The sequence below is a fragment of the Lygodium microphyllum genome, chromosome 2 (genome assembly GCF_053477565.2).
Source record: "Lygodium microphyllum isolate KBCC chromosome 2, Lygodium_microphyllum_v1.1.10, whole genome shotgun sequence".
Taxonomy (NCBI): domain Eukaryota; kingdom Viridiplantae; phylum Streptophyta; class Polypodiopsida; order Schizaeales; family Lygodiaceae; genus Lygodium; species Lygodium microphyllum.
The window spans coordinates 140,545,769-140,689,947 of NC_141136.1; positions in this window are offsets into that span (position 1 = coordinate 140,545,769).

Consider the following 144,179-nt stretch of genomic DNA (forward strand, 5'->3'; position numbering starts at 1 on the left):
GATCGCTCAGCCTCGGATTTGGCCATTGAAAAATTCTAGGCATTCGTCTCAAAGTCCCCCTCTATCGGGCATCTCCTAGAGTCTCGTTTGACTTGCAAAAAATTATGAAAATTCACCAACCGCGGTTGAGTGGGTCTTTTAAAGCACATTTGGGGCATTGTCGCTTAAAATCGTACCGATTGCAGGTGCCGCCTTTGACAAAGTCTATTTTTCCCCTAAAATTCAAAAATTTTGGCTATTTTTAAGCACTTCTTGGAGTCAAAAGTCATCTGTCATTGGCAATTATGGGATAGGGCGACTCAGCCCATCGAATCCCACGAACAGATCTGCACATAAACAACCAAAGGAAGCATCAAACTGATACAAAAAAATAGGCAACAAAACACATCACAGCTTCCACCCTACCCCTTTACAAAACCAAGGCATGAATTCCATAAGGAGTAGGCCTAGCAGAATCTGATAAAAGCCTAAAGCTAATCACTAACCAACTGTTCCAACATAGCCAAGCTAAAAAGAGCAATCAAAGAGGTCATCCTAAGTGGTGGCCTGAACTACCTACTTGATTAAGGACAACTCAACTAGGAGCTCCCACTAGGCGAGGACTCCTATAGCCTGATCAACAAATATTATCTTTTAGCACATTGGTCCTTTAACCTCTTATTTTCCATACTCGGGCATGTAAAAAGGAGGGAGCTGAGCATAATGACCCAAGGAGAATAAGGCATTGGCCTTAGGTCCTGTCTTGGTACCTAAGAACCTACCAAGCCCTTGCGAGGCGACACTTAATCCTTTTCTAATGCTCACTTTTATTTTTGCTTCAAACTTCTTTTATTTTTATTTTTCTAGCTAGATGCCACCCCTAGGAAGACAAGGCATCGGCCCTGGATCAAACTCGTCCCCAGGAACCTACCAAGCCTTCACAAGGCGATAAACAACTGCTCAATGATTTTTCTTTCTTTTCTATTTTATTGCTTTAGGGGCTAGAACCCTTTTTTACACACCTCCGTATATTCATATATTTTCTTTTAGATATTTAGGGTTTTCCCTTTCGGGTGGTTTTAGTAGGCTTTTCAAACTGCAGCACAACTAACAGAATCTCCTAGAGCGACCGTCTATCATGTCAACAGAACATGGCCATTAGAACTTCCTTCAAAAATAGGTCTTTCAATGCCGGACAATGCCTTTGTAGGAGGCAATGACAACTCAAACTTCCCACAGACATACATAACCTAAACCTAGGACTTCGTGCATTAATAGCCGGTCCCCAACAAAAAAAAGAAAGTAACCCTCATAGGCATATATATCATTAATTTCTTAAGGAAAAAGACTCCAAAAGGGGATGAAACCACATGAAATGGCCACAAGAAGCTCCTCTGCAACAAAGGCTCCCTCCAACGACTTCATCAACTTGTATGATGCAATCACTAAAACAACAAACCATTAACCGTACCTGCACCAAACAAACATAGGGCCCTCTTGGCCTAAAGAAATAGCACATTTGTATTGCAAACTAACTAGTCCTCTTGGCCTAAATAAATCAAACAAACCAACTCATATAGATCCCTCCTTGGAAGAAGGTAGATGTACGAAAATATGCTCTATTCCAAGGGGGAAAATAGGCTCTTAGCCCTAAACTAAATGCATCAAGTTGTGACCCATACCTCCTGCATATATAGCAAGAGGCGTATGCATAACATGTGGTCGAATCAACCTATGGGTCTAGGATAATAGTGCTAGATGGGTCTCGGCTACTCTTTGCATTACCCAAATCAACCATCGCCTGCCATATAATGCATGGTCTAATAACATTCCCCACAAGTGACCAGGTCATGTCTCATTATCAAGAGCAACATCTGGGGACTAGGACCACAATTGAAGAAGAGGTCCTCTTCATAAGCAAAATTGGCTAGTGAATCCACAAATTGATTCTAAGAACGTGGAATCAGCTGAAGAGATACACTCTCAAATTCATCAAGTAGGGTTATAACAGTTCGATGATACATACGAAGGATAGGATTCTGAGCTGTATATGTCTCATTGAGTTGATTTAAGATCAGTTGGGAATCCCCTTTTACTAACAACTGCCGAATACCACCTTTCTTGAAAACATTCAGTCCCATAATCAAGGCTTTATACTCGGTCATGTTGTTAGTGAATCCTACCCCGAGATAATCAGTTAATTTCATTGTAACTCTTCGTCGAGGATCTCGGATAACTACTCCAACACTCCCTTTCTTATTAGCGCCCCTAGATGTCCCATCAAAATATAATGTGTACGTCCACAATGGGTTTACACAACCATCCATCCAAACCTCCTCGATTCGTAATTATGATAGTCAAAATTCAACATATTTAGAGGATGAACTGACAACTCCATCCCACCTTCTTCATTAAAAATTGCAGGGATGCTCATCAAAATCTGCAAATAGTGATGATAGAAGATCTTAATCTCCCAAACGAATGTCTCGTCGTCTTGCTCAATCACTTTATAGCCTTTACTCCACTAGATGAGCTTTATGTGATGATATCGCTGCTCTAAGTATGGATGCTCCAAATAAGGGATCAGTCGACCCATCAACCTCTATCATTGTTTCCTTGCAGATGTCTGATCAATCGCGCATAAACCTGCAAGGCACTATATCATTAGCATAGTAAAAAATAATAATAAGGTTTAATCTTATTAAGATTAACCTTATTCTTAAACTCCACACCCTCAAGATCTGCCAATAATGCTGTGGATTTATTCTTCCCGATCTTGACAATCCTATAAGGACCGTCCCATTTGGGTTCCAACTTTCCTAGAAATATTTCTCTACATGCATCATAGTATAACACTAACTGTCCTTTCTTAAAAGTGTATTTCTTTGCTTTTAGGTCATGGAGCTACTTCATCCAACTCTTGGTCACCTCTTGATGCAGCAAGCTCTGCAATCTAATCTCATCGAGGTGTGCCAGAGTCGTAAAGCGCTCTAAGAGGGCATCCCCATCAACCAAAGAATGATTAATTTCAAATCTTATGGTCAGCAACTCAATTTCTAAGAGCAAGACTCACTTCTCCCCATAAACTAATTTGAATGGAGTGTGACCAGTGGCTCGCTTAAACGTCATGTTATACGCCCATACTGCTACATATAATTTTGTATCCCAGTCCCGTTTCTTTTTGGAGACTAACTTGGATAGGATACCCACAAGCTGCTTATTATTGGTACTTTCAACTTGTCCATTTGATTGCAGATTATTAGGGGTCGTCTTATTATGATTGATTTTCCATGCTTCAATCAGTCTTTTAATCACCTTGTTCAAAAAATGGGTTCCACAGTCCAATACTATTTCTTTTGGCAGACCAAATTGACATACTATTTGCTCCAATAGGAAACTGGCGGTTTCCTTTGCATCATCTTTCCATGTTGCACGTGCTTCCGACCACTTAATAAAATAATCAGTTGTTATGATAATATATCTTTTTCGTGCAGTGAGCAATGGAGTAATAGGGCCCACGAAGTTGATGCCCCACTTCTCAAATGGAAGGATTGCCATAATAAAAGTGAGTGGTCGCTTCCTATTCTCTCGGCTATCATGTCATTGATAGATGTCGCATCTTTTAACGTACTCGAATGCATCCTGAAAGATGGCCGGCCACCAATATCCCACCCTCAAGGCTTTTTGCACAGTTAACCTCCCAACAAAATGACATCCGCAAGCAGAGTCATGGCACTCTTCTAAGATGAAAGGAACCTCGTCAAGCATTATACATTTGCGGTAGATATTTTCTACCCCTTGAAGATACAATGTGCCTGCGATTATTGTGAATTTTAAAGCTTGATGCTTGATCTTTCACTTTTCTGACTTCGTTAGACCAGCTTCAATCTCTCCCGTCGACAAATAATGTGTTATCACAGCATACCAGGAGGGAATAGATGCCGTGTCAATCTTGAACAATGAGTCCCAGTCACTACCTTCAACCAAAGCTTCCTTTGGCTCCCCAAAGTCCACAAGGCACTCTACGATACCCTGCAACCTGGGTGGCTTACTCTTAACCTCATAGTCAAACTCCTGCAAAGTGATTAACCACTTTGCCAAATGGTTGGGCAATTGTAGCTTATTCATCAGCAGCAGTCGTAGTCCTTTCACCTTTGTATAAAGGACAACCTTCTCATAAAGGACAACTTTTTCATATAAGTATAATTAATTTCGGATACACCCAACTTCTGATTGGCGAAAGCAATCGAGTGATACCACTTCTCTTCCCACATCTGCTGTTAACCCTCAAACAAACAAAAGTGGAAATTTTGGAAAAGCTGAAGGAGAAGACAAGGCCAAGGCAAAAGTGAAATGGAAGACGAAGGCGCACCAAGAAAAATCTAGAAACACAAGAAGCGCAAAAAAGTCCTAAATAAGGGAAAAAGGCAGATAAGGAAAAGCGCAACTCAATACTTTTGTAAAAGAGCGCAAGCGCATCATGATTTAATTTAAGGAGTGTCGGGGCTCTCACCCATGCAATTTGTAAATGTAGACGGGCAGTGGAAAGGAGGCTAGGAAGATAGAAGGACAATGGGAAAAAGGGCCTAGGCCACGACCGGCCATGTAAAAAAGGGGATAAGGGGATGACCACCCAAAAGGGATTTAGGGTTTTATATATAAAGTTGAAAAGTGAATGAGAAGCTCATTCTTGTGGGTGGCCAAAGCTTCTTCTTCTTCTTCTTCTCTTGCTTCTTGCCTTCTTACTTGTGCTTGAGTGAGGGATTGAGGGAGTGTGAGGGAGTGAGTGTGTGAGAGTGAGGGATCGTGGAGAAGAAGCTCCCCATCTTCTCTCTTCATCTTCTTTTCTCTTCTTCTCTTCTCTTTTCTTGCACGGCTATGGAGGATGGAGCTTGAAGGAGGGGGCTTGAGGTTGCTTGAGCTTGCCACAAGGATGTGGAGCTACTGGAGTGCAAGAGAGAGGAGGGAACTCGATCGAGTATCAAGGTAAGCTCACTACACCCGCAAGGTAGGCATTGCACGTCGGCTATGTGAGAGGTAGCCATGGCCACTCAGCTTGAAACACTTAATCAATAAGCGGTCCGTAGGTCTCGGGGTAGAGCTCCGTAGCTCGCCCACATTTTGGTTCCATTGTCGGGACCAACAGATTCAAGCCTTGAGCACTTGCGCGCTTCGAATTGAGCATTGAAGTAGGGTTTTCCCTGAATCGGTGCTTGAGGTAGATAGGTAGGAAGCAAGGGAGTTTGAAGAGGTATTCGATCTCCTTATCAAGTAGGTTTTTGTTGTTTTGGACTTGGGAAAGCATGATGGAGTAGTGTAGGTATTTTTCTTATAATTTTTTCTTGCATTTAGGAAGGATAGGAGCAAAACATTGGAGCAAACAATAGGGTTTTCTGTTGCTGTATAACAGGCTGAAATAGAAAAATAGGGGCATAGATTCATATTTCTGGCTGGAAGAGTATGGGGGACTAACTTCTGAGGTCACAGCAGGCTGGGATGGGGCAATAACAGGCCCAGGGAACCAGGAAAGACCACATTTGACATCCTATCTTGAGAAGAGAGTGAGCCTGAGAGCCAGGGAGAGAGTAAGAGAGTGAGAGCTGCAGGGAGATCGTTGCTGATCGATTCGAATGCCACATTGATTCCAGGTATTCTATGTTAAACTACCACTTTGGATGACTTCTTTAATCATTCTTTTAGACAGTCTTGTTGGAGCAATTCGTTAACAACTAGCTTTTGACTTCTTTGTCAGATTATGCTTAGTCTATCCCTTGTGGAATTCATGCCTTGATTTTGTTAGGGAATGGGGTGAGAGTTGCGTTTTGTGGTATGTTGTGTATTTTATTTGAATTAGCTTAATGCTCTCTATGGTTTGTATTTGTGCAAATTATTTCATAGATTCAATGTGCTGAATCACCCTATCCTGTAGTCGGTCGATGAGAGGCAGATTTAAAGGTGCACTTTTTTTATTTTTAACAATTTTAGACAAATCCATAAGGCATTTGTGGGTAAAATGAAGATTTTAGACTCTAAAGTGGTTTATGGTATAAAGCGATCGATGCACAAGAGTCAAAGCATTTGAAGGGGCCCCTATGGTAGACCTCAAAGGGATGCTTATTCTTGATGTGTCTAGTCGTTTGGAAGAGATAAAGAAGGAAAAAAAAGTGGGTAAAAAATAAAAAATGTCATCATGTTGGGCATTTGATGATTGCTACGCACAAGATCCTCATAATTTCTCGCATTGTGTGATGGATGAAACGAAGCCTCCTTGCCGTCCTTTAAGTGATGATGTAAATTTTGTGGCCCAATATAAAGAAAAAAGAATATTGGTTTTCTAGTATTCCTCTCTCGTCACTCAATACAGTCATTCTCTCTTCTTCCTTTCCTCTTACATAATGGCTACTCTTATGAGAGAAGGGGTATGGGTGAAAGAGAGGAAGAGGTGAGAGTTATGTAAAATATATGGTTTTGGCATGTTGCTGGAGCATTGTGGAGTATTATCAAGTACGTTAGTGGCTATCTCAAGCATCAGTGGCCTTGGAATCCACACTGCACTTCATTCGTTTCATGGCGTGTAAGCAATTTTCGGATAAGTTTATTAATTTTTACAATAAATAAAATGGAATTTAAAAAATATTTTAAATATTAAAAAAGAGATATGAATACTTAATTTTCAATGCTTCATATTTTCTATTTGCCATTTTTAAAATTTCCATTAAATAGATAGATAAAAAATAAGAGAAAAATACCAATAAATAGTGAAGTATTAAGAATGAATCTAAGAACCATTATATATATATAACATAAAAATATTTAAAAAAAATCTAAATAAAGTGCTTCAATAGCTTGAGAGTGGTCTCAATGCCGTTCATAGTGTGCTAAAGGAATCCATGTGTACAAAATTAGAGAATAATTGTTGCTAAAAAGAATGATTTCTTTTTACACTTCATGAGGGGGATGGTCATGTGTTATTTATGTTCCCAAAGGTAGCAGTGGGGAGGACTCTGTGCCTTTGGCATGTGTTTAGCAATGTCGCAACGAGTAGAAAATTCATGGACAGATGTAAATGAATGGTTGCTATACATTCACACTTTGGTTGTCTCATTAAACATGTTTATGTAATTCATTCACATTTTGCATACAAGCATAATCTGGCATATACCATTGCACTGCAATTGTATTCTATTGATCGAGTGTGCAAGATATATCCAAGCCATTGAGATACATGCATCATATATGACATTAGTGAGGACAGAGTGGAGTATGTTTTGTTGTTCTTTATATATTAAGACGACATATCCTGGGGCTAGTAGAGACATATTTTTCTTCTTTTTAGTGCAACTCTATAGATCCTTTTGGATATTGAAATGGTATGAGGGTTGTCAGTGTTGTGAATTGTGGGATACTCACTTCTTGACTTGAGAACTCATCTTTTGAGGATATGTCCAAGAATTTAACATGACAAGGACCTTCTAAGATCCACTAATATTGTGGGGTTTGTGTTAATTATCTCTTTCACTTTGTGTACATTCTTTGCATATGTTGTGGACCATTGATGAGCCCCAAAGGGACCATCATTGTCAAGAAGTGAACTAGAGAGAGAGGAAGAGGAGAGAGAAGACTGTAAAAGAGAGAAGAAAGAGTGCAGAAGAGAGAGAAATAGAGTGATAAGGAGAGAGAAAAACTAGAATAGGAGAGAGAAATATAGGAAAGAGAAAGAAGCCATTGAAGCTGTGAGCAAGATGAGGGAAGGACAGTAATGTATTAATCTGTCAAAAGATAGGAAAATTTACATGTCCTCTCCTTTTATACCAATGCTAGTGTGGCATGGCATATCATCAATATTATTCACACACTAAATCCTTATTCTTCCCAGCTTCTTACAATCCATCCCATCCCAAAGGTTTTTTCCCTAAAAAACAAATATATAAAGACTGAAAAAGGATGGATATAAAGAGTGCTACTCTGTTTTTTACAGCTTTACAAATGGGAAAATCAATGAAAGATAACTGACATATGGCCTAAAATGAAAGAATAAAAGTAAGCCTCGGCTATATACATGATCAGGAATGCTTCAAAAGTATATGGAGCCATAAAGTCTTCAACTGATGACCCTAGAATGAAGTAGATAACTTGTTGTGTAAATAGACGAAATCTACCATAACTTCTAATAGAAATGTCCAAATGAGGCATGCTATATGTCAAAACATAGCTCTTGAAGATTACTTTGATGTTATGTAAGTGGCTTAATTTTGAAAATTAGACACAATAAAAATTGTTCTAAAATAGCATGCTGTGATGTCCTTGTTTGCACCAAAACTAGCTCCATTATTAGTAGACTTCAGCCCCACCAATGCGTCCCTTAGGAAAGGAAACTCATCTAATATAGAATCATGACTCCAAGAAGCTTTCTCAGGTGGTAAACCTCTCCATTTTATCAAATATTCAATGATAGAACAAGATTGAAGCTTTTTCTCACGCTGACCTTTGACAGCCTCTGGGATAAGCTGAATAAGACCTTCTTCATTAATAGGTGGTAGCTCATCAATTGTATCAACAGGATCACCATAGAAAGGCTTGAGCTGACTAACATGGAAGACATTATGAATCTTTGTGGAAGAGGGTAGCTCCAATCTATATGCCAAGTCTCCAATGCACTTCAGGATCCGATAGGGGCTATAAAATCTGTGAGCAATCTTGTTACTAGATCCATCTTTCAAAGTAGAGTACCTAGACTTGGGCACCTTCAATAAAACCAATTCTTCTTCTTGGAACTCTAAATGCCACCTCTTCTCATCAGCATACATCTTCATTTGGTCTTGATCTTTCCTAAGATTCATCTTACACTGTTGAAGAAGGGTTTGCATTTGTTCCAACTCCTCTTTCCCATGAGGATTGATTCTTTCATTAAAGATAACTGTGGGTAAGGGCACCTTATAGCCATACATAGCCTCAAAGGGCGAAACTCCAATGCTAGCATGAGTAGAGTTGTTGTAGGCAAACTCAGCCAAGTGTAACCAAGAATCCCATGAATTTTGGACATCATAGCAGAAATGGTGAAGATAAGTCTCCAACTATTTATTTACTCTTTTTGTTTGTCCATCATTCTATGGATGATAGGTCGTATAAGGAGCCAATTTAGTGTCCATGGATGTGAGTACCACCTACTAAAAGTTACTCATGAACTTTGAGTCTCTATCATGAACAATCACTTGCGATAATCCATGTAGTCTAAAAATTTGCTCCATGAACTGACTAGCCACTTGAGAAGCAGTAAACTGGGTCTTGGTTGGAATGAAGTGGGTTGCCTTGGTGAGTCTATCCACCACCACATATATACTATTCCATCCCTTTTTGGTAGTAGGTAAGCCAGTAATGAAATACATAGTAATATGAGTCCATTTACTTGTAGGAATGGGTAATGGCTACAACAAACCACCTGGCTTATGGGTGTTTTCCTTATTTTATTAACAAGGTATACGCTTCATGACAAAGTCCTTGACACCTTTCCACTGCCCTTTCCAATAGAAACTTTTGCTGATCCTATCATAGGTCTTGAAAAATCCAAGGTGTCCAGCTAAAGGTGAAGAATGTAGTTCCTCCATAATTTTCTGTGTAAAAGAAGCGGTAGGAGGAATGACAATCTTGCCATTTAACCAAATAAGGCCATTTTTAAGTTGATAATGTGAGTTATCTTCCATGAGACCTTGCTGTAATTTTTGAAAAATATGGCTAAGCTCTTCATCCAAAAGATAAGCCTCCTGTAGGTCTTCAATCCAATCACTATGCAGCTCAATCATTGCTAAAACTTTGCAAGCCCACATACGAGAAAGAAAATCAAACACTATATTGTCTTTAGCCCTCGTATGAGTGATGTCAAACTCATAATTCTGCAAGGTAGCTACCCATCTATGCTGCTTAGGAGTAAGATTTGACTAAGCAAGGAAATACTTAAGAACCCTGTGACCACTCTAGACTCTAAATCAGCTGCCATACAAATAATGGAGCCATTTCTTTATTGCATGCAAGATAGCCAACATCTCTTGGTCATAAACATTCATGGCCATTTCTTTGTCTGTAAGCTTATGGCTTTCAAAGGCAATCACTCCATGCTCCTGTAACAAAACAACCCCAATGCCTCGGCCACTAGCATCACACTATATGGTCAATTCTTTCGAGAAATCTGGGCATACTAGAATAGGAGCGAAAGTAAGGAGTTCCTTTAAACTGGGTGAAGCTACTATCTACAAGAGCATCCCAAAAGAAAGCTTCCTTCTTCAACCTGTCAGTCAAAGGAGCTACAATAGCCACATAATGCTTGATGAATCGGTGGTAGAATGAAGATAGACCAGGAAATCCTCTAAGAGAAGAAGAAGTAGTAGGTGTTGGTCAATCTTTTATACATTGCACCTTCTTAGGGTCAATATGTATCCCTTTTTCACTGAAAATATGTCCCGATTATTCCACTTTAGTCTGCATGAAAAAACATTTCTTCTCCTTAGCAAAAAGCTTGTGATGTCTCAATACATCAAAAACCTTCTTCATATGTGATAAGTGATCTTAAAGGGTCTTACTGTAAATCAAAATTTCATCAAAGAAGACTAAGACAAACTGAAGAGGAAAAGTTGCAAAATATTATTCATGAGGCTCTGGAAGGTAGCTGGAGCATTTGTAAGCCCAAATGGCATCACTAAGAAATGATAGAGCCCTAAATTAGTCCTAAAAGCAGTCTTGATTTCATCACCCTCTCGCACGCGGATCTGATGATACCCTGACCTCAAATCAATCTTCGTAAAGAATCAAGTACCCCTTGAGCTCATCAAGAAAATCATCAATCTTGGGTATTGGATACATGTTCTTCACTGTGATCTTATTAAGATCCCTGTAGTCAATGCACATCCTAAAAGATCCATCTTTCTTTTTTACTAACAAAACTAGAGATACATAAGGTGAATAACTTGGTTCAATGAATCCCATCTCAAGGAGTTCCTTGATTTGCTTGGGTACTTCCTCTCGCTCACACTTAGACAATCTGTAAGGTGGCTTATTGATTGGCTTTGAGTTGGGCTCAAAATCTATAGGGTGATCTAATGCTCTCTTGGAAGGTAATGAAGTAGGCACCTCAAACAAATCCCTATACTCCTCAAGAAGAGTTGTCAAGGCTGGATGACTTACTGAATTATTGGGCTGATCTTCCATCTCTTTATTCAAATGCAAAACAAATATATGTGAACGCCTCTTGTACTCCCTTTTAAGTTGTTGAATGGTGATAAGCTAAAAATATGATCTACTAGGAATTCCCTGTAAATGGATTAGCTATCCATTGAAGATAAACTCCATATACAGCTGTGAGAAATCCATAGTGATTTTACCTAATGTCATCTACCAATCATAACTAAGTAAAATATCTATAGGCCCCATTTCCAAGGTAATCAGGTTTTTTTTTGCTTCGAGATTTTCAGTCAACTGTAAAGAAACCTGTGGGCATATTTGTGTGCTGATTTCTTCTTCACCATTGGCCACTTGAACTCTTATGGGATGCTATAAATTAGTGGGAAGACAATTCAGCTTGTCCATCATGGAATTATTCACAAAACTATGGGTACGGCCACTATCTATCAGAATGAACACAGCCTTTGCATGAATGTTACCCTTCATAAGAAGTGTATTAGGGCTCTTAGAACCTGCCCAAGCATCCATGGAAATAAAACAACTAGTGGCAGCGAGTGGCTCATGATGAGTCCCACCTGGATCAAAAGGAACACTCTTACCTAGATCAAATGTAAAGAAAGACTAACCTAACAATGGAAATGAACATGAAATCAAATTAATCTAAGCTACACATAGCAAGAAATGTAACAAATTGAATTACAAACATGGCCATGCCATGGAACATCTTCTATTACAACATCACAATGTAGCCATGAGCTATTAACTAAGTACAAGAAGGTGAAAGACAAGAAGGATAAAATTGTGATAATGCCAAAGAAGGATGCTACATTAGCACTTCTTGCCTTTTTATACTAAGCCCTAAGTCCTCTTTCTCTTGGCTCAAGTATTTACAGAGTTTACATTTGGAATAGGCTTCACATCTCATGTTGATAATTTGCTTCAAGTTGCACCCAAGGATTGAGCACCCTTCCTTTTGGTGGTTCTCCTTTCCTATTTTGGTTTACATTTTTGGGCCTTGGTTTTTGGGACATGAGATTGAGGGTCATACATGGCACTAGAGAGTTTGGGCAACCACATCAAGGTGTTACCTTCATGGTAGCCTTGGGCTCCTAGTAGCAACAGCAATAGTGCTTTTGGAGCCTAGCATTGCTTAGTCCGTTTGAACTATAGGAGCACCAACTCTATCATTTAGACCTAGAGTTTGAGGCATGGAAACTATGAATCCCCAATTAGTGACATTTGTGAGACCGTGGTTCATGTGTGGGGACCCATGAGCATTTGGATTGTATCTTTGGATGTGGCTGTAGAGGGTGCTGATACTTTGCAATGGGCATACATTGTGGTGTAATACCCCCTCCTTAGGGCTAACATTAGGTTTAGCTCTACCAATGGCATTACAAGATTTTGTTTTGGCTATGGTGCCCTTGATGAAAGCCATTATTATTCTAGTATTACCAATGGAAAAGTGGATGCACAACAAGTTGTTGTCAACATTACAATGAGCTTTTTTTTAAAACATGCATCCCAATAGTGATTCCTTACCAATACTTTTCTTATTAGGAAGCACATAAAAGATAATGGGTAGGCTCTCAGTCTTGATAAAAACCATGAGTTTGCATTTTTCCAAGAGTGGATAGGACTGCCCTCCAAACGGGCTAGGTTTTGCATTGGTTGGTTACAACTAGGGTATATCCATGGCGGTCTAGTGTTCATGTGTTAAGATATTTGAGTCTTATCTCTCTTCAATTAGTGCATCAAGGGTATATGCCTTGTGGGCGATTACAGTTATTCATAGGTAAGTTGGTGCTACTACTTCCTCATCTACCTCCTCTAGTTCAGTGATGGTTGCAACCCTCATGTTCATCGATAGTTCTATCATCGAAGGTTTATGAAGTGGATGTGACAGAGGGTAATTCTTTTTTATATGACTTCTGTTGAAAAATCCTATGCCCTCTCCTTCTAGGGTTTCAAGTTCCACATTTCCAATTCTATTGATATTGCGAACCTTGAAAGATCCCAATCCCCTGAATTTCTTTTTTAACTTGTGTTTCTTGATAGAGTACAGCAAGACTAGGTCTCCTTGTCCAAAGTCTCATTGTTTAATGTGTTTGTTAAACCAACTTTGATTCGTGCCTTTTCAGAGATTAGAGCATGAGTTGTAATGAGACAAGTCTCAAATAGGTGTTCCAGCTCGAGTAGCCGATTCATCCATGCTTCTTGGAACTCCCATCTCTCTTGGGTTGCTATTCTCAATCTTAGAACAAAGAACTCTACTAGTACAATAGCTTTGGTTTCATAGGTCAATCTGAATAGAGTCTGTTCTATGGCTATTTTTTAGGCCATCCTACATGCCCATAAAGCTACCATGAGCTTGTTGTCCCAGTCCTTGCATGAAGTAGAGACTACTTTTGTTAAAATACTCACCAAGATCTAGTTCATGGATTTGTCTTGACCGTTGGCTTAAGGATAATATGGTGAGGGATATTTGTGGATTATTAAGAAGGTAGGTAACAAGTGAGTGATCACTTCGTTGATGAAGTGTGTGCCTTGGTCACTAACCAACTCTATGGGGCCAACCGAGCCGTGAGATTACATGCTCCCAAAGGAACTTAGTCATGGTCCTTACATCATTTTTGCGAGTTGCTCAAGCTTTTTCCTACTTGGTGAGATAGCCTCCTCTGGCAATAATGATTGGCTTGGGAGTATTGTGCTATAGGGCTGATTGGACCAATGAAGTTTATTTCCACTTCTCAAATGGCTAGCACATGATCATCAAGGTCAACTCCATTTTATCCTTACAAGTAGGGACTTTGGTCTGTTGGCACTCATCACAGTGCTTCACAAACTTAGCTGCATCGTGGAATAGCATTGGCCACCACAATTGAGTCTAAAGCACCTTGCATGCTATAGTGTCTCCACTGAAATGCCCTCTAATGATCCCACCATATGCTTCCTTGAGCACATCATACATTTCATGTTTGCAAACACATCTCCTTAAGGGTCCATCCTATCCTAACCAATACAATTGACTCGTAATCAATTGATAGGGTTGGGACTTCAAGATTAGTATTTTTAACCTGGTTTTTTCTATGGGTCATTTCAACAATCTATTCTCGAGGAAGTGGAATATATCATCCATCCAATATGATGTGAGGCCTGCTCTAAACAAATCTCATTCATTGGACATTCTAAAAAGATGTGCATCTAGTAGGTCATTACTGATTTCCTACCCAGTCGCTTCTCCTATGGGTATGTGGGACATGTGCCATATAGTATTTTTTGCCCTTACGGTGGTATGACCATGGAGAGGTCAAATTTCAACAACTGAAGTAACCATCGTGCAATGCATCGTGTTGCACATGGTCGGGGTTTGTCGCTTAGGGTCTCCCGAGTCTGCCTCGCAATGAAACGTTCGTGGCCAAACCCATTAGGATTGACCTGAAATCTAGATTCCTAGGGGTTAAGGTCTCCTGACTGCATTCTAGCGTCGGGTCCTAGACATCTTGCTTAACCCAGGGATACCCAAGCCGAAGCAGATCCATAGTGCACTTGGCTCAAAGAGAATGGGAAACGAGAGGGATGCACCACTCAACCTCTCTGCCCATAAGGCATAGTCCCATTCCGGTCCCCTAAAACGGCATGAATCAAGTTCTAATCTAATATTACCTAAAGGTCGTTCATCTATAGAACCTTGTGAGAAGCCTCACAACTCTCTAGGACCACCCTTTCGTAGGATGGATCCGTCAGGGGTTCTGTCCACCCGCTTCCCTCAATGGGCATTCTTTAGTTACCTAATTAGGTCCTATCGCATTTATGTGGGACATTTAAAAACAACTTCCTTAATTAAGCCTTTTAAGAAAGAGGATTATTTTGCGTAACTTATGGCACTAACACAAAAACAATTCAGACAAGTTATTTGGAAGTAAACTTTATATTATCATCTTAACTGAAATTCAAGTCTTGTCAAAAAAGGATGGATTTCACAATCCGTGAGGATGCGTCTTATTTCCTCCAAGTATCTACACTTGCGCTAGTAACAGGGCCTCGAGAATCTATCCCGAGTCACATAGATTGTTTGACTAGGACCTTGAGGCAGGGAATTTACAGCCAGAGCCCCCCTGGCATCCAAGCATCCTCCTACATTCAAATTAACCTACGAAGAGACCTCTCATGGGAGGTTCGGTCCACATTCCTATCATGGTTATTTGGAACCCCCTTGGCTAGGGTTGGCAGCGGCTAGCTGGGGGTAGCTTGGCCTTGCCCTCCTTGAATTCAACTTCCTGTTGTGAGCTTGGGTCATTCATTCCTTTCACATACATTGAACCTAGATTTACAAGCACAAACAAACAATGAAGGCGAGTGCTCTCAAGACATCTGGTAAGGTGGAGTCCTCATCTTTGATGCTAACATTGCCTTTCTTGATCATTCCTGCCTTGGCATCATTTTTCATTATTTCTATCTTTTCTATTGGTAATCACCTTTTCTATCTTAGAACTCTATCGGGTTCTAAGTTCACCCTGGGGTCTCCTCATCTTCAAGATAACGGAAACTTATATTTACTCCTTTTGCAAGACAACGTAAACCAAGTCTATTTACCATTTCGAAATAGCTATGAGCATTGAATGTAGCTTGGTGAGTAGTCATTCCCCTTGTGGGTACTACATTTGAGCTTCCTTGTGTTAGTTTTGGGATGTTTCATATCCTGGAAATGATATACCTAAGCGTGTTTTGGGCTCATTGAGGTTGACTATTGGGGTAGAGACCAAAGAGCGTGTTGACTCCAAGTCAAAATATGGTCATAAGGACAAACCGATTTATTTTGCGAGTAAGGTCCTAGGTGGGTCGAGCTAAACCTTGGCTTCGCTTATCGGTTGGGACCTTATTTACCAAACTATTCCTTTCAAACAAGCTCAACATTTCATGTGTGCATCCTAATATTCCTTTTTAGATGCATACCCCATTATGTGGTGCAATTGAAGCTATTCGTGATGCCATGCAAGTCCCAATGCAAGTCTCCCCTAAGTTGTCAATGCGATGCAAGGTCCCTATTCCTAGAAATCCCTTCCGTACATTTATGCAACTCAAAAGGCATGACTTAATTACTCAAATGCGAGTGTACATGCATTCATTGAAAATGCAAGTTAATTCTCTATGATGGTCTATGGTATACAATTGACCTAGACGGAATATTTATGTACCCCGACAATCTATGATGCATCTGCAGAAGTTAGATCCTATTACTTGACTTGTTTTTTCTATACCCATAGATACTCAATCTATTTTCGAAATCTCATGATTATTAAACTCCTTTTCGGCTACCTTTCAAAATATGCAAATTACCCGATGCAAGGCATGACTTTATTTCTAATAATGCCTATGCTTAAATGTTCGATTTTAGTTTTCTAAACATGGTGGCAGTACCTGGTTTTGGAGAGTCGAATTAGCATTTCCGCCTAATAAATTGTTAGTGTTGATAGTGGCATCTTTTCCCAACCCTTCTCCCATATTCGCGGCTTTTCCAGTTACCTAGGAGAGCTTACGCTTTGGGGCCATTGTGGAGTTGGAAGTGGCCTTCACTTCCTTCGAAGGACTTCTTGGTGCCAGAGTTCCCTACGCCTTGTCTTGCCTTTCACGGTCTCCTTGTCAATTTGAGGCAGTCGATGGAGAGGTTACGAGGGTCGTGATGGGGGAAGACGGTACTCGAGCCTTTGCCCAAGGAAGGGGTTTGTTCTTGAGCCTCTTCTCCCTCTCTCTCATACTCTCTCCCTCTCTCTCTCTTACTCTCCTTCACTACCTCTCCCTCTCTCTCTCTCTCTCTCTCTCTCTCTCTCTCAAGCTTAGCAGCAGGGGGTAAAGAAGAATGGCCTTTGCTACTCAAGGAGGGGGGAAAAATAAAGAGGAGAATTATTGTACCCTCACCAAGGATGGGGGGATTTATAAAGGGTAAGGTGGTAATAAATGGGGGGGTTTTTGTCGTCTCCCTGTCTTTTCCTAGTATTGACTTGGAGTTCCACTCCCCCTCGTGTCGTTGTCATCTCCACCTATGACCGCACCTTGTTAACTTTGCAATCTCCTCCTCCACCCCCAATCATCGTTTCCCTCACCACTGATTTCACTTAGTTCAACTTCCCCTTCTCCTCTCACAGTTCAACTCCCCCTCCCTCTGCCAACCGACGACATTTCCAGGGGGGAACACAATAATAGAATGATATGATTTCGTTTTTTTTTAATTCATAAGGAAAAAAAAGAAATTTTGATGGCGGCGACGATGATGGAACAAAAAAAGGGGGGTCATTATTATGGCGGCGGGGGACGGTGGCCTATTACACTCTCCAAGTCACAGATTTAATTGTCCAAGTGGGCTCCTTAAGGTATATGGTTGTCTGAGTGGTAAGACTTGGAATCGAATGAGGTGTGCCTATCTAAAAATTTGAGTGGTTGTTTGAAGCCCAAGATTTGACCGTCCCCAAGGCCCAAATTTGGTCAGAGTCTGAGTGGTCTCCCCAAGTCAGATGTCCAAGTGGGTCAACTTGAGTGGCTTGAACACCCGAGCTTGATCAGGCCTATTATCGATCATCGTCCCAAGCAATGCACGAAAACACACCTATGGCACAAATATCCACTTTAATGTCTTGATAATCAACACCCAATGCACTCAAAGTTCTAGAGCAATGCAACAATTGGTAATAAGGACTCAGAGCATACTTGGAAGACCTAAAAGTATCAATGGAAGATATTGTAGGTGTTGTTGCTTGTAGACATGTCACTCCATCCCTATCTCTTTCTCAATAGCTCTCTCTCAATCTCATAGTGTGGAAATGAGCTCTCTCTTCCCCTTTTTCACCTTTTTTGTTCTCTATTTCTTCCCTCACACTTTGTTTTCCTTTGTGGACATAAAACATCTATTTCCTTTCCTCCCTTGTTCCCTTGTTTCCTAGTTACATAGAGAGTTATCTTTTCCTCCTTTTTCCTTATTTTCCAAACCTTAATGACTCAAATTTGATCAAAATACACTTCTCCTACTCCAATCAATGCACAAAAAGATTTCTAAGCCTAAACTAATCCACAAAAGAGATTAAACGACCTCAGACTCCCTTCCTTCCTAACTAAACCCAAGTGCCATTTTTCAGAGATGAACTCTTACTTTGTCACTCAATTTGGAGCACGCAAGCACTTAATCTTGAATCCGTTGGTCCTAATAACATGGAACCAAAATGTTGTCACTTTCACAAGAAAACCACCAAGACCCACAGATCGCTTATTGTTTTAAGTGTTTCAAGCAGAGAGCTAAGGCTACCTCTAGCATAGCCGTGCATACTCTTCCACACACCAATGCAATGAGCTTACCTTCAAATCTGATCGAGTACCTCCTCCCACAAATCCACCAATAGCTCCATGATTCAAGATGTGCCCTAAAGCAAAATCCATCTCCAAGCTTTGATCTCCAACCTCCATAGCCGTGTGTGCAAAAAGGGGGAAGAGAGAAGATGAAGATGAATAGAGGAGAAGAAGAGCTTCTCCATGGTCCCTCACTCTCTCGCACACACTCTCTTCCTCTTTCACACTCGCTCTCTCCCTCTCTCATGCACAAGAAGGTAGTAAGAACAAGAAGTAAGAAGAGAGAAAGTTTCACCACACACAATAATGAGCTTTTTAATTCATTTATTGACTTTTATGCATGCCCTTATCCCCTTCTTGGGTGGCCATCCCCTTTTTGGTCCATCCCTCTACTCTCTTTTCTTCTCCTTCCTATTAGCATAGGCCTCAACTTGCACCTCTCATTCTGTACAATTTGCACGAGAGAGAGCCCAATACTCTTCTACCAAATGACTTGCAATGCGCCCTATCCTTTTCTTGCTAGCATATCACATTGCGCTTATTATTGTGTTTTTCCTTTTACATTCGATACTTTTTCCTACACTTCATGTCTTCAAATTTTTTCTGGGTGTGTCTTTCTCCTTCATTTTTGTCTTGCCTTGGGACTATCTTCCATTTCTAATTTTTTAGCTTTTCCATCTTGGTCTTCTGAGGGTGTAACAAGTATCAATAGAGTGTAGGAAATATAACTCAAATTTTTGGATGCTTTTAGTCCTCTTGGCTACATCATTGGTGGCAATGGTGGATATTACCATTTTGATTTTTTTATTTGGTCACCTTCTCTAACTTCTGTATACTCTTTTTTACTAAAATACCTTCTAAAAATACCTAAAAAAGAGTGAAGAGCTACTAAATTTGTCCATCCACTACATATCTATTCCTTTAAGCTTCAAAAGTCCAAAGTTGCCTTGTTTTCAATTGTAGAAGTCTTCTAGTTGTAGAGATATACTATTAATGGCCTATAGTACATGTATTAGAATTGTCTTGGAATTCCTTGTAATGAAAATGAAATAGGATAGGAGAGAGATGAAGGTTAAGTGCATCAAGATTTATACTCTAATACCACTTGTTAAGAAAGGAACTAGAAAATGGAGAGAGGAGAAAGAAAGACTACAGAAGAGAGAAAGAAGAGAGAGAAGACTAGAAGAAGGGAAAAAGGACAAAAAGATGAGAGAAGTCATGGAAGCTATGCAAGAAGGTTGAAAAGATACAAGAGACATTGATTACTACTAAATGATCAAGAAAATGAGTCTTATTACATCTTTTATACCAAGCTAGTGTAGTTGATATATTTCACTTATTAGTTTCAATAATAGTAATATCTTTCCACTTCTTCATGAGAAGAGATTAGGCTTAGAAGTGCCATTGTCCAAAACTACATCTAAGCTAGTAGTAGATGCTTCATAGATATGAACACGCTATGGGGCTCTAAGTGAAAGCCTCTTTGAGTATATTAGGCCTAGCCATCTTACCTACATAGAAAGAGGTTTAAAAACTAATTAGTGTCATAATTTAAAACTCTAATACTTTGTTGTGTTAGATATCTATCTCACACTTCAAAAGTATTAATATTATTTATTATTTTTATAACATTTTTATTGTATTAGAGTTTTACCTCACAATTCAAAAGTGTAATGTGCGTGCTTAATGGCTATCCAAGCACGTTTCTTAGCGGTCTAGAATCTAAGCAACGTTGCCCGACACTCCCATGGAATGTTCTGGGGTTTGTTGCCTAGGGTTTCCTGAGTCACAACCGAACAAACCCACAAGGATCGACCTGAAATGTGGGTTCCTAATGGCCAAGGTCTCCTAATAGCATTCTAGCATCGAATCCTAGACATTCTATTTTACACAAAGATACCCAAGAAAAAGCAGATCCATACCATAATTGGTTCAAAGAGAATGGGAAATGCGAGGGATGCACCACTCAACATCTCTACCCATGTAACACGTCCCCCTGTCCACTTGTAGGACACGTCTTAGCAGCCCATCGAGAAGAGAGTCTAGAAAGTGCCGCCTGGCACTCACAAGGAATGTCATGGGGTTTGCAATCTCTAGGACTTCCCGAGTCTGCCATGAAGCGGAAGCATTCCGGAAGTTCCCACTTAGGACCAACCTGAATCAGGGTTTTCCTAATGGTCAAGTTCCTAGGAGGTAGACGAACTACTTTGCGCAGAAACATCAGGGTTGAACCGGGTTTATGCTGCACTTGGTTCAAGGAGAATGGGAAATGAGAGGGATGTGAAGCTCAACCTCTCTGCCCGTAAGGCATAGTCCCATTCAGTTCCCCTAAAATAGCATAAATCGGGACTCTAACTTAATAGATTCTAGGTCAATATTATTTCCTTGTTGTCAATTTCTTTTTGAGAAAAGTTCCCGAAAACCGGGACCACCCTTCCGTAGGATGGACCTAGGGTCACATCCACCGCACTTTCCTCGGGTTGCTTTAGTTATCTAATTACCTACCACATTTAGTTTGACAAGCAAAAACAGCTTCCTTAATTAACCAATTAAACACTGGTTCCTTCACGTAACTTAGGGACTGACACAGAAAAACAATGTCAAGCAAGTTTCTTTTTCAACATTTGATCTTTATTCATCAATCTTTGGAATACATCAAATAAACCTGCCTGAAGGCTATTCCAGCAATCCTCAGGGATCGCTATTCCAAGTTTCGCCCGTTGACTTGTATGTGGGCCTCAAGATCCCATCTCGAGTCACATTGACCTCTTGTGCAGGATCCGGAGCCAAGGGATTTACGGCCAGAGCCTCCCCTGGCACCGAAGCGTCCTCCTGCTCCAAGTAGCACCCACTGAGAGACCTCTCGCGGTGGGTTTGGTCCACATACTCGGCGCGGCTAACAACCCCCTTGGATAGGGTCAGGTAGACAGTCGAAGGTAACTGATGCTGCCTCTTCCTCTAGGCTTTCAACCTGAAGCATTAGTTATTTTCCTTGAATTAGTTCCTTGAGCAAAGAAGTACAAACAGTGCACCTAAGTGTACAATCAAGAACATTCCAGTGGTCGTTTGTATGGCCACTGCCAAGGTGTAATTCCTTCTCCCCGAATGCTTCCAACATTCGATCTTGGATCAATCCCGACTTGGCAAGATCCCAAGGTTTTCATAAGTTGAGTTTCTTGTTTTCCCTCTTTCCTTGGGTTAGGGTTTATACCCTATTGACCCAAATTGTCAATACCTTAGGTTTCCTTATATTAAGGTCAATAAATCCTAGGCAACCTTGTCACCCTAACTTAGTTGGTCAATTGCTTTCTTGGCAATTCATTACTTCCTTGGCTTGGCAAATTAGTCCGAAGGAAGAGTGAGTGGCAGGATGACTACTCATCTTCTAGAAAATTAGACTTGTAATTTGAATTCGCCAAAACTTGGTCTAAGGAGTAGCAATACTATTTTGTGATTTAGACACAAGATCATGTGACGTTGCAGCTTGTTGCACGATATAGGTGTCAATACCAACTTGTGGGGTTATATCTCCCATCATACGGTATTTCTTGGTCAAGAATACCTTTGATCAAGATATAGGGTTTGGGAGTCCTATTGACCCAATCCAAACCCTAACCCTACTAGGCCGATAAATGTTTTGGCCCTAGGGTTCCTAGATTCCTTGTGGAAGTCTAGCATTTGGTCAACTGATCCTTAGGATGAGAACCCTAGATCGTTCTTGTATTGTGGGTAGGACTTTTGAGATCGGAAATATTAGACCAGCATCCTAAGTGCGATACTAGGCAGAATTTTAACACAGCTTAATCCTACCTAGCACATTGAGGTGACCGTCATATGCTAACTAATCATGAATTTCATGTAAGCTAATCATTTACGTGAATTACTTAATTGATCTAACCAACCCACAACTAAAGATGAACTTTTCCTTAAAAGATGTAAATACTTCCTTCTAAACTTGTAAGTACTTTCCCTGAAGGATATAAGTGACTGCAAGACGTGTGAGATGTATCACTCCATGCAATTTCATGACCATAGACCCTTTTGCATTTATGCAACTAAAAGATCTACGGTGATCTTTCTTTTCCTTACCCCATGCGAAATTGATTGACATTCAAAGCTAACTCTTATAAACCCTACGTTGATGCATCGAATTCAAAGCTTTAATATTTTTAATGAAGATGCATCATTTCACAATTTCAAACTTTGATAAAAGAACTCCATGCATGAGCGAGTGCCATGAGTCCATCATTGATTTAATCCATCCTTTATCACTCAACCCAACCTAGAATGTAACTATCATCGCATGCAATTTGCAAAGTTCATAGATCATTTCCATGCATTGCGACTATTCGGATATCATTTTATGGGCGTCTAAGATTATCTTATACACGAGTCACACTCAAGAATTTATTTCATAAGTGCATTTTGCGACATACACCCTATCCTTTGCGAGATGCAACAAGGAGGCCTTCGCACAATTTCATCGTTTAACTTATGCAACATACCTTCCAAAAAAAAAAGAAACTAAACTTGTAGATCGAATGAGTATTTAAATTTCCCAATGCATTTCAAACTTCCCTACGAGAATTAAAACATGCTTAATGCAACTTTTCCATGCAGGTCTATTTAATTCGAAACATGGGCATTCATTATCGAGGCGTTGTCCACTCTCGTACTTTGGGTGGAAGCTCCCGCGAGTGCTCCTCTCGCCTTTTGCTTAGGACCCATTGACGTAGCAGATTTCGATTCAGCAAAATTCCCCTTGGCTTTCTTACGTGTTACGAAGTCACTTTTGCCCGAGATTACTTCCGTGCGTAGAAATTGGGCCTTGCAAGACACGATTCTAAGAAAACTGGAGGCACATGTTGAACTAGGGCTAAGGAAGCTTCAATTAGAAGCTTCCAATAGAAGCTTCCAAGTTCTGGATACAGGGATGACGTGTGGAGAGAGAGAGTGATGATTGGGAATGATGATGGAGATGATGACGATGATGATGATGATGATGATGATGACGATGATGGCGATGATGGCGATGATGAAGGCGACAGCGACAGCAGGTGGCGGCTCCTTCATAGTAGGCAGTAGCTTCACGGCGGGCAGCACCACGGTCCTGGGCAGCAGCATGATCCTCCTCCTCCTCCTCTCCTCAAGCTTGGGAGGGGGGGGTTCATACAGCTTGAAGGGGGGGGGGGGGGGGGGTAGTCACACAAGTGGCAGGCTGCATGCCTGCCCTCCACCACTCAAGCTCCACACTCCCTCTCCCTGCCATGCAACGGCTGAAGGGGAGGGAGTTTAATGTAAAAAAATTTGCACTTAATTCATTATTTTTTTGTCCCATGAAGGGGTGTTCCCGCGGAGAAATACGGTTTTTGAGCCACGGCTTCCTATACGCAACATAGAGTTGGTGTTTGTTGATGTGCGAGGGTGGAGCACTTAGCCCAAGGTTTTTCTGTCACGGGAGGTCACTCGAAATTGCTTATGTGCAGGATCAAGAGTCGTTAATATTTCATTGCGGAAATATTACAGCCCATAGGGCATAGTCCCATTCTGGTCCCCTAAAACGGCATGAATCGGGTTCTAACCTAATATTACCTAAAGATCATACGACTATAGAACCTTGTGAGAAGCCTCCCAGTCCTCTTGGACCACCCTTTTGTAGGACGGACCCGTCAGGGGTTACATCCATCCGCTTCCCTCAATGGGTGTTCTTTAGTTATCTAATTAGGTCCTATCACATTTATGTGTGACATTTAAAATTAGCTTCCTTAATTAAGCCTTTTAGAAAACAAGATTCGTTCACGTAACTTATGGCACTGACATGAAAGTAGTTCAGACAGGTTTCTTGGAAGCAAACTTTATATTAGCATCTTAACTGAGATACAGAACTTGTCCAAAAAGGATAGATCCCGCAATTTGTGAGGATGCACCTTATTTCCTCCAGTTTTTGCCCTTGCACTGGTAACAAGTCCTTGAGAATCTATCCCGAGTCATGTATATTGTTTGAGTAGGACCCGGAGGCAGGTTATTTACAGCCAGAGCCCCCTGACATCCAAGCGTCCTCCTATGTACAAACTAATCCACTGAGAGATCTCTCATAGCGGGTTTGGTCCACATTCCCATCACAGTTATTTGGAACCCCCTTGGCTAGGGTTGGTGGCCAGCTGCGGGTAGCTTGGCACACCCTCCATGAATTCAACATGCTTCATTATTCAAATTTCCTTTGTGAGATTAGGTCATACATTCCTTTCATAGACATTGAATCTAGATTTACAAGCATAAATAACAATGAAGGCGAGTGCTCAGGACATCTGCTAAGGTGGAGTCCTCATCTTTGAATGCTTAGTGTTGCCCTTCTTGGGTTTTTCTTTCCTTGGCATCATTTTCCATTATCTTTTAAGGGATAGAGAATACCCTCTTTCCGACCTCTCTCCTATGTAATAGGGGCGAGCAATTACACTATAGTTTCGAACGGTAGCTTTCCTAAGTTACTAACCTTTGGTTCTTATCTTAAGATCCCAGTCTAGGATTTTAATTGGTCATTTGGTAACCATTTTCCCATCTTAGAATTTTACTAACCATTTTCCCTAGGGTTTTCTTCCCTCAAGATAACAGGAACTTGTGTTCACTCCTCTCACAAGTCAATCGTAAACTAAGCCTATTTACCATCCTGAAATAGTTGCAAGCATCGAATGTAACATGGCGAATAGTCATTCTTCTTGTGGATATAACATTCGAGTTTTCTTGTGTTAGCTTCAAGATGTATCATATCTTGAAAATGATATACCCAAGAGTGTTTTGAACCCATCGTGACTAGCTATTGGGATAGAAACCAAAGAGCATGTTGACTCTAAGTCAAAATATGGTCATAAGGACAACTTGGCCTATTTACGATTAGAATCCTAGTTGAGTCAAATTAAATCTTAGCCTCACTTATCATATAGGATTTCATTTACCAAACTGGCCCTTGCAAGTAAGCTTAGCATTTCACATGTGCATTTTAAATCTACCTTTTCACATGCGTATCTTAAATCTACCATTTCACATGAGCATCTTAAATCTACCTTTTTAGATGCATCCCTATTATGTGGTGCAACTGAGGATATCCATGATGCCATGCAAATCTAGATGCAAATCTTTCCTAAGTTGATGATACGATGTGGGATCCCCATTCATGAAAATTCCTTCTAGTGCATTTATGCAATTCATAAGGTGTGACCTAACTATTTAAATGCTAGTGTACATGAGTTCATTGTAAATGCGAGTTAATTCACTCCAATGGTCTATAGGATGTAATAAACCTATACATAATATTTATGTACACCGACAATCTATGATGCATTTGCAAAAGTTTGAACCTAATACTTGGCTTAATTTCTGCAACAACCCGTAGATGCTTAATCTATTTGTGACAATTTATGGTTATTAAGTCTTTTCAACTACCTTTGGAGTTATGCAAGTTACGCAATGGGAAGTATGACTTCTTCCTAATGATGTCCATGCTTAAATGTTTGGTTTCAAGTACTAGATACAGTAGGGGTACCTAGTTTAGGATTGTCGAATTAGCCTTTACGTCTGTGATAACTTATTCATGTTGATGGTGGCATCTTTGCCCGATCCTCCTTCTATAGTCGTGGCTTTTCCAGTTTCTTAGGAGAGTTTACTTTGGGGCCATTTCAGAGCTTGGAATGCGTCCTTCACTCTTCTTAGAGGAGTCCTTTGTGCCGGAGTTTCCTATGCCTTGTCTTGAATTTCGCAATCTCATTGTCAACTAGAGGTAATTGATGGAGAGGTTACGAGACTCACGATGGGGAGAGAGGGTACTCAAGCCTTCGCCCAAGAAAGGAATTGTTCTTGAGACTCTTCTCTCTCTCCCCCTCCCTTTCTCTCTACGTTTCCCCTTCCCTCTCCCTCTCTCTCTTTCTCTCTCTCTCTCTCTCTCTCTCTCTCTCTCTCTCTCTCTCTCTCTCTCTCTCTCTCTCTCTCTCTCTCTCTCTCTCTCTCTCTCTCTCTCTCTCTCTCTCTCTCTCTCTCTCTCTCTCGCATTTTGTTCTCAGATACCCGGCATACTCAGAGTTGAGATCTAGATACACATTGAGCAGCTCACTTCAGGTATGTATGACTGATATGGATCAGAGATCATTTGGCCGTTTTCTGGGAGAGGCATGGCACATCAGAGAGCAGAGCACACAACGGGTCCCAGTCAGAGAGGGGCCCACCCAGATGACTATTACACAGTTCTTTCAGACAGACAGAGTGAGAGCTACTGTACCAGCCCCCAGCCAGACCTCCGAGCCCACACTATAGCAGGCTGAGGACCAGCATACCCGACGCCGCACGAGGATCCGTGGGTTTCGGACCCCACAGCCACACCAACATGAGATCCGGAGGATTCTTGATCTACATCGACAGCAGACTAAGATCCGACGACACTCAACACATTGGATCTCATATCTCCAGTTTGCTCTTTCTCCACTGTCGATGTACCACATCCTGCATCCAGGAGGGATCACCTGCTATTAGCGACTTCGACGACTGCTACTACATCCCAGGATAGTATATCTCCCTGCATCTATTACATATACACATCGCACCACTTTATCACAGTCGACAGTTGTTCCCCTATCACAGTCGACATTTGTTCCCCCTTTGTAGCCATTATCTGGAGTACCAGAGCTACATACACACATACACATACACGGCACTTATCACACTCACAGCACCGTATTTTCAGTTTTCAGTTTTTAGCTTTTCATTCAGCACTTTTATTTTGGATAGCTGGACCTCATCAGTTGTATCACAGTTTGTCTCATAGTCCAGTTTTGGTCTTTAGAAGACGTTAATATAACTTTCTTTCTTTCTTTCTTTCTCTCTCTCTCTCTCAAGTTTGGTAGTAGGGGGAAAAAAGAAGAATAACGTGGATGTGGTAAGGAAGGGGAAGATTTACAAGGGAAGAAGGTTAATAGTTAGGGAAAAAGGAAGAGAAAAGTATCGTCCCCCCTTAAGGAGGGGGTTTATAGGGGGAGGAAAGAAGGGTATTATGGGGGGGTATTGACACAAGGCCCCCTCCCTCTGCCTTCACCCTGATGGCCAGATTGGCCCTCCCGCCATGCAATCTATGACTCCTCGAAAGAGAAGGAAAGATAGTGGGGGGGAAAGTTGGAGGTGGCACACCTATGCCCCTTCGCCTCATCGGTATTATCGTCTACGACTGGTTTGTTTTTCTATCATCTTCATCATTGCTATTGCCACCCCTGGCTCTATGTCGTCTCATAGACGTCTCCTCCCTCACCCATCGACATGTAGTTCAACTCCCCCTCCCTCCACCAACCGACAGTGTTGACAAGGGGGATGTAATAGTAATTTTTTGTTTTTTTAATTTGGTTAAAAAGGGGGGGAAGAATCTTCGATGACAGTGGATGGTTAAAAAGGGGGGGGGGGAGAATCTTTGGTGACAGTGGACGACGGTGGAATGTTACATCCTTCTTCCCTTAAGGAATTGAGATGTCCTCATCTTGAAAGGAATTGGGGGTATTTTAGATTGAGAGTACTCTCGTCAATCCATGTGGTGTCTTCTTCTAGAAAGTCCCTCCACTAGATGAGGTACTCTTTGAGGGTTCTACTCCTCAATATTTTTTCCTGAATGTCTAGGATTCTATCTAGCTGAAGCTCAAGGACTCCTTGGCTTGGAATTACAACTTGTTGATCATTGAGTACATGGCTAGGATTAGATACATATTTCTTTAGTAGGCTAACATGGAATACATTGTGAAGCTTTACATTCTCACGAAGTTGGAGTTTGTAGGCACTGGACCCTAGGTACTTGAGGAACTTGTAGGGTCCACAATACCTTGGACTTAGTTTCTTAAATTCTCCTAGTGATAAGGAACTCTTCTTGGATCATACACCAATAAAAACCATATCCCCTTCTTTGAAAAGTTGATCTTGTCTATTTAGATCTACATAGGCTTTCTGCCTATCCTTGGCGGCTCTAATGTCTTGTCTGATGGCCTTGACCTGACCATCCATCTCCTCAAGCATTTTTTTGGAAGATTCTACCTTCAAGGTAGGATCTGAGAAGTTCAATGGAGTACGCCAATCATGCCCATACAATGCTTGAAAAGGTGTCATTTGAATGCTTTGTTGGTAGGAAGCATTATAAGCAAACTCTACCAAGGGTAGATATTGGATCCATTTCCTACGTTCGCGACAGCAATATGCCCTAAGAATGTCTTCAATGACTTGATTGACTCTCTTTGTTTGGCCATTAGTTTGAGGGTGATAGGCTGTATTGAAACATAGTTGAGTTCCAATGGCCTCAAACATCTCTTTCCAGAAATGAGATGTGAAGAGGGAACCACGATCACTAACAATCCTTCTAGGAAACCCATGGAGTTTGAATATCTCTTTGATGAACAATCTAGCAATATCTAAAGCTTTATCATTTGTATTGATTGGAATGAGGTGGGCAACCTTAGTAGGCATGTCTACTATAACCATAATTAAATTGTACCCTCCTTGAACTAAAGGTAACCCAACAACAAAGTCCATATTGATAAATTCCTACTTCATTTGGGGGGGATGTCAAGAGGTTGCAGCTTCCTAGGCTTCTTGACATTTTTTTCCTTAATGCGTTGGTAAGAAAAACATTCAGTGACATATTTGAGCATGTCTCCCTTAATCCTTTTCCAATGGTAGCTCTTCTTGACCGTGTTGAGGGTCTTGACATATCCGAGGTGGCCTGAAAAGGGGGATTCATGTGCTTCCCAAAGTATTCTCTGTTTGAGTTTCTTGCTTGAGGGTATGCATAATCTTGTCCTGAAATAGGTAAGTCCCTCATTGACTAAAAATTCTTGATACTTGACTTTAATTTTAGGGTCTTTGTCCTTTTCCAAAATCTCCTTCATCATCTTCAAATATTCTAGATCATGACTAGCTTCCTCCTTTGCTAATTCAGGGATAGGGTTGCTAGGCATTGACACCATGGTTGCCAATGATTCTGCATTGAGGGTTCTTCCATAATAAGAGAGTTGAGGAACACTTTGTGACTTAAGGCATCAGCATTCTCTTTGCTAGGCCAATACCTAATCTCAAAGTCATATTCCTATAAAACCTCAATCCAACTATGTTGCCTCATATTGAGGTCAGGTCTGGGTGAAGATCCATTTAAGGGTGAAGATCCATTTAAGGCTCTTATGGTCCATGACTAAAGAGAACTTGTTACCAAGCAAATAGTGTCGCCAAAGTTTGAGAGCATGAATAACTGCTAGTAACTCCATGTCATGGCTAGCATAATTCCTTTCATGGGTTTTTAGCATCCTCGAGGAATAGGCTATAGGATGACCTTCTTACATTAGTACACAGCCTAGTGCAAGTGAACTAGCATCCATGACAACTTCAAATTCCTTGCTCAAGTTAGGGAGTTTCAAAATCGATGTTATCACTAAGCTATGCTTGAGTTGATTGAAACTTGATTGTTCAATGGGCATCCACACTATGGGCAACCTGTTTTTTTAGCAAATTTGTGAGGAGTGCTGTGATTAAGGCATAGTCTTTAATGAAGATCCTGTAGTACCAACTTGTTAATCCAAGAAAGCTATGCACTTCTTTAACGGTAGTTGGTGGAGGCCACTCTTGGACATCCTTAACCTTTGTAGGGTCTATAGAGATTCCTTCATTCGACACAATAAATCTAAGATATTCAATTTTCCTCTTGAGAAAGGCACAATTTTTCTTCTTAGCATAGAGCTTATGAGTTCTCATGGTCTCGAGGACAATGCAAACTTGGGATTCATGATCCTCCTCTTCCTTGGAATAAAACAAGGTGTCATCAAAGAAGACAAGCACGAAATCATTGAGATATGTTCTAAATTGACTACATTAATCTATTAAAGGTGGCAGGGGCACTAGTCAATCCAAAGGACATCACTATGAATTCAAAATGACCATATTTGGTATTGAATGTAGTCTTTGGAATATCCTCTTCCTTGACGCGGATCTGGTAGTATCTTGACCTCAAATCAATCTTGGAGAAGATTTTTTCTCCTTGCAATTGGCCAAGTAACTCATCTATCTTTGGGATAGGATATTTATTCTTGATGGTTACTTGGTTCAGGCCTCTATGGTCGATGCAAAGGCAAAGTGTGCCATCCTTCTTCTTCTGGAACAAGACTGGAGCCCCCTAAGGAGAACTATTGGGGCGTATGTACCCTTGGTCCAATAGCTATTTGAGTTGTTCCTTTAACTGAATAGCTTCAAGAATGGATATCTTGTAGGGCCTTTTTGCAATTGACACAGCTCCTAGTATTAGCTTAATCTCGTGATCCACTTCCCTAGGTGGTGGTAATTCAGTCAATTCTTCTGGGAACACATCCACATACTCTTTTAGCCATGATGGTTCTTCCATGGAGTCCTCTACCTGTTCCAAAATTTTTAGCTTGATCAGATAGATGGGTAATCATTTTCTTATTCCTTGAGCTATTCACGTTGCTTTAGTTAGCTGGATCTTTGGTTTACCTGCTTCTCTCCTTATGTAGTAACTACCTCACCCTTAGGATTCTGAAAGGATACTTGTCCTTTCCCATAGTGGATGTGAGCGTCGTTGGGGATTAGTCATGGGATTAGTCAATCCATCTCGAGTAGGCACTCATGGACTCCTAAATTCATTACCTTGAACTTAACAGATTTGGGCTCATCTCTGAGTAGGAATTCCACCTTAGCAGCTTGTCTAGTGCAAGTGATTTCTTGCCCATTTGCTAGTTTGACAAGCAAGGTAGGTGCAGCTACAGTGGCTATCCCCCCTAACCTTCTTGCACAAGCTGGTGAAATGAAAGAATGAATGCTACCACAATCAATCAGGATTCTAAAATTCTTACCCTGGTAATTTTATGTGTTTGGATCACCAAAAATTGGCAATTCGGCCCCTTTTTATGGAGAGCAGCATAAATGGATGCCCTCTCAATCTCAGCTTCCATGGATGGGTCTTCTTCTTCGTTGATTCCCTTAGCAGAGATATTGGAAGTTTTTGCCCTTCCCATTGTTGCATGACTGCGGCCACGGGTAGCTCTGGCTTGGCCCTCAATTTTCATTGACGATGATCTCTGCCAAGTTTGGGACATTCCCTTGTGAAGTGTTCAGGTTCATTACAGTGAAAACATTGCAGCCTTTGATCACTTCTTTGAGTGGGGACAAAGTCACTGATTGCATTTGCCCTTGGATTCTTCCGTTGGTCTTGACTCTATCCTTGTGCCCTTTTGAATTGAGCTTTCAACATTCCTGGATTTCGGTCTTTGTGAGACCAAGGTCTATCATTCTTGCGCTTCGGCTCGACTTCTTGGGCAATAGGTCCCGCCCTTATCAATGCATCTTGCAAATCCAAAGGACACCTTGATTCCAATTGAGTGTTCATTGGTGGGTTCAGCCCATCACAAAACTTTGAGACTTGTTGGGGAATGCTCATGGTTGGGGCGTATTTCAACAAGGAGACAAATCTCGAGTAGTATGCCCCCAGAGACAAGCCCAACGGTTTCAACTTGAAGAACTCATTCATCTTCTGAGTTCTGCATGCAAGTAGTAAGTACCTTCAATGCACTACTTCCTTTAGCTTATCCCAAGTTATTGTGCTTTCAATGACCGCTTGGCCTTTACACCATTTCTTCCACCAGAGCCTAGCCTTGCCGGTAAGCTTGAGCTTGGCAATCATAGCCTGGTTTATAGGTGTTTTTCCTACTACACTGAAGTAATCTTCCATGGATTCAATCCATACTTCAGCATCACCTTCAATAGTCTTTCCTTTGTCAAATTCTGGTGGTTTAATTTATTTGAGAAGAAAATTCTTCTCTTGTTCCTCTGTTGGGCTTAGTACAGAAACAAGACTCTAGTTATGCGCTTGGGGTTGTATCTGGTTTTGAATTAAAACCTTCATGTTAAGATTCCATTTACACATCTCTTCACAACTTATTTCAATGTGTAGATTATTTTTCCATCAATACTATGCGAAAAATCAAATAAACATAAAATTCTTATTTATCCATAAAGAAGCATAAGCCTCAAGTATGATTATTCGAGAATAGATAGAGATTGGCTGGGATGATTTTCTTTTCAAGAGATACATCAATGCCAGGTTAATAATTCCCTATTGGATTCAACTACATGTGGATTGGGAGAATGGATTCTTAGGAAGTGGTAAGTCATGGGATGTTTAGGTAGCCATAACGTTCGTTTTGCCCCATTACTTTAATTCTATCTCTGGCAAGACTTTGACCACCTCGTCATAGATGTAGCGATTCTATTTTACTTACCGACATCCGATGTGTAGAATCAAATTTACAGGATCCTCATGAAAGATGAATAACTTGATAATCTTCAAGTCTTCCAACCATTTTAGCCTCTTCAAATTGTTTTGAAGGTAGGAAAGTCAGTTGGCATCAATGTAACAATATCCCGCGCTCCAAGTCCAATGCCTTTCCACATACAATGGTGAAATGTTATAGACTCGATCCAAAGTCCCAATCATGTGGGATCATCTACGATAACTTGAAGAGTTCATCGACGTCCTAAACATGATATGAAATATGAGGAACTTGCTCTATGCCTCATAGGTCTAGAAGTAGCAACAATCCACAAGTGAAAGAAAAAAAAAATCCTAGTGAAAACATCACTTCACTCTTCCTGATTTATTCCTATTTGGATTGTCTTATTCATTGGTTGGCTCTGATATCAACTACAATGTGCCCTCCAAGCACGTTTCTTAGTGGTCCATTGAGAAACAAATCTAAGCGTCGCTGCCCGGAACTCCCATGGAATGTTATAGGGTCTATTGCCTAGAGTTTCCCGAGTCTGCCTTGCAATAGAACGTTCACAGCCGAACCCACTAGGATTGACCTGAAATCTGGGTTCCTAGTGGCCAAGGTCTCCTAGCAGCATTCTAATGTCGGATCCTGGACATCCTACTTTACACAGAGATAGTCAAGCCGATGTAGATCCATACTACACTTGGTTCAAAGAGAATGGAAAATGAGAGGGACACACCACTCAACCTCGCTGCCCATAGGGCATAGTCCCATTCCAGTCCCCTAAAATGGTATGAATCGGGTTCTAACCTAATAATATCTAAAGGTTGTATGACTATAGAAACTTGTGAGAAGCCTTCTAGTCCTTTGGGACCACCCTCCCATAGGACGGACCTGTCACGGGTTCCGCCAACCCGCTTTCCTCAATGGGCATTCTTTAGTTATCTAATTAAGTTCTATCACATTCATATGTGACATTTGAAATTAGCTTCCTTAATTAAGACTTTTAGGGAACAGGATTCATTCACGTAACTTATGGCACTGACACGAAAGCAGTTTAGATAGGTTTCTCGGAAGCAAACTTTATATTAGCATCTTAACTGAGATATAAATCTTATCCAAAAAGGACGAATCCCACAATTCGTGAGGATGCGCCTTATTTCCTCTAAGTTTTCTCCCTTGCACTATTAATAGGGCCTCGAGAATCTATCCCAAGTCACATAGATCATTTGAATAGGACCCGGAGGTAGCGTATTTACAGAGCCAAACCCCCTCTGGCATCCAAGCGTCCTCCTACATACAAACTAATCCACGAAGAGACCTCTCGCAGTGGGTTTGGTCCACATTCCCATCACGATTATTTGAAACACCCTTAGCTAGGGTTGGTGGCCAACTACGGGTAGCTTGGCGTACCCTCCATGAATTCAACTTGATTCATTATTCAAATTTCCTTTGTGAGATTAGGTCATACATTCCTTTCACATATTGAATCTAGATTTACAAGCACAAATAACAATGAAGGTGAGTGCTTAGGACATCTACTAAGGTGGAGTCCTCATCTTTGAATGCTTAGCATTGCCCTTCTTGGGTCTTTCTTGCCTTGGTGTCATTTTCCATTATCTTCTAAGGGATAGAGAATACCCTTTTTCTGCCCTCATTCTTCTTGTGGATACAACATTCGAGTTTTCTTGTGTTAGCTTCGAGATGTATCATATCTTGAAAATGATACACCCAAGAGTGTTTTGGACCCATTGCAGCTAGCTATTAGGATAGAGACCAAAGAGCATGTTGACTCTAAGTCAAAATATGGTCGTTAGGGAAACTTGACCTATTTGCGATTAGAATCCTAGTTGAGTCAAATTAAATCTTGGCCTCACTTATCATGTAGGATTTCATTTACCAATTTCTGCAACAACCTATAGATGCTTAATCTATTTGCAATAATTTATGGTTATTAAGCCTTTTCAACTACCTTTGGAGTTATGCAAGTTACGCAATGCAAAGTATGACTTCTTCCTAATGATGTACATGCTTAAATGTTTGGTTTCAAGTACTAGACACGGTAGTGGTACCTGGTTTTGAATTGTCGAATTAGCGTTTACGCCTGATAACATGTTTCATGTTGATGGTGGCATCTTTGCCCGATCCTCCTTTTGTAGTCGCGGATTTTCCAATTTCTTAGGAGAGTTTATGCTTTGGGGACATTTCAGAGCTTGGAATGAATCTTTCACTCCTCTTGAAGGACTCCTTGGTGCCGAAGTTCCATATGCCTTGTCTTGACTTTCACAATCGTGTTGTCAACTAGAGGCAATCGACGGAGAGGTTACAAGACTCGTGATGGGGAGAGAGGGTACTCAAGCCTTCACCCAAGAAAGAAATTGTTCTTGAGCCTCTTCTCTCTCCCTCCCTCCCTTTCTCTCTATGTTTCCGCTTCCCTCTCGCCCCCTCTCTCTCCCTCCCTCCCTTTCTCTCTACGTTTCCGCTTCCCTCTCGCCCCCTCTCTCTCTCCCTCCCTCTCTCTCTCTCTCTCTCTCTCTCTCTCTCTCTCTCTCTCTCTCTCTCTCTCTCTCTCTCTCTCTCTCTCTCTCTCTCTCTCTCTCTCTCTCTCTCTCTCTCTCTCTCTCTCTCTCTCTCTCTCTCTCTCTCTCTCTCTCTCTCTCTCTCAAGTTTGGCAGCAGTAGGGGGGGAAAGAAGAATAGTGTGTTTGTGGTAAGGAAGAGGGAGATTTACAAGGGAAAAAGGGTAATAGTTAGGGAAAAAGGAAGAAAAAATCATTGTTCCTCCTTAAAGGGGGGGTTTATAGGGGGAGGAAAGAAGGGTATTATGGGGGGGGTATTGACACGAGCCCCCCTCCCTTTGCCTTCACCCCGGAGACTAGATTGGCCCTCGTGCCATGCAATCTATGACTCATGGAAGGATAAGGAGAGATAGTGGGGGAGGGGGGGAAGTTTGAGGTGGCACACATGTGCCCCTCCCCCCATCGTCGTTATCGTCTACGATCTATTCATTTTTTCGTCATCTTCATCATTTCTGCTGCCACCTCTAGCTCTCTGTCGTCTCATAGACATCTCCTCCCTCACCCTCGTCTACTGCAAGTTCAGCTACCCCTCCCTCATCGACGCTTGTTCAACTCCCCCTCCCTTCGCCAACCAACAACGTTGACAGGGGGATGTAATAATAATTTTTTTTGTTTTTTTAAATTTGGTTAAAAAGGGGGGGGAAGAATCTTCAACGAGGCCAAATGGTTAAAAAGGGGGGAGAATCTTTGGCAATGGCGGACAGAATGCTACAAATAGTATTTTTTAATATTGTCTCTCTTTCTGTGTGTTGGCTCACATGCTAGAATTGAGATATTAGGATAATCATTTGTGTTGTCTTGTGTTAGAGTCTTATACTCACACTCACAACACAAGCAAAAGAATTTCTTAGATTTTCTATTGCTAGTGTTTGAGACCTAAACTAGCACTACAATAGTAAATTCTAGTAATGAAACATTCATTTTGGTGTATGTAAGAGGCTTGCCTTACACTCCAAAAATGAATTTAGATCATAGTACTTATATTTTTGTTTGAGGGATTCACTATATGTAAACTCTTGACATCATGTGTATTAGATGCCTATTTAAAAATACCCTTATCTACTATGAAATTTCCAAAATAAAACATGCCTCTTTTCTATTCAACATGTAAATGATGCCTTTATATGGCACCCTTCTATAGAATACAATATTAGAGAATATGGGAATCTCCCAAGTTCCACTTTCAAATAAGAATAAAATATTTGACCAAGTGGCTAAATATTAATCCTATATTTGAAAGTGGGACTTGGGGGGTTTACTTATATAATATCTAGGAAAATTTTCACCTTCAAGAGGGGATAAGATTTGACCATGTGTCTAAATATTAATCACATTAGGAATTTCCAAACTTTATGAAATTTTCCAAAATCCTAAATACATGCTGAAAGGTTTAAAATATATAAAAATATTATTATAAAAATCCCTTCTTTTGAATCCACATGATACACTTATATATTTATGAGTAACACCTCAAGTATTTATATATTTTTAGAGACTTTGTAATATTTCCATGCAATTAAAAGTTAGTTGGTTAGTTCAAAAGTTAGTCAATTAATAAGTTAGTAAGATTACTAACTAAAGACTAAATAAGGTAAAAACTAACTAACATTAATAATTAATGATTTTTATTTAATTAAAAATATATATTTAAAAATCAAGATTCATAAATCTGATACTTTTTTCAGATTGACAAGGACCGTAGCCACCCTTCATGTAAGTTACAATGTAAACAAGACTTATGAGCTATATTAATCACTAGTATTAATGTGTATAGTTTGGATAGTCCAAAAATATTAGATTTTGGGAAAAACTAGCATATTCTAGATGTTTTAGATATTATCTAGAAAAGAGATATGGAGATTTCTAGAACTGGATGTCATTTAAAAGAAAATAAAAGTGATGTTTTAGTTAGTTTTGGAGATTTTATCAAAAGAAAAAATGAAGAGATGGATTTGCAAAATCGTGTGTGCTGCGATCGTAGTCCACAGACAGAAAACAACACTTTGAATGGAGAAGAAGGAGTGAACTGAGAGCTTTCTAAGCAAGTGTCTTGGAGTTTTACCCCCCTTTCAGAGCCAATGGAACCATCAAATTTATGATCTAAGTATCATATCACTGATCTTTCCAAGATCCCCCTCCACAAAGAGCTCCACTTCTCAGCCACAAGCCCTCTTCTCTAATTCACTATAAATATGAGGCATGAGGAGGCACAAGGGAGCATAAGAAGACCCCGAGAGGCTGCGAGAGAGAGGTAGAGAGAAGGATACCCCTCCAAGAGATTGTGAGAGAGAGCTTGAGAGAGAGAGAAGAGTTACCTTGAGAGGCTGCACCATTCTCTCTACCTCGATCCTTTACCTCGATCCTCGACTTAACCATCTTCTCTTACACTCTCCTATCTCGAATCTATTCCGCCTTCTTAATCTCTTGAGTCTACTTGCAGACGATGGCCTCCAAATGAAGAATGTTGCGGGTGAATGGCAATCCTACAACCAACATGTTGAGATATTGAGCTCCACTCGTGATATGCCAGGGTGACCGTTGTGCATTTATGTCACCGACTTGTCAGTTGCAGATGCGGTTGGTACACCGCCCATGAATAATAGCTAGATGACAGCTATCCTTATCTACTCCAGTTCGTGGCTCAGTTAGTATGCCACCTTAGTTAGTTGAGTTTGGTTTGAGACCCATATATAGGGTTCTTGTATTTCTATGTACTTGAGTTCTTTTTGGCTTACACAACTAAGAGAGAAAAATTGTTTTCAGCCTCCACCTTTGTGCGTATTCCCCCATTGTGCAATCGAGAAAGCTACAAGTGAGACTCCTTCCTTCTCTCCCACAATCTTGACATGGTATCAGAGCCTTGTTGGTGGTAAGGAGCTCAAGAAAGCAAGCGAAGCTCGCGGTGTTCCGGTAAGAGGAGCAGTGTTGCTTTCATTTTCTGTTTTGGGAGCAGATCTCTGCAGGTAGCACAGCCGGAAATTGCAAGAGTGCATTGTCTCAGGTTGAGACGCCCTTCGCGGTGAAGCAAGAGGGCAGTATATGTTGCGGGAAAGGACTTTAGCCATATGTGACCCTGTTTTTTTGATTTGAGGCCATTTCGGGGCCTGTTTTGGAGGCGGAAGTTTTCTGCACGCACTCAGGAAAAGGCTCTATTTTATGATGTGCGACCACTGTTCTACAGGTCGGTGAAAAGTTAATGTAGAAATTGCATTGTATGCCTGTGCGCAAAGACATTGGGAGTTATAGAATCATCCCTGTTGCCTGTTGATGCAAAATCGTCACTAGGAAGTGACTGTGTGGTCAAATACCACTTTCGTCAGTTTTGCAGATTAGCCCTTATGAGGCTAAAGTTGTGTTCTTTGCAGTGACAGAATTTTTTGCAGTGTTCTGTAATGGCGTCTGATTCTCTTTCACATATTGTCACTGAAAAGCTTGACAAGAATAACTTCCAAGCATGGAAGTTTAGAATGACAAATTTCCTTATGGGAAAATGATATTGGGAATTTGTTTTAGGAAATGAAGAAGAACCAGTTCTTCCTGATGTTCCCAATCAACAGCAAATGCAGGCATTTAAAGCATGGCATGAGAGAGCCAGGAAAGTTATGTACTGGCTGTCTATCAGCATTTCAGACTTTATGATTGTGCATATTCAAGATGCAAGTATGCCAGGGAAGGAAATTTAAGATAATAGACTTATTGATAATGGTATGCAATGTGCTTTGCCATGGGCCATCAAAATGAACCCAAAAGTATTGTTATAGAAGAAGAAACCCTTAAATTGAGTATAGGATAATTTCTCTCAGGTCTTATGACTATAAGTAGAATTGATTGAAATAAATTTTATTACTATAGTTATAAAATTTCATAGATGGCGCACATTAATTTTAAAATGGATTACTTATACTCAAAGCTGAGATATAACAAATAATTATCTACTGGGACAAACAAATCGTTGAGCATGATACAAGGCCGAGATATAACATCGAAAAATCTCTCAACTACTATATACAATGCAAGATTTATGGTCAACTTGCAACTTGATGTACATCTCCATAAAGCTATCCATTTAAGCCTCGTTTGTTGTAATGTAGATAAGATGGCAAACGAAGAAGGTCTTATTGTTCAAGACCGCGAGACGTATCTTAATCAGCGTGTCCCATGTCCTTGCTCTCAATGCAAGTTGGCAATTAGACAAAAACGCCGATTGTCTATAGAACACGTACGACAATTTGGCGAGTTTCAATCTGAGATCATTGATCAGGCGATTGCGGATTTTCAGCAAACGGTAATTTGAAGTTAGCATTTTTCATGCATTGTACTCTCAAGCTAATTGAAAACCATACACAATAAGATTGGGTCTTGTTGGCAAATTTTGTATCCAGGGGGGTGATGTCTCGACCCAAGGGGGAGTGCACCCTTTGCGGCCAATTAGAAGAGTTCGTGGACGTGCAATGGATGGATTGCAAGAGCCAATCGACCACTCGCAAGGCCCATCTATATCGTCAATGCCAGAGGAGACAGACAACCTTCCCAACCTGCCTACAATCTTGGAGCCTGAGATGGAGGCAATGATCGATGCATTGATTCCCATGGATGTTGAGACATCTGACACGCTTAGAGAGGAAGCATCCATACCATTATATGATGGGTGCCGAGTATCTCGGTTGAAGACATTGCTTGCACTCTTAAGTGTGCAAGCAAAATACGGTTGGAGCGATACGAGTGTGACTGAGTTATTCAGGTACCTTGCACACAGACTTCATTGATTTTTTTTAAACAGTATTATTGCAAACATTTGTGTTTTTTCAAGGTGTTTTATGATTTTTTTCAGGTTATTGAAATATCATATATTGCCACCTGCAAATACCATGCCTGAGTCTCATGATGATGCACGACATGTTTTACGGAAGCTTGGCATGGACTACAATAACATCCATGCATGTATCAACGACTGCATATTGTTTCGAGATGAATACGAGACTATGGAGACATGTCCAAAGTGTGGTGCTCACAGGTATCGATAGGACTTGCAAGGGAAAACCATCCCTAAAAAAGTTCTCAGACACTTTCCGCTCATCCCCTACATAAACCACATGTTTCGCACGTCTGCCATGGCAAGCTTGACAACGTGGCATGTGCAGAATAGGTCCACGGATGGAGTTCAACGAATATCAGCAGATTCGCACGCATGGAGCCACATTGACTCTACCTTCCCAGGCTTTGCACGAGAGCCAAGGAATCTTTGGCTCGGTCTCACCATGGATGGTGTGAACCCATTCGGTCTGCGCTCGACTTCTTACAGTGTGTGGCCTATAGTGCTTGTCAACTACAACATCCCTCCATGGCTTTCTACGAAGAAAGGACATCTCATCCTTAGCTTGCTCGTCCCGGGCCGCTACAAAGTAAAAAATATGGACATGCATATTCATCCATTAGTCGATGAGCTTAAGATTTTGTGGGAGGAGGGGGTCATGGTGCAAGATATGAGCAGGCGCGATGGTCGGCGGTCGGCCAACATTCGAGCCATTCTCATGTGGACGATGCATGACTTTCCGAGATTGGGAGAGTGCTCAGGTGAGCAGACCTTTGTTCTCGCTGGTAATATCTATATTTTATTTCATTCAATCAAGTATTCACTAGGTCATGGATCGCCTTGCAGGTTTGGTTACCTCAGGTTATCATGCATGTCCATTGTGTGGGCCACAGTTAGACTCCCGAAGGTCACGAACCATGAAGAAGATGGCATATCAAGGACACGCCGCTTTCTTGCCGGAGGATCATGAACTCAGGGAAGGTTTTCTTGGACGACCTCCAGCACGTATGAACGCTGCAAGCTGGTACGAGCTGAAAATGGTAAACCCGGAATCACATCCAAATGGAATGCGACGGTTCTCAGTTTTCTACGAGTTGCCATATTGGACCCACTTACAGGTCAACCACTTGTTGGATCCCATGCATATTTTCAAAAATGTGGGCAGCTTGCTATGGGACCAAATCACAGGAAAGAGAGACACTATAGGGTCACGAATGGATTTAAAGGAGGTAGGTAAGATGGAGGCGCTTTGGCCGCAGTCGAGTGCTAAAGGGGGAGCGCAGCTTCCTCGCGCTACCAAAGAAGAGCGCATTGTGAAGCAAGTAATCAAGTCTATCCGCACTCCGACAGGTATGATACGTTCTCTCAGGTCCGCATTTTCTAAAGATGACCAAATGTCTGGGCTAAAATCCCATGATTGGCATAAGATATGTCAGGTTTGTGAACAGAATGGATTTTAATTAGAGTGGACATTTTGAAATTTGAAAAGTGACCATTATTCTTAATGCTTTCTCATTTGTGGCAGTTTTTTCTGCCGATCGCGATCGCGGGATGCCTAACTCCAGAAATTCGTGGGGCCATTTACAAGTTGTCGACTTTGGTGCAATGGATCTCACAGAAAGAGATTAAGACGTCCTCTATTGAATCCGCAAGGCAGGGAGCAGTTGAGACGGTCCGTCTCTTTGAGAAATACCTGCCCACTAGCATGCTCACGATACAAGTTCACCTTCTTGTGCATCTTGTGGACGAAGCGGAGATTGCTGGACCTGTCCATACGCGATGGATGTTCTTCCTGGAGTGCTTCATGAAAACCCTGAAAGGCTTTGTGCGACAACGAGCTCGTCCGGAAGGTAGCATGGCGGAAGGTTGGTTGGGTGTCAGAGGCGTTAGTGCATATCTCACAATGCCTACCAACGATGGAACCAGACAATGAAATGCTATGGACGCTGAAGGACGATGATAGGCTGACTGGAGATGTAGTGGTTGGAAATGGGGTAGAAAAAAGAATGGATGCCTCAATGGAAGAGAAGGTGAATCGCTTTTGTATGTTGCACCATGCCTCCATGGAGACGTGGATCGCCAAGTACCAGATTGCAAGGCAAGATCGAGAGGAAGCGCGAGCTGAATTCTGACGCAGTACACGTCACCGACCGATTCGATATCCCGAAGGCATGGAGGAGATGCCACGGTTTATGTCAACACGATGGTTGCATGGAGCCTTGACCGCAGCATCCAACGAAGGGACAGAGGTCTCAATGGAGGAGTGGGAGTTCTCGACGGGATGTAGTCCAAAGGTAATGAGGAGTTTAGAATGTGTCGTATCTAAATTTGCTTGCTACATCTAATTTGAGTGTTTCAATGTGCATTACAAAATATATAGTGCAGCGTGGTCGTGCAGACGACATTTTCGGGTGGAGAATTGTATTACTCAATTCGTTGTTAAAATTTTCCATAAAGGTAGATAAGATATGCATTTTAAGAGGGATTTTTCAAAAATGATTTATATTAATGTGCTTTGTATAGTTTAAATTGATTATTCTAACATCATTTTTTATTTGTGCAGGTATCGACATTTTCAGGATGAGTCGAGGGATGAGCGATGAGGAGTTTCAGGACATGATGGCACGCATGTCTCCAGATCAACTCGCGAGATTCAGAGAGATGGCAGATCAGGAGCTGTCTCGTTCTTCGTCAGGGCGCTCTGCTAGATCAGCTTCAGCTAGATCAGCTTCAGCACGATCAGATGCTTCAGCTTCGAGCAGACAATCTCGATGCTCGCGACTTGGGCCAGAGGGAGGGACTGCGACTGCAGGAGGATCAGGGGGGTGCTGCTGTGGAGACACGGACGTGGTGTCTCCATCTCGTCGTTCAGCTGGAGCTGCGTCACCTCCAAGATTTGTCACACCTGTGGGGACGTCCACTCCAGTTACTCCGCGGCTTTTGCCCAGCCGTCGGTAGATGGCACGCCTTTTGGTGGCACTCCTTTTGGTGGCACCCCTTTGAGTGGCACTCCGGGAGAGGGTACCCCCGTCGGTACACCGGATGTACAGGGGTCTCCTGGATATACCCAGGAGCGTGGACGGAGATGGGAGAGGGCCCATCTTTGGCAGACTCCTAGGGGTTATGGATACCTAGTGGATAGCAGGTCAGGAGCCATCATCATGAATGATGAGGGGAGGAGGGTGATGGCTCGCATGAGGGAGTTGTGCCAACAAGTTTTTCGGCACAACGTCCTGGATCATTGGAGTAACATACCGGAGGGGAGCAATGACTACATAGTAGCATCCTTGCACGAGGAGTTCCCGGTGCCAGCCGCAGTGGATAGATTCTCTATGGGCTGAATGATGGATTGCATGCGTGCATACATGTCACATAGACGATCCGACGCACGCAAGGCAATCAAGAGTGGGGCTCCAAAGTCCGAGTGGTTAGATGCAGACGACTGGCACCGACTGAGAGAGGAGGCTACAAATTCTCCAGGACGTTGGAGTCAGCAGGCGAGAGGCGGTGAAGGCACAAATTGAGGTCGGATTGGTACATCATCTTGGGAGTGGTGGCCACAGGACATATTTGGAGGACTTTGTAAGTTTCTCTTTTGTTTTGCTTATTTATTTTTTTGAGATATTCTTTGTACTGACAATCATGTTTCTAACAGTTAGCATTTTGTTTTCTTTGCAGCACTCTGTTACAAATCGCGATCCGCAAGGCCTTGAGACTCGATATGCAGAGAGGCACGGTTTTAGGGCATTGATCGACCGATTGTATAGACGCGACGGCCCTGTAAGTCACTCATCTTTCTTGTCCATAGTTACCATGAGATCTTTGAATGCATTATTGTATGGTGGATTGATATGTTGTTTCTTTTTCTGCAGAATCCGTTTAATGCTCCTTTGCGGCGGGATGAGCTTTCAGGGGATGAAGATTTGTAGCTCGCCCTTGGATCCTTAGAGCTCACACAGCTTTAGTTTTTAGTCCCCCGATCTATGTAGACATTTTCTATGTATTAGTGATATCGTTTCATGATTGTACCAATCACATTTTATGCGATCATGTATTTATTTCATGTATCAATTTTATGATTTCAGTATACATTCTTTTTGTTTGCAAACGCTTTGTATGCAACAGTGCAGAAACTATTTTGTATGGCTCTCATAGAGCACACAGTGCTATATGTGGCAGGGCAGCTTGTTGCCCTGCCACAAAAAAAAATGTATCTGTTACCGTCGCTATTTGCGTCGCAAATTTACTGCACGCGTCACTATTGGCATCGCTATGAGCGTCGCAAATTGTGTGTAACCGTCACTATATGCATCGATATACGCGTCGCATTTGCGACGCATATAGCGACGCATATAGCAACGATTCTATGGCGTCGTCAATAACAACGCTTTTTGCGACGACGGGGGCAAATTTTGTTGTTTGTATTTTCGTCGTTTTAAACGTCGCTAAGGTCTATATCTTGTAGTGCATCACTGTCAATCCAATTGCGGTATCGATTGTAAGTAATATATTTTCAAATTGATAGATGCTTGATTTGATTCTCATATGAGATACGTTAGGCCCCATACTATGATGCACGAGTATAGGTCATCGAAAAGGATAAATTTCATCTCACCTACTTGGAAGATGGAGTTTGTGAAGTGCATATATCAAGGGAAGTTAATTGCACCTAGTTACATATGGCTTATTTGCTAGTAGAGCAATTACAAGAAAGAATTACTCAAGGGTTATGAATGGCATAGTCGTCAAAAGAACGACATTAAAAGATTGTTCATACAAGTGCTAAATTAAAGCATAGTCAGGGGTTACAAATAGCATAATTACTAAAAGAATATAACATTGAGAATCATGAATATAAAGTACTAGTTTAAAGTTTAAATACTTCAAAAGTACTTAGCGTAAGAGCCCAAATATTAAGAAGAACTAGATTCTAGCTCAATGCAAGGCATGTTGGAGTCTAATTACTTGAGATCATCTTGCACTTACCTTATCAAGTATTTACACATTATGCCTATAACATGTTTGATATATGAGGATAATTGTCTAGTTGCCTCATGACTTGACTAAGAGCTAGTACAAGAAATTAATCATAAGGGTTAAAACTAAGATGTCTTGATATCCGTCGAATAACGACGACTTTTGCTAATCCGAATTCAGGGTTGGGTTATCGATCAATGTAAGTGACCTATAGAACTTACATCATGAATGGTGTTTGAACCCTTAACATATGCCCTAACCGCAGGAAGGAAGTGTTGAGAAACATTTTGCAAAGTATTGCTCTTAGATCCCAAGGGGGAATATGCGATGGAAATGTTATCATTACTATTCTTGCATTGTTTGGGAAGAATGCAATTGGTTTTATTGGTTGATCGAACAACATCCTAAATGATTTTACATTCAATTGGTTGTTGGTTTGTTGTTTGGATTATTATTCCAAGTACTTGTGATTTATGGTAAATGCATGGCAAGGTCTGTGATGACAAGTCGCCATGGGAATAAAGGAATGTTTTCTTGGAAAATGATATTATGGCTGAATGTCTTGTTTGTGCTTGATTCTTAAAGGGTTTAATTAAGGAAGGATATTTTGCACGGGTGGATCACCTCCATGATTGCACCGCAGATTAACCCAAAGAGGGCACTACTCGATTCATGGCCCGAAAGTCGAGTGGTGAAAAGGCCAACCACGGGAATGATGTTTCCTTCCTAGATAGCTTGCGGGTCTGTTGGAGCTCTAGACACCCCTTGCTAGGTCTAGAATGGAGTTCAAGACCTCCATGGTCCCCCAACAACTGGGCATGTTGGGAGATCCTATTCTAGATAAAGGATTGAATTTGTGGTGCCATGTGATTTGGACCAGTTACTTCTGCAAGGCAGCAAAAGGGATACTTTTGTTGGACAAAAGTGATACATAATTTCTCATGTATGGGCGAGAGACAAAGATTAACTTGAAGATAAGTTAATGAACTTGTTTTTCAATAGATTGCTTGCTCTATTTTTGTGTCTGTGCTATAAGTTATGCGAACAAACCCTGTTTCCTTAAAGGCTTATTATTAACCCACAATAACACCTAACATGCAACCTACAAATCTAGATTATAATAAATTGCAATGAGCTCCCCTCAAAGGAGGTTAGAAAGCTTTACCCAAATTGATTTGTGTGCAACATGTTATTTTGCATATTACCTAGAACAAAATAGATCGCCCTTCCAAAACTTTTGGACCTTCAACATATGGGTCCTCCTAGTAAGGTTCATTTTGCAAGAAATAAGTTTCTCAAAGAACAAGAAAATAGCCATCTACTTTGTCTAATAATGCTACGTGCATTATATTTTAAAAAGATAAGTAGATCGAATTGATAAGCCATTAAATGCAAGACTAGATCAAGGATGCATTGTCGATAAGGTGCAAGCACAAAGAGGGCATGCACCACATTTGCTACATTATATGTCATGCTACTTCCTTGAATAGCACAAACTAATTTTGGAGATGGCAACACTAGGCACCACATTAGTGTCACAAGGACAAACAATCAAAGAGATATTGATGCATTAGCAAGTATTAGAGAAAGAAAATGTTCAACTTTGATATACTATGAATGATTTAAGAATGCAAATTAGGTGAATGCAAGGTGGCATAACTAGCTCTAATCATCCATCAATGTCAAGCCTAAGCAACTCATTTGACAAATTCAATCTATCAATTTTTGTAAATTTGTAAACATAATACTATATAACAATGTAATGTTGCCATTAATATAACAATGCAATGTAATCATTGAAAGCACTTTATCAATGGATAAGTAAACTTAATTACTATAGAGATATGTTCTAAGTTATATTTTTCATGAATCATGTAGTGGGGAGCCTTGCTTGAGGTACTGGGCCAAACACATACTATACACACAAAAGGAAGATCACTTAAGAACACAAGAAGAAAGATGGAAGCCAAAACTTTTTCTTATTAGTTTCTTCTTCTTCTTTATCACACAATACAATATACATAAAGTATAAATAAGATACTAACATAATGAAAAGTGGCTTACTAAGTCAAATAGCGGTAGGAAGATAGGAGGACAATGGGAAAAAGGGCAGCCATGTAAAAACGGGGATAAGGGGATGATTGCCCAAAAGGAATTTAGGGTTTTGTATATAAAGTTAAAAAGAGAATGAGAAGCTCATTCTTGTGTGTGGCCAAAAGTAGCTCTCTTCTTCTTCTTGCTTGACCTTGTGGTTGAGAGAGAGATTGTGAGAGTGTGAGGGAGTGAGTGCATGAGGGTGAGGGACCGTGGTGGAGAAGCTCTCCATCTTCTCCTCTCTTCTTCTCTTCTCTTCTCTTGCTCATGGCAATGGAACTTGGAGCGTGCAGCTTGAGGATCGAGCTTGCTTGAAGCTTGCACTTAGATCGTGAATCTACCAGAGTGCTCAGGAGAGGAGGCAACTCAATCGGGCATGGAGGTAATCTCACTAGACTCAGAGATAGATAGCATGTCGACTATGTGAGAGGTGCCATTAGTGCTCAGCTTGGAACGCTTGAAACAATAAGCAGTCCGTGGGTCTTAGCAGTTGAGCTTGTTCTCACCTCTACATTTTGGTTCTGTTGCTAGGACCAACAGATTCAAGCCTTGAGTGCTTGTGTGCTTCGAATTGAGCATTGAAGTAGGGTTTTCCCCGAACTGGTGCTTGAGGTAGATAGGTAAGAAGAGAGGGAGTTCGAAGAGGTATTCAATCTCCTTAGCAAGTAGGTTTTTGGTTTTTTGGATTTGGAAAAGCAGGTTGTAGTGTAGGTGTTTTCTTTATTATTTTTGTTTACATTTAGGTAGGATAGGAGCAAAATAGTATGAGCACATAATAGGGTTTCTGTAGTTGTATAATAGGTTGAAACAGTGAAAAGAAGGGCAAAAAATAAAATTTTGGATTAGATGTTGGTAAGAGGAGTAAGACTAAGGTGAATGCAAACTTGGCCAGGGCAATAAGAGGCTAGGAGTGGCAAGGAAGACTTCATTTTGCATTTCAGTGATTAGGGAGAGCTTGAGAGAGAGAGAGAGAGAGAGAGAGAGAGAGAGAGAGAGAGAGAGAGAGAGAGAGAGAGAGAGAGAGAGAGAGAGAGAGAGAGTTGCTAATCACAAAGGAGATCACACACTTTGATTCTAGTGTTTTCAACCAATCCAAGTACATAAGGATCTTCTTTATATGCCATTGATGTGATCTGGAAGATATGACATGGGGCTATAATGAGCACTAGGAGAAATCGAAAAAAAATCATCGCGTTGCATTGTCGGGTTCATAGTTGGACCATTATGTCCTGGTCCCCGACCCCCACAGTCAGATAGTCGGACCATTAGGCTAGGAGCATTGGACCATCCAACTTCATGAGTCGGACTGCCACCCTAGGTCTAATGGACCACCCTTCTAGTCGGACACTCTTTGATAGTTGGACAAAGCCCTTTGGTTTGATCGAACCAACTGTCCGACGATCTAATACCCAAACATCCAATCATAAAACCTTCCCCAACCAAACCGGCCATCCAATCGGACACCCCAATGTCTAGCCAGATGTGCACAACAATCGGATCACTCTATAGTCAGCAAACCAACTGTTGGACTTGGACCCAACTACCAATCGAACCACTCTTTGAAATCGAACTCAGTCTAGCCGACTTTGAAAGTCAAACCACCCAAAATCAGATAGACCGATTCTAGGAATTGAACCAACAAACCAGAACAATAAAATATAGACCTAGAGACCATATAGAGCCAAAAGCACACTATAGATCTATCACTGGGCTAGTGGTTCAAAACTTGGCTACAAATGTCCTTCAAATCATGCATGGTTTTTAGCATAACAGCTCTACGGGTCGAGGGGGACTACCCCCTGTGGGCCAAGTAGGCTAGAGAGAAAACATGCGTCATGATAGGTCCTCCAAAAATTAGATTCTAGTAAGGGTTCTACACAAGCATAGATTCTCACTTGCAAAACAACAACCAAAATCCCATACCTGAACAAAGGCAAACAGAGACCCTAGAACCTCAATGGGCCAATCTAGCCAACAAGGAAAAAAAGGCCATACCACAAAAACATGTATAGGTTCCGTCCGAAATGCATCTAACCAAAACAAAATGCAAGAACATCAAGCTACTACGATGATGGCTAGACATGATAGTCCTAAAGATAGATGCACCTTGAACAACAGTGTACAGATGATCTAAGATACCAATAGCGAATCCAAATCTAGCTATGTAGTTGGGGACTCAAGGGCATGTATCAGAAGGCTTAAATCTATAAGCCAAGACCTGAAAGATGAAGACATAGTACTGCTTGCTTATCTTGGGGTCTCACCCCAAAAAGAGAGCATAGTGTCGATGCTCTAATCAATGAAGGATCTGATTTGAATGGCCTATAAAGCATGGACCCTACTAGTCCAACCAGAGCTCACACCGATTAATGCAACTCTCAATTTGTACAGGGAACATCCATAAGCACTTATAGGGAAGTGCAAAATCCTTGTAACTATTGAAACTAAAAGCTTGCCTATCCTATTCCATGTTTCTCCAAATAGCGCAAATTGTGGAAAGGAAACCCTCCTAGGATGACCCTTCAAAAGGGCGATGAAGTGTGAGGTTGATTATGTAGCATAGAGGATACAGTTGACACTACCGGGTGTGAGGATAATCACAATCTTTAGCAAGGGTGACCTAATCAAACCTCTGGGGAAAGACAAGGGACATTCTGGCATACAAGGCAAGCCTAGTAACGAGAGCAAGGACTTGTTGAAAGAGTTGATACAAGTGCATGTTGAATAGGGAGAACCAGTGAGCGAGGTCATGCTTGAAACAAGAAGGTCAAGAGACAATGCCAAGGACTAACAAATATAGTAGAAGACCACAAAAGAATCCCAAGCCTTATAGACAAAGGTATCGATGGAGAGCTAGCACAATGCCGCGATGGATATCCAAAGCATTGCTACGTGCTCAAGGATATTACGTAGGTAACTGATGGATTTGGGTGCCAAACCCCGTGCTAAACCACCTCTATCAGCTGAAGGCTAGATCATATCAAAAGCAAAGAAGCGCAAGAGGAAATCAAAATGAAAATCCAGTTCTTCACTCAACAAGGTTGGAGTGACTGAGCCCCTCACGATTGAAATCAAGAAACCAAACATGATTGTTCAAAAGGCAAATCCTCAACCTAGCATGCTTAACAAGCAGATATCGAATGTAACCATCGAATGTGCGCAAAGACCATTAGTGCCCAAGGATCCTTTGACTTCCCAATATGATAATTAGTACCACAGGTGCAACGTTGCTCATGATAAGGCTAATTTCTCAAAAAAGCAAATGGCAGAATTGTAAAATAGTAATGAGTAAATTTTCCAGCCAATGCCAAGTCCACCTAGGAGTCCCAAATATCCTACACCCTCTTTCCTCCCTAAATAGACACAAGAGGCACAAGAGCAGTCGTCAAGTGCATCTACTCAATCCCGATCTCTATCACCATCTAAGCTTCTAAATATCCAAAGTGCGGGACACGACAGCACCCCTAACTCTCAACCTAGGGACATGCTTGTGCAATCCATCATGGCTAGCTCATCAATCTACACAAGTGAATGTTCAAAGGGAAACAAAAGACACAACCACTTCTGATCTGCCTAAGAACTTGACACCATAGTCTACAAACAGTAGCCAATCCACTAACCTATCCGCTACTACTTCCAATTAGGAATCACAATAGTCACATCCTTTGGTCATGATGATGCCCCTTGCAGAATGCGTCCTTAGCAATTCACCTACAGAAGAGATATCGCAACCAACATCCTTGACACCTCCAACACTTTCAAAGCACCTAAAGCCTAGGCTTGAGGAGAAATCTCTCAAAGATTTGGCCAAGGAGATGGCACATTTGACCAATGAACCAAAGATGAAGTGCATGATGAAGCTTAATCACAAGCTGACAGCCATTACATGTGCATACGTCCATGTGGATATCGAAAGACCAACACTAGAGCACACAAAGCTCATAGCCAAACCCCTAACTTGGGATGAGCAACAACATTTTTGCTCCCACTATGTACTTGTTACTAAAGAAGTCATAAAGGACATCCCAAAAGTCACATCTAGATATTTACACTTGATACCGTCACTCTATACTGCTCAAGGTGTGACAAACAAGGAAAAACTTGAAGCAATCAAACGAAAAGAGAAAGGACTAGGTGACTTTGTACAAAAGTGGTACTCCAATCAAAGTTTGGCAGCCAAAATTGGCCTCCAACTAATGGCACTCGCTGAGCAAAGGAAAGCCCTTTGGACATCACTACATGATCCCACATACATTTCCCCAACCTCATTATGAGTGTTGGCACTGGTCCATGAGGTCCAGCTCTCTGCCACTATCCAAAATCATCCCTTGTATGATAAACTACTTCTAGAAGAAGATCTAGACATGGCTAGCAGGCTAGGAGTAGGGAGCATGGTTCTTAATGTTAGTGCATATGTATTTTGCCTCACTCAAGACCTAGCAATCCTAGATCTCTATGCTTCTCATCAATACAACCCTGACTTCTTCAACTAGTTCCGTCCAAGCCTATATGACAAGAACCCTAAACCATCTCTTGGTTCTACACTAGAGTCACCCAAACCTCTAGGGCAAGAGAAAAAAATCTCTAAACACAACACCGGCTCTGATAAGAAGCAATGGAGGCATGTTCCAATGGGTAAGGACAAGAGTCTAGAGCAAATGACCGACCAAGAGTAGCTGCCAATGCAATCGGATGAGGAGCTAAACGGAGGGGAATTAGTTGAAGAGCTAGACTCTCCAAAAAGAGAGGCAATTGTACCCTCACAACCTAGCGAGCCTATTCAAAAGGCCACAACTATATCCCATGAGGACACACTAGAGAAAGAGAATGCTAAGGCCCAACCAAACACATCAACAATTGACCTAGTTCAGGGTCCCGAGTCTTCAAAGGATACACCTCCATTTCCCAAGAAAAAGAGATGAAAACAATGAAAACAATGGCAATTACAAGTGGTTGTAGATGCCAAGAAGATTGAGACCACCGATGGATGAACCCATTGCCATCTCTCCTAACATCGGTGAGACCTCGGACATATCCATGTATTCTAATAAGTCAAAGCAACCATTACCATCAATGGTTTCTTACAACACTCAATCCACTGACAAAAGAACTTGCATTGACCAATCAAGAGTGGATACAACACATTCACCATAGGTTGACAAAACTATAACATTCACATCTGAGGAGAACCATGACACATTAATAGCAAAGCCTCAAGAGAAACATGAAAACCTCAAAGACATAAGCAACCCTAGCATTGACCAATCTTGCTCATCTAGGCCTAAGTCCCCTAGTTATGCTAAAGCCTAGGAAAACTCCTAAAACCTTGCATGAGATAGCAACCAAGCAAGCCTTCATAGAACATAGAAGTGTCACAAAGTTCTTGACTAAGTTGGATGCTAAACTCAAATTATTTGCATGTGTCTACGTCCTTGCAGACATGGGCACATTCCCTAGGGAGCAACTTGGGGAATTCTTGCCATATCCGCTATCCTAGGAAGAGCAAGAATATCTTAACGAGCACTATGACAAGCTTTTAACCGAGCAAGCCTTCATAGAACATAGAAGTATCACAGAGTGCTTGATTGAGTTGGATGCTAAACTCAAATTATTTGCATGTGTCTACGTCCTTGTAGACATGGGCACATTCCCTAGGGAGAAACTTGAGGAATACTTGCAATATCCGCTATCTTGGAAAGAGCAAGAATATCTTAATGAGCACTATGACAAGCTTTTACATGAACACATGCAACTCATCTCTAATGAGAAGGCTGACAAACTACACTTAACTATGACATTCAACGATGTGCTTTGCCAACCAAATCTCTTAGAGATAGAGCAACTAAAGTAGCAATCGGAGGGTCAAAGTCAATTTGAAAAATATTGGTTTGAAAACCATGCTACAATGGCCGAACTTGGAGCCCAAATTATGATAGTCTCGGAGGAGCGACTAGCCAAATGGTGGCGGTCTCAAAGAGACCCAACCTATGTGGCACCAACTTCCTTTTGAGTACTAATTGTCGTTCGGGGTATGGAATTAGCCGGAACTAGCCAAGAAAACTCTCTGATTGATAAAATTCTCACTGAGGAAGAGCTATATGTTGTGAGTAGACTTGGACAAGGTACCATGCTACTCGATGTTACAAAATATATGTTGTTATTGAGTAGGTTGCCATGAGTACTGGATGTATGTGCCACACTCCAATACAATCCTGCTGAGTTCTACAATTGGTTTTTATCCTCACGAAGTGACATGGACTCATAAATGTGTACATAAATAAACAATGAGTTTTGTAACTGTGTACACACAAAAAAAAAAGCCAACACACATACAAGTAATGAAAATCAAGCGCAAGAAGAAAATTGTGGGCTTGACAAGCAGAGCTCCTCGATTCCTCCTCTCACCACGCGTCTAGAAGTCATGTGACCATTTCCTACCACCTCAGGGCAGGAACTTACCATTCCCACCTCCAAGTGGAGGGCATGCAACCCTCATTGCCACCATTGGAAGCCCTGGCCAACACCTCTAAGGGTGTAGATTGGGCACTGTCCCCTCCTATAGGCTTTCCCCCTTTTTAGTAAATTCCTCTGGGAACGAGCTGAATATCGAAGTGGAGGGAGTCCGTGAGGTCAATCAGATGAGAAGTCAGGAGCTCAATGTCTTCTTCTCCTCCATTATTCTTCTCTATTTCTCCAACAGTCCACACCCACAAAATGGTATCCTCAAAAGATAGATACCCCAAACTTAAGGACACTTTATATACGATTGTACTTTAGATACATACAACCATAGGATATGACATATTTATCAACACTTCCCCTCAAGCTCAGAATGAGCTTGCACACATAAGACTCCAAGTGCACTCCTGAAGTACTCAAACTTATCTTTACCTAATGCTTTGGTAAAGATATCAGCAACTTGGTTATTTGTTTTCTCATGGAGCAAGTCAGTCTCTCCATCAATGACTTTTTCTCTAATGAAATGATAGTGCACTTCTATGTGTTTTGTCCTTGTATGGTAGACTGGGTTCTTTGCCAACATAATGCTGCTAACATTGTCACAATACATAATGACTCCACCATCAATCTCTATGCCCATGTCATGGTTTCTGCATAAACTGACTTATCAATCCAACAGCATACCTCAAGTCTGGTCTTGTAATGGTCAAGTAGATAAGACTACCAACCATCTTTCTGAACATAGTGACATCCTCAACATAAGATCCATCATCCATCAACTTAACATTTTGATCCAATGGTGTATCAACCGGTTTGCATCATGTCATGCCATATTTTTCCAACATCTCCAATGCATATTGCCTTTGTATCAGCCATATACCATGAGGTGTGTCAATAACCTCAATACCCAAAAAGTATCTCAACAAACCAAGGTCCTTTATATCAAACTCTGTATGTAACCCATGCTTGACTTTAGTAATTGCCTTCTCAAGTGTACCTGTAATAATGAGATCATCAACATAGATGACCACAACAACCATACCATCTTCTGTATGCCTCACATAAAGTGAATAATCAGCTTTGCTCTGCTGAAATCCCATACTGCATAAGAATTTGCTGATTCTATCACACCATGCTCTTGGTGCTTGCTTCAGTCCATATAAAGCCTTCTTTAACCTGCATACATAATGTGGGTATTTTGGATCCACATAGCCCTCTGGTTGATCCGTGTACACTTACTCTTCTAAGTTTCCATTCAAAAATGCATTTTTCACATCCATTTGATAAAGCTTCCAACTATAGATAAAAGCCAAAGCAATTACTGACCTCACTGTCGTCATTTTAGCTACTGGACTGAACGTTTCTTCATAGTCCAAACCATAAGTTTGTGCATATCCTTTTGCAACTAGCCTTGCTTTATAGCTTTCAAGAGAACCATCCGATTTACATTTGACCTTATAAACCCATTTACATCCAATGGACTTCTTGCCATGAGGTAGTTTCACCAAATCCCAAGTCTTGTTTTTCCCTAGTGCATCCATCTCTTCATCCATTGCTTGTCTCCACTCTTTGCTCTCTGATGCTTCTTCAAAGCAAGTAGGCTCCACATGTTGTACATAAGAAACCATGTATGCATAATGCATCTTCATGAACCCATTATAAGTCAATCTATCAACTAGATACCTTACCCTTTCTGACCTTCTCAATTGAGGTGCACTACCGTGTGTCTCATCTAATCTAGCATGTGTTGGCACATACTTTCCTGCACTTCTAGTGCTAGGTGTTTTAACATGCAGAATGCCATACTCGTCATCTATAGATTCATCTTCTAAACTTTCAGCCATAGGTCTCTTTCCTTTTGCAATTTCTGCACTCCTTTTTGCATTTCTCAATCTACCACTCCATGGACTGTAGCTACCACTACTTTCCACATTCTCTTGAGGTCCTGAAGCACCTTCCACATGTTGATTTTCAGCCTTATTTTTTGCTGAAATTTTCCTTCCATAGCCATCATCATCATTGCTTTCATAAGAATCAACATCCACTGCAATTTTGGGTTTGTACCATGATTCATATTCACTGAATCTGATGTCCCTGCTTATGTATACTTCCTTACTCACTGGATCATAGCATTTGTATCCCTTCTTCTCATCAGGATATCGAAGGAAAATGCATTTTGCAGCCTTAGGTTCCATCTTGTTTCTCAAATCATCCGGAACATGAACATAACAAACACATCCAAAGACTCTAAGGTATGCAACAGTGGGTGTCCTACCATACATTCTCTCATATGATGACATATTATGAGTCAAGGCTGTAGGTGTTCTATTCATAATGTGAACTGCAATATGCACTGCTTCTGCCCAATATGGCAATGGCATGTTCATTTGGTTCATCATTGCCCTTGCAACCTCTGCAATAATCCGATTCTTCCTTTTAGCCACACCATTTTGCTGAGGTGTGTATCTGCATGTCAATTGCCTTTTGATACCATGATCTCTCAAGAAGTCACAAAACTCATATGACATGTACTCTCCACCATTATCTAACCTCAAACATTTTATGTAGCATCCAAGCTGCTTTTCAGCCATAGATTTAAATTCCAAGAACTTTTCAAATGCTTCACTTTTATGCTGCATAAAGTACACCCAAGTAATTCTGCTAAAATCATCAATGAAAGTGATATAGAATCTACATTTTCCGCTCATGGAAACATTTTGACATGGCCCCAAATATCTGATTGTATTATTTCCAAAGGATAGCTGCTTATTCTCTCCCTCTTTGGAAATGGCAATCTAGACTGCTTGCCAAATTGACAAGCCTCACATACATGATCAAAATTCACATATCCAAAATGCAGTAGACCACGGACTATCTGTTTCGATTGCATTTGCTTCAATCTTTGAAAATTAACATGACCAATCCATCTATGCCATAATTCCACATCCTTATTTTGCCCATGTCCTCTCTCAACATACATAGAGTTTTGAATCACTGGAGTACCTGCATCCAAAGCAAACAATCTCCCTTTCTTTCTACCATGAGCAATCACCCTGCCAGTTCTCCCATTATGGAACTCTTCAATGAAACATCCAAACTTATTGAATCTCACCTGCAATCCTTAATCTGACCGATGCTAAGTTCTTAGTTATTCTAGGCACATAAAGTACATCACCAAGCTTGTTCTCAATCCCATCTTTAGTAACAAGTGGCACACTACCAATATGAGTAATTTTGTGTAAAGTATCATCACCAATGGCAACATATTCATCATTCTGCATTTGCTCTTTGCTATCAAACCACTTAGCATGATGAATCATGTGGTTTGTAGCTTCTGAATCCAAAAACCAATCATTCTCACGAAGAGGGTGAGTTATGCTCCCAAGCACATGCTTCATAGCAAATAGGTGACCTCTAGGCGATCCACCTCTAGGTCCATAACCTGTGCCACCATAAGTGCTTGCATAGTGGCCATATTGGGCCCTTCCACGACCCCTAGACATGGCATTCTGTTTTTGATAATAATCCCTCTCAAAGTGACCAAACTGCCCACAATAATGACAAGTGCCATCTCTTTGTGAAGAAGGACTGGAGCGTCCTCTACCTCTAGGGAAAGATCTCCCCTGCCTCTATGCATGAAGTCACCATGACCAAAGTTACCTCTTCCACGAGCAAAACCATAATTACTACGACCAAGTGAAGAGTCTCTAGCTCTAGATGAGCTGCCACGACCTCTCTGGTGATAGAAAACATTGTTTCCACCTGCATTTTTGCCACTGCTAGATGCATTCAATCCCAACTTGATTTCTTCTGTAAAGTAGCAATCCAATAAGCTCCTCAAAGTTAGGCATAGAGCCTCCTCTAACAGAAATAGAGGTATCCAAATATTTGAAAGCTGGTCCAAGTCCATTTAGTGTCACAAACACTAAATCATCATCATCAACAGGTGCATTAATGGATGCAAGGTCTTCTGCAATTTGCTTGATTTCTGCCACATAGTCACTGATACTGTGATTGCCTCTCCATGCATCATGTAATCTCTACTTGAGTTGTATCTTACAAGCCTCTGTACATGTTCCATACATTTTTTCTATGATTTCCCATGCCTCCTTACAAGTACTTGCCTTTTTTATATGAGGAGTCAATGTTTTTGAAATACATATGGAGATCCAATGCAAAACCTTCCTATTCTTCCCTGTCCAATCCTTGTACACTTTCTTTTGCTCTTCAGTTGGATGTTCAGGAACTTCTAGACATTCATCATCACCTGTTATGAGGTCCCATAGACCTCTACCCATAAAAAAAATTCTCCATCCTGTAAGACCAAACACTATAGTTGTCTTTGGTCAATTTTTCTCCCACAATCTGAGTGATCTATGTTGTGTCAGACATTATGACTGCTGCAAATTCAGAAGAAAACAACAATACAACCTGTCTAGAAATGGTATTCAGCAGTATGCCCCAATGACTATAGTCCAAGAGACTAAATCCTGTGATGGAAGCGCATCACACACTTCTCACACTTTTGCAAGCACAACACATGTAGTATACATGCTCACAAATGTAGCACCTAGCACATCAGATACTGTCCATTGTACTGAATTGTACCCCTATAGTAACCACTCAACTTAGAGCAGCATGCTAGTAAAATCGATTTCCAAAGCAGCTGTTCCACTACATTCCACATGAACTCCAGCTTCCAATCTTTCAATCATCTTTGATAAGGTTGCTAGGCTCACTAAAGACATACTTTGGCAGGTCATATTTAGCACCTCTTTCATCGTAACATATTGACAAATCCTCTAACGTGACAATGATGCCTGCACTGTCTACAATAGCCTATGCAAGGCTCAATTCTGCTTCTGCTGCAGCATGGAGAGCATCCCAAATTTCTTTCTTCCCTCCATAGTGAGGAGCAGTGTCCTAGAACTCATCCCGCATTTGCATCAATTGTGCTCGAGTGATTGGCTCAGTATGCTTCCAGGGCTTTCGCTTTTTTTTAGCTTTTTCCCATGACCTTCAACAGGCTTCTTGTTGGCTCAATATGCGAAGAAGGCGGCTACTGCTAAGGATGAGGCCCCATTTACCAGGCTTTCTTGGATGATAACTTCCTCACGGGGTCCCTACCTCTACCCTTCCTCGATGCTGCCCACCTCTCTAGCAGCCTCCTTCTTCACAGAGTATGCGGAAGCAAATCGTTACCAAATCCAGGAGGTCATTGGCAAAGGAAGCTATGGCCTGATGTGCTCAGCCATTGATACATATACAGGACAGAAGGTAGCAAGCAAAAAGATCAATGACATATTCGATCATGGTACTAGTCATGTCTCGAAGGGGAATAGCTCACCTCTAGTATTCCAATTATTCAGTGTCTCTTGGAACAGAATGGAAAGAACATGTCATTCGATGCCTGCGGTATCCACGAGCATTGGTGCTTGTATGTCCTCAATGAAGCGTTCCTTAAAGCTGCAGTATCAGCTGCTTACCTTCTCTCAAATCTGATGTCTACAACTTCACCTTCAGGTGCATACACAAAGCTGGATGCTTTAACACTCTCAATAGTGCACATTGTCTCTCCTAGTTGATACTTTGCTCCCACCTCAGGAAGCTCAACATAGACAACATCACCTAACTCTTCCACAACAAGGAAGCCAATCCCATTGTTCCCTGGCCACCTTCTCCACAGCAAAGGAAGTCAATCCCATTATTCCTTGGTCACTTGCTTCTCTAATACCAAATGAAAACCGAAGTGGAGGGAGTCCGTGAGGTCAATCAGATGAGAAGTCAGCAGCTTAATGCCTTCTTCTCCTCCATTATTCTTCTCTATTTCTCCAACAGTCCACACCCACAAAATGGTATCCTCAAAAGATAGATACCCAAACTTAAGGACACTTTACATACGATTGTACTTTAGATACATACAACCATAGGATATGACATATTTATCAACACGATCCTTGCTCCATTCAATCATAGCCAAATCATAGCCAATCCACACAACTTGGCATGAGCAAAGATCTACTACCGACTGGAATCTGTTCCACACTTGAGGCAAGTCGAGTATCATCACAGGGGCCCTCCCCTCTACAGCATGTACTACATGCCTCACCTCACTCCTCGTCATATGTGCATGTTAATCAGCTATTTAATCTCTCTCGTGTAAGTAGCTCTGTCTTGCCTCAAGGTCTAACCTTTGGTTCACATTTTGCAGGTTCCTCAACAGTGGCTAGTCATGGAGTACCCCATGCCACTGGCCTACAAGGAAGCTCTCGTCCACAGAAGGGAGTACATGGTGCAGGCTTCGCCAATGGAATGCTACATACCCACCCTGAAGAAGTATTTGCTGAAATGAGGCCCAAAGAGAAAACGCCCAGGACGCAGGTCGAACGTAAGAACTCCTCCCCAAACCAAGAAGAGAAAGGTTCAAAGGAATGCCCGGAGGGTACCAACCCACGACGTGCGGACCTTCCACATACGCTCGGGAACCAGATGCTCGAAAGAGGAAAAAGAAGAAAAAATCAAGAATGAAATTTTTGAACTGTCCCAAAGCATTCTTAATACGGCAACAGCCAGGGACTACACCATTTGGATTCCAGTCGATGCCTTCTCTACCTTGCCTGATTGGAACTCACCACCAACAATAACTCCACTGGCTCCACAAGGGTTAACACAACATGTCAACTAGATAGTAACCCTCATGGCATCATCTCCAATAGCTCTCAAGATAGCCCGAATCAATATGCACAGCTCTCCTCGACTGCTCAGACTCTAGCCCCTCACATGATGGATTAGGACGATGGTTCGCATGTAGTACCTCAGTCATCTAGTCACCCGAACTCACCTCACCTCTTACAAGTGGAATAGCCCTAATTTTGTATAAGATGCTTACCAACTGGCTATCTTGCCATGACTTTTAGTCTTTAGGTGGTTAAAAGGGGCAGGTTTCCTAGCTATACAAACTTTCCTTACCTACTTCTAATACATTTCACGTCTTTAACGAAAAAGATAATCAAGCGCAGGTACTATGCATCGAAGTCAACACCACGGGATTCAGATAAGTGATGTCTCTTTGAGTTGCAACTGCTCATTATAGTTGAAGCATATGACTTGCATGTACTCTCACAAGTTGTCAAGTGGATACAGGACGACACAAGTCTCTGTACGAAAGCATTCAATGTCCAAGTTACCACAAGACCACCAACCCCACCAAGAGCCATTATAGAAAAAACAACAAAAATACCAAGAACAAAGAGCCATGATGGAGCCCCACTAATGGAAGAGAAAATCACCCCTTCAAAAAGCACACATGGCATTTGAGCATGGTCCAAAGCATAGTCATTGACTACTCTTCCTTTCTGAGCCAAACTCTACATTCGGCTCACTACAATTGCTACCTCGATTGTTCCGATGTCTAATAAGTTACAAAGAGCCTTTGGATCTTGACATTTCCTAGTCCAAATGAAAGGTTGATAGCCTCAATGTGTTGCATTGGTTGTATTCATTTTATCCCAAAAAAAAACAAGAGAACAAAGAAAAAGAGAGAAATCAACAAAAGAGAAAATAAAAAGAAAATAAAATAACAAAAAAGAAAGAAAGAAAGAAAGAAAGGAAAAAAGCACTCACGATCACAGCACAGCACCTAGGGGTCCTCAAATTAGGTACATCTAGTGACCTTGGTCGACTGGCTTCGTCCCTAGTTCCCTAGCCCTTTACACATCCCCCACAATGGTTCACGGCACATCAAGGGTAGGACATACCTAGGGAGCTTGTCTCGCCTATGGTTAGACTTGTCACCCCTGAACTATTTGCACAATTCTTTTTCGCACTCTATCTCAGTAGTACCATTGCAATCCATAGTGGTAAGCAAGGCACGAAAGACCATGGAAAGTACACCATACTCTTTGAACAATACAAGTAGCCACCAGCTATGAAAAGCTAAGGCATCAATGAGCTCAATTATGCTACATCGTGTTGTCAAAATTGCAAATGATGTCTCAAGAAGCCTTCTGTGTACTTCTCCTCAACATCGACAATTTTTTCCACCCTATAGAACCCTTGCTTCATCCACACATTGCTATGATGAACTAGACCATAATCTTCTAACTACGTGTAATATCTACATATGCACATGCACTCACATAATATCTGCACCACCATTTATACATAGTTTGGGTCCTCAAGTGCAGGACATTACTCTCAGCTCATCGCCTAAAGTACATAGTTTGGGTCCTCAAGTGCAGGACATTACTCTCAGCTCGTCGACCTGTCTCCCAAACTAATCAAATTATGTCTTGTGCACGATAAGAAGACTAGCACTATCCCCAAGGAGAGACCACATATGAGAGGTTTTTCAATTGCAGGTATTGAAGACTCCAACAAAAGTACCATCAGCTCTTCATCAACACTCAACTCTGAAATCTTGTCCTTTATCATCATGCAAGCCTCGTTGCCTACTATAGAATCCCTAGAACATCAACACATGTGCCAACCCATCCATGAGTGCAACTCCCACCAAAAACTAGCACTATCACCAACTTCAACAACCCTATCACCAACCAATCAGACCAAAAAAGTGCCACCAACCACCTTCATCCGCACCACCACCAAAACTCCTCCAAGGCAAACTATAGCAATCCCTTTCACCCACGTCTTTGGTGCATGCCCAAGCCTACTACCTACAACGGTGAGTGCCATGGGACTGGCACTCGTCTAGCAGGGGGTAATGTTAACCCTCAAACAAACAAGGTGGAAAATTTAGAAAATCTAAAGCAAAAGACAAGGCCAAGGCAAAAGTGAACCGGAAGACGAAGACACGCCAAGAAGAATCTGGAAACACAAGAAGTGCAAAAATTCCTAAATCAAGGAAAAATGTACACAAGACAAAGTGCATGTCAACACTATTGTAAAAGAGTGCAAGGCGCACCATGATTTATTTTAAGAGCGTTGCTCTCACCTGTGCAATTTGTAAAGGTAGATAGGCGATAAGAAGGAAGCTAGGAAGATAGGATGTGAGAAAGGTCCTAGGCCACGCTCGGCCATGAAAAAATGGGAATAAAGGGATGATTGCCCAAAAGGGATTTAGGGTTTTGTATATAAAGTTAAAAAGAGAATGAGAAGCTCATTCTTGTGTGTGGCCAAAAGTAGCTCTCTTCTTCTTCTTCTTCTTCTTCTTCTTCTTCTTCTTCTTCTTCTTCTTCTTCTTCTTGCTTGCTTGCTTGAGCTTGTGGTGGAGAGAGGGAGTGTGAGAGTGTGAGGGAGTGAGGGTGAGAGACCGTGGTGGAGAAGCTCTCCATCTTCTCCTCTCTTCTTCTCTTCTCTTCTCTTCTCTTGCTTGTGGCAATGGAGCTTGGAGTGTGGAGCTTGAGGATCAAGCTTGCTGGAAGCTTGCACTTGGATCGTGGAGCTACCGGAGTGCTCAGGAGAGGAGACAACTCAATCAGGCATGGAGGTAAGCTCACTATACTCGAAGATACATAGTGCGTTGGCTATGTGAGAGGTAGCCATTAATGCTCGGCTTGGAACTCTTGAAACAATAAGCGGTCCATGGGTCTTGGTGGTTGCCCCTACACTCTCATTGAACCCCTTGAAGTGCCAATTCTAGGAAAAGCATGGATGCATCCAAGGGCACGTAGTGTCAAAGAATGGCATTGCCATTGACTTCTCGAAAGTTAGGGTTATCATCGATCTTCCACCACCAACTGATTACAATGAAGTTTAGTGCTTCCTAGATCATACAAGGTATTATCAATGATTTGTGTTGAACTATGCATTGATTGCCAGACCTCTATACAAATTGTTGATAATATTTGAATGGACCAAGAAATGCCAATGCGCATACGAAGAGTTAAAGAAGGCTCTAACCATAGCACCAATCTTAAGAGTCCCAAATTGGACCATAATCTTCCATATTCACATTGACGCCTCAAATTTTTCTCTATGGGAGCTATGTTGTGCCAGCCTCCTGAACACAATTTAGACTTCTAGTGAGCTTTGCTAGCAAACAACTCATGAATATTGAAATGAACTACTCCAATACAAAGAGGGAAGGGTTAGCCATGGTATTTGTTGTAAGAAAATTTTGGCATTACCTTTTGGCTACACCTTTTGTCTTCTTTGTTGACCATCAAGCCTTGCTTTATCTTGTTAACAAACCCTGTGCTACGTGACACATTGCTCAATGGTTACTTCTACTTCTGGACTTTGACTTCTGTATGGTTCCACACAAATGGAAATAGCACTATATGGCTGACCATATGTCTCACATGCCCATAGGACAAGTTGTTGGATAGGGCATCACAGACGACTTGCCTGACGCACATCTATTCAACCTATCTAGTAGCAAAAGGGACTTGTTTAGCGTTGACTTAATGCCATACTAGGCAGACAACATAGTCCAAATGCTTGAGCACAGACTACCTAAAAGACCCATCAAGAAGGCCGGACTTAGGCAACTCATCCTTAAAATACAACCTTATCAGTTGATAGCAAGACAACTCTATAGGTTAGGGCAAGATGGCTTGCTATGTAGGTTCGTGTGCAAACACAAGATGCATGGCGTGCTTACAGAAGTACATGGTAGAATTGCATGAGGGCACTTCAGCGGCGATAGGACGGCCCACAAGGTGCTGCTGTCTAAACTATGGTGACCTACTCTTTTTTGAGATGTAGCATGATTTGTAAAGCACAGTGATGAGTGCCAATAGACCAAGACATGTGTTTGTATGGACAAAATGGAGCTAAGTCCAATCATTGCAAGACATCCATTCGAGAAATGGATAAATTGACTTCATTGGGCCAATTAGCCCTAAGGCATAGTATTCACACGCCAAGTACATCATCATCGCTACAGATTATCTCACAAAGTGAACAAAAGCACGAGCCACGAGGAAAAACAATGCTAGAACTACTACAAAGTTCCTTTGGGAGCAGGTGATCTCACAATTTTGGCTACCCCATTGAATTAGTTAGTGTTTAAGGCACACACTCATTAATGAAGTGATCACTCACCTCCTATTGATCTTTCTAATCATCCATAAAAAATCCTCACTCTACCACCCTCAAGCAAATGGCCAGGCTGAGTCTACTAATAAGATATTAGTGAACGTCCTAACCAAAGTAGTCTCTGCCTTGCCGCATAGCGACTGGGACAACAAACTTATGGCACCCTTATGGGCCTATCAAACAGCCTATAAAATAGTGGTAGGACAAACTTCCTTCAAGTTAATGTACGATACTGAAGCCATTCTACTTGTAGATTTCTTTGTCTCGAGCTTGAGAGTAGCCATCCAAGAGAGATGGGATGGAAAGGAGGCATGGACGGAGCATCTAGTCGAGTAGAATGCTTATCAGAGACTTGACTTTTTGCCACCCATGCATTGATTTGCAAAAAGGCACACCCCTACTGCAAGAGTTGGTTTGACAAGCACGTCAAGCAGCCAGAATTCGAGCATGGTGACTTAGTGTTGTTGTAATTAATAAAAGGCCATATATAGAAGATGAAGTTTAGGGGATTAGAGCCTTTCCAAGTTCACACTATCAACAACCGAACCGGCAATCTAGAGCTCAAGACCCTAAATGGAGAGGGCATAGGCTTTTTCAATAGTAGCCATAAAAATATGTACTACCCTCCCACACATCCACTATACAAACCTCCCATGCTAGAGCCCCTTGTGAAGGTCCGAGTTGGCGCATTAGCAAGAATTGATGAGAAGGAGGAAGATGCAATAGCACCTGCTCCTTACCTGTGCATAACAGTCACTGCCCAACAAACACATACCTTTGATGCATTGATTGATGAGGGATTCAATTTTAATATATTAACTCACGATCATTGGACTCAAATTGGTCGCCCACAACTACAACCTATCAATGCTAAACTTAGCCCATTTGGGTGCCGGTTGTATGCCCTTTCAAGAAAGTACAAAGTTGCAGTCTCTATCAAGACTGAAAGCATGCCTGTACTTTTTTATGTATTTCCGAATACAAAAGATGCTAGTAAGGAATTGCTATTAGGACGCTCATTTAAAAATCAAGCATATTTTAATGTTGACTTTATGAGTCTCAGTATATTCGCCTTGCTATTGGCAATGTACGAATGGTCATGGCTTTAAAGGGTAGTGGGGCTCCATCAAAGCCCACGAGGCCACTGATAAACCCACCACCAAGCCTAAGAAGGGGGGTTGAGACTTGTCACAACCTACCAAGCCACACTACCAACAAACTGTTGAGATCAAAGCTAAAACCCCTAATCCACGATTCAATTGGGTGCTTAAGCATCAAGGACTGCCATTTAGGACCATACAACCATGACCTCACAAGCCAAGAAAATCATACTCAAAACCCAAGAGGGAACAAAGAAACTATAGGCACCAACAAACTATCAAGCCACAATGGGTCCCCAAGACCTTATTGCAAGCACAAGACTATGACAAGGGCAATGACTAGATATGGGTGCCTAAACCAAGGGGGTCGACGGCACTATTCAAACACCACCCTCAAACTTGACCACACAAAGCCCCACAATAGATCAAGCATTAAAGCCACAAAAAACTCAAGCTACAAAGCCCATAGAGCCCAACACTGTTAAGCTTGCAGTGCCTCAATGAGTTTATCCAAAGCTGCAGCTTGTCGACTCCAAACCAACCCAACCTAGAACTACTAGTGCCCCTAAAGCCTCACAAACATTTGGCAGCACAATGGTACAATCTCAAACCACACTTAGCACACAAGAGGCTAAACCACACACTCACGAGAACTATAGACACAAATCGCTGCTTAGCTGTAGAGTCTAGTCAAATCCTAGCCTCTGGTAGGTCTTAAACCCTCTTACAAATGACGATCAATTCTTACCTTGGCCACAGACTTAGCTGAAAATACAAGGGATGACTTGGTTGTTTGCCTTCGGCGTTTGGATGCCACATTTACCACACTTGCTAAAAGCTATGACCGATTAGACCTAGGTCTTTTAGATGAGCCTTTAGCAATGGAGGTACGCACAATGCCTTGCTTATGGAAAAAATAAAAATTTGTATTCATTAAGGCTCCCCAAGCAGTTGAGAATAAAAGAGGAATCCAAGAGATCTGAAGAGGAGAGAAGGAGGAAAGTAGAGGAAGAAGCCGAGGAGCTAAGGGGGAGAGAAGAAGAAGACATGGCCCTAGCCATCCGCCTATCAATGGAGCAGCTCTCAAGGGAAGAAGAGCTAGTTGCCATGAGCCCACCCAAATATAAAGGCCTAAGTTCTAGCACCCAAGTGCTAGAAGCTGTAGCACCGCTAGTTACGAAGGGCAAGGGTAAAGGTCTGTTGCACCCACTTCTAGCCAGCCTAGTGTCGACCACCACAACGACCCAAGGCTCTACACCTAAATTTGATGCCAGCAACATCATGTCCTATGTGCAGTTTTTGGTCAACAAAGAAATGGCCCAGGAGGGAGGTGAAGGAGTTCCAATGACAGGGACAAAGTGACCTACGGTAAAGCAGATGTCAAGTCGAGGCAGGATCCTAAAAGATAGAGAATTGAAACATCCACAACCACCACCCCCACCACACTGTCGTCGTCGACAAACTATGATGACTATGTTAAGGAACTTTTGTCTCACAGCTTAAGAGAGCAAAAGATGAAAAGAAAATAGTTGTTGCTAACTTAGAGGATGCTAAAAAGGAGACTATGGTATCCTTTCAATTAGAAAAAACCCACCAAGTGGCCATGTTTGAAAGAGAAACACATGAGTTAAAGGAAAAGCTCAAGGCCAAGGAGGAGAATAAAGGTGGCAAGCAAAGCTCGTTGAAGAAACATAGGCTTTGATGAGCATGCAACAACTGAATGGAGAGCTAGTACTGTTATACGAAGAACTACAAGGGGAGAGGAAAAACATCTAGGATGCCACAAAGTTATTGGAAGCAACAAGAGAAGAGAGGGCTCGAAGGGTATCAATAAGACATAGAAAATTTGAAGAAGAAGGTCGCCTTAGATCTAGAAGAGTAGAAGAGATTAGAAAGGGAAATCTTAGAAATAAGAGCAAAGGCTAATGATCCTAGCTCAAAGGCAGGGAGAAAGCTTTGAAGAAATGAAAAAGAAGGCAAAAGAATGGACAACCAGAAGTGAAAGAATAGTAAAAGACCTAGCATGTCATCTAGCTCATGCAGAAGGGGACAAGGTCCTCGCAGAGAGTAGGGGAGAGGCTGCACAAGTGACCTTAGAGACCCAACAACGCACCTTCCTCAACACTATCATGGATGTCACCCAAACGGAAGAAGGAGAGACCATTGATTCATTGAAAAGAAAGTTGGGGATTTCCCACATGGCCTTGAGACATAGGTTGCATATGCCACCACAAGCAACAGGAGTTAGCCTAAGCCTACAAGATCAAAGGAATTATTTGTTGAGAGCAAGCTTGACGATGCAAGAAGTGGATGCCCTAGGATTCGCCGAAGGAGTACCATAGGAACACAAGGAGGAGGAAGAGGCAAAACACTTTGAAATGGGACAACAAGAGGAGGTAGTCCCACAACCTCCTTCCCCATGACGTGAAGTGCAATAGCAGGTGGACACCCCTACTAACAAGAAAGCTGAGCTCAAAAAGAAGAGAAAGTCGATGCTAGAGAAAGCATGAAGGAGGTTGAATGCTCAACCAACAGTGGTGCCAATAGCACCCATCCCGCCAAGGGAAGACTGCTTCTCCCGATAAATTATATTGTTGAACTCATATTCTTGGAGAAAATAGAGAATAACCATGAACTATTCGACTTTAATTTCCGATTCCCCACCACATTGAGCAAGGTATTATCAATGAAGGTGGTGGAAGAGGTAATTAATGTCAGAAGGAGGTTGGGAGATAGGTGGACCTTTGAGAGAGAGAAGAATCCTACCCAATGGAGAATAGAGGCTCTAGACTATTGGGAGGAGAACAAAGTCTATGAAGTGCCCAAAATAGTGAAGGGATATGAGTGCCAACCAAAGTAGAGGAGGCACATCTAGGAAGGCAACACGAGTGCCCAAAATAGTGAAGGGATATGAGTGCCAACCAAAGTAAAGGAAGCGCATCTGGGAAGGCAACATGAGTGCTTAAATGTCATTTTGTAATACCCTACCCTTCAAATGAAATAATCCTACTTTCATGCCATATCCAAGAAGTGTAGGAGTGGATTGCAATCTAGACATCCACCGTCAATATGACTTTCCAAGAATATACAATGTCAATGCCATCAAGCCTGAGGAAGCCCTCACTTTCACACTGCAAGACCTATACGACTCAATAGCTCACTTCCTTAATGAATTCACTTCATGCCTGGACCCAACCTTCCTAACTACGTGTAATTATCTTGGATTACTTAGAGTACTATTAAAGCAAGAGCCTACATCATCGCAAGAGTACCGCCTACCACCACTCCTTTTTGATCCAAATGGCATAGACAATTGTGATATGACTTGGCTAATGATGCGAGCTACTTGTTGGGGTAAAAGGCCCTTGGGCCTGCCCATGTACAGTGACCGCCCATATTCTTTATTCATATATATGAGATAGTGCAATAAGGTTGTCATATCATTCTTGACAGCACCTACATTGTGGGTGCTCTTCTCTCTCGCATCTTCCTCTTCTCCTTCTCCACTGCCATTACATCCCCTTTAACTGGTATTAGAGCTTTGGATCAGAGCTTGATCATGGAGCTTGACCCAACATTACTTAGCATTACTTCAGCCCGGATTGAAGACCTAGAGCTTGGAGCTTCAATGCCAGCCATGGCTTCTTCCCCCCGAGGTAAGATTTCATCTCCCGTCTCTCCCCAGCCCTCATAGGCTCTTTGTAGGTGTTCCTGGCTTCATTGTGCACCTTGTATGGCCCCATTTGCCCCCTTATCCTCAAGATAACTAATAGGCCCCACAGTAGCAGCTCATTTTTTTTTGTGCATGTTTCAAAATCTAGCTCAAATTTTCCATTTTTTCTCATATCTCGGGCATCGGGAACCCGATTTAGGCAAGTTAAGAGTCTTGGGATTTTGGCATGATCTAGATGCAATGGCAATGTTAGATCTGCTAAATTCTGATCACATAATTTTTTGCAATAGATCTGAGTTGATTTACAGTAAGAAAATGTCATGCTCTTAGCTTATGTGATGCTTCCAAGGCTTGATATTTGATGCCCAAATGCTTTGGGGATGTTTGCCCAATGTTTTGAGATGCTTTGGGACTTAGTTTGAGCTTCCATAGCTCAATTTATGTATGGATTTACTGTTGTACATTGTTTGGGCATCAAGCTTTTATTAGGGATGGCTTATGCATAATGCTCTTTGTTGACATTCGGCTGTCTTGTTGGATGTATTGATGCTTGGTCATCATGGTTTATGCCCGGATATGCTATTTGAGAGCTATTGAGCCTTGATTTGGATGCGGACACTTTGTTTTTGGTTGGGATTTATGCTACCTTAGTTGACAGGTTATTTTACCTCTAGTTTGGTTATGCCTATGGTCTACGGGTGCTCCCATCTACTCAAGATGATACGCTGATGTATTTGGATGATGCCACTTTGATGTTTATGCTCCCAGATGCTTCTTGAGCAAAGAGGAGAGCTCGATTCTTGGTTCACTTTCATTTTCTTTGCAGCTGGCATTTCACTCGACAAGGTTTATGCCATGTGCTACCCATTATGGGACCGATGTCTGGTGTGGGTGCTTTTGGGTTTGGCTATAGTCATGGCAGATGTTTGGGCTTGAAGTGACTTGCATTTGAGATTTTTGTGGAGAAATTTTCATTTGGTTAGCTTATCACTTATGTAGCTTGGATGCTATTTGGCCCTCAATGCCCTGATTATGGATCTTGGATTTACTTGGATGCAGATACATGTTTGAGCAATGCTTGCTCAATTGTCTTGGTAGTTGGTTATTGAGCTTTCATTGCTCATAGATGCTTGGTTCTTTGTGGGTTACTCCTTGATCAGTGGACTTCTTGTCAGTGCTTGGGTTTAGCAATTGTGGCTTTGTTGCTTTTGTGTTGCCTAGATTCTATGCTAGTTGGGTTGCTTTTGCCCATATAGGTCAAAGAACAGTTGCTCTTGATGCTTACCCAGCTATAAACTTTGTCTACTATCATGTACTTTACAAAGCCACTTATTTGGATGTTGTTGTACAAATACTTGGGCTTCTCTTGGAGATTGACCATTACAAGATCTTATGCCACTTACATTGACTTGGATGCTACTATGTGGTCTGATGTAGTGCAGAGTCATGTTTGCCATTATGGTTATGGGCTGATTTCATGGCTGAATACAATATGCTCTTTTTATAGATGTCTTTCCTTTTACACTATTGTGGTTGGTTATGTCATGCACTTAGCTACGAGTCTTTTTCATATGGGAGCTTTTGCATCCCTGGTTGATGCTTATGTGCTTCCCTCTCCAGTGAGGATGGAAGAGTACTTGCAATAGCATGCTTCTACCCCTTGTTCTTCTACTGATAGTTGTCTTGATGAGCAAGTTCCCTATGTTGGGACAGCCCTAGACTCTTTGAGTTCTGTGGATGTGGATGTTATTGTGTTTTCGACCGTGGTTCCACAGCACAAAGGAGTGGAAAATGGAAAGAAAAGAAAATAGCAAAAAGGCACAGGATAAAAATAGAAAAAGGCGCCTTGACCGGCAACCAATCCCTGAAAAATTCAAATGATCGGACACGACCCGCAAGAAGCTTTGATGTTGGGCCAAGGCAACGAAAGAGGAAAATGCGCACCATTAAAATGCGGAAGCACCCTTGAATCTGTGTAAAAGAGTTCCAGGCTCGCTCTTGTGCAAAGTGTAGGCATTAGTTGGGAATAGGATAAATTAGAATGGTGGGAAATGGGAAAAAGGGCCTAGGCTACGGCTGGCCATGTAAAAGAGGAATGACCGCCCAAAAAGGATTTAGGGCTTTGTATATAAAGTTGAAAAAAGAGAATGAGAAGCTCATTCTTTGGTGTGTGGCAAAAAGGGTCTTCTTCTTCCTCTCTTCTTCTCTCCTCCTTGCTTGTTTGTGCTCTTGAGAGAGGGAGTGTGAGAGTGTGAGGGAGTGAGTGTGTGTGAGAGTGAGGGATCAAGAGGGTGAAGCTCTTCACCATCTCCTCTCCTCTTCTTCTCTTCTCTTCTCTCTTTTTCTCTTGCGTGCACGACTATGGAGGATGGAGCTTGGAGATGGAGGAGGCTTGAGGATGCTTGAGCTAGCATCAAGAGTCATGGAGCTACCGGTGTGCAAGAGAGAGGAGGGTACTCAATCGGGCATCAAGGTAAACTCACAACACTCGTAGGATTGACGGCACGTCGGCTAGGTGAGAGATAGCCATTAGAGCTCGCTTGGAACACTTGAAACGATAAGCGGTCCGTGGGTCTTGGTGGTTGAGTGAAAGCCCCCACATTTTGGTTCCATTGCCGGGACCAACGGATTCAAGCTTGAGCACTTCCGCACCTCATATCGAGCATCGAAGTAGGGTATTCATCCCTAAAACAGAGCTTGAGATAGGTAGGAAGTTGGGTGTTTTCGATCTTCAGAACAGGTAAGTATTTTGGGATATTCTGGTTGTTTGATGATTGGAAAACATGGAGAAATTAGTTCAGTGTTTTGCTTTCGATTTATGTTGTGTTTAGGGTAGGTTAATAGTAGAAAATCACACCCGAGAGGCAGAGGGTTGCTGTTGTGAAACAATGAGAAAATCGAGGAAAACAGGGGGAAAATGGAGGAAATGCGCATGTAAATGTGTAGGAAACTCTAGGAGAGTGATTTGTAGTGTTCAGGGAATGACCGGCAGGGTATAAGTTCTGGAAGGGCAAGAGAATCCCCATTTGCAACCAGGTGAGAGAGAGAGAGAGAGAGAGAGAGCGAGCTTGGGTGAGAGTTCAATCGACCAGGGCACGGAGTGACATTGCATTCGGTGATCCCCATGTACATAGATCTCTCCCTCACCACTCCAACCCCATTACTGGTGAATTTTGTGGTCAATAGTAATAGATATCTGGAGATCTTTGGGCGAATCCGTGCTCACAAGTTCGTCGGCCCAGCGGAATCGAACGCCCGACTCAGTGTCCGATTCCCAGAATCGGACACTCGGACAACCGTCCGATCAGACCACCCTGTCCGATTCGGACACTTGGACAACCCCATTACTGGTGAATTTCGTGGTCAATAGTAATAGATATCTGGAGATCTTTGGGTGAATCCGTGCTCGCAAGTTTGTCGGGCCGGCGGAATCGGATGCCCGACTCAGCGTCTGATTCCCACTCGGACAACCATCCAATTGGACCACCCTGTCCGATTCGAACACTCGGACAACCCGTCCGATTCGGACACTCGGATAGCCCGTCTGATTGGACCACTCTGTCCGATTCGGACGCTCGGAGACTCGGACGCTCGGACTCGGACCCACCCTGTCCGATCGGACAAATTAGGACACGTCAGCAATTGGACCACCTGCCCGGTCCGAGTCCCAAAATCGGGCCCGCTGTCCATAATCGGACCACCAGAATCGAACACTCAGACTAGCTCGTCCGATTTTAGAAATCGAGCCACCCTGTCCGATCGGACCATTCGGACGAATCGGACCACCCAAAATCGGACCCAGCCTAGAATCGGACCACCCTAGTCCGATTCATTGAACACTTGCCTGTCCGATTTTTGAAAATCGGACACTCAGACTCTAAGACTACCACTCAACTCTGACACACCTGGTCCGATTCCCAGAATCGGACCACTAGTAAATCGGACCACTGGTAAATCGGACGTCCGATTCCCAGAGTCGAACCAAAAAAAAAAAAGAGAAAAGAAAAAAAGAAAAGAAAAAAAAGGGAAAAACATCAAAACTTGACCCACCAAGGGACACACTGGAGCATTCCCCAGCGACCTACCCCCTAGTGAACAACGAGAATCAGCGCAGACCCTAGAACCCACTAGAACGGCCAAGACTTGAGTAACAAAGCCTATCAGGCCCGAAACGAGCGAGAGTGAGTAAGACGCCGGGAAATTGCTTGCAGCACTCCCGTTGAATTTTCACACTTGAAGTGCACTTAGGAAAGCTGAAAGCCTGATTGAGCACAAGTGCACAAGGAACAACACACTCATGATGACCATAAGTTGAGAATTGTATTTAGTAATTAAAGGAACTCGCTCAGATAAATCGCTCAAAAAACCCACCAATAGGAGATGACCCAAGACATAGACAAACACGCGAAGAGTAGGGTAGAACCAAGCAAGGAGCGCCAACAACAAGGATCTGTCACGACTAGTCAACCTGATCGAGAGCACAGCGAGGCGCAAGAATTCGACCATGATGGAAGAAAGCTCAGACCATCGGTCTACCGAGGAGCTTGATGTGAGTGTATTCCCAGACGCTATACGGTAGATGGTGAGCAGTTACGATGCACACGCCCGGTATGAGCATCGTGGCAAGACGGCAGATGCAATCATTGCAAACCTAGAGGAGGAGAGAAGTGTCAAGATTGTGGGAAAGAAGGAAGGAATCTCACTTGTAGCTTTCTTGCTTGCACAATGGGGGAATACACACAAGGGTGGAGGCTGAAAACAGTTTTCCTCTTCTTAGTTGTGTAAGCCAAAAGAACTCTCATACAAAGAAATAGAAGAACCCTATATATGAGTCTGAAACCAAACTCAAATAACTAAGGTGGCATACTAACTGAGCCATGAACTAGAATAGATAAGGATAGCTGTCATGTAGCTATTATTCATGGGCGGTGTACCAACCACATCTGCAACTGACACGTCGGTGACATAAATGCACAACGGTCACCCTGGCATATCACAAGTGGAGCTCGATATCTCAACACTCCCCCTCGAGGTCAATCCCAATTCCTGCACACCAAGCAGGTCTCTGAACTTGCGCAGCTTCTCTGCGCCCAATGCCTTCGTGAATATGTCAGCTATCTGATCCTCTGTGCTGACATAAACTAGATCAATAAGACCTAGTAAAACCCTCTCTCGCACATAGTGATAATGCACCTCAATGTGCTTTGTTCTAGCATGATAGACTGGGTTATTTGCCAAGTGTATACTACTCATGTTGTCACAATAAATGACAACTGGCCCATCTGTAGGCTGATGCATATCATAAAGTAGCTTATGCAACCAAGCTACCTCACATGCAGCCATTGTTGCACCCCTGTACTCAGCCTCTGTGCTCGACAAGGCAACTGTAGGCTGTTTCTTGATGCTCCAAGTGACTGCAGCACTCCCAAAAGAGAACACATATCCACTGATAGATCGTCTATCAGAAATACTACGAGCCCAATCAGCATCAGTGTATCCATGCAGTTGTATCTGAATCCTAGTCTCATAAAATAGTCCATACTGCAATGTGGACTTCACATACCTGAGTATGCGTCTAGCCGTATCCAAATGCGGTTTCCTTGGAGCCTGCATAAACTGACTTACCAATCCAACAACATAGCTCAAATCTGGCCTGGTAATAGTCATATAAATCAAACTTCCTACTATGCGTCTGTACATAGTAGGGTCTTCCAGAAGCTCACCTGCATTTGTGCTCAGCTTCACATTCTGCTCCAAAGGAACTGAAATAGGCTTACAGCCTGTCATCCCATATTTGGACAGCATGTCCAATCCATACTGCCTCTGCAAGAGCTGTATCCCACTTGGTGATCTAATCACCTCAATGCCCAAGAAATAACGCAGCTCTCCCAAATCCTTCATCTCAAACTTCTGCTTCAATAGCATTTTCACATGAAGGATATCTTCATCACTGTCACCTGTCATAATCAAATCATCAACATAAATGACAAGTAGCATAATACCTTTCTCTCTTTTTCTCACATAAAGTGAGAAATCTGCTTTGGAAATCTGAAAGCCAATAGTGACAAGATACTGTCCTATCTTGTCAGACCATGCTCTAGGTGCTTGCTTCAAGCCATACAAGGCTTTCTTCAACCTGCAAACAAACTTAGGATGAACAGCATGCACATAACCTGGTGGCTGCTCCATATAGACCTCTTCTTGCAAATCACCATGCAAGAAGACATTCTTTACATCCATCTGATGTAAAGACCATCCCTTTGATGCAGCCATAGCAATGACTGCTCTTACGGTTGCCATCCTTGCAACCGGACTGAATGTTTCTTCATAGTCAATGCCATATGTTTGTGCATACCCCTTGACTACTAATCTTTCCTTGTATCTGTTCATAGAACCATCTGCATTGTGCTTCACCTTATAAACCCACTTACAGCCAATTGTATTCTTACCTTTAGGCAAAGGTACTAACTCCCATGTAGCATTTTGCTTCCAAGGCATCCATTTCTTCATCCATGGCTTTCTCCCATTTTTCTTTTCCCATGGCTTGCTCAAAAGAAGTGGGTTCTGGTTCATGTATCACTTTGACCATATATGCATAGTGAATGGCTGTAAATCCATCATATTTCAACCTATCCATAGGATACCTAGCTCTCGTAGACCTACGCAAAATAGGTTCACTCCCAGGTGCTCTCAAAACATCCCTGGTCTTCCTTACTCCAGGTGTAACAATAGAAGGAATACCCAACTCATCATCAATGCTCTGTTCTGAGCCACTGGATTCACCATCCACATAAGAGTGACCTACATTCACATCAAACATGGGCTGATCAACCTTCTCTTTTCCTTTTCGTGATACTTGCATACCACTATCTGCATTGCTTTGAGAAGATTCTCCTGATCTCAATCTGCCTGTCCATGGCGAAGAATGTGAACCACTGCTAGAGGACGCTCCAGGTCCACTAATATTTTGTGACTGGTACTGTGAATTCTGTGCAGCATTACCATTTTATGCATCTACATCATCAATCACATTTACTGGTTTATACCAGCTACTCATCTCATCAAAAACAACATCTTTGCTCACTGTAAACTTACGAGTAGAAGGGTTATAACATCTATACCCTTTTTGCTGCAGAGAGTAACCAATAAAGATTCACTTCTCAGCTTTTGGATCCAACTTGGATCTCAACTCATCTGGCACATGTACATAGGCAATGCAACCAAAATTTTTCAAATGAGAAATATCTGGTTTCCTGCCAGTATACCTCTCCTCTGAAGTCATCCCATGTATTGCTGCACTGGGAGTCCTGTTCATTATATAGACTGCTGTAGCAATTGCTTCAGCCCAATAAAAAGGTAGGTCTTTTTCATTGAGCATGGCACGAGATACCTCTCCAATATGCCTGTTTTTCCTTTCTGCAATTCCATTTTGTTGTGGGGTATGACTGCATGAATATTGTTGCTTTATGCCATGCTCCTGCAGGAACCTTGCAAACTCATTTGAGAGGTATTCTCCCCCTCCATCTGACCTTAGGCATTTTATTTGTAGGCCTGTTTCTTTTTCAACCATAGCTTTAAGAGTTTTGAAATGCCCAAACACTTCACTTTTCTTTTTCATAAAATACACCCAAACTTTTCTGCTATAGTCATCAATAAAAGTGACAAAATAATGACAGCCTCCAAGAGATGCAGCTTTAGTAGTCCACACATCAGACTGGATTAATTACAATGGCTTCTCACTCTCTTGAACATGTCTAGGAAATGGTTTCCTTGCATGTTTTCCAAACTAACAGGCTTCACATACCTTATGCATTTCTGCAACCTTGAATTTAGGCAATCCTGCAACAATATTTTGGGCCTGCATTGATTTAAGTCATTGTACATTAACATGACCAATGCGTTTATGCCAGATATCAATATCTGCAACTACACCGGTCCCATGTGCAAACATTGCTGCACTCAATTCAGACAAGTCTGCATCCTCAACAAAGCATCCATGAGGATTAAATCTGACCTGCAAGCCCTGCTCAACCATTTGACCAATAGAAACCAAATTCTTGGTAATATTCGGGACATGAAATACATCGGACAGGTATTTCTTTTTCCCATCTTGCATAGACAAAGGAATTTTTCCAATCTACACAATAGGATGTGCAGTATCATCACCAGTCTCCACAAATCCTAGTTTTTCCATTTTCCTTGCATCCTCCATCCATTCTGCATGACCTGTCATGTGGTTTGATGCACCTGAGTCAACATACCACACATCGTTGCTTTCTTCTGCACTTGTCACAGAATTATTCATGTGCTGCACCATAAACAAATGCTCATTTTTGTCATCACCCTGTCTACTAGAAGATGCATAATTTCCTTGTTGCAGTTTTCCATTCATGATGTCATTCTGCTTTTTATAGCAGTCTTTAGCCATATGACCCATTTTACCACAGTAGTAGCATTCAACATTACTGTTTGCATTTTGGCCTCTTTGCCATCCACCACGACCTCTTTGGCTCCCCCTGCCTCTAGAGTTACCACGTCCTCCTCCATAGGACTGGTTTTCTTGAGTTTGTTGCATATTCGGATTTCTACCACGGCCTCCAAATCAGCCTCCTCTACCTCTGCCTCTACCTCTTCCAGCATTTGAGTAGAAGACAGCTTCTTTTGAAGTTCCTCCTAAAGAAGATGCACCACCATTTCTTTGCTCCTCAGAAATTAGAAGAGCAATCAACTCCTCAAAATCAGGAAATCTTTCATGAACTGAAATGGATGTCTGAAACTGTGCATAATCCTTTCCTAGACCATTCAAGGTCACAAAAACTATATCATCATCTTCCACTGGCGACCCAATGGAAGCAAGTGCATCTGCAATCTTCTTCACCTTCATGTGGTAGTCATTGATGCTCATACTTTCTCTTTGCACATTATGCAACTCTTGCTTGAGCTGCATTTTCCTGGCTTGCGTATTTGTGCCATACATTTTTGACAAAGGATCCCATGCCTCCTTTGGCGTACTTGCATCCTGAATATGCACAATCATAGAGTCTGAAATACTGATAGACAGCCAGTACATAACTTTCCTGGCTCTCTCATGCCATGCTTTGAATGCCTGCATTTGCTGTTGACTGGGAACATCAGGAAGAATTGGTTCTTCTTCATTTCCTACAACAAATTCCCAATATCCTTTTCCCATAAGGAAATTTGTCATTCTAAACTTCCATGCTTGGAAGTTATTCTTGTCAAGCTTTTTAGTTACAATCTGTGAAAGAGAATCAGACGCCATTACAGAACACTGCAAAAAATTCTGTCACTGCAAAAAACACAGCTTCACCCTCACAAGGGCAAATCTGCAAAACTGGCAAAAGTGGTATTTGACCACACAGTCACTTCCTAGTGACGATTTTGCATAAACAGGAACCAAGGATGATTCTGTAACTCCCAATGTCTTTGCACACAAGCATACGATGCAATTTCTATGGTAACTTTTCACCGACCTGTAGAACAGTGGTCGCACAGCATAAAACTGGGCATTTTCCTGAGTGCGTGCAGAAAACTTCCGCCTCCAAAACAGGCCCCGAAATGGCCTCAAATAAAAAAAACAGGGTCGCCAAGGGCTAAAGCCTTATCCCGCAGCATATACTGCCCTCTTGCTTCACCGCGAAGGGCGTCTCAACCTGAGACAATGCACTCTTGCAATTTTCGGTTGTGCTGCCTGCAAAGATCTGCTCCCAAAATAGAAAATGAAAGCAACACTGCTCCTCTTACCAGAACACCGCGAGCTTGGCTTGCTTTCTTAAGCTCCTTACCACGAAAAAGGCTCTAATACCATGTCAAGATTGTGGGAAAGAAGGAAGGAGTCTCACTTGTAGCTTTCTTGCTTGCACAATGGGGGAATACACACAAGGGTGGAGGCTAAAAACAGTTTTCCTCTTCTTAGTTGTGTAAGCCAAAAGAACTCTCATACAAAGAAATAGAAGAACCCTATATATGGGTCTGAAACCAAACTCAAATAACTAAGGTGGCATACTAACTGAGCCACGAACTAAAGTAGATAAGGATAGCTGTCATGTAGCTATTATTCATGGGCGGTGTACCAACCACATCTGCAACTGACACGTCGGTGACATAAATGCACAACGGTCACCCTGGCATATCACGAGTGGAGCTTGATATCTCAACAAGAAGGCTAGCCCGTAAGGCATTGCAAGGCATAGCTGAGTATAATAGGGATCAACAAGCTAGGAGCCAAAGGCAAAGCATGGAGCTGGATGGGGTGCAGCAAGTGCTGAACTTGGTTGGCCGGAACCAAACTGACCATGAGAGAGCACTAGAGGGAGACTTGACGTTGAGCGAGCTCCTCATGAAACGGCTGCTCGATAACACCGCAGTAGAGCAAAGTGCCATTGCACTAGTGACGTCTCTGCTTGCAGGATTAGGGGCAAACCAGGGCACAAAGAGCCAGGCCAAAATACCGATTGTTTCCAAGCAACTCGACAAGTACCAACCGCATGACGATTCGTACAGCTTCGTTGAGCAGTTTGAGCAAGTTTGTGAAGCCAACGGCCTCAACGACCAGACTCAACGTTCGCAAGCATTCGGACTTTGCTTAAGGGATAAGGGTAGGACGTGGTATACAAGCCTGGATGCCGTGGAACGAGCCAACTTCAATAATCTCAAGGATCTCTTCATCAAGAGGTTCGCCGGAGCCCTGATACTCGGACAACCTGCTAGTACGCTTGATGAATGTCAAACAAAAGAAGGAGGACATCCGCGACTACATAACCCACGTGAGAAGTCTCTTTAAGAGAATCCCCTTAGGCGAGCGATCGACTGACAAAGTAGTTTCAACTGTATTCATCAGCGGAATTAGAGATGAGGAGTTATATAAGGCATTGGCAGGCAATTCAAGCTTGCAGCGGGACGAGGTAGCGAGAGTTTTTGAGGAAGCCATCAGAGTCGATGACCAGCTGAAAGAGTGAAGCTCTAGGAGCTCAACTCTGGAAGAGACTAACCCGCGAAGCTTAGAACGAACATCAACCTCTAGTGAGAGGTCAAACCCATCATCCCAAGATAAGGGGAAGACCACCGAGATGAGGTCAAGATGGAATTAGCCAAAATACAAGACATGTTGAGATGACCAACGCGCCCGCACATCCACTGCGTGTACTATGGCGGAAACCACTTGCCAGCAGAGTGTCAAGACCCTAGGTCAAGACCTTGCGCTAACTGCGGTAGGTTCGGCCACGATGCCGCACACTGTAGATTACCACGAAGACTTCCATACTCGCAACCCTACGGCCAGCCTTATCCAGCTAACAGGCCACAGCCATTCTTCAGAAGGGGAGCCCCGTTAGCCCTACCTGCGCCTAATGATATGAAACCAGCTATCCATAGAATGGATATAAATCCTACCGGCATTCCTAGACTGCCTGGTCCTTATGTGACCCACCAACCGAGCGACGCTCCCGTACACTACATGGAGGAGCCCAGTGATGAAGAGACCTACATCTACCCTTACGTCTTGCATGACGACGAGAGCAACGTGGTCCTCATGGATTATCGACCCGTGTCGATGATGGCGTTAGGATGAGGACGGGGTAGAGGCCTAGGAGGGCAGCCATAGGATCCGGTCACTTGTTGAACGCGGACATCCCGGTCATGTCTCATCACGCTGCCCTGAAAGAGAGCAGCAAAACAGGGACAAAGCTGACCAAAGATGTGCAGAGTGCAGAATCACCCATCTTTTCATAGACTGCCCAAAGCGGAAGTCGTCCTCTGGTTCAGATAATTTGACGTCCATCCCATTGGGGCTGTTTGGTGTTGAAAACCCCGATGGGGAGGCCACACCTATTCCCTTGCGAGTTATGACCCGATCCCAAACGAAGCAGGCCGGCATCTCTCTGCCATGACCTAGTAATCTTGACACAACCTCAATAGGAAAGAAAAGCCGTAGGCAGAGAAAGAAGAGATCGGAAGCTAAGGTCGTATTAAAGACTGACAGTGCTATGACCTTACCTAATGGGAAGAAAGTCTCAGACGCAGAGGCAGAGACTTCAGCCCCTAAAATAGCCCAAAAGGGAAGCGCTAAGATAGGGGAATATCAGCATCCAAAGCGGCAATTAGAGGCCATAGAAAAGGTGAAGGAATGGGTGAGGGAGGCTTAGCAGTATCTCAAAGATGTCGAACCCATCATAGAGGACGAGATCGATGATCTCTCCAACATGAGCACGCCAATGTCGGCACCTCAACCTAAGTTGGCTGAGGCCACTACGCCACAAGCAGTGCCGCTGAGACCATGTCTAGACGCAACAAAGCCTCAGAACAGCCGCGGCCAGTGGCCAGGACAGTCTAGGCTAAGAGAAGGACGAGTGTCTGACAACCTCTTGACCACATTAGTGACCACACCTATAACGCTTAGCCTGGGGGACCTGCTTAAGTAGCACCCTGCCCTATGGCAAGATCTTAAGCAATGGGTCGAGGGATCGCAAGAGCAGGCCACGACAGACCCTCAAGACCAGGATGCGAAAACACAATTTCCTTGTTTGACGCTACACTCCGTACCTAAATCCTTGCACGTCAATGCCTTTTGGGAAGGCTCTGAGATGCACGCAGTCCTGCCGGTCCTAGCCCTGGGTGACACAACAAGGAAGGGAATTGTAGACACGGGAGCCGGGGTTAGTGTGCTTAGCCATGCAGTGCTGCAGACTTGGGGAAACCCGCCTGTCGAAGCTGCTCGATTTAATGTCACGCTAGCAAACGGTTTGAGAGTGAAGCCATTTGGGGTCTTGAAGAATTGGCCAGTAAAGATCGCAAGTGTCCAGCTCTCTATCGACTTTATAGTCATGAAGGGAGTGGACTATGATATCCTATTGGGCCGACCCTGGATGCGCAATGCTAGAGTCATCGAAGATTGGGGTAACAGCTTGATCTTCCTTGGCAATAGAGCTGACGCCGTAAGAATAGAGACGGACACTTGGAAGACCTCACCAGTTGACCTAGATGCCATCTCTACTATGCTCAAAGGGAACACTCAGGTCAGGGAACCCTATGGGTCCTTGACTAAGTATATCCCATGCCCAGAGGATGAGCGGGATTGGATACACGTTCTCGCTACAATTGACCTGCCATTCTCAGACCATGAGACGTATGAGCAGGCCATCAAGACAATTGGCAAGACAAACAAAGCACTCTCTACACCCGTCTACATGATGGCAGCAAGCCTCCATGAAAGGCCTAAGCATGTTACCTTCCAAGTACCATCCAAAAAAAGGGAACTACAGGGGGTACTGGAATACCTAGCAGACCAGCTAGCGGGTAACCCGGCTGCCAACTTCAAACTGCTCCAGGATCTCTTAGAGGATCCTAAGTGGCAATGGACCAGAGTGCACGAGCTGAACCTCATGTATAACTGGGCCCTGATTCCAGACCAATAAGACGGGGCATTTCAAGCCCTAGGAGATGATATGCAGTTGAATGACAAAGATTCCTGCGATGAATACGAATACTGCCAATCCTTCAGTGGGGTGAGAGTGAAGGTGAAGTGGATACCATAGAGTACGACACGGATGGACGAGAAATTGAGCAGATATGAGCAGACGTCAAGCCACAGAAAAGGCAGGCCCTTAGACTGGAGCAAGGAGTCATGCGCATGGAATGTGATCATTCGTGGTTGGAATGTATGGGGGCCATAGACCTGGAGCAAGCAGGCCTAGCCCAATCAGGAACCACATCAATACTTAGAATCGAATCGCCATCTGAATTGCTGCCACCAGGGGAGACCACCTCTTCTAGCAAAGATGGAAGGTTTGACTCTGAATCAGAAGTTACTTCGGATAGCGACCCAGAGATCCCTAGGTCGCCCATGACTAGACGCACCAAGGGGGACTTACCCGTCCACCTGAGACGCAGATGGTCACACCAGGATAAGGCAAAGCACCCCAAAGATACACGATCATAAGGGCAATGAAAGCCGCAGGATCTCCCTAATCGATTCACTAAATTCAAAAAAGGGGATCGGGTAGTGGTTCTGCTAGGTGCCAAGCGCCAAGGGTAGACAAGCGAACCGATCGAAGGACCAGCCAAGGTCAAGGAGGTAAACCTAGCCCTGGAAGGGGAGATAACCTGTTCATTGCCGATGACTTGACTGGTAAGGAAGAGTTGAGTCTTGTCGCTCTCTTGCGAGAGTTCATAGATGTATTTGTCTAGTCCTTAGAAGAGCTACGTGGGGTAGATCCAAGTGTTGTGACTCACAACATACCCATGACGTCGGACACAACGCCGGTCAAGCAGCGACCGTACCCCATGAATCCAAAACACACCCATGCTGTCAAGGAGGAAATTGACAAGCTAATGAGAGCTGGATTCATTTACGAAATTGAGCACACAGACTAGGTATCACCCATAGTCATTGTGATGAAGAAGAACGGCAAAATCCGAGTGTGCATCAATTACAAAAAGGTGAACGCTACTACAAAGAGAGACAACTATCCTTTGACATACACCAAGCACATGCTTGAGAGGGTGGCAGGCAAGGAAGCCTACAGTTTTTTGGATGGCTTCTCAGGGTACAACCAGGTGCAAGTGCATCCTGCAGATAGGCACAAGACCGCCTTTGCCACTGAGTGGGGCGTCTTTGCGTATGTGGTCATGCCCTTCGGGTTGACCAATGCCCCCGCCACCTTTCAACGCCTCATGTGTGCCATCTTCAAGGACATTCTTTGCAAGGAGTTAGAGGTCTTTGTCAATGACCTATGTGTCCATTCAACTTGGATTGAACACCTAGAAAAACTCCGGGCAGTCTTTGAACGGTGCCGCTTATATCGTCTCTCCCTGAACCCCTTGAAATGTCAGTTTTGGGTGAAGCACGGATGCACCTTAGGACACGTGGTGTCAAAGAACGGCATTGCCACGGACTTCTCGAAGGTCGGGGCTATCGTTGACCTTCCACCCCCAAGTAATTACAAGGGAGTTCAATGCTTCTTAGGTCACACAGGATACTATCGGCGGTTTGTACTGAACTACGCAGTGATCGCTAGGCCATTGTACAAGCTGCTAATTGTCTTCGAGTGGACCGAAGCATGCCAACGGGCGTACGAAGAATTGAAAAAGGCTCTAACAACGGCACCGATTCTATGAGCCCCAGACTAGACCATTACCTTCCACATACACATTGATGCTTCTAAGTTTGCCGTGGGGGCAGTGTTGTGCCAACCTGGTGAGCATAACCTAGATTACCCAGTGAGTTTTGCTAGCAGGCAACTCATTGAGACGGAGATGAATTATTCGACAACGGAAAGGGAGGGATTAGCCATGGTGTTCGCCGTGAAGAAGTTCCGGTATTACCTGTTGGCCACCCCCTTCACCTTCTTCGTGGACCATCAAGCCCTGCTCTATTTAGTGAACAAACCTTGTGCTACAGGAGGTATAGCTCGATGGCTCCTCCTGCTCCTAGAATTCGATTTCTCCATGGTGGTACAGAAGGGAAAACAGTATTACATGGCTGATCATATGTCCTGTATACCCACAGGAGAAGCCGTTGGACAAGGCATCATGGACGAGTTACCTGACAGCCATTTATTCCACCTGTCCAGCAAAGGAGACCTATTTAGGGCCGATCTAACACCATACTGGGCAGACGATATAGTCCAAGTGCTCGAGCATGGACTACCCGAACGACCAATAGAACGGGCACGGCTTAGGCACTTGATCCTGATAATCCAGCCCTACCAGCAGGCTGATTGCAGGCCAACTCTATAGGCTGGGGCAAGACGGATTGCTACGTAGGTGCGTGTGTGAGCATGAGATGCATGATGTGCTCTCAGAGGCGCACAGCGGCATTGCAAGAGGACACTTTAGTGGAGACACGACAGCACTGAACGTGCTGCAGTCCCAGCTATGGTGGCCCACACTTTTCCGCGATGCTAAGCAATTCGTCAAGCATTGTGACAAGTGCCAACGAATAAAAGTCCCGATTCGTAAGGATCAAATGGAGTTAACCCCTGTTATTGCTCGCCAACCCTTCGAAAAATGGGGGATTGACTTCATAGGATCCATGAGCCCCGCGGCGCAATACTCACAAGCCAAGTACGTCGTGGTGGCCACGGATTACCTCACGAAATGGGCAGAGGTGAGAGCCACACGAAAAAATGATGCTAGGACGACTGCCAAGTTCTTATGGGAGCAAGTAATCTCGCACTTCTGTTGCCCCATCAAACTGGTTAGCGACCAAGGAACACACTTCATCAACGAAGTGATAGCCCATCTCCTATCCGCCTTTCTTATCATCCATCGCAAATCCTCACCATACTACCCTCAGGCTAATGGCCAGGTGGAATCAACCAACAAAATTCTCATCGACGTCTTGACTAAAGTGGTCTCAACCTCACAAAGCGACTGGGATAACAAGTTGATGGCATCCTTGTGGGCCTACCGAACAGCTTATAAAACGGCCATCAGTCAAATACCTTTTAGGCTGACCTATGGGACTGAAGCCATTCTCCCATTATAATTCTTCGTCCCTAGCCTGAGAATAGCACTCCAAGAACGATGGGAAGGGAAGGAAGCATGGACGCAACGCTTGGTCGAGCTGGAACGCCTATCAGAGACTCATCTTCTAGCCACCCATGCACTTATCTGTGAGAAAGCCCGACGCAAGAGCTGGTTTGACAAACATGTCAAGCAACGGGAGTTTGAGCAGGGTGACTTAGTGCTCTTCTACTCAATAAAAGGACATAAGCAAAAGATGAAATTCAGAGGTCTCAGACCTTTCAAGATTCGGGCAATCAGCCGAACTGGTAATGTCAAGCTTGAGACACTGGACGACGAAGGAATAGGCTTCTTCAATGGCAACCGTATCAAGAAGTACTACCCTCCCACTCATCCTTTGCATGAGCTATCAATGTTAGAACCGCCGAGTAGCCATCTACGATAATGAGGAGGAGGCTGTAGAACCCGCCTACCTCCATGTCACAGTCACTGCTAAGCAAAATGTGCTCCTTCAATGCCTTGATTGATGAGGGGGCAGATTTCAATGTCTTAACGCACAAGCATTGGATCCAACTTGGCAAACCACTACTTCATCCCACTACGGCCAAATTAAGCCCATACGGGGCTCAATCCTATGCGCTTCTCGGAAAATGCAGAGTCACCGTTTCTATCGAGTTTGAAATTGTCCCCATGCTATTTTACGTATTGCCGAGTACCACGAACGCAAGCATGGAGTCATTGCTCGGGTGAACCTTTAAAAAGAAGACTCACTGCAATGTTGATTATGAGTCGCAACGCATCCACTTAGCAATCGGCAACGTGCGCATTGTCACAGCTCAGCAAGGGCCTCGTAACACCATCACCGTTCACAGGGCCACCGATAGAAACAGCCGTAGGCAAGACTAAGGAGGGGGTAATGCATGTCTGCCACTCCCAGATTTCCATAAACTGCAGGCCGCAGCAACCAAAGCAAAACCCCAACAGCCTCGCTTGCAATGGGTACCTAAACAACCTCGAGAACCGCCTAGGACTAGACGCGCATGTCTGCATAAGACCTACAACTCTAAATCTAGGAAACCAAGACCCATCACCGGAAGCGCCATGTGATTAAGCAAATATGGGTCCCTAAAATCCTCCTGCATGTGCAAGGCTACTATGAGGGGAATGCCTCGCTGTGGATCCCTAAGGCCCCTACTGCCAAGGGCACTAGCCCTACGCCGACCTCAAGTATGGAACTCAAGTTTGATCAACAGATGTCCCCCGACACCTCAAAACCATAGGCTGCAGTGCTCTCCAGGGTCCCAGCCATCCGACTCCTCTATGTGTCGTCCCAAGAGAGTCACACACACCTATCGACCCAAAAAACTGCCACCACCACAGGTGGCATTATCCGACCAGGTCAACCCGCCTCTCTGCAGCCTAGCTGACTGCACCAGCCTAGCTGCTGTGACCAAACCTAACCCACCATCTTGCCAACAGCCAGGTTGCTAACTCAAAGGGACTCCCAGCCGCAACTCTGTACAGTCAGAACCTCTAGTTCTAGCAAACCTCAACCACCCATCGGCCTTACACCCTCCTATGAACGAAAGTCATTTCTAACGCTGGCTGCTGCTGACCTTGCAGAGGACACCGGAGATGATGTGGTGGACTACATCAAACAGCTCGATGCCACCTTTGTAGCTCTAGCTCTCAGCTATGACCGCTTGGACTTGGGTCTATTAGCAGAACCCTTTGCAATAGAAGTGCGTAACATGCCTTGCTCTTGGGAGACTTTTTAATTCACCTTTGCGCAGGCTTCTCGCTCTGCCGCCGCTGAGTTGCTCGCTAGCGAGGTCCCCAAAGAGCAAGCCATTAAGCAACGCCTCATCACATCATATGACCCACGGACAACGTCTGCCATCACCGACCAAGAGATTGCAAGGATATCCCACCTTGCTGATACGGGGTCACCCTTCTTGAGGCAATGGTACGCTCTTAGGTTGGAATGGGAAGTCGACGGATGTCGCATAATGACTAACACCGAACAACTCCGAGCCATCAAAACGGCCGAGTATGATCCCACCTACGTCGCGCCTACCTCGTATAGAGTGTTAACCACTCTTCAAGGTCGACCACAAGGCACCCCTATCTTGACCGCCTCTTAACAGAGGAAGAGCTCCACATCGCAAGTCGGGTCGACTCCGGTGATTTCCTCATAGATGTCATCATGTACATCACACATGTAGGAATTCGACCCTTTGATCTGGACTGCACTGCTCAACTAGAATATAACCCCAACTTCTACGCTTGGCTCCTACACAAATAAAGATGAACGCCTTGGCCTCGCAACCTCCAATCCTGGGACGGATTCTTCTTTTCCAAAGGGGGGAAGGGGTAGTAAGGTGGATAAACGAAATAAAATCTAAAAATTAAACCAAGTGTGAAACGCTTAAATTGGTGATGCAAAAGTAAAAGGTGGTGATAGAAGTCTGAAAAGCAAAGTTAAGGCTAGCTTCAATAAAATCTTCTATGCTTTTGTTCTTCGAGCAAATTAGTTGCCAAAAAGTACTAAAAATGGAAATGGCTAAATGTGCAGGTAGCGACCATGGCAAGCCAGGACAAAGCAGGCAAGCTTCCCTTCTCGAAGGAGGAACAAGTAAAGTACGGCCTCACGGTGGAAACAAGAGCTTTCAACCAGTTAAAGTTCCGCCACGTCTTCAACCTTGAAGTCGTAGCCATCGAAGAACCGGCGGTACATCAAATCATAGAGCAGTGCCACCTATAGAAGTACCTGAACGCAGTGGACCGAAGGATAGATTACACCATGTGCACTGATTTCTTGCGTACCTTCAACAGAAACAGAGGCACCGTCACAGTGCATGACAAGGAAGCTACCAGACATGTGCAGATTGAGCTAAACCCCAAGTTGGTGGAAAGGGCACTAGGGCTGCCAAATAAGGTGGAAAGGAAGCCAAAAAGAGACATCTACGCCATGTTGGGGATGGATAAAGTGAAGGTTCACACCAATGACGAAATTAGCCTAGCGGACATCCCCAACCAAGAAATTCAGCTGCAGGCAAAGATGGTGCACGCCCTGTTCTCAAGCCAGAGGTACAACAGCATTATGACCCGAATCAATGTACCTCTGCTCGACAGCATTGCGGCGCAATCGCTGGATGAGGTGAACTTTAATGGGTTCGTAAGAAAGACAATTGAGGCCTCGGCGATGGCCCTGGCGACAGGAGGAAGAGCCGTGGCAGGAGAGTCCCCGTCGTCTCGATCAACCCGCAAGGCATCATCCTCCAAGGCCTCCACCATAGGGTTTGGAGGTGTCCTTACAGCAATCATCCAAGAAGCGATAGGGCAAGGACAAGCAGGAGAAGACAAAGAGGGAGGTGACGAGGAAAGTGGCGAGTCACCGTCACAGTCCCCGCCTCACATAGAAGAGCAGCAGAGGTCGTTTGATGAAACGGAGACAGACGCCGACGAAGAGGGAGAATCCCAAGCTACACCACAAAGGCATGCGGAACAACGAACCAAGGCCTTGCATGGAAAAAGAGAGGAGGAGCAAAAGAAGAAAGAGAATGAAGATCTGGAAAGGGCTCGAAGGGAGTCGGTGAAGGATGAGGAGAAAAGAAAAAAGAAGGCCGAGGAGGAGCTGAGAAGGAAGAAAGAGGAAGAATTGGAGCTCGCAACCCGTCGCTCCATCGAGGAGCAGCACAGAAGAGACGAGGAAGGAGCAGAGGGTCCGCACCAACCTGAGGCACCCGATCCCAGTACCGGTGTGCTAGAAATCGCGCCCCTGCCCCCTGCACAAGGAAAAGGAAAGGACCTGATCAGGCCAACTTCCCCCCTCCTCATTCCATGCCAGCTACTCCTATCATAACGACACCCCTTGCCACCACCACCCAAGGGCCCACCCCAAAAGTCGATGAGAGCAATGTGGTCACTTGGCTACAATTTTTGTTGGAAAGGGAGCTGGCAAGGGAAGCGGCCGTGGCCACCCCAGCTTCAAGAGCCAAAAGGACAGCCACGGCTGGAACTCGAGCCAGGGCCTAAACTGAAAAGGCAAAAAATAGAATATGTCGCCACCACTACGACCATGCCCCACCCCCCACCTCCAGCAGGCCAATACAACGAGTATATTAAGGAACTGCTCTCGCAGTTGCAAAGGGCTAGGGAAGAAAGGAAGATAGCCGTGGAGGAGCTAGCAGTGGAACGAGAATCACAAGCCGCCCTCCAGCTAGAGAGAACGAAGTAGATAACAGAATATCAAAGGGAAATCGCTGTGCTCAGGGAGGAAGCCAGCACTAAGGAGGCGGAAGAATTAAAAGCCCTGAAGGAACACGACGCTGCCTGGGAGGGAAGGAGAAAAATCTTGATGGAGCATCTCAACGGGGAGAGGGAAACGAATGCCCACCTTCGGCGCAAAAATGATCAGTTATCTGCAATCAACCTGGAAGCGCAAAGCCAGCTTGTCAAGATCAGACAGGAGGCTGCAGAGCTGGACCAGTTAAGGGTAGAACAGGTGTGAAGGATGCAAGTGAAGCTGGACCAGCTCAATGCATAGATCACAATGAGCAGAGAGTGCGGGACTTAGCATGCTGGCTAGCCAAGGCCGAAGGAGGCAGGGTGCTGGCCGAGAATCAGGCAGAGGTGGCCCAACTCTCCATGATAGCCCAGCAGCACACCTTTCTCAATACACTACTCCACTCCACCAGACTGGAAGGAGATGAAGCCAATGATCAGCTACAAAGGAAACTAACCATTGCACGCAGAGCTCTCACAGCATGCCTGCACGTGCTGCTGCAGCTAGGAGGCCCGCCGCAGAGCCTAAAGGAGCAAATGAGATATCTTGCACAGGTAGGCCTGACGACGTAGGAAATAGATGACCTCGGTTTCACAGAGGCAAAAGCACAAGAAGACGAGCAAGCAGAACGGGGTGAACCGGAGTACGATTTGGGACCTCAGGAGGAGGAATATGTCCCCCCACCCCCTCAGCCACAACAAGCGGAAGTGCAGCCCCCTGATACATCTACTGAGAGAAGAGCGGCCCAAACCAACCGCAGGAAAGAGATGGTGGAGAAGGCAAGAAGAAAGTTGAATACCAGACCCGTCCTAAGATAGCCTGCCCCTCTCCTACCGCACATCCAAGATCCCCCTGCTGAGTTCCGTGCTAAATTGATTATCTGGGAATAGCAGGAGTATAACCATGACCCCTTCAACTTGCGCTTTGAGTTCCCCACTGCCTTGAATAGGGTGCTGCCCATTCAACTGGTAGAGGACGTCATGGCTATGGGGGCAAGGCTAAAAGCCAAGTGGTTAGCGGAGCGTGAGGCTCACCCAACTGCTTGGGGAGCTGAGGACCGCGAATTTTGGCAAGATAAAGTCCTCCAGGTGCCTAGATCAGTGGAAGGCTATAATTGCCAACCCACCTAGAGGAGACACATTTTTTACGTCAACCTGGACACGTGGATGGCATTTTGCAATACCCTCCCTTCGGAGAGAAACGGCCCTACTTTTATGCCGTATCCTCAAAGGGTAGGGGTAGACTTCAAACCGTCCATCCACGGCAGGTTCGATTTCCCCATTATCTATAATACCAATAGCACCTCCCATAGGGACGCCCTTCTCTTCACCCTCCCTGATTTGTACAGCTCTATAGATAGATTTCTTAGCGAGTTCACCTCTTGTCCCGACCCCGCATTCATCACCACTTGTAATTATCTTAGGCTAATTAGGATCCTAGTCCACCAAGAGCCCGCACCCCAAGAACGCCACCTCCCACCCCTCTATTTTGACCCCAATGCCATAGACAGCAACACCATGACTCGCCTCATGATGCGTGCTTCTCTTTTGCCATCTTTGTGTGTTGCACTACTCGAAGACATGAACGACAGCAAATTCACCCAGTACAACCACCCCTTCCTTTCTACACCACCCTCAAAACCTGCCTCCACATCAAAGGCTACTTGTTGAGTCAAAAATTCCTTAACAAGGCCCCCCGCCCTCCGCCAACCCCTATCCACCATTCAGATGACGAGGAGTAAACTCCTGTCATGCCCTTATACCACTTGCCTCCATGGATACGCCTCCTCATGCTATTATATATTTAAAAAAGAAAAAAAAGAAAAAGAAAAAAGAAAAAAAAAGAAAGAAAGAAAGAAAGAAAAAGAAGAAGAAAGAAAGACGCACCACAATCACCGCACCTAGGATCCTCCCTAGCCCCCCCCCCCCCCCCAGTTCACACTTAGGGCACATCAAGGGTAGGACGTTCAGACCTGTCACCCTAAGACTTGCACTGCACCGCCAACAAAGCACGAACTGGGTCCTCAAGTGTGGGATGTTACCAAGGGCTTACCCAAGGTTAGACCCATCTCCCAGTTCCACTGCCACACGCACCACACACTACACAGCAAGACAAACACACCCCTTAGGGAGTGCACATCTTTTCTTGCATGTTATATTCACACTTCAAGACATGGCTACCCATGGAGGAGAAATGCCCACGGCTTCCCTTAATGATCAACACTTCTTTTCCTGTACCGGCATCTGACCACCTGCTCTACTGATGGCCACCTTGAGTGAATCAAGTCAAGGCAGAGCTGCCATTGGCATAGATCTTGGAACCTCACCGCCCAATGATCCATGCCCAACGCCCCAAGATCTACGGATCGCTTATTGATTCCACCAGCCTGAAGACCTTCAACTCAGAATGGAAGACCTTCAAATCAAAGACAATGATCTTCAATCGAAGCCACGGGTTTTCAACCCAAACAGTGTTCGAGGGGTTTCTCCAGAATAAATCCCTCCAATACCACCATCCTAAGGGACTGCTTATTACTTCAAGCGTTTCTCATACTCAAAAGACGACCGGCTACATAACCAGCGCCACAACCATGTGACAGACACCGAGTATCTCCGTCGAGCCTAAAGCATGCCGGCATCTCTCCTAGTCATCATCCCTAACCACCACCTACTTGTTCCGCCTAACAGCCGACCTAACTTGCCACTATATCCCTCCGCAGTGCCATGGGACTGGCACTTGGCTAGGAAGGGGGTAATGTTATCGTGTTTTCGACCGTGGTTCCGTAGCACAAAGGAGCGAAAAATGGAAAGAAGAGAAAATAGCAAAAAGGCGCAGGAAAAAAACAGAAAAAGGCGCCTTGACAGGCAACCAATTCCTGACAAATTCAAATGATCGGACATGACCCGCAAGAAGCTTCGGTGTCAGGCCAAGGCAACAAAAGAGGAAAAGGCGCACCATTAAAATACGGAAGCACCCTTGAATCTGTGTAAAAGAGTGCCAGGCTCGCTCCTGTACAAAGTGTAGGCATTAGTTGGGAATAGGATAAATTAGAATGGTGGGAAATGGGAAAATCACCTAGGCTACGGCCAGCCATGTAAAAGAGGAATGACCGCCCAAAAAGGATTTAGGGCTTTGTATATAAAGTTGAAAAAAGAGAATGAGAAGCTCATTCTTTGGTGTGTGGCAAAAAGAGTCTTCTTCTTCCTCTCTTCTTCTCTCCTCCTTGCTTGTGTGTGCTCTTGAGAGAGGGAGTGTGAGAGTGTGAGAGAGTGAGTGTGTGTGAGAGTGAGGGATCAAGAGGGTGAAGCTCTTCACCATCTCCTCTCCTCTTCTTCTCTTCTCTTCTCTCTTTTTCTCTTGCGCGCGCGGCTATGGAGGATGGAGCTTGGAGATGGAGGAGGCTTGAGGATGCTTGAGCTAGCATCAAGAGTCGTGGAGCTACCGGCGTGCAAGAGAGAGGAGGGTACTCGATCGGGCATCAAGGTAAACTCACAACACTCGTAGGATCGACGGCGGGTCGGCTAGGTGAGAGATAGCCATTAGAGCTCACTTGGAACGCTTGAAACGATAAGCAATCCGTGGGTCTTGGCGGTTGAGTGAAAGCTCCCACATTGGATAGCCCTATTCGTGATGACTTGGACACCTTGCCGTCTTCTATAGGTTCTTCTACTTATTGTTTGCTTCTATTGTGGGAAGCTTGGGCATGTTCAAGGAAAATTATTTAGACAGATTAGAGAGCAGTAGAGACAGAGATGGACTCGACATGAGCCGAGAGTCAGAGATACAGAAGATGCAGTAGGTGTTACCACTCTTACTAGTGGTGAGGTAGATGCAATTACCCATGATGATGCAATTGAGCATGTACTCTTGTCATCTTGTTTCCCTACAACTTATTTTCTCAATGATCAGGCCTATGCCTTTTATTTGCTTTTGGACTTTATGGCATCTTGTCATGTTACCCCTCATAGAGCATGGTTCTCTTCTTACAGGGAGGTTGACGAATGTATTGATTTGGGCCTTGAGCAGACTTATGCTATTGTTGGTATAGGGGACATACGCCTAGCTTGGCCTAATAGGACTTCTCTTATGCTCAGGGATGTTCTACATCTTCCCATACTTAGTAAGAGCTTGATTTATGTCAATCAGTTGCATGACACAGGTTACTTTGTTTCTCTTCAGGATAGCTCATGGAAGATCTATCATGTTTGCTTTCTTTTGGCCAGAGGTTCTAAAGTTGGTTCTCATTACCCAGTGCAAGTCTCTCATGTGGAAGATTCTATGGTTGCAGTTATCTGGATACCACATGCATTGCTATGGCATTATTGCCTAGGACATACACACCACAGAGAGATGGAGATATTGTCTCATTCAAACTCCATGCTACCTCCTTTGTCACATGTGGATCTTGATGCTTGCCCTGATTGTACTTATGGTCCTTGCAAAGCCCCTTTGGCTCATGGCAATCGTGAGAAGCATGATCCTCTAGATCTTGTCCATTGTGCAGTGTATGAACCTATGCCTTCCCAGTCACTTGGTGGAGCATTGTACTTTATGATCTTCGTGGATCATGCTACCCATCGTGTTTGGGAGTTTCCCTTGATATGGATTGAGGATGCCGCAGTTATGCTTGACATGTTTATGGATTCTGCTAGATGCAGGCCTAGGTACTTGCAGATGGATTATGATGTTGAGATATCGAGCTCCACTCGTGATACGCCAGGGTGACCGTTGTGTATTTATGTCACCGACTTGTCAGTTGCAGACGCGGTTGGTACACCGCCCATGAATAATAGCTACATGATAGCTATCCTTATCTACTCTAGTTCCTGCCTCAGTTAGTATGCCACCTAAGTTAGTTGAGTTTGGTTTGAGACCCATATATAGGGTTCTTCTATTTCTTTATACTTGAGTTCTTTTGGCTTACACAACTAAGAAGAGGAAAACAGTTTTCAGCCTCCACCTCTGTGTATTCCCCCATTGTGCAAGCAAGAAAGCTTCAAGTGAGACTCCTTCCTTCTCTCCCACAATCTTGACATATGAGAGTCATGCTATCTCTCCCAGCTTTCAGTCCTATTGTTGATTTCCTATGCCCATGGTATTACAGGATTTCTCATGGCATGTGCGTGACTCTACAAGCAAAGGTTGCTTCTATGCTTACCACAGTTGGGTTACCTTATGGATTTTGGGTTGAGGCCCTTATGAAGGCAGTCTACTTGCATAATAGGACACCATATCTAACTTTGGATGGTATTACACCACACGAGGCATGGAGTGGCATGAGATCATCCTATGATTACTTGAGGATGTTTGGTTGCGAGGCATTTGTATGTGTGCTAGATATGCCTATGTCACGCAGATATATCCTCCTTGGTTATGGAGATGGTGACTTTCAAGCTTACAAGTTATGGGATTTGGATGCCCAACAGGTTATATGCAGTCGTCATGCTATCTTTTATGAGATGCAGACATCTCTCAAGCCTCTTGATGCATGTTCAGTGTGCTTTATGGTTGATGCTACAGTCATATGTCAGTCTTCCACTTCATGAGGCCGCATACTCTCTTGAGACCCTGTTTGACATGTGTTCAGGATGTTGACCCTTCTTCTATGATTGATTTTGGAGAGTCTATGTGCTCTCAGATGTCTCCTATGTGTCACGCTGATGCTATGCACTACTCTAATGCTTATGCATTATAGTCTTGCACTCATGAGTTGTGCTTGCTTTATGAGAAGCATTCTTGGATTGCTCCGCCGTATGGAGCTACGGGATCACTTGTCTCTCTTGGATGTCATGGACTCAGGGATGCTTGACTCTTCTTTTGTAGAGGTTCCCGCTTATTGCATAGCTCGCTTTTTGATTGGGCGTTGGGTGAGATGTCATGATTCCTCACCTTGTCTCTTTTCCTTTTTTCTTTGTTTTTTCACTCCTTGGGTCATTGGCCTTTTAGTGGGAGGTTGTTGGGGTAAAAGGCCCTTGGGCCTGCCCATGTATAGTGACCACCCATATTCTTTATTCATATATATAAGATAGTGCAATAAGGATGTCACATCATTCTTGACAGCACCTACATTGTGGGTGCTCTTCTCTCCCACATCTTCCTCTTCTCCTTCTCCACTGCGATTGCATCCCCTTCACTACCCTCCTTCCCTCTTTTTACTTAGCTCTCTTAAACGTTATGAATGATAGCTGCTTCACTTTGTGTAATCATCCATTTCTTCCCACTACTCTCCAGGCACGCATGAACCTCAAAGGATACATACAAAGCTGGAAATTCCTTAACAAATCTCTTAAGCCCCCAACTCCTCCCTCTCATGACTCTGATGAGGAAGATTAGATTTTTGTCTATTTAAAAATGAGAAAGAAATAAATAAAGAAATAAAAGAAAAGAAAAGAAGAGAAAAGACAAAGAAAAGAGAAAAGAAAAGAATAAGAGATCACGAGAAGAAAATCACAGGAGAAAGCAAATGAATCATCTCACTATATGTAGGCCACAATCACTGCACCTGGGGGTCCTCAAGTTAGGTGCATTCGGTGGCTCCGATTGGTCAGCTTTGTCCCTAACCCCCTAGCCCAATTTGATTCCCCACATTACACTTAGGGCACATCAAGGGCAGGACATACCTAGGGAGGTCACCCTCACCTATGGTTAGACCTGTCTCCTTAAGCCACACTCACCACACCACCCTTAGGCAAGAACTGGATCCTTAAGTGCGGGACAACACTCGGGCTTTTGCCTATGGTTTCAACCCAACTCCCAGTTCACTAGCACAAGCACAATGCACCGCATGGTAAGGTAGGCACATCCCCCAGGTAGTGCACCTTCTTTTCTTTACCAGGTAAATATAAATGCTGCAAACCACCAACCTAGGAGGCCCCGTCATCCACTCAATCCACTCTCAGCCTCCACCACCTTAATCATGTGACCAGCTTCTCCCCAGGACCAATCCCCACAAGGCCCATCATCATTGACTCACACGACCACCCCCTTCAAATCACAAAACCCTCATCAACACACAGACCTGCAAGTGCCATGGGACTTGCACTCGTCTATAGGAAGGGGGTAATGTTAACCCCAATGCAAGGTGGAAAAAAAATAATTCAAAAATATGGAATAATGTGAAAAAAGGCAACCAAGCAAAGGAATAAGAGAAGAAAGGTCAAAAGCGCAAGGGTGACCTCAAAGGCCAAGCGGGTCTCTTCTTCTCCCCTTCTTGATTGCTTGTGTGTGCTTGAGAGAGGGAGTGTGAGAGTGCAAGGGAGTGAGTGTGTGATGGTGAGGGATCTTGGAAAAGAAGCTCTCCATCATCTCCTCTCTTCTTATTCTCTTCTCTTGTCTTGTACACAGCTATGGAGGATGGAGCTTGGAGGTGGAGGCTTGAGGTTGCTTGAGCTCACATCTCAAATCGTGGAGCTACCAATTTGCTTGAGGGAGGAGCCTACTCATTCGGGCATCAAGGTAAGCTCACTACACCCCCGTAGGATTGAAGGTATGTTAGCTAGATAACAGAGAACCATTTATGCTCGCTTGAAACACTTGAAGTAATAAGTGATTCATGGATCTTGGCGAATGAGTGTGAGCTCCCACTTCACACGTGAGCTGAAAATTAGCAAGGATGTCATTTTTTATAAAATGAGTAGCTAGTATAATATTTTGCAAAATAAAATTGGGGTTTATGAGCATGGGAGTGTGGTTGTGCAAAAACATGTCAACAATCACAGATATTGAGTGGACCATAAGAGTCTCCTAGTCATGGTTCTGTTGATAAACCTTAGAGTAGTAGATTGAGGTCACAAGTTACTCCACCAAGTACATCACAAATATCAAGAAAATACAAAGATAAAGTTGGGAACTCATTATTGTGAGAGATGTATCATCAAGTTTCTCTCATCTTGATGCTAATTCAAATGGCTTTGAGGAGAGCTTAGATAAAAAGTTTGGAATTCTATCTATTAAAACACCTAGGTGGAAGTAACAAGAGAATGCTAAGCACATGGTAGTGATCTAGATCCAAGAAGGTCAAGTAGAGTGAGAAAGCTAATGTAGCAATTGACATATGATAGTTATGTAGCTCATCGCTATGCATGCATAGCTAAGATTATGCAGGATGTCATGCAGCCCACTTATTTTGAGGATGCAATGGGTAATGAAGACTATGTATACAAACTTTGTAAGGCCTTGTATGGGCTGACGCAAGTACCCAAGGCATGGCACGGTAGGATTGCAAAATACCTTATTAGCATTGAATTTCGTAGAGCACAAGCTTATTACTCACTTTATGAATGATTTGATCATTGTGGGTGATAGTGAGATAGACTTTGACCATGTGTTGGGTCTTCTCAAGATTGAATTTAAGATGAAGGATTTGGGAGAGGTGCATTATTTTCTTGGCATAGTGATAATCAGGACTCAGAGGGTATATGGTTGTCGTAGAGATAGTATGCATTGGATATGTTGAAGAAGCATGATATGGCTAATTGCAAGCCTATTTCTATACCTTTGGATGTTAATGCTAAGCTCAGTGCACATGAGGGTGCCTTGATTGAGGATATCACTATGTATCGAAAGATTATGGGTAGCCTTATCTATTTGGCAATCACTAGGCCAAACCTAAACTACATAGTTGGTTTGGAGAGAGTATATATAGCTTCCACGAAAGCCACCTTTGGATGCAGTGTAGTGCACATTGCACTATGTCAAGTCCACATTGGACTATGCCTTATTCTATAGTACAAGTATACCATTGGACTTGCATGGTTACACATGGACTAGTAGTATTTTAGATAGGAGATCTACCAGTGGTTTTATGTTTTTCTTTGTCAATGGTGTTGTTACTTGGAGGAGCAAGAAACAACTAATAGTTGCCTTGTCTAGTATAGAAGCAAAGTATAGAGGTGCTACAATTGTAGCATGTGAGGTAGCTTGGTTACACAAGCTACTTGGTGATTTGGGGATGCATGTGGAAAAGAATGTTATAATCTATTGTGATAACCTTAGTAGTATTTCATTGGCTAGAAATCCAGTGTATGATGTGCAAACCAAACACAAAGAGTTCCATTACCATCTCATTTGAGACCAAGTATTGGCACGTGATATTGAGTTGGTTTATGTCATCAAGCTCCTGATATTTTCACCAGGGCCTTGGAAGTTGAGAAGCTTCAACGCTTCATGACTATGCTTGGAGTTCACAAGCTCATGTTGAGCTCAAGGGGGAGTGTTGAGATGTTGAGCTCTACATGAGCTGGTATGCACCTTGGTGATGTGGCAAGATCTTATTCACTAGCATATTACATGACCCACATGAGAATACACCAATGATTCTATAGATGGACTACACCCACGTAGTCCATCCTTGGTTATGGCACATTCATTATGCCACCTCTTCTTTCCTTAGCAGGTTCACACTTAGTGACCATGTGTACATATGTTGTTGTGCTTTCACATTAGTATTTTATCACATTGTAGACTTAGTTCTTTTGTGTGAAAGACAAATAAGAAAGAAGAAGGAGAAGATTTCAGCCCTATCTCTATGTGTGGTCAAGTCTCCAATGTTTTGCATATGTGCTCTTGCTTTTCTTCATCTCGCTTCTCTCCTATCCGATTTCACTTTCAATCTACCTTATGAATAGCCCTCAAATGGTACCATTATATGGTACTATATGCAAATATTCACTATGCATGCAATGAAATCCGTTATTATTGGTAAAATCAATGCATTAAGCACCTAAAGAATTACTTCTAAAGTTATTTCAATAAATTAGCACCCTTGCTTATGTATAGATACCTTCGATGCATTAGTGTTTTTGTTCTAAAGGAGTCAAAGATGTAGTTCATAAAGCCATCACCATAAAACTTATGACATTACAAATGAGATGCACTAAATTTACAAATGGAATTACAAATAAGATGTAGTTCATAAAGCCAACACCATAAGACTTGTGATATTACAAATGAGGTGCACTAGATTTATAGAGAGTTCTTGGAAACTTTAATTTAAACTTTCAATGGATACCTTATATCAAGTTTTTGCACTTTTGACTATGAAACTCCTATCAAACTCATGTGGTATACTAATAGGTGGTGAGTTACATTCCTTGAGGTTTAGACTAAAGAAAATGGGGCTTTAGGTCTAGCTACATGCATATTTTTAAATATATAATGAAAATATGGATTTTTTTAATCAAAGTAGCAATATATGCATCTACTAACACATGTTTATTAGCATGTCTAGTTTCAACATTAGGAAATTTTGGAGGTCATTTAGAGGTCCTCATAAGAAAGTTTGACTTGAATATTTTCTCTAAAAATGAGCACCCAATAAATTTTTGCAAACAAACTCCGAAGTTATCAAACTTTACATATCTAGATTCAACTTTTCAAAATCCATCCTTGGATATACATCACGATAGGGTTTTGAAAAAATGTATGTTAAGATTCCCTACACAAAAAGTTTCCTTATAGTATCTATATTGTCCCTCCTCCAAACTCTATCATATTATATATCAATGGATGGCTTTTGAATAGTAGAATCTAGACATGTGAATTTTGAAAGCTTTGGATTTCATTTTCAAATATTTTACCAAGGGCCCCCCTTTTTGGAGAGAATATTTTGGTCATACTTCCTTACCAAGCCCTCTAAATGGCCTCCATAATTTCTTATGATTTAGTCACCCCCCTTAGAGACATGAATATAGATGCTAACATAAAGTATCTATTTTGTATTTACTTTAAGCCAAGGAGCTACTAGTTGTATTAGCTGTAGAGTTAAGGAGCTATTAGGTGTATTAGTTGTAGAATTGCAGCTAAAAACTAAGCTACAATCATGTAAGTAGTAGGTCCTAGTTCTTTTAAAAGTCTTGCACATATGCACCTTAACCATTACTTATCATAAGATGTATAGCATAAAAACCAAATGAGCATAAAAAATAGATACAACAAGTGATATCATATTCAATAATACATTAAATATCTAAAAATGTCATAACAAATGCACAACTCCATACAACAAGAAGATTGTCCAAACTTTTTTCATTGCTAATTATATAAATCCATAGGTATACATACAGATTTTGATGCCAGAATTTTGACTAATTATAAATGGATAAAATTGGAGCTAAAGTGACTCATGTAATAAAGTAAAATGTAAATTATAGAAATACATGTGCTAGGAAAGGTGCAACATGAACACCAATGCCTGATGGGGCATGTGGAGCTTGCTCTTCAAGAAGCACAAGAGAATGAGGATATCATTGGGAAAAGGTTAGTGAGTGGTCCATAGTGCCAGGAAAACTTGGTCCAACTTTAAGTCTATATTTCATGTGTGATCCACTACTACCATCTAATCAACTTGCCAATAATCCTTGAAAATGTTATGCCCAAAAGTATCGCTCCCACCACTATGTAGCCAATTGGCTATTGCTCCATTCATATAAAAGAGAAACATGCCTACAATCAACTTCACAATTACATAATGCTACAAATATTGAATAGATTACTTATTCCTTGCAATACAAAAAATGTGAATGTGGATTTTTGAGTTTTTGAGTTTTTGTTACTAATAGTATTTTGAAAGCCTAGGCCTAGGAGAGCAAATGCCTAGCATAGACTATAATTTTTCTAGCATATATAACCTATGGATAGCTCTAGGCTAAGCCTACCCTAAGTCTATGCCTAGCCTAACCTATAGTCAAAACATATGCCCAATCATTGCCTAGCCTAGGCTATGCTTACCCTATGCCTAGCTAATACCTGGCCTATGTTTAGTCTAGCCTAGCCTATACCCATGCCTAACCTATGCCTATATATTATATGTCTAGCCTAGCATATGCCTGCTCTAGGCATAGGCCTATGCTAGGCTAGGCTATGATACCCATAAGTAATGTGTTGACTAGGCATAGTATATGCTAGGCACATGGTAAGCAAAGTCTTGGCTAGGAGGCATAGTATAGGCTAAGCATAACTTAAGCTAAAGCATCAGCTACGCATAGGTGATGCTTATCATAGCTTATGCCTAGGGTAAGACCTAGCTCGGGCACTCGGATAAGTTACTCATGAATATGTGTGTGCATCACGTGGGTTCAAAATAAGGTATTTTTAAAATACCATTTTTATACATTGTTTACATACAGAAGGGTGTAAAATAAAGGGATTATTTATAGATTGAATAGACAAGGGTTATGTTTTATTTAGAAAAAATTAATAGATAGGATATTTATAAATAGACCTTGAACGCACGTGATGTAGAGGATATACATATAGTAACTTCCCCAAGCTCGGGAATAGGCTGTGCTTATGTTTATGTAGCTATCCCTTAATGTGCCTTAGCAAAAGAGAATGAAGCAACTAGCTTGAAGAGAGGGATAAGAGAGAGTTGTTTAAAAATATGTAGGTGTAGTAGGTCTAAATGAGTAGCTAAACGCTCAGATATGGATTCTTTGTAATGCTTTCTTATAAAAAATATTGATTACTCCTATTTGACTAGGATGATCACACCATGTCAACTCAAAAACCCAAGTAGCACAAAAGTAGTGATGCTATCTAAACTAAATTATTGAGTACTTCTCTCTAACTAATATGATCATGTAATGCCAATTCAAAAATTATTAAATGTAGGACCGTAACAAGCCATGATTCATATGATCATATGTCAAATTTTTTAGATGAGATTGTATCATCATATTAGCCAAAGAGGGGTGCCCAAATCGCTTTAGAAAGTCTCTAGTTGCATACTACTTAATCATATTTGAGTTGATATTTGGTGATCATATTAGTCAAAGAGGAGTACTCAATCTGATCTAGAGAACATTGCAACTACTAATAAATTGTATATGTCAATAATTAGTTTCTCATCAAATCCCACCACACAAACAAATTATCAAACTCTTCTTTGTTATTGGTCACCTTCGAGATATTTTCTTCATCATCTTCTAGTAATGCACCTTCAAGGAAAAATGGAAGAACAAAGAATAAGATCTAGCATAAGTCCTAACCTAGCCTAGGGTATTCTTAGCCTAAAATGAGCCCTAGCATAGCCTAGCTTATCCATACGTAGGCTTAAGCTAGGCATTGCCTAGGCATAGGGAAGAACTACTATTTATTAGCAAAAGGAAGTGATAAAAGTGATGTTAACTCATAGAGCATTAATCACCTAAATGAGTTCCATTAATCAAATATTGAATATCCTTGCAAAAATTGATAATTATACCTTTGAATTGATAAAATTATTGTTATTATAGCCATAACTACTTACTACAATCATCATAATACCGATAGCTACAGCATAGTTAGTATTAGGGCTTTAATGTACAATCATTTTTATAATAATACATATACTGTTCTTTAATTCTCAAACTGCAAGTTGAAAAGTTCATTTCTTAGCATAATGCAATGCTCCATTTACTAGAATGCAACACTTTCAAAAAGATATGCCTAGTAAACCATCACTTCACTAGAAGTCCTTGTAAGCCATCGTTTCCCTAGAAGTCTCTGTTATTACCATATTTGACCAGAAGTCCTTGTAAGCCATCACTTCACTAGAAGTCTTTGTAAACAATCACTTCACTACTAGAACTCCTTGTTATTTCCATACTTGAGTCATTTCAAAAATCTTGACAATGACTAGAGGACTTCAATAACCAACTATGTTTTCTCAAAGATTCATGTCATACTCCCTTCATCATCATGACATGAGAAATGGGTACACTACTAACTCCATTGTCACATAAGAACACAGCTTTGTGCCACACATGACAACAAAGACTTCAATTAATTGGCATTATGCCACAAGGATTCAATGATCTATTTATTAAATGATGTAAGTTCTCTATTTTATGGAAAACTTGTTATATTACATAAGAACTTTATATACACATAGTCAATGAGCTTGATTGCACACATGAGAAATAAACAACATGAAAACCTTGCTAGATCTATTTGCAGTATTTGCAGCATCATCAAGATTCTCGCCACAAATTCTTTTGTGTATGCCATCATATGGTGGAGCCTGTGTCATTTGAATGTGAGAGAAAAATGGGTCTTTATAAATTTAGACTTTGGGAATATACCTATGTTTAAACCATGACAAGATTCACAAGGATGGGTGGGAATTTGGCAATTTGAGAGCATGCTGTATCTTTAAAAAGGCCATGATAGCATTACCTTGAGCATAGAGAAGCTCAATTGTTTTGTGCTTGAAAATACCGTCAAATCTAGCTTTGAGGTGAGAATCTTGATGATGCTCCAACATGACAAGGGTTGGTGCAAATGGATCAAATGAATGAAATGTTGGCTTTGGCTTTGGCTTTGAGATGAGAATCTTGATGATGCTCTAATTACACAATGACTGGGGCAGATGGTTCATGAGCAAGAGAGAGGTCTTTAAAATATCCCTTGAACACATGTTAGAGAGAGAGAGAGAGAGAATGAATGAGTGTGTGTGTGTGTGTGTGTGTGTGTTGGTGACTGAAATCTGTTACCGTGTGTGTAAGAGGGGGACTGAGGGAGAGCGATATATTCTTTGTCGTGCATGATGAATAAAGAAAGAAAGGAGGTAAGGCAGCTGACAGAGCGCCGTGCTATGAACACGTCGCTAGCAGAGAAAAGGCCAGAACGAATTATCGTGCGCGGAAGGCATTGCATGTGGACCGACGGGACAACGCATTCAACTTGAGCTGGGTTGGTGCTACCTACTGCGAAGCCCATACGGAAAAGGCCGGAAGAAAATGAATGAACTATATATGAATGAATGAGAGAGAGAGAGAGAGAGAGAGAGAGAGAGAGAGAGAGAGAGAGAGAGAGAGAGAGAGAGAGAGAGAGAGTGTGTGTGTGTGGAGCCTAAGTGAAGAAGCAGAGAGAGAGAGAGAGAGAGAGAGAGAGAGAGAGTGTGTGTGTGTGTGTGTGTGTGTGTGTGTGTGTGTGTGTGTGTCGAGCCCAAGTGAAGAAGCAGAGTGGGTTATGGCGCTAAGAAGAAGCTGATAATGATCATCTCGACAAGAGTCGTATCGGTATCACAGTGTAAGAAGTGTAGGGTAATCATGATAATGGAATATGGACGAAGTCTCGGGTGACGGCCAAAGGGTGGCGCATCTCTCTCTCTCTCTCTCTCCCTCTCTCTCTCTCTCTCTCTCTCTCGCTCTCGCTCTCGCTCTCTGCATGTGATCTTACTTAGACCTCCCTTGCAGGCCTAAAATTTGAAGCTTGAAAGGGGGTTTGGCCCTTCTAGATAAGGGTGATACTTATATTACCCTTCAAAAGAAAGGTAAGAATTTTAGAAAAATAGTTATATGCGCTTCCAAACTCTTCAAAAGGAAAAGGAGAGGTCCTCTAAGACCTTCTAAATGAAAAGTTGGGTAGCCCTTCAAATTTGAGGGCTGCCGGAGTCCCTTGAATCTTCCCTCATATACACCATGTTTGGTCTCACACATAATGTCTCCATCTCTCTTGGGTTGTATGACGTGATATAGACCTCAAACATGGTGGCACATGCAATGTTGGTGTTTGTGTATCATGTGATATAACACACACACACACACACACACACACACACACGTGTTGTGTCTCTTTGTGTGTGTGTGTGTGTGTGTGTGTGTGTGTGTGTGTGTGTGTGTGTGTGTGTGTGTGCGCGCACGTGCGCGTGTGCTTGTGCGTGTGCATGTGCATGTGCATGCGTGTGTGTGTGTGTGTGTGTGTGTGTGTGTGTGTGTGTGTGTGTGTGTGTGTACTTTGTGTGTGTGTGTGTGTGTGTGTGTGTGTGTGTGTGTGTGTGAGCTGAAGTACTATAATGCGTGCTTGAGAGGCCCCTGCTTGAGAGGCCCCTTCGCACCTAGTATGATAAGGAAACACCCCCTTTAGACCAAGCTAGTTCAAGCACACTTTCTGCACACACCAATTCTGTGCACTTTCTCACATTTTCACAAGCTAGCTTTACAATTGCCATACAATATAAAGCCTTGGAAGATGCCTTTTGTTCAAGTAACTAGTAGACCTTTTACGAGATAATCCACTCCTAGGTGATCAATTTCTATGGTTGTCTCCTATTTAATGGGGGATTGCATTTTAACTTTTATCAATGAGAGATACATGGATGGTGTGTCTACACGTATTATTTCTTATAACAAATACTTCAATTCAAATAGGAAAAGGGTAGATAGAGACCCTTCAGTAAATAAAGTAATTTTTGCATAGATTTGTTGGAGTGTGCCTTACCTTGATAGAGACCCTCCAATAAAGAAAATATTTTCTACACAGATTTGTGTAAGTGTGCCTTACCACACAAAGAGAGAGAGAGAGAGAGAGAGAGAGAGAGAGAGAGAGAGAGAGAGAGAGAGAGAGAGAGAGAGAGAGAGAGAGAGAGAGAGAGAGAGAGAGAGAGGGAGGGAGGGAGGGAGGGAGGGAGGGAGGGAGGGAGGGAGGGAGGGAGGGAGAGAGAGAGAGAGAGAGAGAGTGTGTGTGTGTGTGTGTGTGTGTTTGTGTCTGTGTGGTCTTTTTGGTTTGAAAAGACACCACTTTCTTTCCAGAAGTTTATTATAGGGATCCATATCTTCAGGATTTAAAATGCAATCTTGATGGTTGATCATGATTGACTCATTTGTCTCCTACACATTAATGTACTGAATGTGATATGTGATAATTGTACTATTACTAGTTATTGTTTTTATTGAAGAGGTTTATACATTGGGCCCTTTTTCACAACTTTTCCAAGAGTAATTTGCAGCTAGTGCTACTCAAGTAATGCTAATTAGTTGCATCTCTTGAGTAGCTTGAAGTTAACCTCACTCATTTTCATTTTAGTAAGGAATAGTTTCCAGTGGACATTACCTCCAAGGATATCTTTTGTAAATATACCTTATCATTTAATTAGTTGAGTGTTGATAGATACATAAGTGGTACATCTCTACAAAACCTTCTAACTACTAAGTGGCCAAATTCAAGAAAGGAATAGTATATGCACTAAGACCCTTCAATAGACAAAGCACTTTCTACAATAGGGTTACTAAGATCTTTGATGTGTATATAAGGGATTTTGAATAGGAATTTAGATGCTTGTGATAGGGTGCTTTTCTTAATAGTGATTCCGTCTTGATGTTACGCAAATAATAGATGCTTTAGTTTAATTGACTACCTTAAAGAATGATTTCTTTAATGTTGCATTTCTGCTTGTTATTTCATTTATTGTGTCTATTAATTTATTTCTAGTTTAGTTATTCAAATGTCCTAATTTGAGTGAAGATGATAAATACTTCTAAAAACAAAAATGCAAGCTCAAAATGTTATTATCTCTAGGAATACATATTATTTAAGTTAGGAGTCATAATTTTCCTTTTTTTAAAAAATTATGTTATATTTAATATCATGGAGCTTTGTATAATTTGTAAAAAATAGAAAATGGCTAATTATTGTCTAATACTAAGGGCATGTCACAAACTAGGAAAAGTAAACAATAGAAAATGGCTAATTATTGTCTAATACTAAGGGCATGTCACAAACTAGGAAAAGTAAACTCGCTACTCAATTCATATATTTTGAGATCAAGTTATGCACAACTACAACCATGATCTAGTGAGAAACATGCATGCTTGGGTGAAGATTATACCCATCCTTGTGTAGTACTCTCTCTTCTTTCTTTTATCTATTTTAAGTGTGTTTGTTTCTTGTGTACGTTAATCATATCTTTGAAGATTGATGCCAAAGCTAATCTCCTAAGCATGTCAAGCCATGTACAAGGAGCATTGTTTGACCAATGGCTACTATGAACATCCAATAGACATAAAGAGCTCCCACATCAACATTGAGGACAAGGACAAGCTTGGAAACTCTCAAATGCTACTTTTTGAAGTACGAGGCTAGAGACATTGCTTGCAAGACAGTCAATTGTAAATTTCATTATTGGGAAGAGATTTTCATCTCTTTCAACTGCCTATTCCTTTCTTCTAATACATAGATTACAAGGTCACACTTTTATTGGGAAGAAACAATTAAATATAAAAAGTTTTCTTTTCAACATTTTTGAAATTAAAAGCTTTGATATATAAGCAACTAGTACATAAGTATATAGGACTTACAGGAAGCATATATAAGGCCAAGACCTTTCTCTCCTTTCATTACATTGACTAAAAGGATTGATGAGGTAACTAACAAAAGCTATAAGTAATATCTCCAAGATTAAAAATGTTATTAATCATTCCAATTATCATCATCTCTAAGAAATACTAGTTATCTAGGTTTCTTCAAGGGTACAAGGGACTTGCTTTTACCAAGCACACATGGGGCTTACTCATTAAATCAAAATGGGGTTTAATAGCTTTAGGATTAGTCTTATAATTTGCCACAAAAGTGATTAGAAAGTCACTTATATGCCTTAGGACGTGTGTGCATTGATGCCAAAAACTTATGAAATCTACATTTCAAGTGAAAAGGGCTACCTACAAAAATTGAAATTGAAAAATGTATGAAAAATGATAAAAAGTCATTCAATAGGAGATTCAACAACATTACTTGGAGCTATTGAAAACATGTAATGAAGTGTTTAATAAATGCTTAGATAATATTTTAGATTATATTTTATAAGTTCTTTTGTGTGCTACCATGGTCTAACTATAGGAGGATGTCACAAAATTATCAATTATTTACCCTTGATTATGTTGAGAATTTTGTTCATCTATTTTATATATTCCATGTTCTTAGCTTTAATGTTTATCTCTCTTGGCTTTAATATTTACCTCTATTTTCCCTTCTTCCATGTTCTCTTCTTTTCTTTATTCTCCAACCCATATTCTCTCCTCATTAGCTACATTCCTTACAAATGATCTTAGAGCTATGTCATTGATCTATTTCTTTCTCATTACTCTCATCTCTATATCTCATTCTCAACCTTAATTTAAGAAAATGTAAATGAATTAGGGGCAAAAATGTCTAGAGGAGGAATCCCAAAGGAAGAGCCTAAGGAAGACCCATGGAAGGCCCTAGAAAAGACCCCTTAGAAAGATCTCCCAAAGGAGAGATAATTCTAGGCCTTCTTAAGAAGGATTTCTAGGATGACACCAAGGAGGAAGGTAGAGACTAGGATATCTCCTAGGACACAAGAATGAGAGTTTTCATTCATATTACATACTCTAATGGGGTTTCACAAGTGGATAACCTCCCTCATTGGTCTCTCTCATATCTCCTCATGTCTTCTATATGCTCATGACTCTCTAGATTGGACATGGCTAATAGACTTACTCATGGGGGGTGGCTGTACATATTTTATGGGTCTTTCATGCATTTATGAATACAAATTTAAAGATCAAAAACTATGATTATGAAATATACTACAAGTTTCACTTGAGTGAGCCCAACTCTCAATTTTAATAAATTTATACTATAGCATGCTGAAAATAAAATGTGCTTGCTTTAGAACAAGGTTCCACTTAAGTTCATGGTAGCTATGCTTTTCTAATATTCTCCAAAGAATATATTCATCAACTTGATTTAGTTTTTTCTCCTAATTTGCATCTTATCTTTTCTGGTTGGTGTCTTAGTACATTGACATTCATCATGTTGTTGCTATATCTTTAAACAATATAGGCTACCAAAGCTATGGTTTAAATATAATTTGAGATATGGAATTGGCATAAAAGTGCTCTCTAACTATCCCCCTATGTGTTTCTTGTAGCACATCCTTCATGCTAACTACAACTGTGAAACCAACAACAAGAAGGATAAAGAAAATGTCAAACAAAAGTCAAAGTCAAAGTACAAATTCTATTTTTTGAAGAAGGATACTTTATGGGCTTCACCATATTATTTTAGGCACTTGTAATTTAATCCATGGAGACATTACCATTTGCGTACTATTTTATAAAAGGCAAGGTCTCACTCCTACATAAATTGGAATATTTCCTATAGAAGGATTTTTCAACCTACAATAGATGTGAGGGTTGTGCCCATGTAAGCCCTACATGATCTTTTTCTTCCCTTGTCTTTTCCCATGTTGATATGGGGGAGAGTTTGGAGTTGTGTGTGAGAAAGAGTTTGTGAGAGTATGAAGGGCCAAACGAGGCAAAGCTTTCTACTTATTTTTTTCCTCCTTCTCTCAACACCATAGACATCCTTGATGTGATGCAAAGGAGTTGAGGCATTCGATGCCTTATACGACCAATTTCTCACAGCATCACTTACTACCTTTCTTCTCTCAGAGTGAGCGCAAGCAGAAGACAACTATGGGGGACAACTCAGGACAGAAAAGAACACAACAGTTGGCACAAGCTTAGATGAGAATACTTGATGCTAGAAGAAAAACTCAAGGTGAGATTGCTTTGTATTTCAAGTTTCAATTGAACTTCTTGTTGGATTTACAATGAGAGTGAGTGGGCTTATATAGGCTCTTGGAAAGGCTTTCCTACGTAAGGGGATGAGAAGGCATCTCATAATGTGGGTTGAGATGGAAAGGGAGATGCTTTGGTACCTGGTACCTTTAAGTGGGAATAACTTTTACATTATGGGCATATTTTTTTTTTACAAAAGAATATAGTGATTTCTTTTGCTTTTTGAGTCATCATGATGACTTTTGGGATAGAAGATCTGCAATGGTATTTTGAATGCCTGGAACGTGTTCGAAAGTCACATCAAGAGCATAAAATAAGAGTGACCATCTAAGCAATCTTTTATTCCCAATTTCATTGAGTGCATTTTTGGTAAGATAGTCGGGTACATGCTTCAAGCCAGTGCGGATGGTGAAAGGGACAAATTCGATGAAGAATCAAAAAGCTTTAATAGCCTTAATCATTGCTAGAAGCTCTCCTTGGTAGGATGGATAATTCCTTCGTGTGATGGAGAAGATTCTTGACGCATATCTACATGGATATAATTCTTTTGATTCTTCTTCACATAGACAAGCTCCCCAAACAGTGTCAGAAGCATTTGTGTAGAGGATTAATGGGAGACCAGTAGGCAGAGGAAGGGGTGGAAGATTCTTGATAATCTTTTTAATGTTTGGAATAGCCAAAGTGTGTAAGGATTTCCATTGAAATTTTTCCTTACGGAGGAGAGGGTAAAGGTCTTTGGAATAATAGGCTATGTTTGGAGTAGAGTATTTCACCCAATTCAAGCAACCGAAAAACTGTTGAAGCTATTTGACCAAAGTAAAAGTGTTGAGCATTTCTAGAATTTTAGTCAACACATGCTCTTGAAGCTTTATATGTCCTTGGTTAATTTCTATACCAAGAAATTCCACTAATGTATGAAACATCAATGATTTTGTGGGTGATAGTACTATGTGTGCCTCTTCTACTGCTTTTGCAAATTGAGAGAGATGCTCCACATGTTCTTATATAGTGTCTGAAAAAACAAGAATATCATCAATGTAGGTAAGGCAAAAGGGGAATTTTTTGAAGATGGAATCAGTCCATTCTTGGAACTTTGTGGGGGCAATCTTGATTCCAAAAGCTAGCACTTTCCATTGATAATGACCTTGTGGGACACAAAATATTGTTTTATACCGATCTTCTTCTTTGATAGGAAGCTGCCAAAAGCCTCACTTAAGATCGAACTTGCTGAAGATGTTAGCCTTTTTTAGTCTTTTCAAAAGAAGATCTTTTAATGGAATGGGATGACCATGTCCAATCAAATACTTATTTAAGGGCTTATAGTTAATCACTAATCTCTTTTTTCCCCTTTTTTGTTCTGAATGCTTATTAACGTAGAAAGCTTGACATGCCCACGGGGAGTTAGTTGCCTCGATTAATCCCTTTTCTAGAAGAGAGTGTATCTCTTCTTTGCACAACTGCAAATCTTCATCCTTCATACCTGAATAAACTGCCTTTGTGGGAACTACATTGGGTTGGATAGGCAATGAGATTGCATACCTTTGTCTTTTCTCCTTATAGATCATAGGGTCTTCATGATAAAAGTCTTTATTTGCTCCTGTATTTGATTTATGGCTTGTTCATGTTTCTGCATGTCTACCTTTATCCACTGAGCTCTTCAGATATCCTTAGTCTGGGAATTGGATTCTGTAATGGAATAAATAGTCCTGCCAATTTTTGGAAGTAGTGTCATATCAGCTTGCTTTCCCTTATAGGAAATTGTGAAGTGTTTTGCCCAAAAAGTATAGGGCATCAGATGTTGTAATATGTATGTTCCAATCAGTAAATCATATATCATCTGTTTCATAAGCTGTATTTCTATAGGTACCTTGATGGATCCAACATGTAAATAAGCCTGAGTTACATCGATCAATGTAATATTTTTGTTGTTAAACAGTTCTACCATGATAGGAGTAGAGATTTTTATACAATTTTTTGGAAAGAGTTCATGAGGGGAAATTGTTAAAGAGGATCCTATATCTAGCAAGGCATCATGAGGGGAAATAGTCCACCAGTGTCTAAAGCATTAAGCTTGTGGACTCTTGATTGGGATAATCGTACTTGATTGACTAGGTTTATCGGGTCACCTGTAGCTAAAGAATGTAGTTCTTGTAGGATAGCCAAAGTACGTTGGGTTATTTCCTTCTGTCCTAATAGAATCCTTTTATATACTTTACAAAGTGAATGGAGTTCCTATTGCATCTCTAAAAATGCATTAGTCATTTCTTGACCAGTTTGTTGAGTACCTGAAGTGGTTGATTGTAGTAGTTGAGTTGTTCTCGATTGGTGTAGACTCTCCAATTTATGAGGAATGCACAAATTTTCATGTCCTTTAGTTTTTGGGCCAAGAGTGCCTGGCTTAGGCAAATCATATGTATTTGAGAAGAATTCCTATCGCATCTTATTTTTATGATTTTAATGTTTAGATGAAGATGTGTCTATTTCTTTAGAATCTTCTGAACTAGATGAACTTTCTTTGATCTGTTTTCCCTTCATTTTCCTTGAAAAATCATTTTTTGAAGAGGATGCAAAAGCATTACTCATAAACTTTTCTTTTTTGGAAGGAAAATGGGCTTTATGGGAATTGATAGCTTGAAAGCTTTCAGGGTGTACCTCATCCTCATCTGAGACTTCAGTTATATCTGAGGGTGTTTCATCCACTGTATCTTCTGTAGTTTGCCAAGAGGTTGAGCTAGATGCTTCAGAAGAAGAATAATCCTCAAATTTAGAGAGTTATCTCTCAATATCTTCTTCTCCTTTATCAGTGTCTTGATGAGTATCATAGTTACTATCATAGTCACTGTTGTAAGAATACTCATCTTCTGAATAGCTGCCATATGAGTAACAGCTATCATAATCGAAGTGATGCATCATATTAACCTTTGTCGCATTTGTTTGCTCTTTTTTTTTCTTTGGACACTTTTTTGCCAAGTGGGAAGAACTTCCGCAAAGAAAACACTTCAAATTTTTATTTTTTGATCCTTTCTTATAGTCCTTATTTTTTCTATTTTTTGAGTAAGATTTGTGGTGATACCTATCTCTATGATACCTATCTCTGTCTCCTCCTCTTCTGAATATTCTAAAAGTCATGAGAGACCAATGACCATATGAAGATTTCTACTCATAATCTGGCTGGTTGTAGTGCCTATGGTGTTGGTGATCTCTCCTTTTGCTGTAAGAATAATCACAGCTACATTTGTCACATCCAAAGTCTGTCTCAAACTTAGAAGCTCTTTTGCAAATAGACTGAGGAAACTTCTAGTTGAGTTGGGTCATTTTCTGGTGATGACAAACTTCTTTGATGGTTTGCTCAATAGTTTGGATGATTTTTCCAACACTATCAGTGAAATCTCTGTTCTCACTTTTCATTTTTTGTTTACAATAGAAGGGGATAGGTTTAGGGAAGGAACATACCAAGTGCTCCTTCATGAAATTATCATGGCCTCGAAGACCTTCATACATAAGGTCTAGTATATATAGCAAGTACTCTTTATACAGTCTAGGGTCGCAAAGTTTGGATTTAAAGAAGGCTTCCCTAGCTTCTAGAACATCATATAATTTGTTTTCAACTAATTCTCACTCGTAATTTGAGAGAAGAAAGGTAGTCAGTGACACTGTGAGAAATTGCTCTTATAAGGCATTTGAGGCTTGTGGGTGCCATGTTGCCATTGAAGAGCAGTAAATTCTCTGTTAGTCGAGTAAAGTCCTATGGATTCTTCAAAGCAAGGTGGAAATGTCCTCTCGTCTACATTCAAACATCTTTCGGAGCATTACAAGTCATAAGGGAATTCAACCATTATAGTTGACAAATCTCAACCAAGCTCAAAATGGATTTTGCTAGAAATTGGTGCTTCTCATATCTATGGTGAAAATTATATATCTAAGTTCAAAGCTTCTACTATGTTTATTTAGGATCGAGATATTCTTACTCTAGGGGACTCCCTCTCACAAGGCCAGCATGTTAATCTTCTTTCTCTTGTTTACCCAAAGATTCAAAAACACCAAAATAAAAAAGACTACCCATACATCCATCTAGAATATATAGCAACAGGCATAATTCCTCTATTTAGGCATGGCCTAAATGCTTCTTATATGGTAGCAATCCTTGACAACCGTCATCTTAACCTGCATGATATGATACTAGACACGGCTGTTTCACCTCTTTCAAATGGCTCTATCTTTTTTGAACTTCGTCCTAACTATGTAATTTCTATAGATGATCTATGTTACCTGAACTCCTAATGCTGAATATTAGAACTCTAAGATTAGAGATGAAAGCTTCATTTGTACATTTGGCTATCCAGTATCATATGGTTTTTAGATGCATGTATCTAGGAATACCCAGGGTTGTGGAAGGAGTCAACTCCTCCCAAGAAAAAGGACAAACAATTCTCATGAAGTCGGATAAAACCACTCAGAGATTCTTGCCAGACTGTGTGAACTGGTCCGAACTGGAGTTGCCTCATGAATGGCAACTAGATATTTCGTCCATCCAGAAGAAGGAGCTACTACCCCCAAAAGTGATTAAAGTTCAGAATATAAAAGGAAAGACAAGGCTACTTCCACAAAAGCAACTGCAGAATGGTTCTCTGCCGCCAGAGCTATTGCATTTGCAAAAATGCATTAGTCATTTCTTGATAACCTTTTTGAGTACCTAAAGTGGTTGATTGTAGCAGTTGAGTTGTTGTTTCAGGCTAGTGTAGACTCTCCAATTTGTGAGGAATGAAGAAATTTTCCTATCCTTTAGTTTTTGGGCCAAGAATGCCTAGCTTAGGCAAATCATATGGATTTGAGAAGAATTCATGTCGAATCTTATTTTTATGTTTTTCATGTTTAGATGAAGTTGTGTCTGTTACTTCAGAATCTATTGGACTGGATGAACTTTCTTTGATCTGTTTTCCCTTCATTTTCCTTGAAAAATCATTTTTTGAAGAGGATGCAAAAGCATTGCTCATAAACTTTTCTTTTTTAAAAGGAAATTGGGCTTCATGGACATTGATAGCTTGAAAGCTTTTAGGGCATACCTCGTCATCATCTAAGTCTTCAGTTATATCTGAGGGTGTTTCCTCCACTCTATCTTCTGCAGTATGCCAAGAGGTTGAGCTAGATGCTTCAAAAGTAGAATAATCTTCAAATTTAGAGAGTTCTCTCTTAGTATCTTCTTCTCCTTTATCAGTCTCTTGCTGAGTATCATAGTAACTATCATAGTCACTATTGTAAGAATACTCATCTTCTGAATAGCTGTCATCTGAGTAACAGCTATCATAATCAAAGTGATGCATCATATTAACTTTTGCCGCATTTGTTTTGCTCCTCTTTTTTCTTTGGACACTTGTTTGCCAAGCGGGAAGAACTGCCACAAAGAAAACACTTCAAAATCTTTATTTTTTTATCCTTTTACATATTCCTTATTTTTTCTATTTTTTGAGTAAGATTTGTGGTGATACCTATCTCTGTCTCCTCCTCTTCTGAATCTTCTAAAACGTCTCGAAGACCGATGACCATATGAAGATTTCTGCTCATAATCTGGCTAGTTGTAGTGCGTATGGTGTTGGTGATGTCTCCTTTTGCTGTAGGAATAATCACAACTACATTTGTCACATCCGAAGTCCGTCTTAAACTTAGAAGCTCTTTTGCAAATAGACTGAGGAAACTTCTAGTTGAGTTGGGTCATTTTTTGGTGATGACATACTTCTTTGATGGTTTTCTCAATAGTTTGGATTATTTTTCCAACACTATTAGTGAAATCTGTGTTCTCACTTTTCATTTTTTGTTTACAATAGAAGGGGATAGGTTTAGGGAAATTATCATGGGCTCCAAGACCTTCATACATAAGGTCTCGCATATATACCAAGTACTCTTTATATAGTCTAGGGTCACAAAGTTTGGATTTAAAGAAGGCTTCCCTAGCTTCTAGAACATCTTCCAATTTGTTTCCAACTAATTCTCACTTGTAATTTGAGATAAGAAAGATAGTAAGTGACGCTGTGAGAAATTGCTCGTATAAGGCATTTGAGGCTTGTGTGTGCCATGTTTGCCATTGAAGAGCACTAAATTCTCTGTTAGTCAAGTAAAGTCCCATGGCTTCTTCAAAGCAAGGTGAAAATGTCCTCTCGTCTACATTCAAACATCTTTTGGAGCATTACAAGTCATTGGGGAATTCAACCATTATAGTTGAGGAATCTCAACCAAGCTCAAAATGGATTTTGCTAGAAATTGGTGCTTCTCATATCTATGGTGAAAATGATATATCTAAGTTTAGAGCTTCTACTATGTTTATTTAGGATCGGGATATTCTTACTAGAGGGGACTCCCTCTCCCAAGACCAGCATGTTAATCTTCTTTCTCTTCTTTACCCAAAGATTCAAAAACACCAAAATAAAAAATACTACCCATACATCCATCTAGGATATATAGCAATAGGCATAATTCCTTTGTTTAGGCATGGCCTAAATGCTTCTTGTATGGCAGTAGTCCTTGACACCCGTCATCTTAAACTGCACGATATGATAGTAGGCGTGGTTGTTTCACCTCTATTAAATGGCTCTATCTTTTTGGGACTTCGTCCTAACTATATAATTGCTATAGATGATCCATGTTACCTAAAATCCTAATGCTATATATTAGAACTCTAGGATTAGAGATGAAAGCTTCATCTTTACATTTGGCTATCCAATATCATATGGTTTTTAGATGCATCTCTCTAGCAATACCCAGGGTTTTGGAAGGAGTCAACTCCTCCCAGGAAAAAGGACAAAAAATTATCATGAAGTCAGATAGAACCACTCAGAGATTCTTGCCAAACTATGTGAGCTGGTCTAAACTAGAGTTGCCTCATGAATGGCAACTAGATATTTCGTCCATTCAGAAGAAGGAGCTACTACCCCCAAAAGTGATTAAAGTTCAGAATATAAAAGGAAAGACACTGCTACTTCCACAAAAGCAACTACAGAATTGTTCTCTGTCGCCAAAGCTGTTGCATTTGAAAAAATGCATTAGTCATTTCTTGATAAGCTTTTTGAGTACCTAAAGTGGTTGATTGTAGCAGTTGAGTTGTTGTTTTAGGCTACTGTAGACTCTCCAATTTGTGAGGAATGAACAAATTTTCCTATCCTTTAGTTTTTGGGCCAAGAGTACCTAGCTTAGGAAAATCATATGGATTTGAGAAGAATTCCTGTCAGATCTTATTTTTATATTTTTTATGTTTAGATGAAGTTGTGTCTATTTTTTCAGAATCTTCTAAACTAGATGAACTTTCTTTGACCTGTTTTCCCTTCATTTTCCTTGAAAAATCATTTCTTGAAGAGGATGTAAAAGCATTGCTCATAAACTTTTCTTTTTTAAAAGGAAATTGGGCTTCATGGGCATTGATAGCTTGAAAGCTTTCAGGGCGTCCCTCATCATCATCTAGGTCTTCACTTATATCTGAGGGTGTTTCATCCACTCTATCTTCTGCAATATGCCAAGAGGTTGAGCTAGATGCTTCAGAAGTAGAATAATCTTCAAATTTAGAGAGTTCTCTCTTAGTATCTTCTTCTCCTTTATCAGTGTCTTGGTGAGTATCATAATCACTATCATAGTCACTGTTGTAAGAATACTCATCTTTTGAATAGCTGTCATATGAGTAATAGCTATCATAATCAAAGTGATGCATCATATGAACCTTTGCCGCATTTGTTTGCCCTTTGTTTTTCTTTGGACACTTGTTTGCCAAGTGAGAAGAACTACCGCAAAGAAAACACTTCAAATCTTTCTTTTTTGAACCTTTTTCATATTCCTTATTTTTTCTATTTTTTGAGTAAGATTTGTGGTGAAACCTATCTCTATGATACCTATCTCTGTCTCCTCCTCTTCTGAATCTTCTAAAACGCCTTGAAGACCGATGAGCATATGAAGATTTCTACTCATAATCTCGGCTGTAGTGCCTATGATGTTGGTGACGACTCCTTTTGCTGTAAGAATAATCGCAACTACATTTTTCACATCCGAAGTCAGTTTCAAACTTAGAAACTCTTTTGCAAATAGACTAAGGGAACTTCTGGTTGAGTTGGGTCATTTTTCGGTGATGACAGACTTCTTTGATGGTTTGCTCAATAGTTTGGATGATTTTTCCAACACTATCGGTGAAATCTTTGTTTTCACTTTTCATTTTTTGTTTACAATAGAAGGGGATAGGTTCAGGGAAGCAACATACCAAGTGCTCCTTTGTGGAATTATCATGGGCTCCAAGACCTTCATACATAAGGTCTCGCATATATACCAGGTACTCTTTATACAGTCTAGGGTCATAAAGTTTGGATTTAAAGAAGGCTTCCCTAGCTTCTAGAACATCATCTAATATTTTTCCAACTAATTCTCACTTGTAATTTGAGATAAGAAAGATAGTAAGTGACACTGTGAGAAATTGCTTGTATAATGCATTCGAGGCTTGTGTGTGCCATGTTCGCCATTGAAGAGCAGTAAATTCTCTATTAGTCCAGTAAAGTCCTATGGCTTCTTCAAAGCAAGGTGGAAATGTCCTCTCGCCTGCATTCAAACATCTTTCGGAGCATTACAAGTCATTGGGGAATTCAACCATTATAGTTGAGGAATCTCAACCAAGCTCAAAATGGATTTTGCTAGAAATTGGTGCTTCTCATATCTATGGCAAAAATGATATATCTAAGTTCAAATCTTCTACTATGTATATTGAGGATCAGGGTATTTTTACTGTAGGGGACTCCCTCTCCCAAGACCAGCATGTTAATCTTCTTTCTCTTCTTTAGCCAAAGATTCAAAAACACCAAAATAAAAAAGACTACCCATACATCCATCTAGGATATATAGCTATAGGCATAATTCCTCTGTTTAGGCATGGCCTAAATGCTTCTTATATGGCGGCAGTCCTTAACACCCATCATCTTAACCTGCACGATTTGATAGTAGGCGCAGTTGTTTCACCTCTTTCAAATGGCCCTATCTTTTTTTAACTTCGTCATAACTATGTAATTGCTATAGATGATCCATGTTTACCTGAACTCCTAATGCTGCATATTAGAACTCTAGGATTAGAGATGAAAGCTTCATCTGTACATTTGGCTATCCAGTATCGTATGGTTTTTAGATGCATGTCTCTAACAATACCCTAGGTTGTGGAAGGAGTCAAATCCTCCCAGGATCAAGAAAAATTATCATGAAGTCAGATGAAACCACTTAGATATTCTTGCCAGACTGTGTGAACTATTGCCTCATGAATGGCAACTAGAAATTTCATCCATCCAGAAGAAGGAGCTACTACCCCCAAAAGTAATTAAAGTTGAGAATATAAAAAGAAAGGCCCTGCTACTTTCACAAAAGCAACTACAGAATGGTTCTTTGCCAGAGCCATCTCCTCAGAAAGCATTCATCCAACAGCCTCAACCCAGGATCTCACCATCTCAGAGAACCAATACTCTTAAGTTTCATACTCAGCCTTGTAATCATGACCAAGTCATTCAAGGAGTGTGTCAACATTGTCGTAAGCTAATTGAAAAACCTGGCTCATCTTTAGGATTCATCAACAACATCCACGAATTCAAATATGAAAATAACCAATATAAGGTTGTACCCTACCTACATCCACAAGATATTCATCCTGGACAGTTGAACTCCAGGCAGTAAACTGGACCCATCTGGCTCTTATAGGATTGATTGAGAAGATAGAATATTTGCAACAGATTGTAGATCAACTTCTCAGTATCTGTCAACAGTTACAAAAAATACTATTTCAAGGTCTATTCTAGTAATCACTACCCATGCGCTAGTACCTTCCTCCCAGACAGTGACTGATTGGTCCACTTTCTCCAACAAACGGATTGCTTCACAAGGCAACTACTCAATGATTAGAGAAGTTCCAAATTCCAGACTCACTGGTCATATTCCAACTATAGCTCCATATTTGATAAGCTTTGCAAATTCTAGTCCAAACAACACGATGCAAGGTAGGGGGATGCAGCAAATTTGAAGCTATGGAGCATTCAATGCATGGATTATATTGCTTGACAATGTGGATCAAGTTGCCATTGGAGTAGTCCTTTGAAATGCTATGCAAATCTAGGAGTTCAACGAATGCAAAGTGCTTGTATCTACACTAATTTCTATAGGCTTCAACAACCATTTCATAATCCAAAAACCATCACGATTCTAGCCATTACTACAAAATAATCAATGAGCAGAAAATATGGTTCATAATTGCGATCATCTACTAGTATTCCATGAGCTGAAGACAATATGCTAAATTCTAGTCAAACTTGCTCCAAGAAGGACAAAGCCTTTGGTCTTGCTAAGAGCTTCATCAACAATTGAGCCTAATCCTTCACTTTGACAAAACCAGAATCACTGGCAATATTGTCAACTTTAATATTATATGGAGGCAAGCTTTTCTAGTAAAGCAACATAATCCTCTGATACTATAAAAGATGAATAACATTCAACATGCCCAAACAATGTGGGTTTTACCTATGCCAAGTTGAGAACTAGAGTTAAATGTCATAAATCTTGGCTCAATATTATATTATTGTGCTCGTTATCATGTAGCTACAGTGGCTTCTATATGGAAGGACAACAAGTAGGCTCATCATGAAGCTCCTTCACATTCTACATCACAATGTGAGGCCCATAAGGCTATTATGAAGACTTTATGTTCTTCAATTCTTGCTTGATACAATCACGATCTACTGTGATAGCACAGAACTTTGAGTTCAACTCTTCACTCTTTTTCATTTCTTCCATAAGCTGCTTTCTCAATGCCTCAATTTATATGCCTAAAAGTTTCTCATACTGCTCCCATGCATAAGCTTCTTGATAAGAAGGCTCTTTGGCAATAACCTCAATAGCACCTAACTCTACATGTTGTCCTAAAAGAGAGCTTTGACCATAGAGAAAGAGGAAATTGAACTTCATGTTGGTGAGTGAAAATGAGTGACCAGAGCCATGATGCTGCATTGACGAGATCTAAAATGGACCAGCACTGGCTATGGCACTAGCCAGACCTCATGCACACAACAGACAACCCTACCACACGGCCTCACGGTCTAGAAGCATCTCTAATACACCGATGTACACTAGATAGACTTAATTATACGCTTGCTGATATGTATTCCAACATTTACCTTCCCTTCTCCTCAAAGGGAGATCCCATAACATATAGGCATAGTGCCTCGTAACACAAACATAAGGAAGTTCCCCTCAGCGGATTGCCGCGGCTCCACTGCGACTCTCCTACACCTCGGGGATTGGCCCCAAGATACGTCGCTTCAACATATAAAAAATAGCGCACAAAATCCACTCTTTTCTTATTTTGTACGATCCAAGAATATATAGATCCTCACCAAACAGTCCCAAGAAAAGCGTACAACTGGCCTATAGCAAAGGCTCCTTTCCACTCAGCATGTAAGTCATGTCCTAGGAAGACAATTGCTATGCAATCCAGGAGTGATACCATGTCGTGCGTCATGCATAGTGCATATGATCCTAGTGCACAAACAATATTTATCAAATCAGCATTTTGTGATGTGGACAAAACAACCCTTTCATGATTTTCACTAAACGCATGCTTTGATGTATGGAGACTAGCACCGATCTCTCGTGCTACTAGCCCCTTAAACTGAATTATCGCAATTCTAAATGGAATGCACAATCAAATGTTTCAAAAATTCAAACCCTCTCTGCCCTTTTAATCTCTTAACCTCACCCTTTCCCTCTAACGTTTAGGTTATACTGTGTTGCATAGGTGTAGGGTTTTATTTTGTATGTATTTTTCGCATAAGACGGAAAAAAAACATGAACTATGACACATAAACAAAGTCAATTGAATCCAAACTTCATGCCTCAACTTTGTTATACAGCCACAACCACGAATCATAATTTTCTAGATTTTTATAATGCAAAAATCCTAATTTTCCCCATTTTTAGCTATTTTTCTCTATTTATTTGTGCATAAAAATAGATTTTTCTTTATTTATGACTAGTGACTGATTATGGCAGCTGAAAGATGTTTTGTCTCAGAATTTCATCCCATGTGTATCTCTTTTCCCCACCCGAAACCAATAAATCCTTCATTTTTACACTAAAAATACACTTTTCAGGCTATAATTTAATTATTGCAACTATTTATCATTACGGATCTGCATTTCTTTTATGCATAGCCCTCAATCATAATGTAAACAAGCTCCAAACAAATTTTTGTTCCATATAAATTCCATTTCAACCATCAAACATCAACAAGAAGCACAATTCCTTTGTAAAAATGGTGCATGCGGCTTACTTGTGTGTTGGGGTTTGTAATTAATTTTTTTGGGTTGCCAATGGACCACCAACAAGTAGCAAATCTTCAATGATGAACATCTCCCCTCAGCCTCCTCTTGATCTTGGAACAATCCAATTCATGCCGAACAAGCATCCTTCAATCGGTCTTCATCTTCTTCATGTGCATGAACAGCCCCTTAAGGGGAGAGAGAGGAAGGAGAGAGAAAGACTAAAAAAAGAGATTTTTAAATCCTCCATTAAAATGGGCAAGCTTGCAATCGTCTTGTTCCTCTCCCTGCCCTGATCGAGAATCTCCCTCTCTCTCTCCAAATGGATTTGAATCGAAGAGGCATCGAGCAAAAATGAGGAGGCCTATTGACGGTTCCCTCTCTTCGATAGTTTTTCCATTAGTTTCAAGGCTTTTATTAAGCCTAAGGTTTAAAACATTAAAATAACATGTTCATCCTTTTGTGTTCACACTGTCTCGCAAGTGGATTTTTCAATTTTGAAGGCCCAAGCGAACTTTGATTTGCAATCCGACTCGACAAGCAGCTTTATGGCATCGAACTCCATCAACCTGGCCTCTCCCACGCACTTTACAACTTCCTGATCCAATACCTGCTTTATAACATCAAACCTTACGAGGATTAAATGGGGGGTCAAACAACCTCCGATTGACGAACCGAGACTTGTATTGGATTCCTGATATCAAAATGCATCTAGGAAAACTCTAGCTTGGCCATCCGCCACCATTTGATTTTTCATGAAAATTGGCTCTTTAACGTCTCTAGGGCACTTTTCAGCTCCAAAACGGGCTCCAACGCTCCAAGAATGGGTCCAAATCGGGTCCTAAAATCTAGCTCTCATTGATGACCGCAAGATAGGGCGACTTAGCCCGTCAAATCCCACAAGCAGATCTGCACATAAACACAAATCGGGTCCTAAAATTTAGCTCTCATTGATGACCGCGAGATAGGGCGACTTAGCTCATTGAATCCCATCGAATCCCATGAACAGATTTGCACATAAACACAACCACAAAGAGCATCAAGCCGATACAAAATAGATACACAACAAAACATATCACAGCTCTCACCCTACCCCCTTGACAAAACCAAGGCATGAAATCCACAAGGAGTAGGCCAAGCACAGTCTAATAAGAGGCCAGAGCTAGTCACTAACCTGTTGCTCCAACACGGCTAAGCTAAAAAGAACTATCAAAGAGGTCATCCTAAGTGGTAGTCTGAACTACCTACCGAACGGAGAACAACTCAACTAGGAGCTCCTCCTAGGCGAGGACTCCCATAGCAGCCTGATCAAGAAATATTTTCTTTTAGCACATTGTCCATTTAGCCTTTTATTTTCCATATTTGAGCATGTAAAAAGGAGGGAGATGAGTGTAGTGACCCAAGGAGAACAAGGCATCGGCCTCAGGACATGTCTCGATACCCAAGAACCTACCAAGCTCGCGCAAGGTGACACTTAATCATTTTCTAACGCTCACTTTTATTTTCACTCCAAGCATCTTTTATTTGCTTTCCTTTTCAGCTAGTTGCCACCCCTAGGAAGACAAGGCATCGGCCCTGGGTCTTGTCTCATCCCCAAGAACCTACCAGGCCTTCGCAAGGCGATAAACAACTGTTCAACGATTTTTCTTTCTTTCCTTTTCTATTTTTATAGGGGTTAGAACCCCTTTTTACACACCTCCGTATATTCATATATTTTCAACTATTCAGGATTTTGCTTCTTTACATTATCATTTTGTCTAGCAGTCTTTTCTAACTGCCTCACAACTAACAGAAACTCCTAGAATGTCCGCCTAGCAGGTCAGTAGAATAGGGTCACTAGGATTTCCTTCTAAAACACGTCTTTTAATGCCAGACAATGCCTTTATAGGAGGCAACGACTACTCAGACCTCCCACAGACATACTAACCTATACCTGGGACTTCATGCCTTGATTGTCGGTCCCCAACAAATTAAAAGAAAGTAACCCCTTACATACACATATATCATTAATGGCTTAAGGAAAAATACTCAAGAAGGGGGCCAAACCACCTGGAATGGCCACAAGAAGCTCCTCCACAACAAAAGCTCCCTCCAGTGACTTCGTCAACCTATATGATGCAATCACTAAAATAGAAAACTATTAAACGTACATGCACCAAACAGACATATGGCCCTCTTGGCCTAAAGAGATCCAGCATTTCATAGCAACCTAACTGGCCCTCTTGGCCTAACGGAAGTAGCTCATTTGGTTGCATCTAATGGATGGTCTTTTTGGCATATATATTGCATCTTAAGGATAGCATACAATAGGAGAACTAGCCCCATGCTACTCATGCGAGTCAGCTAAAAGCTTGATCTAGGCCCTTTGTAGATCCACTAGCCCAAGCCTTTCTATTGATATAGCCTCAATATGGCCTATCCTTCCTTGGGTACCCTTGGCTAGGTGAATGACATCATTGGGCTCGCATGTCCCACATTTATTGTCATCCAAATGAACTGGTCATTCAAGCAGCTTAGAGGTTCCTTCGGTAGAAATAATCACAACTTGGTGCTCATTCGAACCTTCCCTATTTGGATTTTGGCATAAGTCAATGTTGCAACCCAAACTAGGTAGGGTTTCACGCCTAGGCACATCACATAGATGTATCTCAGGGCGGTCCCTGTTGTCAGATGTAGCATTATGGCCTTTAGTCACATCCTTCTTGGGAATCCATCAAAGCATGTCCACATGCAATTCCTGGCTCTTCATCTGACACACCAATAGTATTTTTAGGGGTTTTGGGCCTCCAAGCCCATCTTACATTTCTCGTTATATGCTTATACATTCTCGATTTGCCACATTGGTCTAATGGATTCACTATGAATTTATCACTATTACCAGATGGCCTCATAGCCTTATGGCTTCTATTTAGTATAGGTGGCCGTTTGGCATGTCGCATCTTCTCTATGCGAGATGTCTTTACTTGCCTTTGTCCACCCTGCAATTGCCTATTTATAGGAACCATACTCTTACTGATAGGAACAACATCTACTCGAAAGCGTGACTCATTTAAAGGTGGCAAAGGTCTCTTTAGAGCCTTTCCACTAGCAAAAATAGAACCTCCCATAGGATACTTATCCACACTCATAGGCCCAATGGTTCTACCAATGTTATTATCACAACTATCTCTCATGGAAGCATTGCAAGCCTTGATGGGACTTACTGGGCTTGGAATCTTTTGATCCCCGGGGGGTATATTATCCCTACTATTGTCATTTTTTTCTTAGAGATTTTGGCTACCAAGGTTTCCCTCATAGGCTTCCTTGGTATCAGCAAGTGAGTTGTCTCCGTGTAGAAATGGTTGGAAGCTAGAATGCACTTGTACTGAGCGGGAAAAACTCCAAAATTTTTCCCAAGATCTCTGAATATGTCTCTCATAATCAATGGCATGCATCTTTGCTTCCCATAATGACTTAGGATTCTACATTCCCACTTGGATTTGCATGTTAATCTCTAAGCCACTCAAAAAGAGCTCACATAGCACATCACCTGGCAATGCAGTAGCTCTTCTTGGCCAATGCTTTAGAATATCATCAAAGGCTCTAGCATATTCTTTAATAGAAGGATAGGACTCTTGCTAATCTGCATTAGCTGCCCTAAAACTAGGGTCATAGGAACCTTCTTCTCATATTCATCTAAAAATCGATCTCACTGAACTCCTCAAAGGATTTAATAGACCCCCTTGGGAGGCTCCAGTACCATTTTCTAGCCTCTCCCTTTAGGGTACTTGAGAATATGAGCATCCAATGAATATTATCGAACCCACTTGCAAAGCAAGTTAGGCTGTATTCTCGTAAATGCACCATCGGATCCTCATTAACCAGCCCATGAAACACTGGGAGATCCCTATAAGGAGGAGGGCATTTAGTCCTTTCCTTTCGGATCATCACTGGGCCATTAAAATCCTCGTATTCCTCTTGACGTAGTACCAACATGTTAGGGTCTTTAATTTCTTCCACTTCCACCTTTATTCGTGTTGAAAAGTCATTGGCTCCATGAACTTCCCTTTTCGCCAACTTCCACCTTTATTGGTGTTGAAAAGTTATTGGTGTTGAAAAGTCATTGGCTCCATGAACTTCCCTTTTCGCCAACTCATAAAGTAGTTTAGGGAGGCCAACACTATGCAATATGGAATCTATCCCATTGAATGCTAGTGGTGTTTTAGTGAGCCTATTCTCATCTGCCCCCACTTTGCTCGAACTTAGGATAGATCCTAAAAAAGTCTTATGTGCTAACAATGGTGTTCCACACACATAGACATTATCCAATGCTTTATGGATCTTAACAATCACACTATGATACCCAACTGCGTCGGGCACTAGCATCGGATGTTTCTTGAGATCATAGTTTGTCTATCCTCCTATGTGCATATTGACCATTGTTGTTGCAGTCTTTTCTTCTATGACATTATCATCATGAATGATCATAGATGACTATGCCATCTTAGCATTACTTTCGCTTTCTCGTTTCTCTAATCCCCATGGGCTATTAATCTTAGAAGTAGCTCCATGGATATTTTCCCATAGTGACCCAAACTCAAGCATGGTGTCACTTTCGGGGCAAAGGCTAAAATAGTCAATCACATTACACGTCCAAGATCCCACTAGACCATTCAAGATAGACAAAGTATCTTTTGGGTTTTGGGGATTTCTTGTATTAATCATCATAATGATGACCAAAGTTTTCACCAGTCTAACTTGACATCCAACACTTCAAGGTGACTCTCAATTAAAGCATAAGGCTAACATGTCCCGTATATGACCAAGATTTGAAAACCACCACTTCTAGGTAGCTCCTGACAGACGCACCACTAAAGGGACCTAAAATTGTCAGAGAGTGAACTAGAGAGAGAGAAAGAGGAGAGACAATACTGCAAAAGAGAGAGAAAGACTGCAAGAAGAGAGAGGAGTGACGAGAAGAGAGAAAGACTAGATTTGGAGAGAGAAAGATAGGAAAGAGGGAGAAGCCATAGAAGCTGTGAGCAAGATGGGAGAGAATGACTGTAATTGTATTAATGTGTCAAAAAGATATGAAAATTTACATGTCCTCTCCTTTTATACCAATGTCAGTGTGATATGGCATAATATCAATATTATTTACACTATTTCCTTATTCCAAGCTTCTTACAATCCATCCCTTCCTAAAAGTCTTTGTCCTCAAAAACAAACCTAGAAGACTAGAAAAAGATGGATAGAACAAAGTACTACTCTGTTTTTACAGATTTATAAATGGGAAATGAATGAAGTATGACCAACTATATGGATTGAGATTGAAGAATGGAAGTAATCCTCACCTATATACATGATCTGGAGTACTTCAAAAGTATATGGAGCCATAAAGTCTTCAACAAATAATCTCAAAACAAAGTAGACAGCTTGCTGTGTAAACAGATCCGATTGGACCAAATCTGTCATAACTTTTGGTAGAAGTGTCCAAATGAGACATACCATATATCAAAACGAAGCTCTTGAAGATTACTTTAAGCCCGTGTAGATAGCTTAATTCTGAAAATTAGGCACGATAAAAACTGCTCTAAAGCAGTGTGTTGTCATGATCCTATCTGCATCATCACTAGCTCCATAATCAATAGGCTTCAGCCACCAATGTATCCCTTAAGAAAGGAAACTTATCCAATATAGAATCAGGCCTCCAAGAAGCTTCTTCAGGTGGTAAACCTCTCCATTTGATCAAATATTCCATGATAGAACGAGATCGAAGCTTCTTCTCACGCTGACCTATAACAGCCTCTGGGATGTGCTGAATAAGACATTCTTCATCAATAGGTGGCAGCTCATCAACTATATCCACTGGATCACCATAAAAGGGCTTGAGCTGACTAACATGAAAGACATTATGAATCTTTGTGGAAGAGGCAAGCTCTAATCTGTATGCCAAATCTCCAATTTGCTTAAGGATCCGGTAAGGGCCATAAAACCTGTGGGCAAGCTTATAACTAGATCCATCTTTTAATGTAGAGTACTTGGACTTGGGCACCTTCAATAAGACCAACTCTCCTTCTTGGAACTCCAAAGGCCTCCTCTTCTCATCAGCATACATCTTCATTTGATCTTGAGTCTTCCTAAGATTCATCTTACATTGCTAAAGAAGGGTCTGCATTCTTTCTAACTCTTTCTTCCCATGAGGATTGATCCTTTCATTAAAAATGACTGTGGGTAAAGGCACCTTGTAACCATACAAAGCCTCAAAGAGTGAAACTCCGATACTAGCATGAGTAGAATTGTTATAAGCAAACTCAGCCAAGTGTAACCAAGAATCCCATGAAGTTTGGACATCATAACAAAAATGGCGAAGATAAGTCTCCAACCATTTATTGACTCTTTCTGTCTGTCCATCAGTTTGGGGATGATAAGCTGTAGATGGAGCCAATTTAGTGCCCATAGATGTAAATACCGCTTGCCAAAAGTTACTCATAAACTTTGAGTCTCTATCATTAACAATCACCTGCGGTAATCCATGTAGTCTAAAAATCTGCTCCATAAACTGGCTGGCCACTTGAGAAGCAGTAAACTAAATCTTGGTTGGAATAAAATGGGCTGCCTTGGTGAGTCTATCTACCACCATATATATACTATTCCATCCCTTCTTGGTAGTAGATAAGCCAGTAATAAAATCCATAGTAATATGAGTCCATTTACCTGTAGGAATAGGTAATTGCTGTAACAAACCTCCTGGCTTATGAGTGTTGTCCTTACTCTGTTGACAAGGCATACACTTCATGACAAAGTTCTTGACATCTTTCCACAATCCTTTCCAATAAAAACTTTTGTTGATCCTGTCATAGGTCTTGAAGACTCCTAAATGTCTAGCTAGAGGCGAAGAATGTAGTTCCTCCATAATTTTCCACATAAAAGAAGAGGTAGAAGGAATAACAATCTTGCCTTTCAACCAAATAAGGCCATTTTTGAACTGGTAATGCGAGTTTTCTTCCATAAGACCTTGCTATAATTTCTGAAAAATATGGCTGAATTCTTCATCCAGAAGATAAGCCTCCTGTAATTCTTCAATCCAATCATTATGCAATTCTGTCATAGCTGAAACTTTGCAAGCCCACATACGAGAAAGAGAAACAGCCACTATATTATCTTTTCCCCTTGTATGAGTGATGTCAAAATCATAATTCTGTAATGTAGTTACCCAACGACGTTGCTTTGGAGTAAGATTGGACTGAGTAAGGAAATACTTAAGTACCCTGTGATCACTGTGTACTCTGAATTGGCTGCCATATAAGTAATGGTGCCACTTCTTAATTGCATGCAAGATAGCCAACATCTCCTGGTCATAAACATTCATGGCCATTTCTTTATCTGTAAGCTTACGGCTCTCAAAGGCAATTACTCCATGCTCCTGTAACAAAACAGCCCCAATGCCACGGCCACTAGCATCACACTGTATAGTAAATTCTTTGGAAAAGTCTGGGCATACTAAGATAGGAGCAAAGGTAAGGAGTTCCTTTAACTGGTTGAAGTTGCTATCTGCAAGAACATCCCAAAAGAAAGCCTCCTTCTTCAACCTATCAGTCAAAGGAGCTGCAATGGCCGCATAATGCTTAATGAATCGGCGATAGAATGAAGATAAACCAAGGAATCCTCTAAGAGAGGTAGTAGTAGTAGGTGTTGGCCAATCTTTTATACATTGCACCTTCTTGGGATCAACCTGTATTCCTTTTTCACTGACAATATGTCCCAATTATTCCACTTCAGTCTGCATGAAAGAACACTTCTTCTCCTTAGCAAAAAGCCTATGATGTCTCAATACATCAAAAACCCTTCTCATATGTGCCAAGTGATGTTGTAAAGTCTTGCTGTTGATCAGAATGTCATCAAAGAACACCAAGATAAACTAAAAGAGAAAAGGTTGTAAAAACTTATTCATCAGGCTTTGGAAGGTAGCTGGAGCATTTGTAAGCCCAAATAGCATCACTAAGAAATGATAGAGCCCACGATCAGTCCTGAAAGCAGTCTTGACTTCATCACCCTCTCGCATGCGAATCTGATGATACCCTGACCTCAAATCAATCTTCGTAAAAAAATCAAGCCCCCTTAAGCTCATCAAGAAAATCATCAATCCTGGGTATTGGATACATGTTCTTCACTGTGATCTTATTAAGATCCCTGTAGTCAATGCACATTCTGAAAGATCCATCTTTCTTTTTTACTAACAGGACTGGAGATGCATAAGGTGAAGAACTTGGTTCAATGAATCCCATCTCAAGAAGTTCCTTGATTTGCTTAGCTACTTCCTCTCATTCACACTTTGATAATCTGTAAGGTGGCTTATTGATTGTCTTTGAGTTAGGCTCCAAATCAATGGGATGATCTACTACTCTCTTGGGAGGCAATGAAGTAGGTACCTCAAACAAATCTCTATACTCCTCAAGAAGATCTATCAAGCCTGGATGGTTTGCTAAATTATTGGGCTAATCTTACATTTCTTTATTCAAATGCAAAACAAATATTTGTGAGCACCTCTTGTACTCCCTTTTGAGTTGTTGAATGGTAATAGTTGAAAATCTGATCTACTAGGAATTTCCTATAAATGGGTAAGTTGTCCATTGAAGATAAACTTCATATACAACTGTGAGAAATCCATAGTGATCCTGCCTAATGCCATCAACCAATCACAACCAAGTACAATGTCTATAGGCCCCATTTCCAAAGTTATCAAGTTTACTTTTGCTTCAAATTTTTCAGCCAAGTGTAAAGAAACCTGTGGGCATATCTATGTGCTGATTTCCTCTTCACCATTTGCCACTTGAACTCTAATGGGCTGCTGTAAATCTGTGGGAATACAATTCAGCTTGTCCAAGATGGACTTAATCAACAAAACTATGAGTACTGCCACTGTCTATCAAAATGAACACTAGCTTTTCACATATGCTTCCCTTCATACGGAGTGTATTAGGGCTCTTTGATCCTGTCCAAGCATCCATAGAAATAGAACAAGTAGTGGCAGCAAGCGGCTCATAACAAGTCCCACCTGGATCAAACGGAACACTTCCACCTGGATCAAAAGGAAAAGAGTCGACTAGATCATAGAAATACTCTTGCCCAACTTCTTCCTCAAGATCTTCATTTTCAGCATTAAGTGCAATTGCATTAGCTTTATCCATGTCATCTTCAAAATCCTCAAAAACTAACACACTCTGAAGCTTGGGTTTGACATTTTTGTATACTCTTTTTGAGGCATGATCAGGTGTATACTTTTCCCCACACTTGAAACATAAGCAATCCTCCTTTCTTTCTTTATTAAGATCCATAGGAATAGGTTTAGGATTCATATTGGCTGAAATGGATTTAGGCTTGCTGTCCCCTTGTTTGAAGTCAACTTTTGGACTGTTTGCTATCCTAAAATTACTTTGAGGTCTAGAAGCATTGAATGGAGGATAAGCTGGTACCCATAAGCTCCCATTTGGCACATGATTGCTGCCATAAGTGTTACCAACTTTCCCCTGCTTAAAAACAGTCCTTGGCTATCCAAAACCAGGCTGAAATGAAGATTCTCTTCTATACTTTCTTCCATAGCTCTCCGCAAGCTCAATAGCCTTAAAGAGGGAAGTAGGATTTTGTGCCATGACATCAGTTGATAAAGATGGCTCTAAACCATACATATACTTATGGAGTTTAGCCTCATCATTGATGCTTTCCACATACATGGTTAGGTTGAGGAATTGGTTAGTGTACTCCCTTACACTTAGGCCTCTTTGTTCCAAACCATACCATCTCCGTGCTAATTTCTCTTTTTCAAGAGGGGAGACAAATACTTCAGCCATAAGTGCCTTGAAAGCTTCCCAATTCTCTACAAGTATGTCTTCTTTTTTTATATACCTCCACCAAGTATGGGCAAATCCCTCCAAATGCAAGGAAAAAAAATGAATCTTCATGTCATCAATTTTAAGGAATATGTCAAAGTAGGATTCCATCTTAGAGGTCCACTCCTCTAAATCAGATGGTGAAGATGATTGACCATTAAATTTAGCTAGAACAATCTTGTCCTTTAGCTCTCTTTCATGAAATGGTTGTTGTCCCAAAATAGGTTGATCATGATTACCATGTATGGAACCCCCAAATTGAGATGGAAATCTCCCAACAGGTGGCTGAGAACTACTATGTAATCTTCCTGTTGGTAGAGAACCCCTAGGAATTTGAGTATTCAGCCCAAAAGCTTGAGAATTAGCTCCATACAAACTGCCCAAATAGTCATCATGCTGTTGTGAAGCCTCTCCTACTTCATACTGGCTATTTGGGATGCCTTTTCTTCCAATAATCCCATGTCCATGACCATTTTGGTTAGATGGCTGAAGTGGGACTGAAGGCTCACTGTTAGAATAAGCTTTCTCCTTAGCTTCTTTTGATCCCATTTGCATTTGTATCCATTGGGAGAATTGTGCCATAAGTTGAGCATTAAATTCCACCAACTTATCAATAGAAGTCTTTGTTTGAGTCATTGAGTCCACCAACTTCTCAATGGAAGACTTCATTTGATCAATAGACAAAACCATTTGCTCCATTCTTGATAATATGGCATCATGTCGTTCCCTATGTCTTTGTTCATGAGCGCACAAGGTATTATTGAGTATACTGAATTCCCCTTGTTGTTGACGCTCTTCAGGGCTCTCTTGAGGTGTATTATCCAACATGGAATCCTTGATTTGCTGAGCATAATCTTCTTGGACCTTATTTTTACCTTTATGTCCTGCCATAATAGTGCAGTCCTGCAATACCCCCTGTCAGAAAAACGGCTATAACTTTTGCTAGGGAACTTTGATTTCAAAAAATTTTAGTTCAAATCGAAGCCAAGAAATCCCTCTTCAAGATGAGCTATTACAGCACGCTATAACAAATTTAGGATAGAAAATTCTATAGCTGGATTTCTGAGTCTGAACTGTTTAGGCCTGCACCCTGTCTAAGCCTGTAAGTGCCTTGTTTTGACCCTGTAATGCAAGATAGTAAACCCAAATGGTTACCAAACCCTGTAGAAGGCTGGATAGGACCTGTGGGTACCCTGTAGTACGTGCATCTGGAATTCAATAATGAAGGGTGTACCTGTAACCACGTGTAAATGCCCTGTAAGTGCCCTGTAAATTCCATGTTATACCTTGTTTTGAACCTGTAGGTACTTGAGCCTTTGGAAAGTCTTCAATCTTCAATTCTCCACTCATTGTACCTGTGTGAGGGATAAAATGGCATGATCGGCTCCCTACATGGGCTCTAAATCACCAGGAGGTGGACAAAGTTCCCCTCGGGTTAGTTGGTTGCACCCCTTCGGGATCTTTGATAGTGAGGGAGGGTCACCTCTCTTTTGTCCCACTATCTCCCCCAGCATCCACCTTTTTCCTCAGTGAGTATGTCAAAATGCATCTAGGAAAACTCTAGCTTGGCCATCCACCACCATTTGATTTTTCATGAAAATTGGCTCTTTAACGCTCTCAGGCACTTTTCGGCTCCAAAACGGGCTCCAATGCTCCAAGAACGGGTCCAAATCGGGTCCTAAAATCTAGCTCTCATGCATGAAGTCAAGTGGGGTAACATATGCAAATATCATTTTTTTGTCTTTCTAACACTTATCCATAGCAAGAGTCGGGTTGATAAATGGAAATCCCAAGTGGTACCATGCATGTTCGACACACTGAATGAAGAGACAAGGGCAAATTGGAATGAAGTCAAAAATGAGTTCCTTAACCAGGTTTGCAACTAAGCAAACTCCTGAGAGTTTATGGAAATCTTTGAAAAAGATGTTTCAGGGAGAAAATGAGGAAGTGTCTAAATTTGCAGTGAGATTTGAAGCAAAGTGAATAGAAATTGCACAGAGTATGGAGCAACCTCCCATGATGTACTTGAGAAAGGGCAAGTTTGTTTCATTGCTCAAACCTGAAAGTAGAGAAAATATTCTGATCAAAGACCCTGATACATATGAAGATGCAGTCAAGATAGCCAAGGAAAAGCAAAGGAAAATACAATTGAGATTGGATCAATCAAGAGGTATTGCTATGCATGCATTTTTATGGCCTAATCAAGTTAACAATGTTGCAGAGGAAATGCAGGACAGCAAGCTATGAATCTTCATGGGGCATTTGAAAGAGCGGAGAATGGAACTCAACAAGGACATAGAAAAGCTGATGATGATGTGATTAATAAATTGCAAGAAAAATTGGCAAATCTGAATTTGAATATGAACCTATTGCACGCAATGCAACCTAGATTTAGAGGACCTCCAAGAAATAGATGGAAAAACTTTGAATGCTTTAATTGCAGGCTGAGAGGTCATATTGCTCCTGATTGTCCTTATCCAAGAAGAACATGAGGGGAGATGTATCCCATGCCACAAGGGAATGCTACGCAAGATGCTAGACCTCAACAAGAACAAAGGCCACTTGAACCAGCTACTCAATAGTTGGAAAGAAGACCTAATGAAGGCACATCGGGTATGAATCTAATTGAAACCAGCATGTCTGATGATGGGAAAAATGTAGATGTTTTTGCTAACAAGAGAGTCAGAGAGAGGGATACTGAAACTGAAACTCAAAGGGCAGTAAGTATTAAAAAGGAAAAATAGGTTGTAGATGATCCAGAAACCAGCAGGAAAGCTAGACCACGAAGGAAGATTCAAATGGGGGACTTTGCTTTGGGAGTCAATCAAGTTCCTTACAACCTTCTTGAAGACTTAAAAGGTAAAAAGGCTGATGTTACATATGGTCAGCTACTGCAGATGAACTCATCTCTAAGGAGGCAATGGCATGTTTGGTTAGCATCAGGAAAGGAAAAACCCAAACTGGGCATGTTGGAGTGATATACCTATCAGATGTGATAGACATTATACCTGTCATGGACACATGGATACATGGAAGGAAAATTGATCAAGTTTATGTTTATGGTGGTGTGCAAGTTTGTGTAATCACTGAAGAAGCAATGTTGCAAATGCATCTTAAAATGACAAGTCACTATTTAAGGTTAAAATGGCAAATAGCTCAAAAGTGAAATGTTTGGGAGTCATTGAGAACTTGGAGATCAACATTGGAGGCCAAAGGGCATGCTTGGATTTCCATGTTATGCCTACAAAACTTGGGGCATATCCTCTCGTCTTGGGATGACCGTGGTTGATTGGTATGAGATCCAAACAAGATTGGTATAGAGGTCAATTGGAACTCTATCTAGAGAAGCCAGCTCATAAGAGGGTGATCTTTGACATGAAAATAGGGTCTGTCATTCAAAATGGACATGAAAGTGATGTTGGAGGTCATGGAAGTAGTAATTCAAAAATTTCCAACCTTGATGAGGAAGATAGAGAATGGGAAGCTAGCCTACTCTCTAGGGATGTTGACCTCTTCATATTGTCAATCCAGGGTTCAAAAAGAGAAGAAAAAGTGGTAAATATTGCTACAGAAAGTATAGACTTCATGCAGGAAGCATGTGATCAACAACCTAAAATGAATCTTGGACTGCCTAAGCTTATGAATATGCTGGGAAATGACTTGACTAATGATGAAAGAGATGAATATTCAATCATTTTTTAGAAATACCCAAAACTTTTTGCTACAGAATATCACCAACTAAGGGGTACTAACATCATTATGCACCATATCAAATTGAAAGAAGGGTGTAAACCAATGGATCAAAAACTTAGAATACTTGGTACAATTCAAGAAAATGTACTTGAAGTTGAAATTCAAAAGTTGCTTGATGTTGAATTTATATGTCCTATTGATGATGTAAAGTGGGTGTCTCCTATGTAATTAGACCAAAGAAGAATGGGAAGTGGAGAGTATGTGTTGATTTTAAGCCTCTTAATGCAACTACTAAGAGGGACGACTATCCTCTTCCATTTTAGGATGAGATCTTGGATCAAGTGGCTGGTCATGAATTTTATAGTGTATGCGATGGATACTCTGGATATTTCCAAATCAAAATAGCGAAAGAAGATCAGAAGAAAACAATGTTCATTACCCCATGGGGATGCTTTTGTTATAGAGTGATGCCTTTTGGTCTGATGAATGCATACACCAGCTTTTCAAGATGGGTTAGTTGGGTATTTTCCCCTTTCATTAGGAAATCTTTGCGGGTGTTTATGGATAACTTTTGTGTGTACAACTCAAGGGCATTACACTCAAAAAAACTTGATGAAGTCTTTTATAGACTTGATGAGGATGGTGGTCAGTTGAACCTTGATAAATGTAAGATAGCAAGAACTAGAGTGATACTCTTGGGTCATGAAGTGTCTGCTAATGGTATTTCACCTGAGCCTAGTAAATTTGAGGCTTTACTTCTTATGGATTCTCCAAAAACTATAAAAGAACTGATGAGTTTTGTTCAAAAGTTGAGGTATCTATCAAGGTCATTCCATATGCTGGCTAAATATGTATATCCTTTACAGAAAGCAACTCAAAGGGATCCTTTAGTTTGGACACAAGTTGAAGAGGATGCATTCTTGCATAGGATGCATTCTTGCATATTAAGGAAAAGTTAAGCACTTTTCCAGTTCTTATGTCTCCAAACTAGGATGAACCTTTCTTCATTAGTATCGGTGTTGGAAAAAATGCAGTGGGAGCTGTTTTAATGCAAAAGGGAAAGGGGGAGTCTTATATGAGGCTGGTGTTTTATATAAGCTGATCCATTGGAGCGATTGAAAAATCTTGGATAGAAGAAGAATTGTTGGTATGGGGGCTAGTATATGCAGTTAAAATTATTGGTTCCCAGTTGCTTCCACAAGTTTTGTGATCTGCTAAAAATGCTCCAAGAGCAACTAAGTGGCTACTGGCTTTGCAAGAATTTGATTTTACATGTTTGAAGGAGGATACTATAAGAGCTAGCTTAGCTGATATCTTGAATTATAAAGAACATGTTGAAAGTGCAACTGTTATCAGACGGAAGCTGGTTCCGCATCCACAAATTCATGAGGAGATGAAGGATAAAGATGCTACCTTTTTTTTTATGGTAGTTACAAAAGAGTGCTGAAAAAGGGAGGATTGGATTTTGTCATTATGGATGCTCAAAATCAAGAAGTCTTTTCTGGAAGTCAAGAGAGTAAAGAGATACAAAGTAACAATGAAGCTGAATATGTGAGTTTACATGCTGGCCTAAAACTGTGTATTCAGCTCGGATACAAGAAGATAGTTGCAAAAGGAGATGCTATGTTGGTGGTTAGACAGGTTCAAAATGTTTGGAAAGCCAATAAAGATATTTTGAAGGACTGGCTATTTAAGATAAAAGGCCTCATGAGGCAGTTGCAAAAATTTGAAATTTGGCATATTGGTAGGGAGAACAACCGTAGAACTCATGAATTGGCTGAAAATGCTCTTTCCCAGTATGTTGCTGCAATGAGGGTGGATAATCCTAGATATGAGGGAAGGGAGAGCCTTCATCTAGTTGAAGAGTTTCTAAAAATTGGGGAGTTAAGGTCATTCGCTGATAAATACAAAAGGTATGCCATTATCAAAAAGGCCATGGCATATGTGCTCATAAATGATCAATTGTACATGAAGGGGATTGATAATGTACTGAGAAGGGTGCTGGATAATTTTGAGATTCCTACTTGTTTATCTTCCTTCCATGAGGAAGCATGTGGTGGTCATTTTGGTTTTGAGCTTACTAAAAGGAAATTTATGCTAGCAGGACTTACTTGGCCTAGTCTGAGTGCTAATATTGCTCATTGGTGTAAAAGTTGTCATGCTTGTCAATCCTATGCAAAAAGAGTACTAATTCCAAAACCTGCTAAAGCCATTGTTGCCTATGGACTGTTTGAGAAGTGGGGTTTGGATTTTATTGGACCTTTGCCTGGACCTTTGCCTAGTACAAAAATAGGAAAGTCTTACATCATTACTGCAGTTGATTATATGACCAAATGGCTTGAAGCTAAGGCTACAAGGAATTGCAAGAAAGAGGATGTAACTCAGTTCCTCATGGAGGACATATGTTGTAGATTTGGAATACCACTAGAAATAGTGACAGATCAAGGTATTGGCTCCAGAAATAAGATATTGAGAGAATTAACAAGGAAACTAGACTTGTAACACAGATTTGCTACTCCTTATTACCTTTAGTGTAATGGACTAGTGGAAGCATTCAATGGAACATTACAGAAGATTCTCTTTAAGCTGGTGGAAGATCATCCTAAAGATTGGGACAATTATCTACATCAAGCTTTGTGGCCTTGTAGAACAATGCAAAAGACAAGTATAGGATTCACTCCTTTTCAGTTAGTATATGGTCAATATGTTTTATTATCTATGAATGTCATGTTCCCTACAATGGAGTTTGTAAGAAAGCATCAATTAGATCAAGTAAAATTGGGAGTTGACAGAGGATTGAACTTGCATACCCTACAATTGGATAGGCAACAAGCAATGAATTGTTATGAAAAACTAATTGTGAAGAGAAGTGAATAGTTTAATACACAGTTGAAGAAGAAGAATCTTGCATAGGGAATGCTAATTATGAGAGATATGACAGTGGCTTGGACTCTACTTTTCAAACCCAGTTTCGAGTTAGATGGGAAGGGCCTTTCCTCATCAAGCAGAAGTTTGAAAATGGCACTTATTTGCTACAAGATTTATATGGGATTGTTCACAATAGTAGAATCAATGGGTTCCATCTAAAGAAATATATATGCAAAATCCTGTAATTAAAGGGGATGTAGGTAATGTACATACTATACATAAAGTAGGTTGCTTCCAGTTCATTATTTGTGGCAGATTCAATTTTATAAAATCTGCTTTTGATCAGATGGTGGTAAATCATGGACAGCATATTCAATGTGTGCTTTGACATGTAGTAAAGGTCTCTGTCAAGTTTGGTGTTGATCAGAGCAATAATGCGAAAGTTATGGTCTATGGAATGTTGATGTCTGAAGTGGATTGCATGCAGAAATTTAGGACTGCAGATTGTGCAGAGCTGTTTCAAGGGCAACAAATCAAGGAATTTGATTTTGAGTTGTTTGAATAATTGTAGATTGGAAAGAGAGCTACAACTTTCCTTTTTAAAGCTTTGTGATCCAAGGTATGGTTAGAAAGTTATGAGCTGTTCTATGCAGTGCTCTATGAAGCAGATTTTCAGGAAAAGGAGTTTGTCTTTGTCAGATGTTTTCAAAGCTTTTAATAAAGGTTTGTTCACACTTTGTGTTCCAAACCAAGGAGGTGGCTAATCATGGTGAGTGAAAATGAGCAACCAGGGACATTATACTACATGAAGTCAAGTGGGGTAACACATGCAAATATCATTTTTTTGTCTTTCTAACACTTACCCATAGCGAGAGTCAAGTTGATAAATGGAAATCCCAAGTGGTACCATGCATGTTTGACACGTGGCTAAGATATTTCAATTTTGAGACACATGTTTCATGCAGGAAGAGAAGAAAATGTGTTCTCGTTTCTGATTTTGAGTCCCCTAATAAAATAAAGGGGAAAAAGTAAAAATGTGAGTAGTTTTTTGAAAAAAGAGTAGAGCAGTGTTCGACACAAGACAAACAACGTGATAGAGAGAGAGAGAGAGAGAGAGAGAGAGAGAGAGAGAGAGAGAGAGAGAGAGAGAGAGAGAGAGAGAGAGAGAGAGAGAGAGAGAGAGAGAGAGAGAGAGAGAGAGAGAGAGAGAGAGAGGGGGGGGAGGGAGGGGAGGGGAGGGAGAAGAAGAATCTTACAGGCTGAAGAAGGGAGAAATCTGAAGCTCAGAAGAAGAACAAATTGTCAAAAGAAAGAGATCGTGAAGCTAAAGTAATTGGAGCCGTGGAGCATGATGGCAAGGCTATTGAAATCAATGGGCTAATGCAAGTTCTTAGTTTTCAAATGATGGTAATAAGAGTCTTCCTTTTGTCTTGTTTTCTTCTACTGCTTTGTGGGGCAGAGAGTTTGCATATCAGTTCTAGTGTATGGATATGAGTGAAAGACAACATAGGGTTGTTCTTCTTCATGATGAGAGTGATTTTTGTGAGTTGTTGTGTGAGGCTTCCCGTCAGCAGAGAAGAATAGAAGTAAAGGGCCTCTACATCTAAAACTAGGTATGAGGCACGGATTATGTATTATAAGCAAGTGTTGAATGCACGAGCTCAAGTTAGTGGAAATCTAGAAGGATTTGCAGCCAAGAAAATGATGAATCAGATTTCATAAAGTTTGAAGCTCCCACAACTCTTCATCAATGCAAGATATGCTGAGATGTATCTACTGGTATGCTGACGTGACAATCTGAAGTCAAAGAATGTGTCTTCCCATTTGCAAGTTTGTGTTTTTGGAACAAAGTAGTTGTGTTTGATGTATAGAGCATGCAAAAATTTAGGACTGCAGGCTGTGCAGAGCTATTTCACAATAGCAGATCAAGGAATTTGACTCTGAGTTGTTCTAAAGAGTTATAGATTGGAAAGAGAGCTACAAGTTTCCTTTTTAAATATTTGTGATCCGAGGTCTAGTTAGAAAGTTATGAACTGTTCTGTGTGTAATGCTCTATGAAGCTATTTCTGTGCTCTATGAGGCAATTTCTATGCTCTAGGAGGAAACAAGTGAATTTAGCAACATCTACATCACCAACTCGGTTTCCCATGAAAGTCATCATGATTTTCCATTGCTATATCAGTGCAAGCTCTGTTTTGATGCAATAATGGAATGTCCACCACAGTGAAATGCTTGTAGCGATTGAATGGGCACAAAAATTTGCCGTATAAAGCTTTGATTATCCATGTATTTGGTTTGTATTTATGTGTGCTCCGAGGAAAGAAGAATAGAGAGGGTCTAATTTTTTTACTGCTTGAAGCAATCACGCTTTGTGGAGCAGTTTGCTGCATGGGGTTGCCATCCGTTAAAAATAGGAGTTGTGTGAATCTGAAAGTTCGTGTTGTGAGAGTCTCTACCATGGTTGTTTCAACATCAGATTCTCTCTAAAAAATGGTAATTCTGAGCTTGAAGGTTTGAACTGCTCAAGTTGTTAAGTTGAAGTCTCAGTGAGGAGTGAGTGATTAGGAACTTTTGATCATGCATTCAGTGGTGCCATCTTGTGGGTTTTGTTGAGGTGAGATCCTTGATCTTTATCCTGTGGTGTTGTCTTGGGGGTTGTTAGAGGCCAACTACCCAATTCACCTACCAACATCTCATATTCATGCAGCAAAATTAAGCAATTGAATCAATGAGATTGATCTAGCATATTCAAAAAACCCTAAAGGGGCAATCCAACTTAAAGACAATGAACATGCTCCAATTGAAGAGACTTTGCCTGATTCTATGTGGATTTTATGGAATCTTAGAGAAGAACAATCTACTAGTACAATAGCCACATGTAATGAGATCACAAACATTCTAACCTAGATACTTTGCAATCACTTGTAATCTTCTAATGGAGATGGAGTAGTATATAAGATTGGGAAAAGGCCCCATTGTTGGGTTCTACTAGAACCAAGGGAAGCTTTTGGACTCATAAGGGCTCTTCCTTCTAAAAACTTACATGCTTGCAAGGAAAGCGTTGACCATTGCAAATGCCACAAGTAAACCAAATTTTAGAACATAGTCAAATCTGAGAGGTGGACTATTCAGACAATTCTATGGTAAAGAATACAAGGGCTTGCTATTAAATTGAATACACTATTTGTTGAATATCTACTTCAGTCAACAACTAGATTATGAATTTGGAAGAGATTATCTCCCTTGCTATGGCAACTTGCAACTGAAAATGAATAGCAGTGAACCACCATCTTTCTATGCATTTGGAATAGCTATGTGCAGGAATAACAAGTATATTATATAAACAAACAAACAACATGCTTATCGTGAAGATTATGAAGAATATGCATGGCAATAACATCATGAAGAAAATCCAAGGCATGGACATCAATCTCATAATCAACAGTATTATGAGCCACAATCTTCTTATCATGGATATTATGGACAACAGTATGAATATGACCCATAGTTGCATTATGATTGTGAGTACAACAAGCATTGGTATGACCAATGACATGTATATGACAGTGACGAGAACCCCCTTGAGCCACAGCATGCAAGTGATGGTCATACCACTTTTTGACAGTAGCAACATGTCAATCATTATGTTTATGTTCAGCCTCAAAAGCAAGGGCACCCTTGCAATCATTTTGGACACTCTTCCATGTATGAGAATCATGTGGACAACCACAAGGACTTGGGAATAGGTTCAACTCTTTTGATATGCATGCAAATGGACAATCATACATGAATGGGAAGCAACATACATATGATCATGGTCATGGATATGAGCAACATTATGTTAGTGAACATGGGTAGCATACTGATCAGTACTTCTATTATGATTAGCATCTCATAGTCAATATTATGATGATGATCAAATAGATATGAATGTGGTCTCATGACTATGGAAAGCCATTCTATTATGAGAAGTATGACCATCATAGTGGCAAGCATGATGCTATTCGAGAAAAACTCTTAACTAATGATGATATTAAAGACCTATATGCACAAGATTTCTATTATAGATGTGTTGAACCAATATCTTCTAATCACAAAGATATACGCAAGAAAAGGAATGCTAAAGTGATATTGGCTATAGAGTTTCTAGATAATGAAGAGGAAGCTGAAGAAATGGAAGAAGAAGTGGATCATAAAGTCAAAGATGGAGAGTCATGCAAATCCTTTGAAGATGATCATGATGCCTTTTTAACTTACATTATGCTAAAGACCAAGTGAATGAAGAAATTGAAGAGGTGCATGTAAAGGAGTTTTATTGAAGCTATATACCAATCTATGGAATCACATGACATGTTTTCAATTGATGACCTTATCTTTCCATTTGATATGGGGCATCGTGAGGATGCTTCTTTGTTTCCATTTGACTCAAGAGACAACGTTGCGATATATTTCTCTCCAATAGAAACTTATGGTTGTGCTAACTATTTTGATGGTTGTCCATTTGACCCTAGAGGTATATTGGGATTTTGTGACTTTCATTGTTGGTGCGTTGTAAATAAAGATTGTAATACCAATTCCTCAACATATTCAATCATCCTTTCTAAGGCTTTATGGATCCTTCAAGACAGTGGAATTATTATAGTTACAGGACAGTGGTGATAACTTGATGTGTGAATTTTCTATCATGAATTATATGGTTCTTTTGGCAATATGATTGTATCCTATGTGTTGAGCATGTTTCTTATGGTATTTTCTTTCCGACAAGATTTCATTCATTCCTTTGGACTCCTCTATCACAATTTATGGACAACTTTTGAAGGCTGCCATGTTTTCACAGTCTATAGCAATCCACTAACCTCTCTTAGTTGTTTCCATACTTTGAAGGACTCTTCTTTG